The 144,179-nt window shown below is 34.7% G+C and overlaps 2 protein-coding genes across 2 annotated transcripts; both read right to left on the bottom strand.

Moving 5' to 3' along the window:
- Window positions 1–13,064: 13,064 nt before the first annotated feature.
- On the bottom strand, window positions 13,065–34,506 carry mRpL2 (mitochondrial ribosomal protein L2). Its single transcript, XM_069830918.1, has 4 exons — window positions 34,098–34,506; window positions 29,296–29,544; window positions 21,750–21,962; window positions 13,065–13,523 (listed from the first exon to the last, which is right to left on the bottom strand). Exons 1-4 carry the CDS (start codon window positions 34,366–34,368, stop codon window positions 13,315–13,317), a joined length of 942 nt encoding a protein of 313 aa, XP_069687019.1. The 5' UTR covers window positions 34,369–34,506; the 3' UTR covers window positions 13,065–13,314.
- Window positions 34,507–79,506: 45,000 nt separating this feature from the next.
- hpo (serine/threonine-protein kinase hippo) lies at window positions 79,507–140,879 on the bottom strand. Its single transcript, XM_069830917.1, has 10 exons — window positions 140,706–140,879; window positions 126,879–126,959; window positions 113,186–113,366; window positions 111,217–111,444; window positions 107,314–107,632; window positions 104,407–104,540; window positions 100,214–100,433; window positions 94,543–94,631; window positions 90,949–91,293; window positions 79,507–84,861 (listed from the first exon to the last, which is right to left on the bottom strand). Exons 1-10 carry the CDS (start codon window positions 140,717–140,719, stop codon window positions 84,703–84,705), a joined length of 1,770 nt encoding a protein of 589 aa, XP_069687018.1. The 5' UTR covers window positions 140,720–140,879; the 3' UTR covers window positions 79,507–84,702.
- Window positions 140,880–144,179: the final 3,300 nt, after the last annotated feature.

The following is a 144,179-nucleotide window of genomic DNA, read 5'->3' as shown; positions in this document are numbered from 1 at the left end:
ATCATACGTGCGTACTGTTAAACCAAACATTACAAGATCACCGGAACAGAATTACGGTTCTTCTTCTTCTTCTTCTTCTTATTATTATTATTATTATTATTATTATTATTATTATTATTATTATTATGTTACATTACAAATTTGGCACTCATGATTGACAAAGAAAAATACGGAAGGATTAAAATATCAGTACGAGATCCGGGATGATGCAAAAAATTCAGCTCAAATCCGGACGTTCCCGGAAAATACGAGAGAGTTGGTCACCCAATATGTACCATAAAAGTTTCTTCGAGAACTACAAATAAAGAAAGACAATTTAAAGTAACATTTTTATTTGATTGCTCACTGAAAATAAATGTAGAAGATCGCACTCCATTCTGCACAGTTAAAACACGAGTACACGACACAGCATGTCACATTTCATAGACCATATTTTATTTTGTTAAAAGACGAGGGGAAATAATGAGCTTCTACTTGTAATTTACAATCTTTGAAAAAAATATATATATTGATGAAAATGATTAAAGATCTTGCTGCTGTATATGTTTGTTGACTGTTGTAATTATAAATTTAAAACATGATTTGTATGTGGCAAGCTACGAATAAAGTAAACTGTGTTGTTGAAGTTATCTTAATTGGCATTGCTTTTATAAGTTTGGAGTACCGTAATGTTAATGTTTTATTAGTTGACTGCCACCCATAAAAATTGTGCCCCCTCATTTGTCAGTGCCTTCCCCCCTCGCTAGTATTTTAATGGACATTGAAATTCTATAATTTAAATACAGTACTAAGTAGGGCTAGGATTTTGATGAAATTGCATCTTTTTTCTAATAAGCCAGAAACATAGCTGCTTTAGTATTTATATGTTAATGTGATAAACTGAGTGTTTTAAGACATATTTGATAGGGCATATTTTTGCATCTTTTGCCTGTTTCAACCCATAAGAGCATCTTGTTTTTATTCGGTCATCTATAGGCATTTTCATTTAATTTTTAGCCATAAATCCCCATTATTAATGTTAAATAATGTTTATTTCCTTCGATATTTTCTTCACATATTTTGTCCATTAATACTCATTATTTTGTATAATATTTTAATCGTTTTTCTACACAAATATTGTCATTTTAACGTAGTGCACCCCATGTAATGGATCAGTCCAACCACCCCTTCAATATAGACTCCTCTGTACCTGCTAATTCCGGATAAGAGTAGCCTTGTGGTAGACTACATGGAAACTAAAAGTAAAGTAAATCCATGGCGCTACAGCCCATGAAGGGCCAAGACCGATCAGCTGACTGCCTACCTCACGTCCATATGCCTAAGAAGAGGTGAACGATCATACATGGAAACTACATCAGATAAAATAATTAATTAAAGTGTAATACTTAGAAAAAATTATGTAAAATTTAATTTTATTACTAGTCTAAATATTTAGTAGTATAAAACCTTTTTTCCTATTAAGCCAATAATATGTAAGATCAATTTTTAGGGCATTTTTGACAGATTTTTAGGTCATAAATGCTTTGTTTTTAGGACATTTTTTCATGATTTATAGGTCATCAAAATCCTAGCCCTAGTACTAAGACAATAAGCTAAGGAAATATAATTACTAGAGGGTGGAACCGGGATACTTTAGCAATCAATGTATGCAAGCATTGACTATAACTATAGCTTTTACACACTCGGTACTGGGCACACACTGCGGACATAAACAAAGGTAATACAGACTATTTCCACATTGTGTATCATACAAAAATTAGCTTGTCTATTTTTTTATTCAAAAAGCCACGGCCCAGTTGGGACGGTTCCCTTGTAAGTATTTCGAGGGTAGGAGGAATAGCGATAGTTTCATTACACAGTGGTACAGACAGTGTATTGGGATGCGTAAACTTCAAAGCTATCATTTAATGACAATACGGACAACTTGTAGTTCAGGCAATCTCTATGTGGAAGTTTAAACAAAGATTAAGAGATATCACAAGTTTGAACTGGGAAGCAAGAAGGAAATGACGTAAAAGTCAAGATGTTATTGTAAACAAACAGAGCAAAAAATGTTCAAAATTAACTCCTTTGGCATAATGGCAAACAGTGACGCAACAAAGATTAACGCAATCTCTGAAAGATGGCACGAGTGACTGTATCATTCCGCTGCAACCATAGTTAGCTGTAGGCTATTAAGGTTCTTAGCCTCTTTGATAGCTTACGACGACCGCAGACTCAAGTTAAAATTCTAGCGATAACGGCGTTATATTTTAAGAGTCCACTGCAGGAATGATGGATGTCACTTTCTTGTCGAAAATGAACCAAGACTGTCAATGCATAGCTGAAGACATATAGAATGTACATAGAGAGTTATATGCAATTGAAGCGTCGGCTGGAACAACGTTATAAGTTACATTTGGTAAAATTTACAGAAGCTGCAAAAATGTGTACGCGTACAACGTTGTTCTTATGAGGGTAGCAAACTTTTGAGCGGACAAATTTCACGTACTGCACTGATGGACAGTTGCAAGCCAAGGAGTATAGCAAGGTAACATGACATACAATATTATTACACGGAAACACGCCGAATGAAAATTTTGTAACTTACAACATTGTTCCAGCCGACGCTTCAATTAACACTGATAGTCATTGTCCAGTAATGATCGGAAAATCACAGTTAAGCTTTGAGCGCTAAGTATTTCAAACTTTCAACTGCTTCTCCTGCAAAATGTATTCCAAATGACATCCATCATTCTTGCAGTGGACTCTTCTATTGTGATTGACAAAGCAAATATTTTTATGTTTTGTTCTCGAGAACCTCTCGTTTTTTCCTCGTTGTTCCATTAGCACTTTCCACTATATATTCCCTTTTCATTATTATCTCCGTCTCGAAAAATAGTTCTCACGCTGCATTTATCGAGATTGCTTTATTTAAATTAAATTAAATCATTTATCGATTTAAAAAAAAACCTATAAGTTTAACATCCTCTACACGCTGCATGTGTCGCGTTATGAAAAATCTGACTTCATAGTTGGATGCACAGGAACAAAATTTTAGTGACATCATGAATAACTCAATTTCATAAAATTTTGCATCTATCGAGTTTTGAAAAAGCGCTCCTCAGTTGTATGGGGCAGCTTGGGGCCACTGTACGTCTCCTACCTTGCGTTCTTCTGCCGGAAACGTAATTTACATCAAAGTAATTCACTACCGGCATCATTATGTCGGAAACATCCCGAAATTCTCAGAAGCACTGAGGGGTCACGAAAGATAGTGCCAGCAGCATGTGTGTCTCTATTTGCACGTGGCGGTCATTACCATAATTTTAGGCCCTTTGCAGCCCATCTGCCTGTACTCGACGATAGACTGACTGTCCCAAGTGAAAGAAACACGGGGATACGTGGGTACAGGGGGAAAACGGTTGTTACATTAATTATTTAAGATGGCTTATTCAAAGTCGGTCACCACACGGTTCGGTAGTGTTACTGAAATTCCTAACGCTTCTGCCTTGTGTAAGATTGTTTCAAGGACCTTCGTATCCTGCCCTGAGAGAGGCCTCGTTACTATGCCCACGATGGTGAAGATTTGCGTGAATAAGAATGGACTCACTTTGAATGATCCATCAAGGAACCATGTTGTACTTTGCATCAGTAGTTTGAGGTTCTCTCTTGAGCAGGATATTAATGCTCGATCCTTTTGATTCCCAAACTCAACGTATGTATCATACATAAGGAACCGCTCCTCGTTCAGTATCTTTGTGTAGGGTTCTGGGATCTCTGTAAGATTGTTCAATGCAATAGTTCACAATTTCAGCTTCCGCCTATTCTTCATTGGGAGGGTGTGTGTGCTCGGAAGGACCTTTTGTGACATCAGTATTTCCACCAACGGCTATAGTGACTCCTACTCGAGAAGCGCACTCTTTTACGCGGATCTTCCTACATTCCAAAAACTCCATACCCGCGGATCCGGTTTTGCTTTTATAATATACATATCCTTCCAACAACAGCATCTTTCCCCGTTTGGTTCCTGTGATTATTTTTGGTACCGTCTGCATTATAAGTGCTGGACTACTACTTAAAAATTTGGAAGAATTTATGTTAAATTTTGAAGAATTTTGTTACCAAATAACGAAGAACAATGGGTTCAGTAAACATTGTTTATACGAATGTAGGTATTTCCATTTCGAAATCGAGAATATTTGGTTTCGGATATATTGGTGTATCGGAAACAACGCATTCGGAATGAAGACCATTCGGAATGGTCTGATTTCGAAAATAAGATCGTTCGAAAAACAGAATATGGAAATACGTCCGGGAACCGTCTTATACGTGGCCACGAACTGATCACATGTCCCTCGAATAACATCTAACTTGACATGAACTCGTCTTTCTTCGCTGGTGCATCGAAGCGCTCTCAACGTTGATGGAAATTGAAATGTATTGACTCCCATAATTGCTTGCAGCCCACTTGGTCTGATCACTTGTTTGGATCACATAATCCCGTAGCTCATCATTGATTCATTTTGCCTTAATACCACCTCCATTCCACCAATTCAGCCGACACTGAGTGACCTCGTTAAATAACAGACTTACAAGTTGCCGGAAAGAAAAAGAACGTACATACATTTTATCTTTCCACGTTCGAATGTGGAAAGCTGCACTGTATACTGCATTTTTGGCACTGCCTCCGAGAGCGTGGAAAGAAAAAATATATGCACATAGGTTATAATTAATCAGACGAAGTGTAATCAAATTCACATCCGTAGCACAAGAATCCCTTTCCCTACTCCATCTACGCTGGTTATCACTAGCTGTATTAAATTAAATTCCAAGCGTTCCGAAAATTTTAGGCGGCTTTACAAGTATTTCAGAACTTTCGAAACAATTTCAGAAACCTACATGTAATTCACTGATTCGATCATAGAAGTTTTTTTGCAGTAGGCCTACTGCAGGTCTGCAGAGACATTTTCAGAGAAAGTGAACTCTATTATGCGACATTGCTCCTGCTCAAATTAAACGACACAATAATCCCTTTGGCTTCCTGTGTTAAAAAAATCCTTGGAGTTAACTTCGAAACGCATTTAAACTGGAATAAACAAGTAACTCATATTACCAAAAAAGTGCTTTCCATACTACATTTCTTAAACAGCATTAGAAAATTTCTCCCGCTATCACTCAAAGAAATACTAGTGGAAACACTAGTAATGTTCCACTTTGATTATTGTGATTTTCTACTGACTGACCTCAATATCAACCAGTCGCAAGATTACAACGTGTTCATAATTCTTGTGTTCCCTTCGTCTGCGATGTCCGCCGCGCTGACCACAGCACCCCATCCTTCCAAACTCTAAACTGGCTACGGCTTAACGAACGTAGAAAATTTCATTCTCTAGTTCTCCTTTTCCAAGTCCTTCACACTTCTACACCTACCTACCTTGCCTCCCGCTTCAATTACCTATGGAATTCGCTACCTGCTAGCATCAGGGACTGTCGAAATAAAATTGAATTCAAACGTAAACTTAATTGATTCCTTATAAATAGTTTCCTTAATCTATCACAAGATATTTCAATATCCAGTAATTTCATCACTATACATTTTTTTATTCTAGGTTTAATTTGTAATTTAGTAATTATAAAATATTCTTTGTTTTTCTATGATAAATTGTCTAGCTTTCATTAGTCAGGTAGTCTTTTCGTACTTTGATTTTTATTGTAATTGTAAATGTAATATTAATTGTAATTTTATTTGTAATTGTAATTGTAATTTTAATACTAATTGTATGTAATTTTATTCTACATATTATAGTTGGAATCTCCTAGTAGAGGGGCAGAGAAGGCCTGACGGCCTTATCTCTACCAGGTTAAATAAATATTACTAATACTACTAATACTAATTTCTTCACACGCACGCAAAATAGCCATACCAACACATAAGACATCATCATATTCATCATCATACACAATCTCGCTATCGGGCCTTTGGAATACCCTACCCAGTGACATCAGAGACTGTCGGAATTTAACAGTGTTCAAAAACAAACTCATTAAGCATTTTCTTACTGCGTAGAGTGCAATGCAGTAAACTAGTATACTAACTCATTGCAAATGTTTCGAAATTGTTACTGTTATGCTCCGCTTTACATTTGCACAGTCAGCTACTTCTAGATATTTAATCACTTTTTTTAATCACTAATATATTAGGGAAACAATATACTGTATTAGTACCTTTTGTACCCATTGTGATCTTATCTTCCTGCTTCCTTCTCTCATTTTGTCTTTGTATCTGTAATTTTACTTCTATTTCTTATTTCCTTCGTTTCTCTGCTTTTGTTTCTTATGTATGTCTATTTGTATTCTGGTGGTGTGATAGAGAAGGCCAGATTAAATAAATAAATAACTAAATAAAAATAAATACATGGATAGAGAGATTAGATTAGATGGATAGATAAATTAGATAGATGGACGGATAGATTAGATAGATGCATAGATGGATGGATAGTTTAGATACATGGATGGATAGCGAGATAGATGGTTAGATGGATGGATAGAGATGGATGTATAGATGCATAGATAGATAGACAGATAGAGAGATAGATAGATAGGTAGGTAGGTAGGTAGGTAGGTAGATAGATAGATAGATAGGTAGGTAGGTAGATAGATAGATAGATAGATAGATAGATAGATAGATAGATAGATAGATAGATAGATAGATAGATAGATAGATAGATAGATAGATAGATAGACGGACGGACAGATAGATAGATTAGATTGATGGATAAATAGAGAGATATATATTAGATTAGATGGATAGATTAGATGCATAGATAGATAGATGTATGGATCAGATAGATGGATAGGTGGATGGTTAGATGGATGGAGAGAGAGATGGATGTATAGATAGGTGGATGGAGAGATGGATGGATAGATAATGGATGAATGGATGGATGTTTAGTTGAGTAGATTAGTAGGTAGGTATGTAGGTAGGTAGATAGACACACAGATAGATAGATAGATAGATAGATAGATAGATAGATAGATAGATAGATAGATAGATAGATATATAGATGGATGGATGGATGGATGGATGGATGGATGGATGGATGGATGGGTAGGTAGGTAGGTAGATAGATATAGACAGACAGACAGACAGACAGACAGATAGATAGATAGATAGATAGATAGATAGATAGATAGATAGATAGATGGATGGATGGATGGATGGATGGATGGATGGATGGATAGGTAGATAGATGGATAGGTAGGTAGGTAGGTTCGTAGGTAGGTAGATGGATAGATAGAGAGACAGGTAGGTAGATAGATAGATAGATAGATAGATGGATAGGTAGATAGATGGATAGGTAGGTAGGTTCGTAGGTAGGTAGATGGATAGATAGAGAGACAGGTAGGTAGATAGATAGATAGATAGATAGATAGATAGATAGATAGATAGATAGGTAGGTAGTTAGATAGATAGGTAGGTAGATAGATAGATAGATAGATAGATAGATAGATAGATAGACAGACAGACAGATAGATAGATAGATAGATAGATAGATAGATAGATAGATAGATAGACAGAGAGACACACAGATAGATGAGTTTAGATAGATGGTAAGATATATGAGATAGGTGGATAGATAGATTAGATGAAATGGATAGACAGACTTGATTAGATGGATAGATTAATAGATTAGATGGATAGTTGAATAGATTTCCTTTTAAGGAAATGAGCTACCACCTTAGAGGCAATGAAATCACTGAATCCATACGATTTCCCTTACATGAGGGCCTCCGAGAATAAATAAAGAGATGAAAGAGGATTTCCAAGATCTTCTTCGTTACATCCTCAAGATATTTTGGGGATTTTATCAAAATCTCAAAACAGAAGATTTACCAGATGTTCTTCCGGAAGAAGATGAAGCAGAAGAGTTTTAAATGTTGCCACGTTAGTATTGTTAACATGTCCTACTTTATAATTAAATTTTTGTATTATTCTTAATCATTATTTATTTCAGCAAAGGAAAAGAACTCATTTTTCGTGAAAACATCCAAATAAACTATTGGAATATTTTCAGTAATTGTCAAATTAAAGTTATTGGCACTTTTACTTCATATTTGTAGTGTTGTAGCATTCAGTCAGTTTAAATAATTCAAACTTTGATCTCTTGTTATTCTATATTGCTAATTTTCTCAATAAAATGATTGAACCAAAAGGGTTAAGTTACAACTCTTTTGTGCTAAAGGAGTTGTCAGTGATTACACAATAATATTAATTAATTACTTCACAGAATGTGATGAATACCATGAATGAATGTATCATAAGCCAAGTAAACATATATTTGGACATTTACAGCCAGTTTTCGTGTTCAAACTTTGTTTTTGCTCTCCTAAAAAGTGAGTAATATTGACTTAACCCCCTTTACACGAGCACCCGCGATATATACACGAGACAATAGAGACAAAATAGAGAGAAAATAGAGTCGGGAATAGAGAGAAAAAGAAGAGAAAATGGAAAATAAAAGTAGAGGGAAAATAGTGCAGAAATTATAGGTATTAAAGGGTAGAAAACAGAGAAAATATATTAAATATACAGAAGAAAATGCAGAGAAAATAGAGGAGAAAGTATAGGAGGAAAGAGAGGGAATATAGAGGAGAAATTAAAGGAAAAATTGAGGTGAAAGTAGAGGAGAAAAGAGGGAAAATAGAGTAGAAAATGGAGGAGAAATAGTGAAGAAAGTAGAGCAGAAATAGAGGGGAAAATAAAGGGACAGAAGCAACAAAATTTGAATACCGAACACAAGCTGATTTTCGATAAAAATATACCAAGGCTTCAAACCCCCATTTCGCCAACATTCTCGCTGCCATAACTCCACCGTATGTACAGTAACAACAAAGCTGATAGCACCGGTGAATAGAACTCGAACTCTATCTGTAGTGCAAAGAACAACCCTCTGCACCCTGGCATATGGACGGTAGAGGACGGCAAAATAATAAATAAAAAAAATAAATAATAATAGTAATTTTTACCTTCCAAAACAGACTTTATTCTGCACAAGGAGAACGATGGGGCTCAGACACCCGCCCTTTTAACTGTAGCATCCCCGCATGTTTAATACTTATCACCTGTAAAATCGAGCAAATCCATTCCACTTTTTTCTAGCCTTATTTTTTGACCTGCCTAAAAGGTCTCTAATCTCCGGAAATAATGGCTTTGTATAAAGTTACCAGTATCTTTAGCATCTTATATTTCTGTGATTACAGCTACCTTGATATTCTTGTTCAGTAGGTTTTCTTTTAACTGATTATCTTTATAATTGATACCTCTTACATTCAAAGTTCCGAAATTCATTAAACTTTTCTTACATGAATTCTTTTTCTTTGTTTGTAACATGCGTTAGTCGTCGTCAGTTTTATCCATCCAACTATCTACCATTTGAGACTTCACTGTAATTCAATTTTCCTGGAATAGTTTACAAGATTATCGCCATTTGTTCTATTAAGTTATTTATTTCATTTATCCAATTAATTTATTTATTCAATTTATTATTATTATTACTACTACTACTACTACAGAGCATTCCAGTGATAAGTACTGGTTTATTCTTTGGCCACTGGGCAGCGCAATGCTTGAGTGACCGCCAGCAACTGGGCTCTTTTAAACTCTCTGCGCTTCACTGAATTAAAACTTACATGCACACTTACTAACCATAATATGTTTATTTAACCTTAATTATATTAATTACAGAATTTTGTACTCACCCTCATGACAGTACCTGCTGGAAGTGTTGACCATTTTATGCTATACAAAGTTCACATCACTGTAAAAAAAAACCAGTGTTCACATTTATGAGCTCCATTGCAGTGATTTGTCTAATTGCGTCACGAATGTTAGCTTTCAGTTGTTTAGTTGTGCGAGGATTATTTGCATATACTCTGTTTTGTAGTGTTCCCCATAAATAAAAAGCTAACGATGTTCGATCTGAACGATGTTACTATAGACATGATCAATGTAAATGCAATAAAATGCAAATTACAACAAACGATTATACAGGGTGTTTAAAAAATACGGGGCATAATTTCAGATATGTATTTCCCACATGTAGACAATCAAAATAGTTCATTACAACATGTGTCCGGAAATGCTTCATTTCTGAATTATGGCCTTCACAACATTGAAATTCACCGGAACGTTTTTCTTTCCGCAGGTCGTTGTCATTACAGAAGATGTTCAAAATGTCCATCTCCTGCTTGAATACAGATCTCACATCGATGTCTCATTGACCTGCGAACACGATCCCAAACTCCAGGAGTATTGCGTATGTCCTCAGAACATGCCACAATTCGATTCCGAAGGGATTCCAAATCAGGCACCGGAGACAAATAAATCAATGATTTTAAATGGCCCCACAAGTAGAAATCGAGAGGGTTCAGATCAGGTGAGCGTGGAGGCCAAGCAATTGGGCCACCTCTACCTATCCATCGATCAGGAAACCTTCGATCCAAGTACCGGCGAGCCGTACGACTGAAGTGTGCAGGAGTGCCATCATGCAAGAAGTGAATGTGTTGACGATTGATCAGTGGAGTGTCTTCTAAAACATGAGGTATGGTGTTTTCCAGGAAGTTTGTGTACGCCTATCCCCCCCGTAAGTCTGTTTACAAGTACATGGGGTCCAACTAATCGATCACCAATGATACCAGCCCACATGTTGAGGGAGAACCGCACCTGGTGATGAGATGGAACAGTTGCAAGTGGGTTTTCATACGCCCATACATGCTGATTGTGTAAATTTGTTATGCCATCTCGTGTGAACTGTTCTTCATCTGTAAATAATACTAAGGCAGGAAAGTTCGGATTTACACCACACTGCTGCAAGAACCACTGACAGAACCTGACTCGTGCAGGGTAATCTGCTGGTGACAGGGCCTGTACACGTTGCAAATGATAAGGATACAATTGATACTCTTTCAACAGTCTCCAGACGGTCGTATGAGGAACATTGACTTGCAACGCTACCCTTCGTGTGCTGATAGAAGGAATCATGTTCACAGAATCTCCTCCTGTACTTCTGGAGTTGTAGATCTTGGTCGTCCCCTTCCCAAACCAGGAGAGTTCAATTTTCCATACTCGCACAGACGGTAATGGAGACGTACAAATGTCTTCCGATCTGGACATTGTCGCTGTGGGTACCTCTCCTGGTACAAACAACGAGCCAGCGCAGCATTGCCGTCCGCCTTACCGTACATGAAGTGTATCTCTGCCAGCTCTTGATTTGAATACATGTCGCACAGTCTAACGCCTACACAACACTGAATGTAACCTTCGCCTCGGAATGAACTGTCAGAGTGCCCTCTTAATGTCTCCTTTGACGGCAACGACCTGCGGAAAGAAAAACGTTCCGGTGAATTTCAATGTTGTGAAGGCCATAACTCAGAAATAAAGCATTTCCGGACACATGTTGTAATGAACTATTTTGATTGTCTACATGTGGGAAATACATACCTGAAATTATGCCCCGTATTTTTGAAACACCCTGTATAGTAACATCTATTAAAACACATTAATACTCCCTAGCCGTAAAAATTCACTTAAAGAATAAAAAAAAATTATTCACAAGCCTTTTGTGTATTGCCTTCTTAAAATTTAAAAAACTAACATTGGAAGACTCCTGCCGTAATTTGTTAAATAAGGTGATGGCAATATAGTTGAACCAGCTTTTAGAATTATTTGTTTTATTAATTACTTTATGCATTTATTTATTTATACCCTGTTTCTGGAAAGACAGTTACCTGTACAAACAGAGTTACCTACAACTTAACATGTTTAAAATGAGTTTCCGAAACAGCAGTTATCGTCATCTTTACAGTTATCTGTGCTTCAATTGGTAACTATGCCTCGGCCTGCAGTTACCTGGCTGTTAGTACTGATTCGAACAAATATTGACATACGGCGCTACTGCATTACTGTTTCGTAAACTATACTAACTGATATTAAATAATAATATAGCCTGCAATAAATTAATTTACTATATTATCTGTATAGTTTTAAAATTTTGGAGTTTTATTTACATAACTTAAGGTAAATGTTTTACTTTCTATGACATATTACGATAATAATGTGTGTTTATAATGATAATTTTGAACATCTCAAGCTTAATTTTCGTCATCAACTTCAGATTGTATGTTGTCAGTCAAGGAATATTTTATTTTTGGGTGTTCTACCAATGCCAATGGCATTTCGGGCTCTCAAAAGTTCATTTGAATACATGAAAGCATTCATATGAGTGAATGTCAAATATTTTAATATGTTTATCAATATGGCTGCCATAACCACCACAGCTGAATACGGTTGCAGTTTTGAAGCAGAAGTTACATCTAGCTCTCTCTCTACTAGTATTATTTACCTCGATGATCAAGCCAAATACCAACAATTATTTTTTTTAATCATATTACGATTGAGTTGGAAGTGTACATGTACACTATCGTTTATCACACGGTTCTTTAATTAAAAAGTCTTGCACCTACTAATGCAGAGCTCAATGTGTACCTTATCAGCCATATTACTACTGAAAACTTCTGCAAACAAAAGTAACTATAAATAACTAAAAATTCACTATTTATTTAGTGTTCTGATGGTGGAGATTATTCTTTAAATGACGACACAATTCGGCAAAAGATTACATTCAAATACGAAAATAATTAAAACCTTCTTTTAATCCACCTATAATAATGCAATAATGTGTGAAAAGTAATGCATTATCCTCTAATTGGAAATAAAGAATGAATCTAGTAATTCCTGTAACTCATTCATTTATGAGAATAGTATAAGCGACGACAATGCAATAATGACAGGTACGTATTTCAATCTACTGCAGTTTGCTCATATAAATCTATACAATGGTCACTGGAAGCAAGAATGTGAAATGCAGCAGCTGGGTCGGAAAGAAATCATCTCAAGTCGGTTTGATTTGATTTAGGCCTATGTGAAACTAGTGTACAGTCTCTGATGAGACTCATCTTTATTAACGAAATTTGTGTTAAAATATTCTTAATGTAGGAGTCAAGAATTCACACAAAGTAAGTCATACAAGATATAAAATATTATATTTAATTGCAGCTAATACATTACTTACAAAGAAATTAAAAACTGAATTTATAATTTTATAAATTACAAAGCACAAATTAAAATGTTTACAAATTTTAATACCAGTACAACCCAGCTTTCTTCCCGAAATAACACTTCATTTATGATCATTCTGCAATTCCAACTTACAAGAAGCCCAACAAATGTTTTTTTTTATATAATCACTGGAAAATATGTCTAGTGAATTCCAACTACGGGTCGGGCATACTCAGTACAATGGGTTCCGGCCGTTTTGCACGTGGTGCATCAAGGACTCGAACTGGAGGTAGAGGTCTTATCTTCCTTCCATGTCTTCCAGATTTTCTTTGCCACAATCCTGATCTTGGTCTGTAGCCAAGCTCACGAAGTCTCTGTGCACTTCCAATCGGAGTCTTGCTGTGCATTAAATTAGACAACCTCCCTAAAGAAAATTAAACATTAAAATATTAACATTTATAACATTTGAAGACCACAGGAATAAAAGGGGGAATGTCACTTTTTTGTGAAAATTGACATAATGGTAGGGTGACCAGACTGTCATCGATAAAAAAAGAGGACAAAAAGCTTCAAAAAGGAGGACATTGATCGAAAAAAAGAGGACAGAAAATGTGTACTTAGATTTAGGCTTAGATCTGTATTATGCTTGAAATTACGTCAATATCTATTTTATTACAAAATATTTAAAGTACCGATTTAAGCCTATAAAACATTACAGCGAGAAATACTTAATGCGTTTGTTGAGCTATGGAAAACGCTTCCCTTTAGCACGGAGTAACGCTCGAAATAAGGCATAGCTGATATTGGTCAGCTAGCGATTTTTTTAAAACATAGCTACCCCAGCAATGTTTCCCACTCTCACAAGTAACCTAACCTTATATTTATATTACCTGAATTAAATTAACAATTAATAGAAAGTCAGATATTCAAATTTATGTAACTTTATTTCTATCAGCGCATATCAAACCCAAAGACTTTGTATAGTACATATATATAGTTCTCAGTATAGTGTGATATGGGCCTTAAGGCTTATATCATACTTAAAAGTATGTCAGTATATATTTTATTACAAAATAATTATGAAAAAAATAATAATGATTTTACAGTTACGTAGCTATATATGAAAGTCAAGGAAACTTTAATTATTAAAAAGGACAGAAAATATCTAATTAGATTTACATTTCCACCTCAATTTCTCGAATTATTAGCGATCTCTTAGCAACAACCATAACAAGGAAGAGTAAAGAGAGTTATGATCGTTGGCAAAGAGTATATTTCGTCAATGCTGCTGCCACCTACAGACAAATTACTTGAAAAAGGCGTCAAATCAGGTAATTTCAAAACATCAGGCACACAAGTTACGAAAAGGAGGATATTTCTTGTTTTTTTTTTTTTTTTAAATCCGCCCAGACCTCAGACAAAGCTTAAAAAGGAGGACATGTCTGGACAAAAGAGGACGTCTGGTCACCCTAGATAATGGTAAAAATGAGGAGTTTATGGATAGAAGAAGGTTTCACACTATCAAACATGAAATAAAAGTGCATGGTCACTGCGGTATACTGATTTAAAATTTTACTGTACAGGAAGGAAAGGGGGAATGTTCATATCGAACAGCAAAAGAAGGTGCAATGTCATTGCTATTCAATTAACAGTGTACTGAATTAATGTTGCTCTCTTTGCAACATTGAGTTAATAAAAATATGAAAATCATGTGATACATTGTTGACTGCCTGTATTCTTAGCAGTATATTATTGTGCGGTAATATTATTCTTTTTGCATTAATTCACAATGTCTGAAATTGATTCATGTGTGGCGAGTGGTGGCATTTTTCAGGGGGAACCAGTAGTAATAGAACTGTCATGACACTATTTAACAATAAACAGAAAAAATATAAAAATATGTTAGGTAATACGTATTGAAACGAAAATAAGACTTACAAGTTACCACCCTCATGTGTACATCAACGGAATCTTCCTCTCTCCATTTTGGGCAAATTTTTCTATAACGTCATCGTAAAAAATGTCTTTGGCTTTGAATTTTGTTCAATAAAGCCTTTTCAATCGATAACAGTGAAAGTCGCGAAAGCCTGTCTTCACACTGAGTGTTCCACATGTAACTCTTTACGCATTTTAAACAGGAAAAAGTTGTTGTTTCCTACAATGAAGTCATTTGACCTCTTGCACTCCAATATTTTTCAAAGATACTATCATGACCAGCCACTGAAGCACAGATTTTGAGATGTTCCGAATCCATTTCTTGGTTTGAGTTGCACAATGAACAGTTAGGGGACTGATATATTCCAATTCTATGCAGGTGTTTGGCCAAACAATCATGGCCTGTTGCCAATCTAAATGCAGCTACAGACGATTTTCGTGGTAAATCGGGAATTAACTGTGGATTTTGATGCATAGAGTTCCATTTTTTCCCTTGGGATTGAGTTATTAAATTTTGTATGTTGAAGTCTAAGTATGTAGATTTAATAAATCTTTTCACAGAGTAATACGTAGATTTAGTAACAGGTCTGTAAGTAGCAGTGCTGCCCTTCTTTGCTAAAGCATCCGCATTCTCATTTCCCAGGATTCCACAATGGGATGGTATCCATTGGAATACAATTCTTTTATTGAGTGATATTAATTGAGAGAGCATTTTAGTTATTTCTGCTGTTTGAGATGAAGGTGTGTGTTTACAGACTATTGATAGAATAGCTGCTTTGGAGTCTGACAATATAACTGCATTCCTAAATTTATTGATGTGGCATAGAAGATTCCTGAGACTTTCCCTTATTGCAGTGATTTCACCATCAAAACTTGTTGTTCCATATCCAAGAGATCTATAAAGTGAGAAGAGACAGCACGTAACACCTGCACCGGCACCTGGTTCTCTGGAGTTCAAGGATCCGTCAGTGTATAAATGAAGCCAGTTTTGTGGAGGGTACCTAATATTAATTGTCTCTAAAGACAATTGTTTCAGTATTTCAGTGTTTACTTCTGATTTCAGTATTTCTTCTGTTAAATTTAGATTATATTCTATATTTAATAGAGTTAAAGGGTTTGGTTTAATTTGTAAGTTTTCTTTTAAATTCGGGATATTGATTTTCTGTTTTAATTCTTGAACAATGGATATGAAACTTTTTTGAGTTTTCAATCTACAGAGAGGACTGTATGAATGCCAATTGTTTCCTGGTAATCTGATAAGTTTTTCATATTGAATCAGTGCTTTTTCTTCTATTGTCATTTTGATGATGTTAATGTTAGTGAGGAATCTCATATAATCTATTGGAGTTGTTTTGATTCCACCAGTAATGAGTCTGAGAGCTTGGTTTTGAACATATTCTATATCGTTTATGAAAGGTGAAGTAATCAAAATTTCTCCGCAGTATGTCAGCACTGGCTGTATAAACATTTTGTATGTAGTGTTCAAAGTATTCCTATAGCATCCCCATTTCTTTCCTGCTAGTCTTTTTAGAAGGGAGAATCTTTTACGAGCTTTTTCAGAAATGTATTTCAAATGGTTGCTCCATGTTAACTTACTATCGAAAATAACTCCAAGATATTTGGATTCATAAGTCCTAGGAAGGTGTTGGCCATTGTATTGGATATTGATTCTCTTTCTTTTTTACCGAGTGAAAATATTTGGTAGTTACTTTTGCTTAAATTGAGTGTCATCAAATTAGATGTATTCCATTCATGTAGTTGATTTAGAGCTTTAAGAGCAGAATTTTGAATTTTGTCTCTATGTCTGTAAGATCCGGAAGTCCACAAAACTATATCATCTGCAAATAGTGCTGTTTTCATGTTTGATTCCTCTAATAGGGAGGGTAAGTCATTTATATAAATATTGAATAAAGTTGTGCTGAGGACAGCGCCCTGAGGTAGACCTCGATATGTCTGTCTGTAACTAGAAAGTGAGTTATTGAATTTAGTGGCAATGAATCGTTGACTAAGGAATTCTGATATCCATCTGAACATATTGCTGGAGATACCTAATTTCTGGAGTTTTAGTAATAATTTATTTCTCCAAACAGAGTCATATGCTAACTGAAAGTCAATAATTATTGCCAAGGTATCTTCTTTTTTGTTAAAACTGTCTTTTATTTCTTGGCCGAGGCGTATGACTTGTTCATTGGTAGAGTGTAGTTGTCGAAAGCCGGCTTGTCGTGGTGATAAAAGATTTTGGGATTCTAAATACCAAGTTCATCTGTTGGAGATCATGGACTCCATGGTTTTTGCTATCATGCTTAATAGTGCTATTGGTCGATAACTATTATCATCATGAGCAGGTTTCCCTTTTTTGTGAATTGGTACAATGATTGCTTTTTTCCAAGCTACAGGAATTGAGGTGTTCCATGATCAATTGAAAATGGTTAAAAGTACAGACTTGGCTTTTTCCCCCAGATGTTTAAAAAATTCGGAATGAATGTTGTCGGGGCCAGGAGATTTCTTGGTTTTTAAATTTTGTATAGCTAGAGTTAATTCTTTGGAAGTAAAATTTTGATGAAATATTTCAGGTTTTGTACTAGTAATATTGTTTTTATTATTTTTATGTAATTCTCTTTTGATAATTTGTCAGTTTTTTTGGTATTGGGACGTAATCTGTGAGAATTTGAGTAGTGTTTATGTTCCACTGTGGAGGTGCTCATTGGAATTGTAGCTATTAGGCAGCATAATTTATAAACTTCTGGAAATGCTTCTTCTCCTAATTTGGTGTCTTTCACTGTCACTGTCCTGCCTGACAAGTCCGACAACCTATAAACAGCCACTAACTCACTTCACATATTTTCGAAATGAAACAGTTTTTGTAGCCTGATTTAAGAGACGTAAACAAAATTTCGGGAAATCTGGTTTTGAAAGATTCAAACTTTTTCAATCAATTAGTTCGATAAATTTTAGTTCTTCTAAATTACGAAATATGTTTTCCATTTGGCTAACTACAGTGTCAATTATCTCGTTGTAAAGACGTAAATATCTCATTCTGGGATCATTCAATTCACCTTCCTGACAGCGCTTTCTAGGTTCATTCTCATTCGTATTACTTTCTTCTAGTGTTGCATACATATCATCAAAATTGTTTGGAGATTCTTGAATGAAGGAAATGGTCTCTTTCACTTCTCTTATGCAATAATTTACATCAAAAGTCTTTGTGTGGAGAATATTGAATAATGTATCAGTGAGAGCAAAAATATGACTGAAAATTTCCAACAGAAATCCTTCAATGATGCTAAATATCCTCTGGTAGAAATAAAAGTGCTGCTTTCTCAGCAGTCTGGGTCATCAACAATATGCTCACAAAATGAGATCAGTTCTGTCTTATTCTCATGCACCGTATTCACAATCCTAGAGTTGTAATTCCAATGCATAACTGACACTGTTGGAAAAATATTCTTGACTTCCAATGCATTCAATGCATTTACACACTTTGTTGAATGAGGAAAAAATGAACAAAAATCACTCAATGTCATGAAAAATATTTTACATTCCTTTATAATTTGCACTGACTGCGATAGAACTAGGTTAAGCCAATGGACGAAAAACACATTGGGACATTTTTTTTGTCACTAGTGCCTGCAACACATTTAAATGGCCAGAAAATGTTGCAGCCCCATTATATCCTTGAGCTACGAGCTTGTCCTCACATTGAAAGTCTGAAAGGATTTTAAACACATGTTCACTTAACGCAACTGTAGAGTGATTATTGCTGACATCTGTAAAACCTAAAAACCTCTCCTGAATTTCACTCTCTTTTACATAACAAATGACAGTGGAAAGTTGAGATAATTTTGCAATATCCGTCATTTCGTCCAGCATTAAAGCAACAAAAGTGCATTTTGTACTTCTTCCTTTATTATGTCTAGAGTTACGTCACTTATACTTTCAATAATATCATTTTGAATTCGACCTGATGTACCTTTGCAAACTGTAGTGCTTTGTGTGTACCTAATTTGATATCATAACTGGATAGCACGTGCAGGAACTCAATATAGTTTCCCGATTAATTGAGGGGTTCACAACCAGAGTGGACCAAGTCCTTCTGGAATAGTTCTGAGAAATTGAGTCTTAAAGTTCCTGGCTCATGCTTAGCAACCTTCACCTTCCATAGGAAATGCTGCCCTCTGTGGAGTAACAAATGAGTTATGGACTTTGTTTGTTATGGCAATAAATTAATCTTAAGTTTTCTTCATCCGAGATTGTATTAATCCACAAACTGATCACTGGTGGACTTGGTCCACTCTGGTTGTGAGCCCCTCAATTATCAAAGATTTTTCTAGTAAAAGGTTAGTTTCAACTGCCAATATTATACTTCAGTATAAAACAAAATTATAAAATAATAATGACATTATAAAGTGGAAAAACTTATTGAAATTTTTTATGAAATATGAGATAATAAATATTATGTACAAGTGGATAAGCTGTACAAAATTGTCTTATTACGTATACCTGACATATCTTGAGTGATTGTAGCATTAGGTATAACATATTATAACACAACCTCCACAATATAGAATACTACTGACGACATTAATATTGTAACTGTATTCTGTAAAATATTAGTACCGGTACACAAATATTTTAATATCCTACACTGACCAGCAAAAAAAAAGTGGAGCACTTCATATTTTTATAAAAATCTTTATTACAAAAAAAAAAATGTAATATTTATGACAATTTTATGAAAACAACATATTTGATTATAGAAAATATTGAAACATTATTAGCAACATGCATGTAACTCACAATTTTCTGTAACTTTCACAGATCTTGAAATTTTTAAATTTACCTCGCATCATGATTTTGCCAATTTAAGACCAATGAAAACAAAATTAATGTTTACACTGCACCTCTTGAGGTCACTAATCACTAAAAACGGGTATTTCCACGCCTGGCGTCCATGTCAGCCTGTAAGCATTGAGGCATACTGCCCACTAACCGCTGGAGGGCCTCTTGGGGGATGAGATTCCACTCCTTCAGCAATGTTGGCCTCAACTGCGCCAAGGTGTTGATGTCACACCATTGGACATTCCTTCCGAGCATATCCCACACATGCTCAACAGGATTTATGTCGGGACTACGAGCTGGCCAGTCTAAAGTTCATATCCCAACTTCCTGTAGGTACTGCACAACACAACTAGCAGTATGCGGAGGACATTATTGTGCATGAACATAATGTTCTGGTCAATGAAAGGTGTAAAGGGCATCATATGATCCTCCAGGATCTCTTCAATGTATCTTTATGCATTGAGGGTCCTGCGATCGACAAACACGAGCTCAGTGCAGGCCACATTGCTGATGCCAGCCCACACCATTACCATACTGAGTCGCTCCCAAATGGAGTCCTCAAGGAGAAAGCAATGGACGAGTACCTGTCTCCAGGCCTTCTCCACACCCTTTCTCATCCATCCCTGTTGCTGCCTCGCAAAACAAAGGCAAGGTTCCCTGTGCCGTGGCTCGAGTTGGGGTCCATATGCAGCTCTTCTGAACAGAAGATTAGCTTCTGCAAACTCCTCCTCATTGTCCACTCACACACTCTCACTCGATTTCTTGCTTGTACTACTGTGGTATGGCGATCATGCAGAATTTGCAGAGTGAGAAATCTGCACTTGTGCTTCTCCTATGGCCTGATCCCCATCTCCTGTCGTATGTTCCAAGTTCCCCATAGCATTGCATTGCACGGTGAAAGCTACATAACGAAGGCTGCGTCCATCCTCCACCAAAGCAACTGCCCTTGCGACATCTTCACAGCTAAGAGGCACATTTTACTCACAACAGCACATGAATAACTGACTAAAATTTTAGTGAATGGTTCAAAATGTTTTCCGCTATCCATAGATCATCAATAAGGATGCCACAAAGTTGTAAACCTTAAAGCTTTTTTTGGGCTACCCTCAATAAAATCATAAAGATAAGTACTTCGAGATTAGGGTGCAATAAACAACTCTGAAGATTTTACTAAAGATTATTATTTTTTTGGTCCTACAGAATATATCTGTTGTGGTAACAATTAATATTAGAGGAGAAAAATTTGCTCCGGCGTCGGGGATCTTCTAGCAACAGTGCATATTTCTGTACATATTACTGTGGAATCCCGGCCACCAAGTCACTCAATTGAGTTCGCTCCTTGTATAATGGCAGTTGACTTAATAAAAAATGTCAACATATATGCCCAACTTGGAGTCAGGCCATAAAGGGAAAAACACTTGAGGAGGGAGTTCAATCCGGTGCTGTAGATTGGACTTCAGCGTAGCTCAATGGTGAGAGTGCTTGGTATGTAGAACCAAGGATCCGGGTTCGATCCCCAGCGCCGGAGCGAATTTTTCTCCTCTAACATTAATATTAACTCTGATGATGGTCATACCCTCAATTTCTTTTCACAAAAAGTTCAAAAGGATGTTCTAATGTGTTAAATATCTTAAAAATGGGAAGAGAGTTCTTTGGTTCCTAATTATATAGAAAAAATGTAATTTATTTTAAGTGTTCCACTTTTTTTTGCAGGTCAGTGTAGTTTATACTGTGCACATTATCAGTTTCGAAGCCCGCATAGCTTTGGAATGGGTAAGAGTTGATGCATACATCTTGCATCCTTCATAAGACTAGATAACCGAGTTCCATATAATACAGCTTCAGCTGTGTAATTCTTAGAGAAGACAATACTCACCAATGACAGCCATGCATTCTTGGGAAAATGAGAATTCATGTTTTGAGGGCATCTGAACAATAATTTTATCCCCTATACGACGTAACAATGTAGCATATGATCCTGCAGCATGCACATAGTATGATCCCTTTCCTGGAAACCGCTCAATGTTGTGAACTCGTGTGCCCATTGGTAGAGCTCCCAATGGGTAGGCATCACCCTCATTTGCTCGTACTGTAAAAAGTAAAATTAACATCATTAAGAATATGACAATAAATAATGATAATAACAATAACAATAATAATAATAATAATAATAATGTGTTACTTTCAACAGTATATAAAATATTTTTCAAACTTTTTTATTTAAGGCTACAGCCATAAGGATAAATGGCAACTATAAGGCAGATTACAGAGAAAGACAAAAAAAAAAAAAAAAAAAAAAAAAAGACTGATTTTAGTTCTGCATATGATTGTACAAATAGGACACAGCTATATGTGGCTTTGAAAGAATTTGAAATTCCTGGGAAGGTCATAAGATTCGTTAAACTCGTAATAGAAAATAGTTTATGCCAAGTGAAGATTGTCAGATCTATCTGAATCATTCAGTTCCTTAATGGTTGATAATTGAACCCATGTTCCTATGATATTTTATGTTCAAAACTGTGTACATACAGGGTGAACTGTAACTAATGTCATAAATTTCAGGGGGTTATTCTTTAACATATTTCACACAAAAAAGTTTAATGCAATAATTTTACTCGTTTTTGCTTCCTTTTTGAAATAAAAATTGTTTCATATGAAACATTCCATAGTGTGTTTTGGGAAAGCCCAACATGTTCAGTCAATTTAAAAGAACAGTGTTTTATGATAATAAACTACTGAAAGAATTTTAGTTTTATCCTTTAAATATGCAGAAATTTAATCCAAACTAATGTAACTTTTTGTTCTGCAAATTAATTTTTCAATGTTATATTTGTTCCGATTAAATTCCTGCACATTTAAATGATAAAACTAAAATTCTTTCAATCACTTACTATCTTAATACACTGCTCTGTTAAACTGACAGAGCATATTTAGAATTAAATCAATGTCTTTCCCAAAACATGTTAGGAGATGTTTCACATTAAAGAATTTTTATCTCGAAAAGGAAGCAAAAACGAGCAAAATTATATTAAACTCTTTGTTTGAAATATGTCAAAGAATAAATCCCTGAAATTAATGACATTACTTATGGTTCACTCTGTATACTCTGGTATGAAATTTTAATTTTTCCTAATAATTTTCCCTTTGACCTTAATATCATTAATTTGGGGGAAGATACGTAATAATTACAAAAAATACGTAAAAGCTGGTATCTTTGCAGATGATAATGGTAACTGGAAAAACAGAAAAGGATGTGCAGTAATTCTGAAAGAGTGCAGAGATTCACGAAGTTAGGTTCTATCATAAATTGAAAACAATGGCATAAAAAATAAATCAACCTATGTAGTCGGTCTGGATGGCGCAGTTGGTAGAGTGCTGACCTTCTGTGCCTGAGGTTGCGGGTTCGATCCCAGCCCAGGTCGATAGCATTTAATTGTGCTTAAATGAGGCTCATGTTAGTAGATTTACTGGCATGTGAAAGAACTCTTGCAGGAAAAAATTCCAGCACACCTGTGACGCTGATATAACCTCGGCAATTGTGAGAGTCGTTAAATAAAATATAATTTCTAATTCCAACCTATGTAAAGTTCTAACGCTAGTTATTTTGAATTGGTAAAATATTATTTGAAACTAATGCTCCTTCCACACAAAACTACAAAGTAAAACATTGATCAAGCTGGTATTAATGTACGAAAACGAGACCTACTTTCAAATGAGGGTGTCAGAAGCAAAAGTGGTACAAGTGACATTTCTAAGAACATGAGTTAAGTGCATCCAGGGCAAGCTAAAACATTTAAAATTTTAGTGGCAAAGGGATACATCTTTTAACCACACCACACACTAAAAATGAAAAAAAACATTTCACGGAATTTACCAAATCTTAAATACTTTCAACCACATTTTCTCACAAATGACCCCTCAAATGCAGTTTAACATATCGATGCTAATAATGAGAAAAGGACATTAAGGAGAATATATATATCAATTAAAGAGAAAGGTGAATGGAGAAGAAGATAGAATGAAGAACTAGTAGGTACTGTATATCAACTGTATAGAATGCTTTATGCTGACAGAAAATACAAGGGATTGGGACTATTTAACTCTAGCTGGGAAGCTTTTTTGCAGCATATCAATGCATGTCAGACTTTACAACAATCCCAAAATATCCATGTAAACACTTGTCGCAACTTGTCTAATGAAATTGGGGTTTGTTTAAATAAACTTGGACTTCAAAACATTTCTGATTCATTTCAAGTGAAAAAATTGAGACAAGAGCTCAGGGAGCGAGCATTTCAATCTTGGTGCTTTTTAAATCAGAAAGGGAAAGGTGTCATCCTCTATAAGGAGGTCACTCCTGCCAATAAATGGATCCGACCACCTGATTGCCTCACTAGCAGTGAATGGAGACAAGCTCTTAAAACACAGCTAATGTTTGTCCGCTGCGTGCTATACCAGGAAGGTCCCGAGACAGAAACCACTATCGTCATTGTGTCAGTGAGATTGAAACTCTTGGCCACATTTTGGATGCCTGTCCTTTCAGAGACACACTGCGGAACTCTAGACATCATAGAATCAGGTCCATGATTGCCGAAGCCTTGATAAGAGAGGTCTCACTGTACAGCTGTCAAAAAATTAAGTGGCTGCACTCGTGAACAGCGAATATTTTCAAAGTCCACTTCGGGTCGCGGCGATGTTACACGATGCATGGTGGTGGTGGTGGTGGTGGTGGTGGTGGTAGTGGTGGTGACAGAACTCGAAAGCAGGACCACATGCGTGACAGGCTGAAGGTCTGACAACTTAGCGACTACAGGGGTCTTAATCTGTGGTTATGTTTGTATGAAGAGTGCTATTTATTTCTTTTGCTTAATAGCCTGTGAGTGTTTGATAGGTGGAAGAGGCAATGCTTTTCATTCTGAGTCAAAGAAAGTATTTATCGGATGGACCAATATTTTCAAAAGTAATTCGAAATTTATAACATGGTCAGTCTATATATCAGTAAGTAAAATTGTCAAAACGACTGTCAAGGTCAGTGGTGTAAGGACTCTATCCAATATTATTTTAAAGAAAAAAAATAAGGCAAGTTGAAAATCCTTGCAAAAAAAGCTACTTCATAAGTGTCCAAAAACAAAAATTTACAATTTTGATAAAGTGCACAACTTAAAGTGAGTAAGATGAGGGGATAACTAAGTAACAGGAAACCGGAAACTGTGACACGGTTAAAGTAGGATAGACAAGGGGATAGCTAAGTGACAGGAAACCAGGAACTGTGACAAGAATAGAGTGAGATAGATGAGGAGAGAGCTAAGTGACAGGAGATCAGGGACAGTGACAAGGTTAGAGTGGGTTAGATGAGGAGATAGCTAAGTGATACAAAACCAGGGACAATGACAAGATTAGAGTTGGTTAGATGAGGGATAAACAAGTGACAGGAGATCAGGGACTGTAACAAGGAGAGTAGGATAGATGCGGGGATAGTTAAGTGACAGGAGACCAGGGACAGTGACAAGGTTAGAGTGGGTTAGATGAGGGGATAACTAAGTGACAGGAGATCAGAGACTGTAATATGGTTAAAATAGGTTAGCTGAGGGGATAGATAAGTGACAGGAAACCAGGGACTGTAATAAGGTTAGAGTGGGATAGATGACGGGATAACTAAGTGACAGGAGAGCAGGGACTGTGACAAGGTTAGAGTGGGATAAATAAGGGGCTAGATAAGTGACAGGAGACCAGGGACAATGACGAGGTTAGAGTGGGATAAATGAGGGGATAGCTAAGTGACAGAAGACCAGGGACTGTGACAAGATTAGAGTGGGTTAGATGAGGGGATAGGTGAGTGACAGGAGATCAGGGACTGTGACGAAGTTAGAGTGGGTAAGATGAGGGGATAGATAAGTTACAGGTGACAAGGGACTGTGACAAGTTTAGAGTGAGTTAGATGAGGGATAAATAAGTGACAGGAGACCAGGGACTGTGACAAGATTAGAGGGGATAGCTAAGTGACAGGAGACCAGGAATTGTGAGGTTACAGTGGGATAGATGAAAAGATAGATAAATGACAGAAGATCAGGGACTGTGACAAGGTTAGAGTGGGTTAGATGAGGGGACAGCTAAGTGAAAGGAAGTCAGCGATTGTGACAAAGTTAGAGGGGGTAGATGAGAGAATAGCTAAGTAACAGGAGACCAGAGACTGTGACAAGGTTAGAGTGGGTTAGATGAGGAGATAACTAAGTCACAAGAGACCAGGGACTGTGACAAGATTAGAGGGGATAGCTAAGTGACAGGAGACCAGAGACTTGATAAGATTAGTGGGATAGATGAGGGGATAGCTAAATAACAGGAGACCAGGGACTGTGACAAAGTTAGAGTGGGTTAGATAAGGGAATAGCTAAGTGGCAGAAGACCAGATAGCTAAGTGTTACAAGGTTAGAGTGGTTAGATGAGGAGACAGTTAAGTGAAAAGAAACCAGGGACTGAGACAAGGTTAGAGTGGGATAGGTGAGGGTACAGCTAAGTGACAGAAGACCAGGGACTGTGATAATGTTAAGACTGGGAAGTGACAGAAATCCAGGGATAGTGACAAGGTTAGAGTGGGTTAGATGAGGGTACAGCTAAGTGACAGAAGACCAGGGACTGTGACAAGGTTAGAATGGGTTAGATGGGGGGACAGTTAAGTGACAGGAAACCAGGAACTGAGACAAGGTTAGAGTAGGAGAGATGAGGGGATAGCTAAGTGACAGGAGACCAGGAATTGTGAGGTTACAGTGGGATAGATGAAAGGATAGATAAGTGACAGAAGACCAGGGACTGTGACAAGGTTAGAGTGGGTTAGATGAGGGGACAGCTAAGCGAAAGGAAGTCAGGGATTGTGACAAGGTTAGAGTGGGTTAGATGAGGGGACAGCTAAGCGAAAGGAAGTCAGGGACTGTAACAAGGTTAGAGTGGGTTAGATGAGGGGACGGCTAAGCGAAAGGAAGTCAGGGATTGTGACTAGGTTAGAGTGGGTTAGATGAGGAAATAGTTAAGTGACAAGAGACCAGGAACTGTGACAAGGTTAGAGTAGGTTAGATGAGGGGATAGCTAAGTGACAGGAAAGCAGGGACCTGTGACAAGGTTAGAGTAGGATAGGTGAGGGGATAACTAAGTGACAGGAGACCAGGGACTGTCACAATGTTCGAGTGGAATAGATGAGGAGTTAGTTAAGTGACCAGGGACTGTGACAAGATTAGAGTAGGATATAATACAGCAAAGTTAAGTGATAGGTAACCAGGGATTGTGAGAAGGTTAGAGTGGGATAGATGAGGGGTTAGCTAAGTGACATCAAGCAGATGACTATGACATGGTTAGAGTGGGTTAAATGATGGGATAGCTAAGTGACAGGAGACCGAGGACTCTGACAAGGTTAGGAGTTATTTATTATTACTTTCTTTTCAATTTTAGTAGTTTGTATGTATTCCCCAAGTTAAATCAAAGAGTTCAAAGTCTAGAAAACATGCCGTCAGCCAAAGGAAATAATTACAGAAGCAGCAGCAGCAGCAGCAGTAGTGGTAATAGCCAGTGGCGCACCCATGGGAGGTGGACAAAGGGAGCTCTAGCACCCCTCCCCCAGAACCAGATTTTCATTGTGTATTTCCAGTAAAATGAAAAGAATTCTCCAATCTCCAGCTAACTTCCCGTACTTTCATTTCTGCAGGCAATTTTAGTAATGTCTCAATGATATTTATAATCTAGCAATCTTTGAGTCTTGGAAGCCCTTTATATGCTGTCTGAAAGAACTTGCAACAATGCTGTTGGTAGCTCAAGAACATGCTATGCAAGCACGAGGCAAATAGTTATGCCACCCATGGCAGCAGCCTATCGTATCCTTGACCTCTTAGATATTGCCTTGATATTAAGCTCTTTTAGCCCATCCAAGTGTTTGCTAAACTTCCACCTTCTACATTCTTCTTACAATATTGTGAGAAAAATGTACGAGAATTTCATTCAAATGACAATTTTTGTTAAGTTATAAAAAAGATTACATACACAACTTTTATAGCTATAATAATAATAATAATAATAATAATAATAATAATAATAATAATAATAATAATAATAATAGATTCCTAACAATAGCGTCAAATGATAATATGTTTACTAGTCAAGAGATTTTATGATTTGGTTTTGGATATTCCAACTTACCCATTTCTACCCCAACTCGAAAAATAGTTCGTAAACACAAGCATTTGCATGAGCTCTTAGAATAGCTGTAAATTCCCTTCCCTCTCTGCTGGGGGTTTAGTTATATCAAACACACCATGGTCCCTTTGATCACATAACAGCAGACCCTATTGCCCACATAGTATGACTGTTTCAATTATTGACTTGAGTTTTTTCCTGTTTTTTCAAATTCTGGTTTCTCTTTCCATCATCAATACTCAAGTCAATAGATAATTTCTTTCCAGACATTATATCTACAAAGTTACCTGCTTTCAGTTGTGGCAGTCATATGATACTGTAACTATGAGGGTGCAAGAAGGCTTGATTTTGTACTTTAAATATATGTGACTTTCTGTATAACCCAGTCTTTTAAAGTTTGATGTACTCTGAAAATGAGATTTATGTATCGTACTTTAGAACAAGTAGCAAGAGAGCAAACCCACTAAAAATTTTCAATAGCCTCATATTTTGTAAGTTAGTGTCCTTTATTCCATAGCATATTTGTGTTTGTAAACATAAGATCCCTTCTTTGAAAATATTTGTAACAAATGAAATTAATATTGAAATTAAATTAAATTTAGTTATACATCATGTACTCTAAACGTAATTAACATTACAATTACAGCATATTTTCTGAAATACCCTCACACAAAACCAAATCCTGGGTGCCCCTGGTAGTAACAATACTATAGTCGCGACACTGTTATTCCTGGCGTGACTCCTCCTCTTTGCTTACGTCCTGGTTGAGTGTTAGAGAAGGCCATATGGCCTTAACTCTGCCAGGTTAAATAAATCATTATTATTATTATTATTATTAGGAAGTGAAGGCTCTATAAAGTCTAGGTAGGTAGTATCGTTCGCCATTTTTGTTCTTTCGTTGCCAAGCTACCATACGAGGAATCTATTTGCCACACCGTTAAACATTATCATGTCGTAGCTCCTATGATAATAAATCAAACGCACTGTAATTCAGCAAATAATTGGCGGCAAATAACGTCCTCGTGTGCTTTCTGCGAACGCCAACGAAAGAACCAAAATGGCGGGCGATTATATTAAGTATTTATCGAGCCTTAAGAAATGAATAACGTCTTCCTCAGCGAATCACAAGATGCACACATTTAAATGTAGCCAACCTGCAATGTGATTGGCTGCCGGAAATTAGAGCGACGGGACTATAGTACTAATCATAGAAGTGTTCAAGATGAATTATAACACCAACAACAAACCTGGAATTCTTGGTATATGTCCTGATGTCTTGATAATATCGCCTGCCTTCATATTTTCTGTTGCAAGTATGTACTTAAGTTTGTCTTCTCCAGCTACTAAAGCTATTTTGGCTGTTCTACAACCATCATCCATAATTTGGATAACTCTCTCTTCTATTGGCTTTCCTTCCTTTGGACCTTCTCTTTTCCATGCTATCCAGTGGTATTTGTGTTTGATTCCACCTCCAATTCCTTTTGCAATAACTCGTCCTGAAAATAAAATCAATAAGAAATTAAATTTATGTTATCCATATACGTAGTTCCGTAAAAGTTTAACTGAATCTCTAATTATGAGGAGAGCCAGTTCATTCAGAAAAGATTTGTGCAGTCCTAGGGTCTTACAGAATTGAGAAGAGAAGTTGGCTATCGTTCCTCTTGCTCCAAACATCAATCCCGTAACACTGATATTGTGAAGTTGGTTATAAGTTGAAGTTATAATCACTTGATTTATTTATAAAACTGTGGTTTTCTAAATGAAAGTCTGCAACTTGGTCTACAGGCCTACCAATTCAGGACACATTGCATTCCATTGCTTTATAGATCAACTGATACACACTTCAGAGATTCTTACTGAAATGAAAATTAAGAAAAGAAAATGGAAATGTACTGGGCATATTTTTAGGAAAGAAGAAAATTTATATAAAATATGCATTAGATTGAAATCTCATTGTATCCACAAACGTGGTAACCCTAGACCTAGATAAACATTCACTCATTCACGTTTTTCTGCAAACCCAACATTCTCCAATCTTTCCTATTTTCTGCCTTCCTCTTAGTCTCCGCATATGATCTATATACAGAGTGTCCCAAATTGATGTATACACTCTTTGAAATACTATTTCACAGCAAAGAAATGAAATAGAAATACAATTTTTACAGTTTATAGATTCAGAAGGAAGTGGAAAGCATGGAAACATGTTCATCTGTTTATAAACAAACATGATGGTGCAATTATTGTTTGATGAATGTAAGTGGATACTGAAATGTTATTGGAAAGTGGAGAATGTTGTTGAGGTTCAACGAGTTGGAGGGTTGAATTTGGAACACAACCACCAACAAGGTTAACTATCACCAGAATCCAAGACAAGTTTGAAGTCGATGGAATGGTGCAAGATGTGTTGAAAGGGCGGTGCAGAAGAAAGAGAAGTTCCACCGATAATGAGAGTGTTGATGCAGTCATGCAGGCTTCTGCACAATCCCCAAAGAAGTCAATGAGGCAATGTTCTCGTGAGATTGGTATCAGTAAATCCAGTGCTCATAGAATTTTGCGAGCTCAAAAATGGAAACCATACATTCAGAGACTTGTTCACGCACTAAATGAGGACGACCCAGAGATGGATAGGACGAAGAGAAAGTGCTGCAGATTTCCTGCCTCGATCTCCGGATTTAACCCCTCCAGACTTCTACCTATGGGGAGCTTTAAAGGATACAGTGTACGCCACAAAACCACAAACACTGAAGGAACTGAGAGTTCAAATTAAACATGCCTGTAATGATATTCCATTAGCAACAATTCAGTTGGTATGTCACTCTGTTATACATCATTGTTGGGAGTGTATTGTGGCAGAAGAGGATCATTTTGAACATTTACGGGCTTAAGGAATACAAAACCGCAAATTTCTGTCTCATCTTGTTGCTGAGAAATAATGTTTCAAAATGTGTATACATCAATTTGGGACACTCTGTATATTTTGTCTATTATCTGATATCTTTTTCTGTCCCAAACTTTTCCTTATTGTCAAATGCCTGGCATTAGAAAACAACTTTTCTCCCGTCACCATTCCTTCCAGTGTATCATTCAGTATGCAGTTTCTTCTCAGCCAGTCACTTTTCTTCTCTCAGTTGGATTGCGTCATAATGTGTCCTTCACAGTATCCCCTCCCGTCTGGAATCTTTTATAACGGAAAGACTCATCATGCCATGTTTGTAGTTTTTCTTGGGAAAGATAAATGCAATAGTTTTCAGCACAATACTCTCTTTTTCGCATCTTAAAACATCCCTGGGGGCCAGCGTGGAGGTGAGGAGAATGAATTTGACTTCAGACTTCAAAATTCACCATAAGGATTAAATATCAATTCTATCAGGGTTTTGACCTGATCAGAGATCAAGGAATCCTAATTAGCTTCCCCCCCCCCAGATAAACATTAAGCGTAATAATGGAAAGAGGAGAAAAACTGGAAAGACGTTAAAAAGATGGCAGCCAATAGGGACATATGGCAATGTTTTGCAGATGTCTTATGTTCAATGGGAATATCAGGAATTAATTCAAGTCACATAGTCCAACAAATAGAGAAAGCAAGTTAAAGCATTTAGCATAGGCCTGCCTACATACTGTATGTTCCTTATAAAAATTAAAAAATATAGGCTAAAATAAAGTAAAACTTGAAATGGTCTCAGTTTTCTTCTGAAGTCTTCATCTCAACATCTTTTTTTGCTATGATCAATAACAAGATAACTTTTATAGAATCACGCTTACTTGACAGCAAGCTATACTTACAATATTATTTCCATCTACAGGTGTATCATACAAAACCTCACTCCTTTAAATTACAGAACCGTCAAAATTATTTACAAGAAACGCCACTGGCTTACATAGCCCTAATATCTGGAAACAGCATCGTGGTTATCCCAGTAATTTCACATGTGCTACGAAGTGGTGTACCTTAGCTTAACTTTCACTAAAAGTAATTAAGATACTCCTACTGTACCTATTTCTTTACAATTACATTACCAAGTAAAGGTACGCTTCTAGTCTAGTCATATGTAACGTAAACAAAACAAAAAAGAGCCGACGCTAATTTCGCACCGAAATATGGATGCAAGGGTGCTGTGACCCCGACGGAAATGTGCGGGCAGGCGAGATCGCTTCGTCGAGATGAAAGGAATAGGTGGCAGGGAGGGACCGCACATCTCATTTACATGCGTTTCCTTTCTGATCACAGAGAAAAGGCGAGTTTTCGTAAGGTCGAGACAATGACAGGTTTGGTTAAGTTAGGTTAGGTTAGGCTTTTGCTATGCCTTGTGTATACTCACAATTGTCTACGAATGTCACTACCACATCCTAACTCCTTTCTCTACGCTATCCTGTAGTGTTTTGGTGGAAGGGAAGTGGTCCTTCCTATCAGCCTTCCTTTGGTAACGCTATTGTAAAGATTTAATTTGATTTATATCGCTGTCGCTTATATTTATTATTATTATTATTATTGTTATTATTATTATTATTAAACACAATGTGTACAGAGAAAAGAAAAAAAGAAGTATAACTTATGAGAAGACAAATAGTGATTCACTAGTCTTTTGCAAAACAACTGATTGGTTTTGTTCTTTTTGCACAGTTTGTCAGGTGGTAGCAGGTGCATTTGTCTTCACAGAGTAGGCATCTGCAGTCATCGTTTGATGCGTGGTATCTCTTGGTTGAGCAGATTTTTCCACGGAATCCATGAACAGTGAGATGGGTGTAGACATGTTGCAACGTGAAGTTGGTCACTTTCCATATGTTGGTTTTCATGGTTTCAACTTCAAAGAGTTCTCTCGGGATCTCACGTGCTTTCTCTCGCCTTTCTTGCAGGACTGCTTAAGAGGCGGTCGTGTGTGGTAGTCTGAAGGTCAGTTTTATGTCATCCAGAAAGAATGATTCATTGGCGATTAGCCTATATACATTAATCTGTTTTCCGAAAATTTTGAAATCTGGAGGATACGCTTGAGGTATCTGTCTTTAATATTTTCTAATCTTCTAAGGTTAGATTCTGTAAGTCTATGCCAGATCAATTGTATGCCGTATGCCACTACTGGGGCCACTTTGAGTTTGAACAGTGCCATTGCAGTATCTGTTGAGAGGCTGCAGGGTTTTCTGCCATCCTGAACGTCAACCATGTCAGAATTTACGATGGCATCTCGATTACACCACCCACACCACAAACAAGGGGAGCCCTCTGTTATTTAACCTGATGACCGCAGACGTCACACAGATCTTAAACGGGATAGACGCAAGACTGATAATGTACACGGACGACATGGTGATCTTTCGAAAAACCACGTCACACTGCAAGCAACCTTCAATAATCTTAAGAAGTGGGCAGAGAGCAATTCCCTAAAAATCAATAATGCAAAAACTAAAGTTATGAAATTTCGAAGAGGTGGAAGATTATGCGCAAATGACAACTTCTCCTGCAACAACGCTTCCTTAGAAATTGTCTCTTCTTTCAAATATCTGGGAATCACACTGCAGACTACAGGATCAACCTTCACCTTACACATCAAGGAAAAGGCAGCAGCAGCAATGAGCTATGTAAGAAATAAGAAAACCCTACTGTCGCTTATATTTGTTAGTGTTACAACAAATATTTTATCGATGAAATGGATAAATTTCAGAACACGGATATCTTCCTTTCCCTCTTACTAAGAAAACCATTTCTCAAGAAATATTGGCAATTCCCAGAATCTCACCGTGCAACAATCAACATTTTCGAAGCAAGAGGTGGCTACAGAATCTCTAATTACGTCGATAGGCCTATAATCTTTTGGATTTTTTATACTAGACTGTGAAGCATTTGCCTATGCTGTGAAATACCTCAACTTTACCTTTGACTCCAATTACCATTGGAAAATTCGGAGAAACTGCACTTTGTTTTCGTAAGTCCAAGCACAGGGGAACAAATTCTACACTTGAGCCAAAAATTCTTCAATAGCTGCTATTTTCGGTACCGATACATCAGCATTACTCTTTCCAATACGAAACATGTTAAAACGTGCCTTAGGCCTACCTGTAACAGGATCTCTCCCAGCCAGGTTTGTAACATTTAATGGTTTCACTGTATATTCATCCTCGTAATGAACTATACGACGAAATGCACGTCCAGTACCCGGCTTTGGCAAATCTTCCTTCCAAATACGATCTGCAAACGATTTTCCAAACTGTGGAGAATCGAGCCATATTTTCCTATTCAGTACGATTCCTACAGATGTAATGTGTTTCACTTTCAGTACTTCACCAATATATGGAAATAATGCTCTTGCAATTAAGGTTGATGCCATAATTAATTTAAGTTACTGAGTTTCAACACGCAAGAATTAAAGACATCTTCTGCATCAGATTATATCGTACGCGGTTAATAAACAACACCTTCTACTCAACAACCGGCACCATATTTACACCAACCAGTGCTGCCAACGGTGCCAACCTCCAAACGCAAAAGAACTGAACAAATTTTGTAAAAACCCGGATGTGATCAGGGGTAAATGGTCACTTTTATTCTCTTAGGAATGTACGGTGTTCTTTCATAACTCAAGAGCATAAAAAATTCGTTTAAGTAATTATATTACAGTAGTTGTTTTATCGTAATACCATATATGATCTAGGGTAATACATGTCGGAACATAACTGTTACAACAATGCGTCTTGCCAATATAGTGGTCTTTCCGCTAGATCTGGTGTATTTCTGTGTTTCGAGGGTAAAATTTGTCGAATTTGTATTATTGAAACAGGAATTTGGCTATTCGTTAATCCTAACAGTAGAACGCTCTCGCAGGCCTGGGTGGCACAGTCGGTGTAGCGTGCTGTCCCTCTGTGCCCGAGGTTGCGGGTTCGATCCCGGCCTAGGTCGATGGTATCCGATAGGCTTACTGTATGTCAGTAGATTTACTAGCATGTAAAATAGGGTGACCAGACGTCCCGTTTTTAACGGGATTGTCCCTTTTTTCAGACTCTTGTCTTCTGTTCCGAGAAAAGTATGCTCGGGACGCCAAATGCCCCGTTTTTTTAAATGGCGTCCGTTTCCCTAAACTATTGTTAAAATATTTATTTTTCTTTTATTTTATTATAAAATATAAATGCAATAAGTTAGTTTTACAAACATAATTCAGGTTGTAAGTTTTATGTTAAAAATACCTGGCACCAATGCATCATCAGAAAGACTGTTTCCCTTCTTGAATATGATGCAGCTGATCTTAATGGAGAATGTTAAAATAGTTAAAAGGTAAGTTAATATGAGGCAAACAATTTTGTTATGAAACAATTTCAGAATATAGTGACATGTATATGATGTAAGGCCCAATTAACCTGAAGTATTTTTAAACACATAAGTTAACGTATTTAATCCAGACTAGTTGCAATATAAAAAAAAATTGTCAACAGTGACTTAAGCCAAGTATTATGTACTTGTATAATTATTATAGCCTAGTTATTATAAACAGTGTAGTATTTATTACTTTAAAATAAATAAAACTGAACAGTATTGCTCACTGACATTATATAAACACAAGTAATAATTAATGTTTAGATAAAAAGTTGGTTCATGATAACTTTAATAAATGTCTCGTTTTTTTTTTTTTATTTTGGAAATCTGGTCACCCTAATGTAAAAGAACTCCTGCGGGACAAAATTCCGGCTGATAACGCTGATATAAACTCGGCAATTACGAACGTCGTTAAATAAATCATTTTAGAATTTAGAACGACTTCTATTTTTTTTTTTATATATTGATAACAAATTAATTTAGCGACTTCTCCACTTTTTTATTAGCGCTTTTTAAGAATCATGTTGGCGACACTGATGGATTCCAACAGAGGACACCGAGAAAGACTGCAGTGTTGCCAACAGAATGGTAGAATCCCTTCCTTGTAGCGAAACGGCCGTAGGCGAATGTCAAAATGTAGCTGAAATAAAATTCAGTTTAATGACTATCCATTGACCTACCTACAGATGCCTCAAACTAGCAAGCTGTCTCGTTCGCGCAGGCGCATAGAGCACTTCTTCCCTACCACTGTCCGCATACTGCTGTGCACTGTGGACTAGAACGATACGGCTAATAACAGTTGAGAAGGCTTCTGTATAAGAATGCGGCTGTGTGTGACTGTCGTTTGTGATAAAGTATTTCTTCTATTATGATGAGTAGTACATTATCGGGCAAAGTTCTACATAGTCAAACTCGCGAGATGATTTATAATGTGACGGAATTCAAGAAAAAAGAAAGCGAAGCCGGGATATTTCTCATGAATGTTAAGAAGATGCGGGAAAGAGTGGCAGCAGCAATAGGAATTTCTAAGATGACGTTAACTAGGATTGTTGCAAACAACACTACATTCAAAATGGATGACGTCATAGCACTGACAAGGAAAAAAAATGAAATCACGGAAGAGTCTTTGAAGAAGAAATGTGAAAAATCCATGAAATATGGAGAGGAATATGTGAAGCAGATTCCTCTATAGAACAAGCCGTGGACAGTTGCATTAATCATTTTTGTGGGGAGTCTAGAGAAGAAGAAGAAGAAAAAGTTAAAAAATTTGTATTGGATTTAGATATTTAACGCTTTTCAATCTAATTTATTCACTCTCAATTTTATTTTTCTTTGTATTGGAATCCCCTCCTGAGCACGAGTCTTACTCATTCAGGTGTGGGCTAGTTTATATTATATTGTATTAACTTGTATTCATTTGAAACTTACTAGCAATAAATAAATAAATAATTAAATAAATAAATAACTAACTAAATACCGGTAACTAAAGAAATAAAAGAAGTGAGCAGCGATTCAGATGGAGATTTATCGTGAGTAAAGGAGATCCCTTTGGAATGGCTAAAGAGAAACTCAATTGTGTCTTCCTTTTATTGATTTGTTCATATTATGCAGATAAGTGATCTGTTTTCCTTAATTTAAAGTGAAAAATTTAAGTTTAATGACAACGCTATAATCTACAATTTGGGTACATACGCTATAACTAAAAGAATGATGGAACATTTAAGTCAATCATATACTGTATTATACTAATGAATATATCTTTGCAATTAGAAAATAAATCATAAACATCAATAACATTAAACGAATTATTATGTATTAAAATACTGATCAATATATTATAGGGGAATACATTGTCAAGAGGTCAACTTTTCAGATGATATGACTATACATGGATATCGGAGCGTAAGTGGGCCCCCTTCGTTAGCTGTACTACTTCCCCTCTCCAGACAGCTTCCTAGTTTGAGGCATCTGTACTTGGATGTGTAGGTACTCACATCACATTTCTTTGCTCATGCAAAGAACAGGTCACATTTCGCCCAAATTAAACCAACTAGGAAAGTAGGAAAAACCACACAGGCTATCAAAAAATCATTTAATAAAAGAGAATGCACATTTACGATATTCATTAACTTTAAAAGTTACATTGCATGTCTTAGCATTTTAGCAGAGTTTTTTTTTTCTTTTATTGTTTCATTGATACCACGTTCGGCCACACATTCAGTATCTCATGAACGAATCACAAAATACACTTAATGCATTCTCGTTAAAGAGTGTTAAATTTCAGCTTCCTAAGGATCTGAAAACTTATTCATGATTGTGTAATGATACCAGTATAAAAGTTGTTGTTTTCTAATGCCAGGCGTTTGACAATAAAGTCATTTGATCTCTTGCAGTCCATTATTTTTCAAAGATATTGCCATGGTCAGCCACTAAGGCACAGATTTTGAGGTGTTCCGAATCCATTTCTTGGTTTGAGTTGCACAATGGGCAGTGGCAAGACCAACCTAAAATGATGAAACCAAATCCTGCTAACTTATATCTAAGATTTCAGGATCTTTTAGTTCACAACTTGAATATATAGTACAATCTTTCAGGACCTGATTTACAGTTTCAGAGTCCTGGAGCATAATTTTCTTCATGAGGCCCCTTCTTTTAACATATGACAACTATGCCTTTCTTATTTTATTTAAACATAACCCTATATCTAGGCTTGCCAGCTACTACATGGTCGTATCGGCTGATAACAGCAGTCAAGGACCATGCATCAGTAACAGCGGACATCAGACGTACTCAACAGCAAGAACCCTATGTAGCATCTCAGGCAAGTAAGTTTAGTGTGACACCTGGTGTCACTGCAACATCTTTCTTGTAAAGAAATATAAATTTGTTTTCTAGAATAGCATATGCTTTTCGTCTTCCTAATTTAGTTGGGCTGTGTTTTGCTCGATTCTTTTCCATTAAATTTCCCGTATATCCAGCTCGACCTCCTGAGTTGCCAATATTCCAACACCATGGTGCATATCTTGATCCTCTCTTCATCTGCGATCCCTTATTGACACTTCATCCTGCAATCACCTAACACAGTGTAGGCCTATACTTTCTTTCAGCAACTGTATTACCATTTTTCGTGGCATATTGTTTACCCGTATTCCGAACAACTTTTCTTTTTTCTCTACTCTCCCTAGTATCGTCCTTAACGGAACACTTCCTCCCCCCCTCTTCTCGTCCCCTTTGTCTTCCTTTCCGTGAACCATTTGGTGTATCAAGGATGCCTTTCATAGCATCAGAAATATTTTCCGTGTGTTGGAAAAGATTTTCAGAATGTTCATGGTAAGTTAGATTTTCACGTTTTTCTTATCATTGATTGTAATATTATTTTGACACCACCATCTGAATCTGAACTTTCATAAAACTCTTCATTTTGAAAGCCTGGGTCTGCAGTACTGTTGTTTACCGATGATTCTTCATGACTTACACTTCATTTTAATGTATTTTGACATCAGCATAATAATAATTATTATTTATATTCATCCTACTTTTCGATTGTTGAGACATAGCAGTACCATCAAGTTCCCTCTGTAAAACGTATCACAGTCTAGTATATACAGTCACGAAGCTCAATACGTAGTAAATATGCACCCATAGATAGTTGCTAACCACTAGGATCGCTACTATCACCTCATCATAGACAATGCGAAATAGTACCTGCACAGTCTATTGTTCCTAGTACCCTCACAATTCAAGCTTCATGACTGTATATACTAGACTGTGGACGTACTTCTGAACGTTGAATAATAATCTCAGAATAGCATCATGAGTAATGAAAGAAAATGAATGACCAGCCAATGTCTTATTAGAAGTGTGTTTGCATTGCGAGTACTGAGAACCATGAGCTTGCTCATGCAATTGGCTCAGTGAAGCTTTAGAGCGATTATCTGAGTGACACGAACTATTGAATTACGAAAATATTAATGTTCATATTAAGGTATAAGCCTATTATGACGTAAAGGGGAGCAAGTCTTGGTTGACTGATTGATTAAGCTGTGTGAAAGGAGTTAACTACTGTTTGTTTTGACTTAATCTTTATTACACGATATAAATGTAATGCACAAAAGGTGATATAATATTACTAATATCTTGTCTCCTTTTACATATCTTAATCATTAACTTCGCTGTTTTAATGCTATACGCACAATTCTCTTTCATATTTAATATCATAGCTATGACTAAGCGCATTCTACACAATGTTCCTCTCGCCTTTCTCTATCGAAATGTTGACGTAACTCAATTTTGGCCGAAAGGTGACTTATCTCCTTTTGTCCGCACACCCACGCATTAATTTAAAAAAGTTGTTATTTTCAAAGAGTAGATGAAGAAAGAATGATGCTGAAACTGAAGGATGCACTTGAAGGAAGGGTGAACGGAAGAAGAGATCAGAGCAGAAGAAGATATCAGTCGACATTAAGATATATGGATCATATGCAGAGACTAAGAGGAAGGCAGAGAATAGGAAAGATTGGAAAAAGCTGGGTCTGCAATGAAAGACCTGCCCTTGGGCAGAACACTATGAATGAATGGGTTATTGTCTGGGTGGGGGAACCCTTCTCATGACTGCTACCTTGACGTGGTCGGAGGGCTTGAGTGCCTCTTGGATAGATCCTGAATGGACGAAGAGAGGCTAGACTAAAGATAGTTATATAGGAAAGATAGATCGGGGACTTGTTGAATTGCAAGAGGATACCTTCTATATAAGGTGGCAAGGGGAGGGGACATAATGTAAGGCTGCTAACCTAACCCTGAAATGTCTTCAGAATTAATTGCAATGTAAAATAAACATTATACAAGCTAGATATTATAATTCTGCAGATTTACTCATTTGTTATCGTTAAATATGGATTCTATCTGCAGTTTTGATTTATGTTAAATTTTATGTGATACTAATAAATTGAATCAGGAATTTGCAAAAGGGACCAAGTCCATATTTTTTTTTGAAAAATTGAGTTTATACCCGTTTCTGGCTCTCCATACACTCTTCTTGGATTTCAGCATTAAAAGGAACCAAGTTCTATAGAATGTACACATTTAAATTGTGTATCAACATGTTTGGATTGTTATACACCCAGATCCATACAAAAAGGTTTTTATGTTTTCTTAAAATTTACTTTTTCGGACTTGGTCCCTTTTGCAAATTCCTGATTCAATTGTAAGAAAGCATTAACATTAGCATAATAATAGCCACCAGTATGGTCTACACTAGGAGAAGTGAGCGAGACTCGTGCTGCATTCAGGCATGGGTTTCAGTCTCTTATGAGCTGGTTGAAAGTTGGGTTTTTAATCATACCTCCCCAACTGTAATGTGAATATTAGCTAATCTATTTGCAAATTCTATGATTCATCACGTTAAATATGATTATATCAATCCATTATTCCATTTACCAATAGGTGTTTTGTGGTCCATTTGGAACCTCTCCATCTTACACAGTTCTCAAACAATTTGTTGTTTTGTTTGCCGGCCTTTAATATAAAGATTTTAATTTGAACTGGAGGTTCATTGTCGTCCTCACATTAGCCCGCCATTGGTCCCTGTCCTGAGGCCTCCCCAAAGGTCTTTTTTCCCTCTGACCTCCCAACTAACACTAGATTCATTTCTGAATTCGCCCATACATGTTACATGCTCTGTTCATCTCAAACGTCTGGATTTAATGTTCCTAATTATGTTAGGTGAAGAATATAATGCACGTAGTTCTGTGTTGTGTAACTTTCTCCATTCTCCTGTAACTTCATCCCTCTTATCCCCAAATATTTTCCTAAGCACGTTATTCTCAAACACCCTTAGCCTCTGTATCTCTCTCAAAGTGAGAGTTCAAGTTTCACAACCATATAATATAAGAAGGGAAATTGCAACAATTTCAGATAAAAAAACTAATGCGTGTTAATGCAATTTTTCTTAAAAGGTGTAAGAGATGTGTGGCAGCGATTTCTAGACTGATTGTCCAGAGACATTTAGTCCACAGCTATCCATCATAAATTTTCGTCTAGTTTAGTTTTCAGTCCAGAGTAATTTTATGTCCATAACAATTTTGTCCACCTATTTATGTCAACTTATAAAAAATAGTCCACTTTATGATTTCGTGCACTATACTGAAAAGTTCTCAAATATTTTTGTCCATTTTATATATGTATATTTTAGTCCATATTTCTTATTTCCATATTTATGATTCACTGTAGGATTAAATTAATATATTATACACAGAATTATATTAGGTTATTTTGAGTCATATACAATGAAATTAACTACAAATTTAATTTTGGAAGCAAATAAAGAAAAATATAAATAACATTAATTATATGCTACTTCTTCTTCATCCCTCTCTTCGGTATTGTACAATTTCAATCTGGAGTTGATAGAACTTCAGCTATTTTTTTTGTGCTTACCTTCTTTAAATACGTCGATATGAACATGTATATTCCTATTTGTGTTACAACGGGCATTGTGTATAGATCACGATTTTCACACCACCAATACGATTAGTCTCCATTTTTGCTGAATGAGTGGAACTGATATATGTAATTGTTATAATTACTTTATCCGTGCCTTTAGATGAAGGAAATTACCATTATAATGTCTTTAAAATTGCACTGTATACATTTCATTCCTCATTAAGAGTTCTGACACTGATTAAATTGGATTTCACTACCATGGAAACCATAAAAAAGCACATTAATAATGAGGAAATTGTTTTGTATTAACTGCAGTTAAACTTGTCTTATATTTAGTTGTATGGACAAAATTTTATAAAGGACAATATTGAAAATGGATGAATCCTTTATGGACAAAAAATAGAGGATGAAATTCCCGTGTACCAAATGAAGACGGACTATATGGCTGTGGACAATATAAAGTGGACAAACTGACCTGAAAAGGTGACAGCACAAGGACATTGTAATTTGCATGAGCAATCTATGCATTTGACTTAAGAGGCTATGAATATCCGACTCTGCCAGTGAACAGCGTGCTTCCAGCCACCATGTGCAGCTGCACACTAATGGATGTCTATTTAAAGGTTCTCTATAACAATAGGAATTCTCATCAGAATTATGGATTATACATTACTGAATATAAAACAAGAATATACAGGAAGAACTACACACCACAAGCATTAATAATACGATAGAAATATGTCATTATACAATAAACTGGAAAGATCATGTTGAGATGCATCTTACAATAATGAGATCAAAACCTATAATGGTCGATTATGTAGTGTTTAATATACTAATCTAGTTTGTAGTACAATAGGAAAACAGAGAAATGAAAATATATCACATTTTAAATATGTACCATATATTTTCTTTAAAAAAATCTTATTTACATTCTTTGTGTTACATTTTACTGCCAAGACATTATTGGAACCATTATTTCATAATTAATTGCTAATCAGAAAATCTCACAAATTGATTGAGAATTTATACGTATTTACCATTAAAATTACAGAACCCAACTTTACCTGCATTTTCCACCAAACATCATTGGCTTACCAAATATGCTGCTAGAACAGGCTATAAAATTATGGAATTGCATGTCAAATTAATATCACTGAACTCACAAATTTGTGATCATCCAACATACAGTAATAAAGCTACCAGCCATATACATAAAATGAGCATAAAAGATATGCAGAGAAGAGCAATATGTGTTAATATGGTCCGTCAAAGAATTACATGTCTATAAGAATATATCATAATTTGTTCACAAGGATAATTTCTGCTTCTCCCTTCAGATTTAGGGCAAGGCACCCATCCTGTTTGGCTACACGTCCCCATATTTACTAGCACTAGAGATAGCATCATCTGCTTTCTGCACCAATCATATGCATGGTAAAGAGCTTGTAAGAAATTGTGGAGTATTAACACAGAAAGGGAATATTCATTTCTAAATGGAAATATTTCTTAGAGCCATAAATTCCCTGTGATCTCGCTACAACTTTACGCCATTTTAAGCATAGATAGTCAATGAGTTTTTTATATGAAACTACAGAATAATAATTAGTTTTTAGAAAAATGTAGGACTATATTTCTAACTCTGAATCTCAACAGAAAATTATTCCAATTTATTTAACACTCGCTTAATAATACTTTAGAAGTGTAGGTCTACTGTCAATGATGGTACTTTCAACTGATACCGAAGTATTACGGTTACAACCACATAATCATAAGCAGAAAGAGAACCGTTTCCTTGGAGGGGCAAAGCAAAACCATAAAATCCTCATATAACAGGGTTATGAGGGACATCATTTACCTCTATCATCTGTTATAGCTCCGTGGTAGAATATATAGGAATATGATTATTTAATAAAGGTATTTTCGAAGGCATGTTTCTTACAATGTTACATCCGCGATGTTTCGGACTAAGTTATATATAGGGCTTGAACTATAGGTTTATACAAATTATAATAAGGCATAACTTAAAACAATCTCCCTATTTTTCTCTATCATACAGAAAAACATGCATACATCGATAAAATTACGTAGGCTAACAGTGCTAACAGAAACTTTTTTATAATACGAAGTTTACCTTCCTGAAGATATCATATGAAATATAAACTCTATTCTATTCAATCTCGTCTTTAGTTTTTTTCTGCATTGTTATGCAGTTATTTCTCCAAGTGGTGGCCTGAATACCTGCAGACTTCTAACACATGAGTACAGGCTGTTACAAAAGAAACATTACAGTGCTCCCATTCCTCAAATGAAGTATAGCAATTCTTATACATTCAGAAATTTAAAATAAATATTATAGTCCGGACACATGATCTGCAAACATTAATTCGCTAATTTAAGAACAGAAACCTAATCATAAAAAAAAAAAAAAAAAAAAGTCTTTTGAATGCAATATTTTCTAACATTAATAAAAAAAAAAAGAGTTCAGACAAGTTTTGGGGGGGTGTAGTGCCCCCCCATACCCCTTCATAACTCCGCCTATGCACATAATCATTTTTTCTACGAGATGTTTTAATTATTTTATATAAATATCAATGAATAACTAAAATAATTAACATTGCACACTGTGATCTAATTGTGTTACTCACACCTCACTGGTACACTATTTATCATCATCCTTCAAGAGGACCGATTCTTTGGTCATTCGTCTACACTTTGTGAGAATCATGAACTGATACTAGATTTATTCTGAGTAGGAGTCACTAGTCGTGTGGTTAATAAGACACAAGACCATCACTTAGGACAATCCATAACCAACACAAAACGAGGACACAGACCAAACTATAAAAAAAAAACACAATAGACATGGTTTAATATAAATTATTTAAATGTAACAAAACGATTTAATAATAGTAATAATAATAATAATAATAATAATAATAATAGTTTTTTGTTCTGTAAAATACAGTGCATGTTTGAGAAAATTGTGTGCATGATACTAATAGGTTATGAAGGCTTATATGTCTACGAGAAAGTAAATTAATTTTCATATCATGCATTCTCACTTGCTCAATAATAGCAATTTAAGATATTAATATCCTGAACGTAAAATTTGGTGTAATATGTGAATCAAACATATACAAATAACAGTACAGGTGTATAAATTAATATATAATAGAAAAATTAAGAATAATTTGTTAACATTAAATACTGTCACTAATTTCAATAAAACTTTATGTATGCATAGTTTTTGATACAAAATCTCAAATAAAATCACTAAGTATAAGAGTTCATGTTCTAATATTATAATATTAGATATTCTATAAGATTTCGGACGAATATTGAATTATGAAGAAATCTCACATGGCTACAAAATCAAAAATAATCTTCACAATTGGAAACATGTGCGATATTCATCTAATAAATCAGACACGACTTGGAAGCCATCAGCATAGCTCAGGGATGAGTTGGACTCCTGATCCGATACTGCTTCGAAGTAGATTTGAATGCCACTTGGTGTAGGCCTACTTAACTCGAATTTTTCTGGTTTTCAGACTCTAAAGCAAATGCAAAAAATCCATGCTGAGTCCTTGGTTTTGTCTCGCCAAAATACGACTTTTATCACTGATTTCATTGACACTAGATAACCTTACAGTTGGTACAGCGTTATTAAATAACAAATAAAAAAATCTTAAAGAATTTGTACATTTCAAACCTTTAGGTAAATTACTGAAAAAAAAGCATTTTTTTTATAATATAAATGAAACTTATTTTTACATTTATATAGCATTCAGTAACATAACTCGTAAAACCGCAAAAAATCAGATCAACTGAGAAACAAATAGTCTGCATTCAATATATCTTTTTTTATGTCAATGGACTTACTGATTTCAGATTCAAAATCTAAAACCAAATTCTTTAAAGCATTGTTTAATTTTAAAATCGTATATTACATGGAAGCAGGTTCAGCAGCACATTTAAAAAACCAACAATGAAGACTTTAATCACCAGCACTCAATGCATATAAACACAACATTGAAATGCAACATGAACAGCAACTCATTAGTGACCGTTTTCCAACTGGTAGGTACTGTCTGTATAAAGCTATAACATCAGGAACCTACTCAGTGGATACGTACTGTACAATGAAACCTGTAAACTTGGCTGCCTTAATGTCTGCCATCTGTTATAAACTTGGGTTCAGTACCTCTTTTAGTTTATTTATTATGGTGAAGTTGGTACTGAAGCAGATAATGGTAATGCTATGATATGGACTACAGTTGGAAGGTGGGAAAAACCGTCATGTATTTAGGTCACTCATACGGGTCTACTGTACTACCTTCAGTTTTTTATGTGGACGACAAATGACGGATAAATTTTGCCTGAAACCCTCACATTCAGAGGCAGAGTTCTTTTGCGTGCCATAATTTACGATATAGGATACCCATCTTCAATTCCCTTTTGAATGAGGCCATTTTAATGAATTTGATTACTCTTAAAAGTTCATTGCCCTCAGCAAGCTCTGACATGACAGTAGTAGTAATAATGATACAAATAAAAGTATCCCTTTTAATAATGATATAATATTATGATGACGATGATGATGATTATGAACGTCATACATTATTACTGAATGCCTTGAATTTTTTTCCCAATTCTGCTGGTTTCTTTGGCTGACTCCCTATGCCAATTCATATTTTCAGCCAACTCTTAATATGCCATGTCAGCAATATTGTTCTTTTTTTTTTTTTCTTTGTTTTTGTTTTTAAGAAATGACGCCTATTATTGTGTTTTAAATCGTTTTGGCACTATTATAATTTATTTCTACCTTCAAATCTTCTGAATTTTATTTTTTTTAAGATTTCTAATTGATGCTCTTTTTTTCGATCTTTTTAAAATGTGGTCTATTGTAATTTAGTGTTCATCATAACTTGTGTATTTCCAGTACAGCATGACTACTATTTTTAAGAACCGAAAATGGACTGCATTTATAATACAGTGAGAATGTAATGATTTTTTTGCGAACTCTTAATAAACTATTTTTCCAATTTCATTATGTCTGTTAGCATAAACACAGAGGTCAAAAGTCTGGTATTGAGAAAATAAATAACTACGAACAATTTCACGAGTAACATGGTACACTCAACACACGTCATCATATTTTTCATTATGTTTATTGCTATATTATTATTATTATTAACAGAAACAGATTCTTTGCAAGATGTCCGCTTATTCGAATGAATTAAATTCTAGCTGAATCACAGATGACAAACTTAAGACAGGTTACACTCTACAAAGAACAAAGTTTCAAATACCAAATAAACTCTAAATGTCACTTTCATACCATGAGAGAATTATAATTATTATGTAGAAACTATCCTTTCAAGTATAATCTGTTAAAAGGAACTAATACAAATATATTTTAGGGTCAGATGAACATTATTTCATTGACATACGATGTAATGCCAAGCAGTTATCTTATTTATGTGATCTTGTTTCCATGTCATCCATTCCACAAAATGTTGACATTATGTAATGAGTTGTATATCTGTATTAGGGAATAAAAGAAAAACGCAATATGACATCACATTTCACTCTACAAAGTCACTAGACATAAGATAACTGCTAGACAAATCACACTACTACCTACTCTTATTGGCACGAAATATAAAAAATGCGCTCAAACATACATCATAAAAACCAGATACAATAAAAACAGCACCTTAAACTTCTCCTCCTAGGAGTAAAAATTAATATAATCAAACCTATTATTACATTTTGTTCCATTCTGATTAATGGAAAGGTCTATACTTACAACACACTTGCTAAAAAAGTCAAATTGCAAACAATATTAGTATATACATCAGTTGACATTAAATTACTCGTTTTAAAGATATACATTTTAAAATAAACATTTGATTTAAAATATTAGTCATTAGACTACTTTAGTCACAGTTTCAAATAATGAACCTATAACTTAGATGATCCTTTTACGGACTGCTATCATAAAGATATACATACGTTTGTAAGATTTAAATGAAAAAAAAAAAAAAATAGAGAAATGCATGAAATGATTGGCGTTTAAAAAGTTAAACTTCTTCCTGATGGAAACTCCATGTACATCTCAGATGTTGGATTCAAGTTATAAAAGAGAGCTGGTTACAAATTGAACGTTTAATGTGAATCTGCTTTTCTCATACCACATCTTCATTCTTTCCTGTGATATATCCAAAGTTTTCAAATGTCTGCTTAATGAAGGTAACAGTAAAATCACATACTAAGCAAGATTAATTCCTGCAAAGTTTCTATTTTTTTATTGAATAAGTTTCTTCATGGGAGAGGGATATGAAATATGGCAAACGTTAGATGCTTCTGATGAAAATATTTAATTTGTATATGTACTATCATACAACTTATCTTTTTACTTACTATTATTTGGCAATTTCAGCAATAATGTTTATTGCTACCAATGCCGAATGCCACACAAAATACACAAGTTAACCAGTCTTTTGACATTATATACATTTAAAATCTCCTGAGGCAGTTTATTCATTATTCCACATATTGTGCATCATTCCTTTGAAATTCTCTCACCTTACTGAGAACTACAGGTTTGTATGACACTAGTGCTACAATGGCTGCGAAGTGCAGCATCAAGGAGTGGCTGTCGTGATTGTCTATAATCTCACGCAATGCAACACTAAATATCAGAATCAAAGGCAGTAATAAAAATATAAGCCCCATTTCCTGATGTTCAGATATGCATACATCTGTGTGTTTGACTAAAGCAGATGTTGAACTATTATAACATGCTTTTATCTCTCTGGAAAGGAAAGATTAATAGAGCAACTGCTCTGAGAAGTTACTGAAGATGTGATATTTCATAAACCAACATATTATGCTAGTCCTAATAAACTGCCCAACAGGTTTCACATTCCCTTAGCATTAATACAAGATTTTTATTTATACACAGGTCATTTCACATTGTCGCTTGTGATAACAGAGACCGACCTTTTTATTATAACCACTAAAGTGTTAAGGTATTAATATTTACATAGGAAATTAGGCCCTATATTGCAACTACTTACAAAATACAGAATTAAAGTAGAGTAATAATATTCATACAAAAACAGGTCCATTGGATATGCAGCAAATTTTTTTTTTTTAATCTTTACATTCATACAGAAAAAACATATCATTATTACGTTTGCTGCAAGAAACTACGAATTTTACTACATACCCCTTCTTTGACTAAAGCAAATGAATCTAATTTTTTTATCCTTTGAAATTAATGTCTTAATAATACTTGCACTCTTATGATAGTCATATCCTACAACACAAGTTGCCGAACTATGTTTCATGTAAAATGTTACAATTTTCTGCACATTAATCTTTTCTAACAGTGAATAATATCTGTTATACAAATTGTGTGATTAAGTGATATGGTACCTATAAGAGCATGGGCTTCTCGAGTGTTCTCCTTTCACTGTGAATAAATTCACACTTAGACTTCAGATAATTATAAAGTATTTATGCACGATAATCATATCTCATCACATTTATTAGGACACATCTAGAATACTGTTGATACGGACTGCAGAACAACATATGAAGGGAATACAAGACAAATTAAGCCACTTAGATTCATATAAAGTTGATTTTCAGACAAAAAAGTCATTAGGACTCTCCCATAAAGTTAAAAAAAATAATACGGGTAACTGTTTCCCTTTTCAAGTTACTTTTAGACTACATTATATGTCAGTGACTGAATGTACAACTAGAAATTCGTGAGAGAAATGTCTGGCAAAAAGGTAACAATCAATACATAAATTTTTAAAGCTTCATGATTACAAAAGGGCGAATAAGAAATATCCAGTGCTATGTGCATGGAATTCTGTTTTTAGAAGTTCATTCCATAGAGCGAGTTTAAAATCCAAAAAATACCCTGAAACTTTAAGAAGACCAACTTTAATATTTGCTTAATATTTATCAGTAATTGCCCTCATCTATCTAGATTAAATTCTTTGGCCAACTTCTTTCAATGTATTATCTGAATAATTTTAAGCTTTATGTTTAATGATATTGACGCTATTTGTACAGTGCGTCTTTGTCATCATGCCCCCCGATGATTGACCAGCACGTGCCCGGTGGGAGGCCGCGCTTCTGCCATTGAGATGGCAAGCATGCTCACGCAACTTTACTCGTTAAAACTTACAATGGAGCTTCATGCACAATATCTGATTCTCTGATGATCAATATCTGTCATTCTGTGATGCCGCGTGGCCATCCAGATGAAATCAAGCCTCATCATAAAAAAAAAAAAAAAATCGATCGGGGATCAAATTCATTATTTACTTTTTCTAACACCTAATAAAAAAATTAAACCTGCGATTGTAATCTTGGAGCTGTAATTAATGACATTATGGAATTCTGTATGGTTTTAGTTTCAATAATTTTGTTGCCACTCCCACTGATGGTTTAGAAATCCTTGTCTGCTGTGCTATACGTCTCAGAGACTTGCTTGGGCTACACTCTAATGCCGCAACAATTTCATCCAGTTTTTCCTCCGTAAGAATACAGTGCTTTTGTCGTTTTCTTCTGTCATTTACAGAACCTGTTTCATTGAATCTATTAAATACCTTAATACTGTTTTTCTAGAGGGTACTGGCTTGTCAGGAAATTTACGTCTGAATTTTCGCGTTGTTGAAGCACACGATTTTCTATTCTTTATATACGTGTTGTATATGTAAATACATTCCCTTAATGAATATATGTTTACCATGTCGAAACGATCTGTTCTCCATCTCAGTTAAACAAATAGGCCTACTTTCAGAGGCCAAGTTACAGATAAACTGTTTTATTTATAGACGTTGTAGTATTGATATAAATGGGAATGGTCTTGACTAGCTGCACCAGCATATATGTCATCTTAGCAGCAGAAGTGCGGCCTCCCACCGGGCATGCAGTCAGTCAATCCTCGTGGGTATGATGGCGAAGACACACTGTATAATATGCCTTCAAAAGCTTAATATTAACATAGGCCTATTCCACTCGGATGGTTCAATTGCTACAAACTTGTTAGTTGGATATTTTACTAACCAAGTGAACAAGCAGTAAACTAATACCGGTACTTCGTAACAGGCTTACCACTGACTATATAGTTGGGATATACATATTACATGTATAAGTCAAAGAAGTTCGAAATACTGATTATTACGTAAATATCGACGTTGAAATGATGTCATACTATAACACTTTTTTTGTGATAAATAGGCCTACGGACTGAAGACACGTGAAATCATATCACACAAATACAATGTATTTCTACTTACTAACAATTTGCTTTGTAATATCAAACTCAATTTCATCGACCCAAAAAAAAAAAAAGTCTTGTAATAAATACATGTTCCTTATGAAACAAATCTTACAGAGAGAATTTTATTGCGCGTGGAATCTTATCACTAACATATTGGAAACTTTCTCAATCATTCAATTCATATATGATGGGAACACTGAAGAATGCATTTTGAAGGTACTGAACACTAGGTGCCCTGCTAATATAAATAGTTTGAGAAAATATTTTAGTCAAAGGAAGGGTATACTCAGTTTATGGATGGCAGCATTGGAGGTAAACAGTTAAACATATAAATGACAGTCAAATGTTGTGTCCTTTGGAAAAAGGGTACATATCTGCAATTAAAATCAATGTTACGGTAATGTACTTACAACTGGAAATATGATGCTTATATTGTATATTATAATTTTCCATATATTATCTTAATCTTCCTGAAGAAATTTGATAAAAATCAATAGAGCATTACATAATAAAAATGCTGACATTTATTATTTTAAACATATTTTACATTTCTCTATACTCGTTACACAAACAGATAATGCAAATTAAACTGTATCATCGTAAATATATAAACGGAACCCCTATTTAAGTTATCTCAGTTTTGACTTTTTCTTACAGTGTTTAAATTTACTGTCTACATATAATAGAGATCTTAAATAAAGGTTCTACGACCCACATAGAGTATTAAATTAAATATGAAATAATTTTCACGCATTTCAACTAGAATTTTCTAAAAAGAAAGAAAGAACCAAGGGAAATAATGGTCCTTCCGAACAACAGTAAGATGATGGAACGGCAGTGACTACATGATATTAATGCTGGTACCGGGTGATTAAAGTAAAAGTATATTTGAGAAATAAAGGACACTTTACACCTCAATTATCACGATGTTAATGAATTTGTGGTCTCTTATAGGTGTACAGGCTTGTCAGGAAAGTTTGTAGTCTGATACATTCAGCTACATTTCCCAAATGTGATTTGCCTCAGACCAAGAAAATACTTTCAATCAGGTCACAGCCACTTCATCTCACGTCCCTTTTAACTTACTTCACAATCCTAATGAAATCGTCACTATACCGACATTAGAAAACAACCTTGCTAGAACAGTAAGTATTATGTAATTTAAGAAATGAAAATGTCTGTTAAAAATACTTCATAAACTATAAGTTACATGCATTTATATATCCACGCATCACACAGTTGGTGAATATCTCGTGGTTCGTAATGAAAACTCCAATTAAATGTGCATGCAAAAGACGAAGTAAGTTTAATTTTGTTTCACAATGTAAATGAGGAGGGCATAACACCTTCAAGAAAAGTAACACTTTCAGATCATTTATGTTCAGCTAGTCAGCACTTATATTAAAAAAATAATGAGGCACATTATAGAACCAAAAATATAATTAAATCATGTATAAGAAGATTGCTACTGTGTTGCATTATAAAAACTGCTCTCATTAAAAATCATGCACAATGACTGCATTCATATATCACAAGAAAAAATGTTTAGAAGTAGAGTAAATAAAATTACAAAATGTAAGAAGATAACGGTAATTATCCAATCCTTTAAAAGATCAAGAGATTTGAAACAATTTCTCACATACAAGCACATTTACAGAATGCCAAAATAGTTAAAATTCTGCATATCCAAAGAATTCGCAACAGTCTGTGATCTGTGAATATGTAGAGAAAATAATAAAATATTTGAATACTTTAAGAAAACACCATAAGAAATTTTGGTTTACCTAACAAACCACACATTTCGTTAAAAATTTTAATGGAAACACTACTGAAAACATCCTGTAAGAAAGCAATAAAATGTTACCTGAACGGACATACAATTCTGTAAATATGAAATAAAGTCCGATATCATTGTTATTGGATTAAATATTAAATATATTCAATATTTAAATGCGAAAATGAATTTCAAGGATGCAATCATCTTTAGACAATTTTCGCGGTAATAAATTATTATGACCTACGATTTATTCATTTATTACAATTTATAAATAACGAACTTAAACATACATTTATAAAGTAAATAAGTAAACCTGTTATTATTTTCGGAACAGATATGTCCAGAGTGGCTTTGAGGAATTATCCAGCATTACAAAATGGATAACGTAAACACACTTCTGCTAGATGTAAGGTGGTTGGCTCTGACATGGACAACCACCTTCATCTAATTGACAAAACTCTATCTCCATTCCATCTAGTTTACTCCATACTGTTGTTCACAATCAGTAGAGCTTTATTTATTGTAGTTTAGTACATCCTCAGACTGGTAAAAAATTAATTGAATTTATCAATATGTACAATATTTTGAAACTGAAGCTTAACTGTATGTACAATATGACATCAAAGGCTATTTATGTGTCATTGTTCCCCAGATTAAGAGACCTGAGCATATAAAAAGGGGAGAACAGGAATTACTAATTCTCCATACAATAAGATCTAAAGGGTTATTGATGAAATCTTTGATGTATTAGACTCTTTTACAGTACCTACTTATAATACACATCAGACTTTTTTATTAAGACATCCACAGGATCAGGTATACTTGAAATTCACTCTACAAAGTGTAGTCACTGTTTTTTGTTTTTAATTTAACAATCCTAGCATTTGTGAATAAGGCTGGATTAACTATAACTCACTTTTATAAAAATTAAGAGCTACTGCTTTGCTATAATAAAAAACTTGAAAAGTTTGAAAACAAGCCACTATACAGAACTTAAAGAAGAAAACAATAATGGTACTTAACTTAAATACTTGGTGCAACAAGAACATTTGGTGTCTAGCACTGTTACTGTATTGCATAAATGCACGCATTGCATTCTTCAAACTATGAGCTATCAGCTCCATAAAAAGACAGTCATGCACTACGCTGTTCTTGCATCCTCATCTTACAGCGTCAAGCACAGCATTATACAGGGTGATTCCGAGAATTTACCGTCCCTTACGGAGCTTATTTCCGAAGACATTTTGAGCAAAAAATGTCATATAAACATGTGTCCTTATCTCAATATTTTCAGAGTTACACTAATTTGAAGTTGTTAGTAAAATACCTTTCTTCTTTAGTTTTAAGGGTAAAAAAATATTACAAATAGAGAATGAACTATTCAGAAGCGTAATTTCTTTAATTGGCTAGTGTTCTGAAGCTAAAAGTATGTTGTCAATTGCTTTTACAGATTGTGTTTTTCAATGTTTAACTAAAAATTACATCATTCTTACGCACTTATCACAAAAATTGTTACAAATCACACGACTTTACAAACTTGACACTTTACAGTTTAACTGTGCATCCTAATGTACAGTCTTAAAGAACTTACAAGATTGGCGTGATTTGTAACAATTGTTATCAATGAGTAAGAAAATTTAATTTTGTAGTAAAAAAATCGAAAAAAAAAAAATTCTGTACGAAGCAACTATAGAATTCACAACACATTTCTAGCTTCAGAATATCAGCTAATTAAAGAAATGATACTACTGAATAGTTCATTCTTTTTCTGTAGGCTAATATTCTTTTACTCTTAAAACTCAAGAATAACGTATTTTACAAACAATTTGAGATTAATGTAATTCTAAAAATATTGAGATTAGGCGATGACATTTTTTGCTCAGAATGTCTTCAGAAATAAGCTCCGTAAGGGACAGTAAATCCTCGTGAATCATCCTGTGTATCAAGCAAGATGGCCGGGGCTGATGAACCTCAGAAGAAGAAAGTGTTGACTGTGTTGAGAGTAAATGTAAAGGGAAGAAAAGAAAACGAAATTCAGAATTGTGGAAAAGGCATAATTGCTAAACAACATCGAAATTGTGATGTACATACAGGAAAGAAAATACCAGCCAAGAAATATAAGCCAGTAGAATCACAGTTCTCCTTTTCAAAGTTACCAAGATCTTAATTTGAGTGATATTCCTAAACGAGTGGTAAAAAGAAACAGAGGTGTTGTTTTTGTGTAATTTTTGTAAACCAGAAAATGCTGGTTGGGTTAGGTGTGTTCTAAACATGGAATGTGTGAATAGCATTGACCAGAACTTCAATCAGAATCTGAGTTGTAAAACATGTTCAAATAATCCAATAAACAAGAAAAATTTAGAAGTTCCAACATAAAAGTCTGCCTTCTATGCAAGAACAGTGTTAATTGAATTATTTCGAAAGTCCATATTTTTGTAAAAATAGTTTAATTTCATGAGGTTAGGTTAGATGGGAATGGCATATCACAAATAGGAGATTACTTGTTGTATTATGGGGAAGGAAACAATAATCACCAATTAGGAACAGGATTCTTTGTTCATAAAAGAATAAAATCAGCAGTAAAAAAAAAACTTTGAGAGAGGAACAGAGATTAAGGGTGTTTGAGAATAGGGGTTTTAGGAAAATATTTGAGGTTAAATGGTATGAAGTTACAGGAGAATGGAGAAAGTTACACAACACAGAACTGCATGTATTGTATTCTTTACCCGATATAATTAGGAACATTAAATCCAGACGTTTGAGATGGGCAGGGCATATAGCATGTATGGGGGAATCCAGAAATGCATATAGTGTGTTAGTTGGGAGACCAGAGGGAAAAAGACTTTTGGGGAGACCGAGACGTATATGGGAGGATAATATTAAAATGGATTTCAGGGAGGTGGGATATGATGATAGAGACTGGATTAATCTTGCACAGGATAGGGACCGATGGCGGGCTTATGTGAGGGTGGCAATGAACCTGCGGGTTCCTTAAAAGCCATTTGTAAGTAAGTTTAATTTCATGTGATGGTACCTCAGAATGTTGACAATTTGTATTCTGTCACTAATAAATACATTTTTCAGTACCGGTATATTCATAGGTTGCCATAAGTCTCAGACACTATAAAAACTTTGACTCCTTTTTTCTCAGCATACCATTTTACCACTAACGCTCTTGTTGCACCCAGGTATTCAATTATGAGTGGACGAGACATGCAACAAATGTGGAATAAATAAAGAAGTCACTGGTTTTTTGTTTGATAAACCTTTCTATAAACAGGAAAAAGCCATTAGAATAAAATTTAAGACGATTTTAATGGATGAAAACAGATTCTTTTACCACGAAATCTGTCTTCAAAAGTAGCAATTTTTATGATCAGCATAATTAAAAGCAATAACCAATACGGAATTTTATGTTAAAGCTTAATCATATTTTGTAACTTCGTAACAGAAGTTTTACTAGACTAATGTTTATCAGTACTGCGTGATATGAACACAGGGTGGAGGTCATACTATAAGGTAGAGGACATGGATGTGACTACCGGACCAGCCGAACTCTATAATTACATTGTGATACTCCCATGGAGAGCAGTGACACATTAGCACCTGACGGTTAGTAATGAAACTCACTCTCTATCAGCACACATTTGTTACATGCACAAACCCCACACCGAAGTTGTAACTTTTCAATAAGCAGAGATGAATAAGTGACAGGGGATTATAAAAAATAACTTATGTTCCAAAAATACAATCATTTTTTAAACTGGTCTCATATAACTGTAGTTACAAATATCTACTGTATGTGAACTATTGATCAAAACGTTACAGTTAGTAAGACTGATGAGTACAGGCAGAAAATCAACAAATCTACATAATGAGATATCAAAACTATCAACACTGAGTTCATCATACAGATACATACCATTTCCTAAATATGTTACACGATTCTAATTTCAAGGCAAGTCTTATAATTTTGCTGGATTTTTTTTTTTTATTTATGCGCCAATATTTATAATGATGTTCTACTTGGCAAGTGTAATTGTTTCATGCGCAAGTCTTTGAATTTTTACGGCTATTACCTCTTGTCTTTCAGCATGAACCTTAGAAATTTTCAGTGTATGCACATATATCAGTTGGATAAATGGTCCATGTATAAACACTTCAATTCCAAACCCTTTTACCTACAGAAGTGTGACCTTCTATGGAATATATCTTTCCTTATGTTTCACAATAATTGAACAGAAAATAGGTTCACAAAGCTTGTCATTTAAGGAACATGTTTCACGAAAAGTGGTGATGGTAATAGTGGTAGCAATACTCCGTTTTCTACTACTGTATATACGTATGATATGAATTTTGTTATCACTTACTAATTAAAACTATTAATAAAATTAAGGAGATTCTGTCTCTTAATCATCAGTAATAGCCTGAAATTAAATTGTGATCTTTTAAATGTAATTTTCAATTAAGGAGATTCTGTCTCTTAATCATCAGTAATAGCCTGAAATTAAATTGTAATCTTTTAAATGTAATTTTCAATCTAAAAAAAAAAAGATTACATTTACAATATGCAAGATAGAGTTCTTTTACAGAATTAGAAACCTAACATTTAAAGAGATTTTTGTCTTCCAAAAGTTACCTGTAAAATGATTACACCATGTCATGCAGGTTACCTTCTTTAGTTGATGGGGACACATTTGAGATGGAAATGAGAGTCTCAAAATGTTGAATTTTTTCTTTCTGTGCCACAACGTAATTTATATGTACTTTTTTTTACTTGATTATTTAACGACACTGTATCAATAGGATTGGTGATAGCGAGATAATTGACGAGATGAGGCCGAGAATTCGCTATAGATTATCTGACATTTGTCTTATGATTAGGGAAAACCTCGAAAAAAACTGAACCAAGTAATCAGCCCAAGTGGGAATCAAACCCATGCCCGAGCACAACCTGGATCAGCAGGCAAGTTCCTGAGTTATGCCAGTGGCATATATGTATCCAGCATTGCCAGATTCTATTGTCAGGAATCCTGGACAGGTAAATGATATTGCGTACTTTAACGTGACTACACATTTGAATTGATTCAATTTGTAATACAACTGATTTTATTCGTTTTATATATTTCAAGTAACTATACAGAGCCTAAATTTTTAATTTTGTTACATTTTTGCTAGATTATGAAATTTCCTTTGAATTATTGATAAAGTCTGGAAAACTAATGCCATATTACAGTCTAATCTAAGTGAAAAAATGCATGATACAGTGTTTAAATACTATCAAAAATAAATCAACTTCCAAAGAGAGTAAAGAATAAAGATATTATTATAATATCTAATACATACTATAGTATTGTTTTTATTTCAATACAACCTGATAGGAGGCGCCAGGTGGCATTGATAATGACATTAAACATAGGTTGGACAGGGTCTTGAAAAACTGAGTAAGAAATTTTAAAACTGTTATAGAAATGAGCAAAAATTTGTATGTTTCTGATCTTCTTCACATTCTAGGATAAATATAACTCAATCCAGGACACAAGACACACCTTTAAAATCCAGAACAATCCTGGGAAATCCAGGATGTCTGGCAAGCCTGTATGTATCTTAACTGAATATAACGGGATATTGCGAATAAATCACTGATACTGAATTCAGTAATTGTCATATTTCTGAAACTCTAATGAAGAGGGAACAAAACACTGTATGATATGTCAACGAGTTCTAAAAACAGCTGAACAATTATACATATGTTAAAAAATTGTTATGTATTGTAAAAAAAATGACAAGCAGTCTAAACCTATTTTCTTCATTTTACCATACCAAACAATTAGTTTTTTTATATAGACTAAGACAATTAATAGCCTTATTTACAATGTGACATTATGTTATACACCATTCTTATATTATAATAGCCTCCGTCATTCACTTACATAACACTTTTCACTGCATTACAGTTTATTAATTAAATACACATGCTGCATAATAAGAAAATTTACAAAATATTAAACCACAAGGAAGTTCTGAAATAAGTGAAGAAAACTATTAACAATCAGTATATCACAACATCAAATAAATAACAAAATACCTACACATCTACAGAGCTCAATGATTAAACTTCACATTTTTTCCTAGTTAGGTAAATGAATGACTACTGACTACAAGAAAATAAATTAAATTCTTGGACAAGGCAAAAAATTTTATTATCAAGTTTATAACTCAATTTCTAGTAATAATTATACTGGAGCAATAGAGGCCAGTACATATGACTAACAACTCACCTTTTATTGTAAGAAATATTCACTTTCTTTTTGTATTCTTATGCTCATATTGTAGAATCACGTTTGAAGCTACAAAATTTAATAGAACTGTGCAAATATTCCATAAAGCCTAAAGGTTGGATGAAAATAAAGTAGTTCTTTTTTTTAAACTATCTATATAAGAAAAGAGAAACACCAATATTTATTCAAGAATGAGCATGGTACTTTATTTACACGAATTCAAGATGATTTTATAAACTAGGAAAAGATTTCTTTATTTAACAAACGTTGTACATTGGCCTAAAATATATATCACATCTCTGTTTGCACATGTTTTCATTCCTTTAAGTATGTAATACGACCTCTAGGGCTGCTAATAGGAGGTTTCCATATTTGTTTTTGTAGTCACATCCGCAAATACACTGATGCAGTATGTACATTATCCCATTTCTGAATATACTTAACCCTCTGAGTGATTTACTAAATAAATATGGTCATTATATGTGAAAACTCAAGCACACATCAGCTATATTCAATATGAATAAACTGGTTACATTATTGTTTACAAAAATTAAAACATTCAGATAATACAAATCCAATTTAACATAGCTAAAAAGTAAAACAAATTAGGTAAAATTTATTTTTGGCATCCTGTAATATAGAAAAAATTCACTAAAATAATATGTATTAAATAAAATACAAATCTAAAGCAAACAATGCTTATTAATTGAGATGTACAGAAATGAATGCAGTAAAACCTCAATTAAATGCTTTGCATGGAAATGAATAATAAATGCTCTTTAAGATGTCTTTAAAGGAAGAACTTTGTATCACAACAGTTAATAGAATTAGATATAGGGCTTTAATATTAAGTAAATGTTTAGTAAATAGAAATTATTTGTATAAACTTCGAATTTCAGTTACTGTAACGAAAAGAATAATTAATTAATTACAAAGAATTCTTTCCAAACCTAATTTTTATAATGATTCAATGACAGAACGATCTGAAGATTAAATTCAACAAGCTTTCGAAGAGAAGTAAGATAGATACTTTTTTATGTTTGTGTGTGTGTTTTTTTACACTGCAAGAAGGGAATAGTAATTAACAAATAAAAAATGACAGCTTTATTTTTATTATATGGAAAACTTCTAACAATAACGAAGGATCAGTTGGGATGAACAGTCTCTATAAAAGCCAAATCCAAAATTGTGGACTATACATTGCTGGAAAAGAAATGTAATAGGCTTATACGGAAAGAACTAAATATTTCAAATGTGAATGACACATAGAAATGTGTAGATTGTATAAATGTATTCGAATTGGACAGGATTATGTTGAATGCATGACCATTACAGGTATCACTGAAAGAGCTATTTATTAGAACCCATAACGAAAAAGAAAACTAGGCTGACAGTTGGTTGGAACATTTCTGAGGAGTCAGAATGGATAACAATTATGTAGAATATCTTTTGGTTAGGAGTCTTCTGGAAGATATGTAGTCAAACGAAACTTGAGACAGGTGGGGCACGCGAAACTCATCAACGAAAAAGTTCTAACAAAAGTAAACCTTGTAATTTTTATTGTGCAAGTCATCACAACCAACAAGCTGTAACTATGCAAGCATGTCATAATGGATGTTCAGATTTTGAAAGACTGTTGCCACTGTGACATTATGTATGTTGTAGTATTAAATTGAGTTTGTTGAAGTAAATATTTAATTGAAATGCAACAGATTTAGCTGTTTGTAAAACTCCAGAGTAGGAACCCCATCTCACCCCATTTTTTATATCACTTGACGATGAAGACAGAGACAATGTAGTGATTTTCTTTTTCATTACCAGTAATGAAGAAGTCCAATCTACACCTCTTCTATCTAACTATATTATATTTTAGTTTCGACATCAGTTGAAAAAGAAACTCTATGTTTTATCTACCTCAATAATGTAACTTGACAAATTTTAATTTCTTACAAACACCTTTTTCTATTGTCAGGAAGCGAACAAGAAAAAAGGACACTGTCTTTAAAGAAAATCCAATCAATGAGATCACATTTATGTTGTTAAATCTTTGTGCTGTTTCCTTCATTAAAAATTAATTAAATTATGGTTTATTAAACGACACTTGCAACTGCCGAAGTTTTATCAGTGTCGCCGGTGTGCTGAAATTTTGTCCCGCAGGAGTTCTTTTACATGCCAGTAAATCTACTGACATGAGCCTGTCGCATTTAAACACACTTAAATGCCATCGACCTGGGCCGGAATCGAACGTTTCCTTCATTTTTGTATCAATATGGAGAATAGTAAAAGCAAAAGTTTTTACAGTTGCTATTTTTTGTTTTTCTATTTACCTCATTTCAAGATATATATTACATAACAATTTATTCATTTCCATATTTTAAGCAATAGTCATAAAGTAATAAGAATTTGCTTCAGATATAATAATTTATGATGTTTTAAATCTACTGAATCAATGACAAAAAGAAAATAAAAGAAAAAAAACTTTATCTTAATAGGAAAATGGCTTGAAAAATGCATAGAATAGTGATTATTCAAAATCGAATCTAACAAATTGCTTCTTGATTTTTACTTACCATATATTATGAAATAATTCCAGATAAAACAGTAGAGACTATAGATAGTATGCCTCAAATTGGAAATTTTTTTAGAGAAAATATTGAAGGCCTACAAATAGATATATTGATGGTGTTGAACAGCAACCTCTATGTCAAAACAATGAACAAAACAAGATTTCACTTGATCCCTATCAAAAAGTCTTACTGTATCTTCTGAAAACACATCTTATGTCAAGACATGGATACAAACTTTACAAGAAAAGATTTAAACACTCTCTTATGTCAGATATTTGAAGGGGTGAGAATGTGACGAAAATAATTTAATAAAAGTTTAAATTTTTTGTAGCAATGCAATACTCCTTCTTTACTAGTATATATAAATTACACTAGTTGGCAAGGTTTTTGTAACATGGATGAAAATAGGCATTTTAAGTCAATTTCCATGTGGTCTTAATGCATAGGAGTGTGAAAATGTTCCATAACCCTTCATTTTTTTAAATCGTGAAAATATGTTAGAGGGAAAATTATTTTTAAAATGTGGGTTACTGCATATTGCAGTTATTACTTCTTTTTATTCTTGAAGGTCTGGAAGGAGCCCTGAGTCATTATAGGGGGAGGATGTTGATAACCTAAAAATCTACTTAAAATAATCAATAAAATGCCCTTAAAATAATGGAAAAATGGCATAAAATTAAAAAAAAAATGACATTTAAATAATATTCACCGTACTCGCAAGACAACTTCTTAAAAATTAGTCACCTTGTCTCAATGACTGCCCTGCAAATGTCGGAGAGAGGAGGCAACTTCCTGGAATTTGACTACGATAAAGGAAAAGAGCACATAACAAAATTAAAATATTAAGGGAAAAATATAGATTTTAATGAGGGTTTACATTGTGTTTCAATCAGGGGTAGTTCATGTCAGTGCCTTCATTCTCCATCTCCTTCTCCTCTTTCGCTCTTCACTTTTCTTACCAGACCTTCTAGATGGGGAGCGTAAATGACAAAACAAATTGTGAGTGCAGTGTGCATTCTTGCAATCTTTGTGTTATAAATACTGTCTACTGTATTACATCCCTTCCGAACCATATTGGGGACACAACGTCCTATTGTCCAGGAAATGGTAAAAGTCTCCCCCCCCCCTTTCCAAACATACATTCTAAATACACCCTCATACCGACAAAAGAACAGCAGCGGTCAAAGTTCTCACTTAAACTAAGCTGTTGTCAAGCATTTTATGTTAGATGTGAGGTGAAGCCTTCAGTGGAATGAGGAATGGACTTTAGAGTTTGTTCCAAACTATAAAACTCAAACTTCACTGTTATTCACTTATTTTGTAGGTAATTACTAGTAAGGCCTACTACTGATCTGTTTACTTAGAAAAAAATTTAGCCTAACAAGCCTATGTGTAAAGAAGGAAGTAAAATGCATTCAAAATGATCTAAAAGTTCTTAGAAATATTAAAAATGACCAAAAAAATGCAGAAAAAATGTAAAAATGACCTATTACTTCAAAAACGTCAAAAATGCAATATAAGAAATTAATTTTTTTAAGTTGATATTAAAAAAGAAAGGATTTCTAAATTAACAGGCATCGTCCTAATGTGAAAAACAAGAAGATGACTTTTCATCAACATCCACCCCCTAGTCATTAGCTTTATGCTGTATTTGTGAGTTTTCTATAAGGTAGGACGTTTGTCCCTTTTATTGTTTTATTACTCTAAGCACCAGGCCAACAGGAAATTACTCAGAGAATAGTATTTCAGGGAGAATTGATATTTTAGTTTCAGTTTAGATTTGATTTTGCATGAAATAAGTGATTTAAGTGAGTGTCAAGTTTTTTTTCTTGTAATGGAGAAATTCCACTGCGCACATGTAAATTCTCCAAACAGATTCTGTTACACATATGTGCAGTGTACAGCGAAAAGTCATCATCGATCGTTAACAGAAAAAGCAAAAGAAGCTTATTACAAGTGTTTTGAATGCTGGCTGAGAAGGCAATGAAGACAAACTGGGAGCTCCTCATATATGCTGCAGAACGTGTTATTCTATCCTTATTGAGTGGTTGTCGTTTAGTCAACTGTCTGAAGACAGGTTGGAACCTCATAAGTGACTCACTCATGAGACAACTAAGCCAGCAGATAATGGAGTAGGGTGACCAGTTCCTTTCTCCCTCCAATGCATACATCACTGGCTAGTAACATATTACACTAATCAGACTCTGATCAAAATGTGGTATTGAAATATATTAGTGTAAGTTATGAGTAGAGCTAGGAATTTTAGGTGCAAAATTTGTATCAAAAAAGGTATGTTAATTTAGTTGAAAAAGGTGCAAATTTCAAATGTAAATGTTCACTACAAACAGTACTAAAACCAATTACATGACATATAAGGACACAAAATTCCTTGAATAAGTTTAGTTTCATCCTTCTTGGTGGAAGTGTCAGCTGACTGACCTACGGTTTCTGTTTAACCAATATAGCAAGTGATATTGACAAGGAGAGGAAAAGAATTAATCTTTCGCCAATGAAGGTGCAAGCTCAAATTCCTTTTCTTTCTATACAATAGCTTTTGCCTAATGGTGGTGCGATGAAGCAAAAAGTAACTTGCAGACATTTTACAAAAAGGGCAAACTACATAATTTGAAACTTTTGCAAAACATGACTGCACTGAAGCGAAAGTACCTAATGTGGTACCACATTAAAAACAGCAAATTCTAATAAAAACATTCAGAAAGCAGCAGATTTGTCCATTTATTAAAAAAAATCAACAGTAGAATAGTAGATTAAGATGCCTGAATGGCGTATTTAATAGTAGGTATAAGCCTTGTCAAGCCGCACCTGTTTGGTTTTCCTTGTTCAACTTTTATAAGAAAAAATGCGTCAAAGGGGCCAAAGAAAAGAGGGAAAAAAAGTACAAAAAAAGTGCTGACATTGACAAAAGATGCTAAAAGGTGCAACCAAACACAGTTAGGAGTGTTTATTACATGTTCTCTTTGCAAGACGAGACAATTTGTGCATTTCAATAGAAAAAAAATTAAGGTACAGCACCTAAAATTCCTGTCCCGCACCGTGGCATCGTGGTCTAAGGCATCTTGCCTAGAACTCGCATTACGGAATGCGCTCTGGTTCGTATCCTCATGGGGGGGGGGGGAAGAAATTTTCTCATGAAATTTCGGCCAGTGTATGGGACCAGTGCCCACCCAGCATCATGATGCACTTGGGGAGCTACGATAGGTAGTGAAAATCTGGCTTCGCAAACCAGCTATAATGGCTGGGGGGATCATCGTGCTAACCACACAATACCTCCATTCTGATTGAATGATCGTCCACCTCTGCTTCGGCATGTGGACATGAGACCAGCAGCCGGCTGGTCGGTCTTGGCCCTTCATGGGCTGTAGCGCTATGGATTTACTTTACTTTACCTAAAATTCCTAGCTCTAGTTATGAGTTATATACAGAAATAAAAAATAATATTTTCGAACCACTGTAACTTACTATTATATTACATGTAAGAAATTAGTGGGCAATGTACAGAGACTTCTTTTTACCCACTGTATGTGGAGAATTTATTCCTGTAACATTTCAGAACTACTTCGGGTTCAATGCGAGAACTTATATTTCAATACCGTATATTACTTGAATACGCTAACTTTACTTTCTTGAGGGTGGTAAAGCACTGTGAGCGTAGTTATCCACAGAATAGCATTACTAGATTAGATAGGCTAATGCTGTCAGTTAAGTTTAAATGATAACAAACAAAATTAACTGCATAGACTGCATACCAATCTCTGCAACTCATAAGAGATGTGATGTTATATATGTTTCTTATTGCCCCTAATCTCAGCTCTCCTTGCTTAGTTCGTATATTATTCGCAATTTTTGTTAGCCTGCTACATAGATGAAGAAAAACAAAATTCACTTCACAGTCTAATGCAGTGGTGACCAAAACTCGAACTGCAGTGATTACATGCGACAGACAGCCTATGAAGTAAGGAGACGAAGTAAAGAAACTTGACATGAAAACTACAATCAGTGGTGGTTCCTGTACTAACATCTTGATCAATCCCGCGGATAAAATTCTCAAGCTTTGCTGTATCAGTAATGTCACTGCTGTCATCAAGAACCAGTGAATAATATACAATTTTTCTTGCTTCTTTTTTTAACCTTCCTCATGAATATAATCAGGAATTTTCTAAGTTCTTCTCTTGATACTTGGTCGAGAAATTCGTAGTTTTTCAAAATTAAAAACTTCTTATGGACAAGTTATTTAAGCTATTTTAATCATTATTCTTTTGAGAAATTCTATTCTATTAAAAGGCTTTAGAACACGAGATATTTCAAACCCCATTAGGTAGCTGACTTCCTTACATTTATTTATATCATCTTTCTCTTCCTGGCTAAGATTTAAGACATGTCAATTCCTGGCATTTAACAGGTCAATGGCACATAATATTGAGTCAGTTTTTATACAATATTATTATTAAGTGAAAACTAATAATAGTTACCCTCATCTAAAGATTAAGAAGATTAAAATTGAGATAAAACCTAATAATTTTATCCTTCTAGGGAAAAGATCTAAAAATATCAATATTCATGCATGTACAGAAGAATTACAGAAACACATACTTAGTGATCAATAATAATAATAATAATAATAATAATAATAATAATAATAATAATAATAATAATAAAAATAATAATAATAATAATAATAATAATAATAATAATAATACGTTATTCAGCATGGCAATTAATGTTTCTATATACTCCTAATTGAAACGTTGAGCAAAGTAAACATATTACTTATTGCCTGGCAGAACAACAAAGAAGTTCTCCTTCTCATTTTTTACGAAATCACCTCTTACTGCTTGTGGAGACAGAGTTTGTAGAGCGACATGATACCCCCACTGCTTGCCTTCAGTACGTGAGTGAAACACACAGCAATGTACAGGAAATTCCTCGCACCCGTTTGAATGTCTGTGATTACACAATGTAATCATGACATCAGCTTTGGTCACCGCTGGCCTAATGGCTTTGAATGTCTAAAATTATGTTGATGACTATTTTTATAAAATAATAGTGGATCATTTAAAATAATTTGTTACTAGAAATATTTAAGAAAACAGCACATAAAAACAAAAGAGCTGTGATCTCGTATTACTAGGGAGGAGTACAATATGTTTCGATATTCAAAATATTAAATGGAGAAGGATAAACTTAATAGGTTTCCTTTTTTTGTATACAGGAAAATATTTAATGTCCTGTCACATAACCTAAGAATCGATTTAAGACAATTTTTATACATCGAAACAAATAGTTTAAACAAATTATGACAAATCACTTATTTTCTTATCTTTTCTTTAAGTATCTGATGAGAAGCCACTAATGTCAATAATTTTCCACAGCACTGGGGTTTTTGATCTATATTACTGTGAACTATATTCACAGTTGACATGATTTGAAAAATGTGTACAAAAATCATTTATGTATCATCTGTTCATAATTACGATCTTCGTAAAAAAATCAAATACTGAATGAATAAATGGTTTTTTCACTGAATCTATAAGAGATTAAGTGAATAAGAAGCCAAAAAAAATCATCCGAAATATATAATTCTTTGATTCTCAGAGATTCTCAAATCGAGACATTTGTTCAGGATTGGGACCTTCAGAAGTCAGCAATAAGACATGTGCATATCAGAATTGAATTTTCAGGATTGCTGTACGCTAAATTAGATTCTTACAAGTCCGCGAAGCCAGGAATGATAAAATAATGCACAGAATATAAAATAATAAATCACACATAAGATCCCTACTATCATATTAAATAGATAACATATCAGAATTCACTGAACGTTTAACATGAATTCTGGCACCCAGACACTAATAATATGATCCTTGAAGAAATATCTTCTATACTAGTTTAAATTTGATTATATTTTTGTAAGCATTCCTGTATTTTCCTATCTGGAAAAGAGATTTGTATTTATTTGGCAGTGTATTTAATGTCTGCAATCTTGAACACACACACAACAAAATTGTAACATTATATTGTCAAAATATGGTTAAATTCCTCTTTCTTCTTGGACATAAACATCGAATTTTATCAGGAATACAAAATATATTAATATTTACGTACACCATATATCAGGTACTTGCTCATAACTGTCTAATACTTGTAATCAATGAGCTTTAATGAATATTTGTATTACGTAAACATTATGGCATTATACTGTAATTATTACTAGGGCCAGAAGTTCATGCATTTGCATACTTTTTTCTGGAGAGTATAACTATATGCTTTTGTTTAGTCAACTGCCCGAAGGCAGATCAACAAGAGGAACAACTGGATAATACGCACGGTAGACCAACATCGGTAGTCGATGTTGCTTGCTGGCCATTAGTCACTGGACCATACCGAGCCGTGTCAAACAAAAGCCAATCGAAATGGTGATAGTAAAATTCGCGACTATATTCTTAAATAATTCACTCCATTAGTCTAGTGCAAGGTATGCAGTACAATGGCGGTGTTTTGAATGCACCAAAAGAAAATGCAGATGTAGTAAGATATTAAAGTAGGTTAACACAACGAAATAAAGGGGGGGAAATTTCCAGTTAATGTTCGCCAAAGCATTAAGTACGTAATTATGACCATGTTGCCGTTTTATTTGTGGTCTAGAGAAAATACTTTGTCTTTTACGAAGAAAACTTTTAGCGGCCATGAATTTATTCACCGCTTTCATCATATTATTGGTTATCAATATTACGAAACAAAAACTATCATATGGGCCATGACCGACAGGATCATCTTGGCTGTCTGCGCATGCAAGGACTTGGTTAATAAAAACTTAAACTAACCAAACCTAACCTTCGTATAATATGCAAAATGTGTAACCGGAGCAAGAAGGGATCTTCTTGATTTGATCTGGAATGTACACACGAAAATAAATTCAAGTAAGGATCATACTGCCACTCAATGAGAGGTCTGTGCATGCACCACAGCAAACTGTTCCTGTTGCAAGCCCCTCATCTAAGCCACGTAATCTACTCGCAAATTTACGCAAATACATCTTGTCGTTAACAGTGGTGCTATCTCGCAGTAATGTTCAGAATGAAGGAGGTAGAGAAGAAAAAAAAAAACAAATTTCTCCTTCTAATGATGCCACAGACCAACGTCATATTCTTGTATTGGTGACATTGTGTATTTAAATCAATTTGGTCGTAACCATAACAGCACGGTTCAAAGCTACTGAAGTAAATTCTCCAGTTTAGCGCAACAAGGCACCACTCATGAGGAAACTAAGCCAGGAGATAAAGGGGTTAGAGTGGGCAGTTCCTTTCTTCCACCATTGTATACATACCCAACTAGCTACATATTACACTAATCAGACTTCAGATGTATACAAACAATTGTTCTTCCTCTCACACATATTGTCAAATGAGATGTACTGTCTGATAAACTATATGAAGTCAGATCTGAACCAAGTATTTATGCTCGTATTATTTTTATTTATTTTTTAATTCAAAGACTTAATACAGAAATTATATAAGTCTCGTGTAGTATACAAGATGAAAAATGTATAATTAATTTTCATCAATACAGCAATTGAAATATGAGAAGAAAATAACACTGAGCACAAAATATAGTAAATGAAATGACAAGTCAGAATGAACATAAATATTTTTCTATTATTTTATCCTTTATTATTCCACAGAACATATCTAACTCATTACTCACTGTAGGCTATGTGCCCTTCTGAGTAAAAGTTTTAACAATTAACAGATGCTTTCTATGAATCTGTTCACGTGAGCATAGTTTGCTCGTCAACACGGTTTAGAGCACTTTTCGCTCAAAGAAAAGGCTCTCGGGTGCGGGACCTTCAAGCGAAAAAATTTGCATTGCAATGGGACTAGTGGGGGGGGGGGGGAGAAAGAACCGATATATCATTTGAGAGTCTTGACCATAATCTATTTCGAAACCCAATATGAAAAAGTGGTTACATGAAAGCAGTGAAATATTTCAAACAATGCATTAAATATTTAAAGTGACAGAGAATTTTGAAATACAAACCATAAACTGTAGGTAGAAAGGGGTTCTTTTTTATTTCATAACATGATCAATTACACATCGAACCAATGTTTTGCAGAATACAAATATTGTTTCTCTGATTAAAATTCAATTGGAAAAACATTGATAACAAGTAAAATTACCCAATGCCATAATACATTCATGTATTGCAGATGAATGACCTGAGAAAATGAGAATATCCAAAAAACACACTATACACAAAATGTAATGATATACTGAAGTTCAGATTACATCAATTTCATATAGTTTGTATTCCTGATTTCCAAGAATAAATATTTCACTATAATAATGAATGTGACTAGCACAGCAAGAGGAAAGCTGGAGTGTATCATTCAATCTTTCTCACTGCGTAACTCTGCAACTGTATGTAACATTAACGAATAACAAAATCATGTAAGGAAAAGTTATGCTCATGCAATTCGCTCATTATTATACTTGATGCAAAATGGAACAATTTTACATACAGTAATGTGGTCTACAATGTTGTATGTAATCTTTCAGGTAATATACCATATTTGCTCACGTAATGAATAAACATGTCTATTCAATCCTGTTTAAGGGGGCAGTGCAATAAATTTAAAACTATCTATGAGAGAATTTTGATTTCTTGCTCAATCTGCTTCCTGACTTGTAATTATATTTATGAAAATGCCAGTAACCACATTTTGGTATAATTTTCTCAAGTTCCATCTATATGCAACTGTTCAAATACCTTGTGTTTCACAGTTCCAACACAAGTGTATAAGGAGCAAGAATTTGTATGGGCTACAATTATAAATGCAAACAATCAACTTTCTATTCTTTACAAGGAAACACTTAAGTATCCCCTGTAGATAAATGAAAATGTTAAAAAATAAACAAATTTGTTACAGATGTAATAGAGTAACCATTAGTGATATAACATAATTGCAAGGAGATCTGCAGCTTTCAAACTTCTTTAGAAGATCCATATGAATAAGACAGCATATAATTCTTGCATTAATAGTATCTGAAAGAAGCACCCCATTACACGTTACATCGGTCATGCCTAGTCTTCATAGTTTTCTTTGTACTACCTGATGTTACAACGAATGAGCTGGAGATGAGAACTCGGAAACAAACAATAATGTTTATACTAGTACCTAAGTCCTGCAAAGATGATATGGTTTACACCAAGCAATAATTATTTCCTCTATTTTTGTAATTTTACGTATTATTGAACACACATGAGTGTACCAAACATGCCTAGCATCATCTTTCCTCTTCGTAATTCCAGTTGCCAGAAGTTTGAACCCAGATTCCACAAATCTCAATCCAGGTTTCAGATTGATAAGATATACTAGATGCACTAGCTGTTAGGCTACTATGTATAAGTTGTATGGAAGTTTTACTGCCTTCTTTGTACAACTTATTAACAAATACTAGGGCAGGGATGCAGAACTGAGCACCAATTGTGGCATAAGTTACAAGCTGAAATTCATCATTACCCCTTCCTTCAATCCCATGCGTCATTCACATGATATGGCAAAGGAGATTTGTATTCACTGTCTAGTAGTAGAATTCAGCGCAATGTCGTTTAGAAAATATCAGTTTAAAGAGCAATGGGAAATGAATATTTCTGTATTAAAAACAATCACAAAATGTGATTGATTCTACATATGTATGTGAGCAAACATTCTCGAAAATTAACTTAACTTGAGTGATGATCACTCTAAAGTGACATCACAGATGCACATCTGATTTCCCTCCTCAGGCTATAGGCCTGTACATCTTCAGTATAGCCTAATATAATGAAACCGGTGAACAAACCAAGAATGCAGGCAGAGATGTGGCACATGTTGTAATTGAAACCAAGTTAATGATTTTCCTTTATATTCACATGAGAAATTAGATTTGTTTTAGTTTTCATTATGAGATCAATGTAGTTAATTTTATTTAAAATAGAAGATTACGTACTTTTATACTCTTATATTGATGATTTAATTTGTACATACAATCTTATATACAGGCCTAAATACCAATATAAGAATAATAAGAAAGGGAGTTGGGCCTATTTAAATAATTTTATTCATGACTGATGTTTCCCTAACCTGCTAAGACTACAACAAGAATATTTTTTTTTGTTTAAATATTTAGTATTACTATCAGTTCACTTTAATCAATTGAATCTAGAAGAGAAACTGTGCATTTAAGTATTTACAAATGTCTATTTTTTTTTACATATAGATAAGTTGTATTTGTTTATATACCATTAGACACGTAATGCATTTAATTCGAATTTGTTGGTTAAGTTTAAGTATTGTAATTATTGCGGTCAGAAATATTTTCATTATCCTGTTCATGAGCACCAGTCTCTTGTAATCTGCCACAAAGTTGCGGATCCATCACAGAGACATCATTCAATGCTGGTAGAATGTGGAAGGGGAATAATGTTTTCCCCATGCTTCCACCCCTCTCTCTCCCAGTTCTGCATCCCTGTACTAGGGCATTTGATAAATAATGGCAACAATGCTGTAAATCAGTGCTCCTAGTGGTGACCATTGGAATATTGTAGTATGTAATAGAGCTGCAAATGTTTCATAAACATGCAATATTGAAAGTCTCGAAGTAACCATATTTTGTAAATACAATGACTGTTTCTAATTTGTAGTAAGTAATATAGCCCTAAAAAATGTTCAGTAGGTACTTCATAACAATCCAAGTTGCAAGAAGAAAAAATGCAACTGGTTGCTTTAAGGCAGTGGTCGTCAGCACATGCTGAAATGGGTAGAGTGCATGAGAGGGTAAGGAACTCTGCTCCATCATGCACAAGGGATAGAGAGACAGCATACCCGCCAGCAGCGACGATTGCATGCTAGGGCTGTGTCTTGTCCATGGGTAAGAGACACTAGCCCAAGCGTGCAGTGTTTTGATGACTGCTGCTTTAAGGCATTGCAAGAAGTTTGTAGGAGAGAAGTTCTACCGTACTGAACTACTGCAAGATGATTGGAAATGAGGCAGTCGCTTTCAATCAAGAGTTGACATCCAATCAGTGAGAGAGATATCCAGAAATGATGCTGCAGATGAGGTCCCCCGTCTTCCAAGGATTTGGCAACATATTGTTAATATGGTAGGGGACTATATTTGAAGTATGTAATGCCAAAAGTAACCTAAATAAATTTATTGTGAAACAGTACCTAACTATGTTGTCATTACTTTTCGAATGCCCTAATATAATGCATGTAATTCAACTGAGTTTTCCAACACTTCAATGCAACTATTCTGACGCCAAAGATCACATCATATAACTATTTACTTTATTCTTTATTACTGAAAAATGCCTTAGTCGTATTTTTATCTTGTCTTCACTCAATGAAAACTAAATAAACTGTGCAATACATAACGAAATTTTTAACGTTTTACTAAAAGGAAAGGATAATGAAAACAGACCCCTGAATCATCAAGCTACGCCTGATTTTCCTCTTCAGTTATTGAATCATGTATTCACAATTTAAGGAATAAAGATTAACAAATACTAGGAGATAATGTAATTTTATTATAAGTGTATTTTCTGGCAATCACTTTTCCTGCTATTAAGGACAAATTCTCAATTTTAAAATTATAACGAAGGCAGAGCATCGTCCATCTATACATATCTGCAAATGTTGACAATAACAAAAACTATGAGTATTTTTCTTTCTGTAATTTAAAGGCGAACCATGTACACTGCATTTACATATGTGCATATGCAAAGCATTCGACTCGGGTCTGGATGATGAAAAGCATGTATTTGTGGTGAGTAATGCATAACATCCGTGGCACTACAGTCCTTTAAGAGTTCAGACTGATCAGTCAGATACTGGTCTCACGTCCATATGCCAGAGCAGAAGTTGACCAGAATATAGGTATTATGTGGTTAGCCCAATGATACCTCCAGCTGTTATAGTTGGGTTTTGTAACCACATTTCGCTATCTATCATAGCTCCCCAAGTGCATCACAATGCCGAGTGGGCACTGGTCTCATACAATGGCAGAAATTTCATGAGAAAATTTCATCCCTCATGAGAACTTGAACGAACGTGCATTCAATAATACAGAGGATCGTACTGAAAGTCAAGAGCAACACATTGCTATAATTTCAATTTCAACATGTAACAAAAACAATTATATGATCATAATCTACAGACTTTACACTATGTATTGACATATTGTGACGTCATTAACATCTATCATGTGACCACAGGCAATGTTTGCAAAATGGTCGACAACGATGATTCATTTCGACAGCGTGCTGTCATTAAATTCCTTGTTAAAGAAGAAAAATTTGCTGCTGAAATTCACCTCAGACTTCAGCGTGCATATGGAAATGTGTGCATGGGCGCCAGCAGTGTTAGGAGATGGGTGAAACATTTCGAAGATGAAAACACGAGCATCCAAGATGAGCCTCGTAGTGGTTGCCCTTGAACAGCCTCCATGGAACGTAACAAGGAAAGAGTTGATGAGTCCTGGGATGCATTTTGGTTGAATTTCTTGAACCTGGACAGATCATAAATGCTGTCTACTATATTCAGACAGTTTTGAAGCTCCATTGTACATTGCGCGAGAAACACCCTGGAAAGAAGATCATCCTGCAACACGATAATGCGTGGCCTCACACTGATTGTGTCACCATGGAGAAGATCCGAACATTTGGGTGGAAAACTCTTCCGCAATCTTCCTACAGTCCAAACTTGGCACCCTCCAACTACCATCTTTTTGGTTCTGTAAAAGAGCAGCTGTGAGGCCAATGCTACGAGATGCTGGAGGACATCCGGAAAGCAGTGCGTCAGTGTCTTCGGGAAGATGAAACGGACTTCTACAGCAAGGGAATTTTCAAATTTACAGAATGGTGGGAAAAATATGTGCAAAGAAATGGAGACTATGTTGAAAAGTGACAGAAAAGTCTGTAGATTAAGTTGATGTACCTGGTTTATCTAAAAAATAAAAATTAAGATTTATAACAATGGGTTGTTCATGACTTTCAGTACAAGTCCTAGGCAGGATGCATAGACAGTGACAATTTCGGCCTATAATATTCCATGGTGCATGGCATAGGCAGTGGCAATTTCGATCTGTAACCTCTTGCATAATTCAACATCTATAACTTTTATTAATAAAGCACGCACACCTTTTTTATTTTATAATGAGCACTAATCTATGTTACAGAAGTTGTTCAAAATGGTGTCTGTATTAACACATTCCCAACATAATGCAGCTGTAATTTTTGGACTATATCCATTCTATAAGGTTTCAGTCTTAAAGCTTTAGTCAGTGTGCGGGTTCGGGTTCTCCTGTTTTTCCCCAAATTAGGCATTTACATCATTCCGTCACCATTTCAATATCATTCCGTAGCATTCCCGAATGCCGGCTGGCGACGTATGGACGGTGCTGGCCTAGGGACGAGTGGGGTTGTCTGCTCGAAACCTGGGCACACAGAGAACCTTAGTGTGGTCAGCCGGTGTGAGTTTGGGAATGCGTCACCAGAGGGTCAGTGCAATAGATCTTAACAGGTCGCAGTGCTGGGCCATAGTGTCTTCCTCCATTAAATTCAATTCAATTCAGTGTGCAGGTTGGGATTTTGAAACACCTACTTCCAGTGAACATTCCAATGATGCACTGATTTCATCAAATTTTTGTTCTATTAAAAACATTCATTTTTGCTTAGGAATTCTAGCATTTAATGATCCCATTTTCCTTAATCTAAGAACAAGTTATCTGTTTCTCTACTTGAAATTGAGATGTCAAATTGCCTACTCATGAATCGACATAAGTCAGTTTTCATTTTGTGTGTCATATAAAATTTTTTTTGTTCTAGTGTGAACTTATCAGCAGACATTTCAATGGTCTAACAATCTAATTTAATGCATACACACTGAAATTACATTTAAAAGAACTAATACCACAGTCTAGTACATACAGTTACGAAGCTCAATACGTAGAGAATATGCATCCAATGACATTTGAACTTCAGCTGCTAACCATTAGGATCGCTACTATCGCCTCATCACAGACAATGCGAAATAATACCGGCACAGTCTATTGTTCCTAGTACTCTAAGTTGCTAACCGCTTGGAGTGCTGTATCACGAGAAATCCAAAAAATCATTTCAAGCTTCGTGACTATATGATATTAGACTGTGCTAATACTGTAACAATATGTCTTGATCTTTAAGAGACTTATCACATTGCACAATGAAGGCAACTACAGGACTAAACTGTGCAACATAAATATGTGGGCTTGAGGTGGTGTGAGATTAGCTAACTGCAATTTGGCCCATTCTTTCAGTCCAGATCCGAAACAAATGCTCTGTACATGTAAAGTTGTGTAACTTAAGACGTACCAACAAAAAGTTCTGCAATCCCATCTTTAGGTATAAAGTCAAAGAGATGTACACTTTCTGACCCAAAGGAAAGTAACCATACATTTGTAACTTTTGTAGAAGTATATCGAGTTTGAGGTAGAGGAAGTGTAAATTCAATAAAAATATTTCAAACGTTATGTATGATTTTTAAATTATATATCTACACATTTCAAAATACCACTTAACTGCTGAACGAATATTCCTCAGTGAAATAAAATCCTAACAGTATGTTTTTGATTTATATTGTTATTTCAGTCTACTGTCTCTAAAGAATTAAGTGCATTTACATTCTACTTAAAATTTTATTAAAATATAGTTTCTCCAGCAAAAATCTACTATAAAGCTTGCAAAATCTTTTCCTAGTGTCTGGGTGTCGTACAGAATTCTATTAAGAAATCCACATAACATGTCCTCAAGAAGTATAGTAGAATAAATGTTTTTTTCGATTTCTGACAGCTTGCTAGCCACGTGGGTTACAGGTTGTTGTATGGCAATCATGGTTAACATTGGAAGCAATCAATCAGTTTAACACCCTCTGCTCTCTTTGCCCAAGCTTGAGGGCAATGCTGTCACATTATCGAACATACTGAACATGACTGACTGACTGGCTCCTAGCAGTAGCAGCAAGTTGGAAACATTGCTATGACAGCAGATCCGTAAGCCATGAGGCTAGCGAACTGTCAGAAGTCGAAAGAAAGGTTAATTCTACTGTAACTACCTACATTTTAGAATATGGGCGCGGACAAATGAGGCTATCAAGTACAAAACTCGCCTTATCCAAAATTAAAAAAAAAAAAAAAATGAGTTACATATGGGATGTTGTACTCCTTGCAGCTCTCTATCTACTGATATAGTCGGTTTGTGCAAATCTTGTCTAATTCCTCTTCCATAGAGCTCAGAAAACTACTATCAAATGCAAAACTGTCCATATCCATAACGGTTTTTCCTGTTTTCTAACAAATCACTTTACCTGGATAAGGCGAGTTTTGCATTTGATAGCCTCAAATATTGAAGCATCTTATAAATATTTCTAAAAATAACAATAAAAATATTATTTTATAAATGTGTAGTTTTCACCTGATCATATTCATGCTCTGATTTTCACGAAAGATACGGTACTTTAGATTTTATCCCTATGGAAGTAGAGAGCAGCAGCAGTAAAAAGAGACTGATATGTGTTAGCAGCATTCTTCCATGATTCTAAAAGTAATCCACAGGGGGAAAAAGTCCAGAAGTAATCATGTAGATGAAATAGAAGTTCATGCAGTCAGATACATTAACTATTCCAGAATTTGATAAGAAACACGAAAAAATAATCACATTTAGCCAACATAATTTATCATCACTAAAAACAGGAAAACTACATAAAATAAAAGCAAACTTCACTACATTTCAAGGTTTATTTGTAATAAATATAATTAATTTTAGAAATATTAATGGATGGTTAAGTAAGAAAGTTCCATTAAGATACAGATGAAAACTACAATCAAGAGGACATTAATAAAGATTGTTAGAAAGAAATGGGTATTATGAAACCATAGTCTTAACTAACAAAGACTGCAGTGTTCACAATCGTTAATAATAGTATTAAATTCAATTCCTATATCACTCAATATAACACAAGAAGCATTATACTATGTAAGTATAATTCTTTATTAAAGATTACTAATATTCATGCTTTCAATGTCACTGATCATATAAAAATATAAATACAAATTAGGATGATATGAAGTTGTCCTACATGTCTGGTGAATAATAAATGTCGGAAATAAATGTAAAACCACTAAATATATAAATCAAAATATGCAACAAACACATTACAAAATAGTTTATAAAAGCATTTCAAAATGAGTAAACATTTAAATACTTGCAACAAAAAAAGTCTAAAAAATGTATGCAAAGGATAAGATTAATTCAACACAAGCACACATGCACTCAGTCATTCAAGTTAGGAATCTTTATTCTTTCTTCGTTTATGAAAGTTACAAATAAAGCTTTTCTGTGTATCTTCGTTTTGGTTTTAGTAATGCTATTATAAAAATTAGTTACACACAAGAAAACCTCAATAGACTTTCATAGGTTTAAGTCTATTTCAAATTTCATGAATATTCACTCTCCCATCTAGTCAAAGTAAGTCTTGACATCTTGGTATCCATAATTTTTATTATTTTGGGTAGTCTCTCTGTTAATGTTCTTAAAATGTTTGCATATCAGCCTTGTTTATGTTTCTTTAGTCTCTCTGTTAAGTTGTATATCTGAATTTCGTATAAAACTGTATAGCATGACCAGATCAACAAAAATTGCGGAAAATGTGCGAACTAATCAAGGAAGAGTGAAAAATGATGAGAGGGAGGCATATCTAATATTACTTTATATCTGAGAATTGTGCATAGTCTGTGCAGTTAGTAAAATATGTGCGAATTTTTCATTATTAAATTATTAATATTATTATTATTATTATTAAATATAAAGTTACGAAACTAACACTTATATATTACTGGTATTTTGAAGTTGGACAGACTTTGCTAATCTTCTGCAAAATCATATCAATAAGAACAAGTTGATTTGTTGTTTCATTTCACCTGTACTCTGTTTTGAATTTGGAAAATGAAGTGTCACGTACAACTAGAAGACACTCCTTAACGATCTCCGCACCTGTAAATGGCTTAATTTCTGCTGCATAGCATAATAAGTTTGTGTCAATCCGTTTTTATACACTGTAGAGTAGAATACATTCTTTTCTGTTCAGATATTATGGCCATTTTTAACATTTTCAGTTTTTCTATCCTTCATTGAGAATGTTTTGTTTGGATACTCGTTATCAAAATCTGAATTTATGCTACTGTAAAGTCTAGCAAGATAAAAGCGTTTATGACTAACTATTATATGAAGACATGACAAGTACATGAGACATGACACTACCCTTTTAAAGAAAACAAATATGTGTTGTAGTTGAACATCTTCACTGGTAGTAATGATCCAGGGTAATCAAAGTTTTCTCCAGTTACACATTATTACGGAAATTAAAAAATAATTCTCAGAAAAAGAATAGTAATGGTAATATTTGTTCAAGAGCCACAATAAATGTCTTTGAGTGCCACATGTGGCCAGTGGGCCTGATAATGAGTACCACTGTCCTATGGCCGATACAGTCCGCATTCCAAAACTGCAGTTGTGCAGCATATTTAAGGTAAGTTTAATAATGCACAAAAATATTAATTTTTCCCAATTATTTGAATTCCCAAGAAAAATTAGTCACAAGCCACCAATGTCCTCCATGGGATATGTTAACTTGGTCAAGCAATATATCCTATCACTTAATATAAGAATATCTCTACTAACTCAATTTTCCATTTATCTGTCCAATTTAATGTCGAATTTTCACTTGCTTAAGACAGAATACGCATTTCCATCATCTTGTAAAATTGTAATCATGACACATTCTTTAAAAGTGCTTCATTTTATACCTCCTAAGCACTAAACTGGATTAAAAATCGAAATTTGATATGTACTCTATAACAATATTTTATTATTTTAAAATATATAACTTTTTCGAGATATCATTGTTTTTTATTCAAAAGTTGAAATTTTCATATTAAAACTGTGATATTCTCAAGTTTATCTATTATTTTTTAAGATTATCTTCCCATTCACTAAAACAGTCTCTTAAGAAAATATTATAGTCCGTTTTACACTGTCTAGCAATGCCTTAATCAAAATATTAAATGAAGTCGGAAACAAGCTAACTTCAACAATGTAATGCAAGTCAAGCTACAATGTTTGTACTAGATTTTTAGTGCCTCTTCAAATTATTAATACACGAAGAAGACTCACCATTGTCGTCATCATCAATAATAATAATAATAATAATAATAATAATAATAATAATAATAATAATAATAATAATATCCTGAGTTCTGAGAGAGTATTGTATACTATACCATACTTCATACATGATTAAGATATAAGATATATGTGCAGAGACCCGAAGCATAGTACAATATATCTGCATTTGTGCCCTAACTGTAACCTACAGAATGTTTTCAGAATTTCTCCTCATGTCCGTTACTTTTTTTTTAAGTGTAAAATTATATTGAACTTTAAAATAAAACAACAAAATAATGGCTCAGGGCTCGGGACAGAAGGTAATGCACTGATATTTAATGTTGTCATGGTTTCCTTTTGTTATTGTGTTCAAGAAATGATTGACTTAAATGCTTGAAACAGTCTTAGTTATGAATATAATAATAATAATAATAATAATAATAATAATAATAATACCGCCAAAGTGGCTCAACATTAGCACATTGGACTTATAAGTTTGAAGGCCAGGGTTCAAACTTCAAATACCGGTTGATCCACCATGAATTCATATATTGTGCTGGACAATCTCATCATCAAAACAACACAGAGGTTTTCTCTGATTCCCATTATTATCATCATTCATTACCAGTGTAATGTGTATTTACTGTCTGTGTTGTGCTATGGATTGTTTCTGACAAATTAAGTGGTCTATGCTAGCGACATCTATGAGCCTGCTCGTACATTAGGGGTGAATAATGGGCAGCTAATAGCCTTGCAATTTTGTAAAATAATAATAATAATAATAATAATAATAATAATAATAATAATAATAATAATAATAATAATAATGTCTGTTCATTTGCTTTTGCATAGCCAAACTTTTTTCATAAATGTGACTGACTGAATGAAGGAGTGACCTATATTCAACACTAGACTCTTGGTATGGCCAAAAAGTCAATGAATGAAAAGTATCTGCCACCACGAAAATATTCCGATATATTGTACATTTTAGAAGAAACAATGTCACAACATGTAGATTAATTTAGTGTCTAACCCAACCATGCTATCGAAATTTCCTTAATTTAATGTCTAACCCAACCATGCTATCGAAATTTCCTAAGAAAAACAGTGAAAGAAAGGATGGTGACTCCATCCAATGACTACTGGGGATTTTCTGCCATAAACCCAAATCTCTACACGAGATTTTTTTTTTTTTTTTTAATTTTTGAAGTGAGACTTTTTTTTACGTAGGATAAGAGCCAAATGCTGTGAAACCAAATTCTGTGATGGATGTTTTAACAGGACTTTGTGTGTTGTTGTAATGAGATTGTAGTTGCTATGTTATGGCATAAAGGAAGTAGTTGTTGTTTGAGGTTTTTCACCAATTTACAGAAATTAATGAGAGGGAGGCTGCCACATGGCAGTACGTCTTTGTGTACTGTTGCGATGTTATATAGTCAAAACCATGAGGAGTGAATTGTACTTTGCATGAAGCATAGTCACTGATATAAATCTTCAAGAGTAATTTACTTTGATGATGAATAATTCACCGAGCGAATCGACAACAAGATCTGAGGTAACTATTGATACAGATTTCACACATCATTTCGTCAGCTTAGAGTGTAAACCTGCTAACCACCAAAAAGAAAATTTTACAAGGGAAGCAAAAAACCGAGTTTAAATTAACTCTGGAACTTTAGAACCAAATCTAAAGTACAGGTACAAATGCCACCTGTATTTTAGAATTGGTCCTAAAGTTTCAGAGTTAATTTAAACTCAGTTTTATGCTTCTCTTGTAAAATTTTCTTTTTGGCGGTTATAAGATTTACACTCTAAGCCGACGATTTGGAACGAATGCAAAGCACAGTTTTCATATCTTATTTTAGCTATCATAAAACAATTGTTTCATTTTTAAATTCTGAAGAGTATTGAGTATAAAACTGTTAAATTCAACCATAATTTATCACCTTTCATTGCACGAACTTTTAAAAAGATTATTTGACATTTACAGCTTAAGAAGTTTTGCTTCTGCTGCATGTAGAGGCTCCAATACACAATCTTCTTCTTCTTCTTCTTCTTTTTTTTTTTATTTGTTCATGTAAAATACATGGAGGCAGCTTATACATGAACAAATACAGTACTAATATGATCATCATGCTGTTTTCAAGGTTGGAGTTTATAATCCCTTCCTTTATAATCTTGTGGAGAACAATAAATATCTACACTCGAAGTGTGTTGTCCCATATTTTTTTTCTCAGAAATTATTAGATACACGCAAAATTTCTCATTAGGTGAATTTCAAAGCATTTCAATAAATGTCTTGCACATAGATAACCTAGAAAGTAAGGTCTGATCATCAGATGCACCACAATAGAAGAACTATCATAAGTTCTGAAGCAGGGCCACTTGTCACGGGAAGTGATAAGTTTTCTAGTATATGAAAAAGTTATTCTGATGGACATTGTGAACAAATGAACGATTGCAAGACATGAAAACTGCACCTTATAGTCCACATTTGGTTTCATACAATTTTTATGTATCTAATCTAATGAAGAAGTACATCTACAGATAAAAGTTTGAGGTGATAATGTTATCCAGGAGGTGAAGAGATGGCTTCAACAGAAGTTACAGGAACTTTACTAGCATGGATTTTGTCCACAGGTATTGAATACCTACAGAGTAAGATGGGGACTATGTGGAAAATTAGTATATGTAAGTATGGTACATGAATATTTATACATCAAATTAAAAAGTTTTACCTGCAAATATTCTGGAACAAAACTTTTCTGAAAGATCTTCGGAGTAATGGTCGTGAATTCATGAAATCAACATCGAATGAAGTCACTGCATGGGACAAGACATACACACTATTCACTGCAAGAGGGAGAGCTATTTTCACATCACCCATTTACTTCACGCTCACTAGTTTTGTAACCAGAATCAGTAACATTTCAACTACAGAGGATATATCTAAGTTTGCTTTTAACTTTACATGAAACATTGCAGCCAAAAATGTTAATACGGTCTGACAGAACATGTCTCACACAAATAAGTAATTTTTTTGTACCATGTCAATTGTTTAACTACAAAGCACCATATAAAATTGCTTAATAAATAAAATTGAGGTTTTCCTGTGGTAACGAATGAAATTACTGTTCTATGAATAATAATGAGGGAAGTTCAAAGAAATGCATAATTCATTAAGTTACTGAACTACTTTATCTTAACCAGAATGACTGCTAACATAATAAAATTCAATAGTAGCAACACCTCATTCATAAAGAAGAAATACTGTCACTATCATTTCATGTGGGTGAAGTACCAGAATGTGTGAAGTATATATTTCATATGTGATTTAGTGGTTGTCAGATATTTTCAATGGTTCAGGGAAGTTCTTTAAAAATGCCACGGTATTTGAGCAAATGTGGTCCCACCTGAGGCCTCTCTTATCTGCTTGTGCTCCACTCTTCGACGATTGTTGCACAGTGGAAGTGTCAATTCAGCACGTTGAGTCACAAAACTTTAAACATTTCACACAAACAACTTCACCCAGTTTCAAGAATATACTTCAAGAAATGAGTCATGCATATAAAAGTCATTTTGAGCATTCACTCTAATTAACAGGTACATGTGTGTTACTTTCACAATTGTCATGTGAGAGACAGCAATCAGCAACATTTGAAAAGAACTTCCTAGTACTTTTTTCTGTTATTTTTAATGGTCATCAGACATTGAATTGTGGAATCGGGTTACAGTTTATCAGCTGGCAGCTCATTGCTACAGCAGACAGCCACGCAAGATGCAGTAATCAGCAACATTTCTAAACAATTTCTTAGTGTTTTGTGTGTTTTTAGTGGTTATCAGACATTTTAAAATGCAATGGTATAATTACAAAGTACTAATGAAAGGCATATAAACGTAACAAAGAAGGAAAAAGTAGATAATGGCACATAGTCTCTTGTTCTTGCTATTTCTTTCAATATAGGTGAATTGAAGTCATAGTGGATGAGGGAAGAAATCTGTGGTGGGGAGCCCACTTCGGAAATAGTAATTTGGAAGAACTGGTACTGAGATGAGGGTATAATATTCAGACCAAACGAAGGTATATAATGTGATGGTAAGATTTGGATCAAATTAATCCATATCAGGTTTAAATGGTGGGCTTTGGTGTGAAACTTTTGGGTTCTTATACTACAGAATTAGTGTATTAGTCAGTTAGAGTAAAACATCTTCTCCAGTCTTATGCATATTCCAGAGCATCAGCCATGTTTCCTACTCCTATGAAAAGTTAACTCTGCTTCAACTAAAACCTTGTACTTTACAAACTCTATCAGCGATGAGCAGCACATATCAGAATGTTAACCTTTTTCTACAAAAGAAAAAAAAAAAGTGTTTTTAACTTAACATAGGAGGTTAAGATATAACACAGGCATTCAATATGTGAATGTTCTGACCACAAATTGTAGGTGCAGGCATTACTTGAGCAAATACAGTATCTATGCCCTTTCTGCCAACCATTTCATCATACAAACTGTATTTTTTTGTTCTAGCAGGAATACATAAGAATTTTTATTCCTAAGCAGTGAACTTATCTTGGGCTAAGGATGTGGACTTGCACTTTCAGAACATTTCCCTGTAGCAACAATGTGGTGGAATGGCTGGCCCCAGGTTGCATCTGGTCTGGCTTGGATGTGTGGTGTGGCCAAGTCCGCCAGCCAAACACCCCTGTCTTGTATCTCAGAAATTCTGTTGACGTTTACGTTTCTGGTCCATAGCATCGAGAATAGGTTGGCGTTTTGTTTGATATCGCCGGCGTAATTCATCTATTTCCCGTTCCATCTCTGCATCTAGATTCGCCATCCGTTGTTGTAGCTCTTCGTAGCTTAGGAACTTCAACTGCAACAAAGAATTCAATGCTCAAGAAGTGCTCTAATATCTAGATTAAATTGGATTATATAGGGACATCGGTAACACACTTCAGGCACTGTGAACTTGAAGATATATTGTGCATCCTCTATATGAAAACTTGATCAGTTCTGCACCTCCAGAAACCTTGACGTATTGTATTCACAGTTTTATTGCGTTCCTATCTATAAATATATTATTTACAATTTCATGGGGGCTGCAAAAGGGTATCTGCCGGATACAGGGGGGAAGCCATTAATCCTTCCCATTGAAGGCTTTAAGGAACCAACCTGGACAAATACCCAATGTCCCATCCCTACCTTCCCGTGGTGCAGCTGTTAGTAAGCATAATTTTAGACACTGAACTAAAGGGAGGGGCTACTCATCAATTAGCACTGGTCAGCTTGATGAGTTAATGACTGAATTTGGTATAATTTCCCTCTATTCAATACCTAATTCCCTCTTTACCCTTTCCTATCCAGTCCTCTGACTGAACTCTTACTTTCTTCGACCCCGACGGCATTAGAGCATTTGAGGCCTAGGGGTTCATTTCACTTTCCTTCCTCCTCTTTCTACTTTTCTGTTCCTAGTGCTGACCTACTATGGCACTAAAATCGTCCTCCAGTGGCTTAAGGAGGGAAAGCTGGTGATCAACAAGATCTCCCAGCTAGGTCCAATGGACCCGTCGACCAACAGCAGGTGTGGTCCTCCAGACATTCTGGGGGTTGTGTGTGAATGAAGTAGCCACCAAAACGTTAAAATATGGTGTTCACTTAAATCGGCTACAACTTGCCATTTTCATCAAGAAATGGATTCGGAACACCTCAGAATCTGTGCTTCAGTGGCTGGCCATGATAGTATCGTTGAAAAATATTGGAGTGCAAGAGGTCAAATGACTTTATTGTCAAACGCCTGGCATTAGAAAACAACAACAACAACAATTTCATGGGGGTTGCCAAAAGGTTGTGATGTGCATTCCATCTACAACCTCTCCTACCCAAATCCCATCCTCGCCTTCACGTGGTGCAACCCGTTTTGAACAAACGAGGAGGCTCTGGGGACCGAGTATCAGCGGTATAACTGGAATTTCATATGCAGAGGAAATGCTGCATAGGTGGAAACCCCACCAATTGTACCTCTCTGGGCTAGCAACCCACTGAGCGTCATTTTCACATTGCTTTCAAGTCTCAACAGAAGCCTCGGATGACAAAGATGGATTATAATGATGAACCCATTATGCAGTTCATCAGCAAATATCAACTTCAGTGGAAGGGTCATCTCAAAAGAATGGATCGATGCAAAATTCCAGAAGCACTGTTTCATTACCATCCGCATGGCAAAAGATCTCTAGGTCGTCCGAAGAAGAGATGGACTGAAAATTCTAGTTTGAGACTGTAACAGGCCACTCGGCCTAATACTTGCTAGGAAGACGACAACAATTTTATGAATTTTATAACCTAATTATCTATCAGACAAGCCTGCAGTTTTAAGATATAAAAAAGTAACACTCTTCGAAATTATTATACGTAAACAATGTTGAAATTAGAGTATTTATTAAATAAACATTTTGGATCATGCAATGCATTGAAATGTAAAACAATTTCATTATGTGTATTGAAGTGAAAATATTGTGTATGGCTACATAAGTAGATTCTTAACCATTATGCCATAGTTTTTCAGGTTGTGATTTTTGTCATATCAATAATTATATGGGAAAGTATTAACAAGGACTGCAGTAAGAAGTCACAATTTTGTACTCTCATAGTCAAACAGCTTTGAAAGTTCATGAATCTCCTACTGTACAATCTACATTGATCATGAAATGGTTAGAATCATGAGGGATACTGGCTAAATACAATCCCATCAAGCTAATTTGAGTTCCCTGACATGAAAGTACACAGAACAATGAGATGGACACTGAGGAATATGAGATCAGTTATACAAAACTGAGAAAGAGATAGACCCTCTTGATTAGATTTTTTTTTACTTTCTCATCATATAAAGTATGCATAAACAGAAAGCATTATGATTCTGAGAAAAAGCCAATTTTGAGATGTTTGGAGAAATATACATATACATATCAAAAAGTGGTTTTTGTCATGCCATCTATTTGCCAGCCAGTGTACAATGATTTCTCGTAAACTATCAGTTCATATTCAATATCTGCGAGTTAATGAAATGTGAAATATATTTTTGTAAAAAAAATATTTATCTTAATGTTAAATAAAAAATATACAAAAATGATGTAGTGCAAATCAAACCTGACAGTTTTCTTCATGAGGCCCTTTATTATGTAGTATTCAACTGATATATGGAATGGTTCTCAAGTAGAGTTCACGTCCTCCCCCACAGATTAAATTTCTGTTCTGAAAATGTACATGAATCACAGCACATGAATCAACAAATTTAGCCCATTATAAGCACTAAATCTTTCTCATTCATTTTGAGTACTCCCTGCAAGCTGACAAGAACATTGCTGTGGCTCATCACCAAAACAAGACAAGGAAAATAACCTGAAAACTTTTTCCAACATTTCAGTTTATCTTCAAATTTTGTCAAACTTCTGTATCTAATGCCCAAATGTTGCCATGCATTATTTCGCCCTCATGCATTCCATTTTCAAAATTAGTTTAATCTTTTCCCCTCTTCAGTGTGAATTTTCGTAGAAGAATTTGCTTTAATTTACTTTAATAATTATCTCACTCTTGTTTATGGCATTTTTAAAGATAATTTTTTTTATTTTGTACTTTAAGGTAGCTTTGAAAATTTACTTTAGCTAAGTTTCTTTAATTAGTCTTTAAAATTAGATCATACATTGCTTAGTTTCTAAGAAACGCGAAATTTGTACAGGACCTTATACCGGTACTAGTAATTTTCCATGGCCTAAATGCATTATTTTGCAGTACCCACAGATATGTCAATTTCAGTTTCATTATCTCGTTTTCGTGAAATACAGGATGTTCACATGAAACCTTTACAACTTCAGATGTAAATAACAATTTACTGAGACACGATATCAGAATACGGTTTTCACCATGTTAATCAGAAACTGTCAAAATTTTTATGGGAATTTTGTTGGATTGTTGAAATGCGTTTTTGGTCGCAGGTATGAATTTTGGTGAAATCTGAAATTTGACAGTGAAGGAGATGTGGACACCTCAGGAGATAGCACACTTCATTCACGTGTGCCTTGCCATCTTATGTCTACTGTAGCTGTAGACAAAACATCTGGATGCAACACTACCAGTAGACCATGGTCTCTCAACCAGGAGAATCCTTTACCTATTGACACTGGCTGTGAAAGTCTACATTTTAAGATTAAGAAATAATGTTCATTTCGAACAGCATTTCTTTATGATATAAAGAACTGTGGACTTCATAATATTATACTTTATGCAGTTTTAATATTATACAAAAATTTGATAAAGAAATGGGTCTATTAATGAACCGTATTTTATTGCATTAATCTACTCATCATGTAATTCCTCCCCCCAGATTATTTATTAAAAATATTGAACACTGGTCGAATTGGAAATAAATTACTGTTGGTATGCACAGACTTGTCTTGCGAAACTATTTTGAGAATTTCTTAAATAAGACATTGCTTCCAAGCATGAACTAAATAATGTAATATATAAGAAATCACATACTACTACAGAAATGTCTAAGAGAAGGTACAAAGTATGGTGACACAATTGGTTAGCGTAATTGATTATGTGATCATCTTCACTAAATAACAGTCAGTTTTGATGGAGAAATCATTGCAGTAAGTGAAAGTCTCAGGAATCTTTTATGTCACATCAATAAATTTAAGAATGCAGTTATGTCACAATCTAGTATATAAAGTCACGAAGCTCGAGTTGTGAGGGTGCTAGGAACAACAGACTGTGCTGGTACTATTTCGCATTGTTTGTAATGAAGCGATATTAGCGATCCTAGTGGTTAGCAACTATCTATGGATGCATATTTACTACATATTGAGCTTCGTGACTGTATATACTAGATTGTGGTTATATTGTCAGACTCCAAAGCAGCTATTCTATCAATAGTCTCGAGACACACACCTTCATCTCAAACGGCAGAAATAACTAAAATGCTCTCACAATTAATAACACTCAATAAAAGAACTGTATTCCAATGGATACCATCCCTCTGTGGAATCTTGGAAAACGAGAATGCGGTGCTTTAGCAAAGAAGGGCGGCACTGCTACTTACAGACCTGTTACTAAATCTACGTATTACTCTGTGAAAAGATTTATTAAATCTACATACTTAGATTTCAACAAACAAAATATAACACAATCTCATGGGAACTCTCTGCATCAAAATCCACAGTTAATTCCCGATTTACCATGCAAACCGTCTGTAGCTGCATTTAGATTGGCAACAGGCCATGACTGTTTGGCCGAACACCTGCATAAAATTGGAATATATCAGTCCTCTAAGTTCCCATTGTGCAACTCAAACCAGGAAATGGATACAGAACACCTCAAAATCTGTGCTTCAGTGGCTGATTATGACAATACCTTTGAAAAATATTGGAGTGCAAGAGGTCAAATGACTTTGTCAAATGCCTGGCATTAGAAATCAACATTTTTACAGCTGGTATACTTTTTAGCATCTAATTTTACTTCTAATATGCCATACTGGCTTATACCAGCCCAATTCGACCACTGATATCGAAATTAAATTAAATATAGCATATTTTCCTCCCCCTCAAAGGACACAAATTCCTTTCACTCAGCTTGTGGTGGAGAGTTTTCTACAGCATTTATTTTTCATCCCAAAAATTTTCGAGTGTTAAGAGCGTAAATGATCTAACAATAGACCTGTACTTGGTCGGTCGAAGTTGAATTATCTCTGTTTCTTATTCTACTACAATTACCAATAGAAGCCATCTATACTGACAATGTGTGACTGCATAATCCAAGTATAGGGGCTGATCACTGAGGAAGTTATTAAAAAAGCTAAAAACAATCCTGTGCTATTGATGGGTCCGAGGATGACATGTTGTGGAACAGTGAAAATGAACAAGATGATGTATTATCTGAATCTGATGTGTGTGAAAACAGTGAGGATATCAATGAAAGTGACAAGAGCAGAGTGTAGGGTAGGGAGGGGAGAAAAACATGAAAGGTCATTGTTTGTGAGTCGACAGGTGTATTCAACTGTTTTAAAGGACCTTACATATGTAACATGTTTTTATTCGAAATAGATTTTTTTAAGTAATTTAATATTATACTCTTTTGTCTTGTATATTTATTTGTTGAGAATGGAGCAAGTTACACAACACAGAACTGCACACATTCTATTCTTCACCTGATTTAATTAGGAACATTAAATCTAGACGTTTGAGATGGGCAGAGCATGTAGCAGATATGGGCAAATCCAGAAATGCATACAGAGTGTTAGTTGGGAGGCCGGAGGAAAAACACCTTTGAGGAGGCCGAAACATAGATGGGAGGATAATATTAAAATGGATTTGAGGGAGGTGGGATATGATTATAGAGACTGAATTAATCTTGCTCAGGATAGGGACCGATGATGGGCTTTATGTGAGGGTGGCAATGAACCTCCGGGTCCCTTAAAATCCCCAAGTAAGTAAGTAAGTAAGTAAATATATTTATATTTGATAATATGTCATTTCCACTCACCTTTCTCATCAGATAAAAGAATACGTGACCTAAGGCCAACATCCATAAAGAAAATGAATTAATAAATTATATTTACGTTTATAAACTCTTGGACTACAATAACCAGTCAGAAAATATACTCGCATAATTTCCCCCCCCCCCGTGTTTTTTGGCCAGAAATTTTAGGAAAAAAGGTGGAAATTACGCAATAATATACGGTAAGATATTTATGGTGAGTATAGAAAAATTATTTTAATGCTTTATATCTCATCCTGGAAAACAATGGACACACATTTATACATTTTTCATCAAAAATCGATTAAAACCATATGCATTTTTCAGTAAATTTCAGAAGGTTTACAAATTAAAGCACATTACAAGGGTATTTTAAAGTAACTAATATAATCTACTATGTATGAGTATCTCTCCTTAACGTAGCACTTACAAATTCAAAGTCGCCATCAACGAAAGCTCTCTGAAATTTAGCCTGATTCTCGTGATGGTGTCTTGGTTGGAAGGGCTCTGCAGTTGGAGGATGGTGAAGTTGACCTCCTCCTGCACCTGAGATCTGGTTCAGCTGTCGCTGCAAGTGGTTCTGAAATCTCTGTCTCTCCTCTGCTGACAGCTGAGGTGATGGTGGCGTGGGTTTGTGCTCATGAGGGTACACTGAGTTCGCATTGTGTTTCGACAGTGGCACATTGGCATTTGGTAATGCACTAGGTTGAACATCAGTAGATACATCTCCACCAGACAATCTGTGCGAGGGAGAAACCTGAGGCTGACCATTGCCCTGGATTGAAAGAACAATATAAATAGTGTAACATAAATTGGACATAATTTTCATATAAAGGAAGCATATGATGCAAAAAAGGTACATGTTCACATCTAAAAATCAGAAGATGTAACCTTTCTGCAATGATTTCTTCAATTATTGTTAAAATGTTGAACTTACAACTTGCATAATAAACCTACTTACTGAAAATTTTATCCAAAACTTACAGGTACCAAACTAATGCATCATCAATTCAATATGTTCAACTTCAATTTATCAAACATCATTTCTATACAAAAAAGGACTGGGGAATAATGCACCCACTGTAATAAATTATTCATGTTATTCTAATTACCATGGTGATAAAATTCAGGAAGTGTCCTGAAGTAACTTTTAATATCGAATGTCTAAACACCAGTGGCAGTGCGTCTTATGTGTTCAATGGTTCAAAGAATCTCCAGGAAAAACAACGAAAAACAATTTAATTGTTTAAATAAATTTATTCATAATTTACACTATCATTTTTTGTTTCATCTTTAATAAGTTTACTTGTGGCTCTGATGTATTATTGTCGTATAAAAACCTATGAACCACAGAGATCTAATTCCTACATGCTTATAAGCTTCTGAGGTTCAATTTCTCCTCTGAACCTCGCTGAGCCAGCTTCTGGACTTGTGTGCAGGCCGAGATGCAAGGGTATTTGCTGCAGGGCATATGTGTGGATACGCTGGCCCTTGAACCACGCAGCTCTACAGTCACGTATTAATTGTGAGACAGCCGACACGCTCTGGTGGAAAGATAAGACTTCACAATCCAAATCGGAAGTTAGCTTCAGTCTGTAGCTGAGATCATGGTTTTAGCACGTGTACATGTGTTATCGATTGTTGTATTTATTAGTAATTTCCTACAATCCTTTAAATGTCCATTTAGTCTTAATATATTCATCTGTATGACCAGTATTTGTTTCCAAAGAAAATGAATAATGTTCAATATCTTTTACAAACAAATTTTTCAGTTTTAATCTTGGAAGACAAGTGTAAAATAAAGAAGCTTGGAAGGTAGTTACCTCAACTCGATTTGAAGCAGGCATAAACAATTCGAGGTAAGACATTTTGCAGGGCTTTTAATGTAAAAATATATCAAACAACAGCTGGATTTACGGTTGTGAATCTACAAATAAATTATTTTGTTTTCCATGCCTGCTATTTGCTAAGATATGAGCTGGACATGCACTGGTGTGTTAGATTTAAGTCATTTGACACAGAAAATTAAGAAGCATGAGGAATCTATTGCTCATAAGAATGCTTGCCTAGATTTATCAGTCCTTGGAAGAACAGAAATTAGGCAACAGCATAGCTCAGCTTTCAGGCAGAATACTGAAAAACAGAATGATAATGTAAGGAAAAATCACTATGTTCTTTCAAAGATAACTCATCATCATCATCATCATCATCATCATCATCATCATCATCATCAAGGTAATTATCTACTTTAGAGAACTCTAATATTGTTTTTATTTTTCAGAAATGAAATATTGTTTAAATTGTTGGAAAACTATGTAATGCCATAAAAGTAGTGAACCCCTTGTCATTTTAGGCACGAACCGCCACTTCTAAACAATGTTACTTTAACCATTAGAAATTGAATGTAAAATATTTTGCACTTGCACAACATACTGTATTTAAATCTGGACATAATCACTGCAATACATGGTGGTTTGTTGGTATCCAATGGTTAGGGATTGGTTCACGCCATTAACTCTTTTGATTTCCAGTAGAGTCCAGGAAGATCTCTTCTTTTCTGCTTTCTTCTATCTAGGCTTCTGCAGTGTAGCAGGTGGTCCTCGTTATTGATATCTTTACTGAGGCAGATGGCGCAGTGGTTTGTTGTGATGATTCCTATTTTGCTGAGATGTTCATTGAGACAATCATGACCAGTTGCCAATCAGAATAATGACTCTCGTGATTCTGATATTATTGATTTTGTATAGTTTTCCATGTTACTGTAAGTCTTCTCATTCACCTCAGTCTCGTTATGTTGTTTTCTTAATATATGGATATATTGATTTACATCCTTTAGTCTCTTTTCTGTTGTTATTTTTTGTTGTGGTTTTTTTTTTTTATTATAGTGGTGTCTTTTTTAGCTAAAAGATCTGCTTGTTCGTTTTCATACAGTCTAATATGATAGGGGATCCATTGTATTATCACTGTCTTGCCTTGTGATGTTATTATCTTATACATGATTCTTATTTCTTCTATAGTTTGTCTTCTTGTTGTAATTGTTTAATGTTTCTATAGCTGATTTGGAGTTTTCTTTATTATGGATGGTTGCTATAGAAGTTGTTTCAGAGCTGTTGCAATTGCTATCAGTTCTGCCTCGAATACTGTAGATCTTGGACCAAGGGATTGTGCGAATGTTTCACTATAGATCCCTTCTCCTTCCTTTGGATTCATTACAGAACCATCAGTACAGATTCTAAACCAATCTTCATCTGGATATCTCGTGTTGATAGTATTCAGTGAGTCTTGGAGTCTCTGGTAAATCCATTGATTTTTATACCGCTTCTATTAATGTGGTGTTTGTATTTATATCTAATGTAGTCCAATGGATTTGTGGAAGGGATACTTCGAATTTTTCTTCTGTGATCTTGCTTTGCCTGTAATTCAACTGCTTTAGCTCTGAAATTTTATTTCTCTCTCTCTCTCTCTATATATATATTTTTTTTCAGTCTTCTTTTTGGAACCATGTGTAATTTTGTTTACTGATGTCAAACTTTTCAATGCAATATATAGCTCCTTATGTTTGCAGAGTGATACAGACATGTTAAAAGAATTATCGGGAGAATTTAAGAATGAATGAAATGGAGAGAAATGAAGAGAAAAAACCATGCACTACTGGAAAGTAAAATTCAATGTCTGAGAAGTACATATGACAGATGGTGGAATGCTAAAGAAAAATGAAGAGAAAGAATCGGGAATGAACAACTTTGCAGTGAAAGCTGAGCACTAGAAGATATAATAAATTGCACAGCTCTATGTAGGCCATTCCTCAGTAGAAATTTATTCTACTTAATTACTGTATAGCCTTAAGAAATCAAAATCACAGAATTTCATCATAATCACTAACACAGACACATATAGATACATGCAGATAAACAGATATTTTTCGACTTGAGGAATACATAAATAAAAATAAATAAATAACGACACACACCATGCACGTACGTATAAGAAAAAAAAGTCTCTGAATTATTATGCTTTCACATACCTTAATATTTTCCGCCTCTTTCTTGTCAAAGTGGTCAAGGAACAATGGACGATATTTCTTCCCAGATTCTCCAGGTCCCGTATCATGCCCTGCAATATAGATATTCCAAAGTAGAGTACTTCCATTCAGTTGCATACTATAGATAACAGCATTTAATTTAATTTATTAAAAATTGTAGCTAAACTTCACATTTTAAAATGCAATATATAACAGTATCAGTCATTCACAGAAGTCTGTGGTTTGTATGTGTAGGCCTACTTTTGAAACCAAATATAACAAGTTCAAAGTCGGACAAGGATGACGAATTTTTTGCAGATGAAATCTACAGAAAGATCTTCTTAGGAGAGAGATAAAGCTGAGAGTCTGATATCACATTATATCGACTGGTTAGCAGTGTATGCAGAATTCTCAAACACGGCCACTATATTATCTTTTAGTTGTAAATGAGTATACAGACTATCTCCTGATGAAAATTTCGGTACCTAAAAGTAGAAACTATGTTAAAATTTTCTCATGATAACTCAAGTGTTGCAAATATTGTGCGATTTATGACCCCATATTATGTAATCAGTTAATAATAACTGGGGACACTTACCAAGAAGTGAAAAGTAAAGGTAGGCGCTCACTTACCAGAATGGATTCATTTGGTGCGTTTGGATTTTTATTCTTCACACTATTTTACACGAAACATCACCCATTTGACAGTATCGCCTCTGTCCGCATAACCGGATTCCATCCAGAATTCTGGCCAGAGAATTCTAAACAGATTTTCGTACAAGTCATGATGAAAATAAAGAATGTCATGACAATTAGCTATATCGATTACAAGGCCTTCGCGGTAATATTGGAGGTATAAGAAGGAATGGGGGAAAGGAACTGGCCAACCTACCCCATTATTCCCGGGTCTAGTTGCCTCATAAGTGGTGCCTTGTTGGTATCACTCATGAGGTTCAGAACTGTCTTCTGACAGTTGCCTAAACAACAAAGAAGGAATGGTGAATGGGAGAAGGTATCAGATGATAGACGACATTAAAATATATGGATCATATGTGGAGACTAAGAGGAAGGCAGAAAATAGGAAAGATTAGAGAAAGCCGGGTTTGCAGTGAAAGACCTGTCCTTGGGCAGAACACTATGAATGAATGAATGAATGAATGAATGAAATGAAATGGATGACATGAAGCTTATTTTATTAGTCCAACAGTATGAAGAGCTTTACAATTTATCAAATTAGAATTATATCAATGTAATATGCAAAAAGAACATATAGGATGAGATTTGAAAAATAATAAATCAACCAAGTATGTTCTTTATAGTTTAAGTCACAAAACTATTCATTTTACTTACAGGTTAAGTCCAGAACACTACAATGCATTCCAGAGATACACGTCACTTTATCCTGTACTCAAGAGCCACATCACAATGAAGACGAAACTACTGCATCCCTAATTCGACCCTTCATGATATAATTATGTGAAATTTTGGCAACAGCTCACATGCGTCACCTCAAACGTCTAGATGGGATTCAACATTCTGTGTGTCGAACAATAACAGGTGCAGACTATCATACTCGAAACGTCCAATTTCATGGAGACGTGAGGATCATCCAATTCAGTGATTATGTCCAAATAATTAGACAAAAGTTCATCAGTTCTCTGAGAACTCATCTTGATCCATTATTAAGGGAAGAATGTTAGAAATCATCAAATAATAAAATGAAAAAAATATAGTGAACAATAACATACCATCCTTTGCTTATCTGGGAAAGACAAGGGTCCAATAGTGGCCTGGTACTTGCAGCATAATAATAAAAAAAACACTCTACAATAAAATAATGCATTCTAGTGGTAAATAATAACACTAAAATGGGATAAGTGATTGATATTATAATAAAAATCCGAAGGTGACAAACGAATTTTTTCTGGTGAGTGAGTGCCTACCTTAAATACAGCAAACTTTCGATTATCCAAGCGTGGATTATTCGGTTTGCAGGCTATTCATGCACCAGTGAAGTTTGTTTTACTTTTTTTTTTTTTTTTCACAAAATTTTGAATACATATAAACCGAATTTGGAATTCGAGTGAGCAAATCTCAAAGTGGACCTGGTATAAAAACAGTCTGTCCATAACAAGCCACCTCTTCCTGCTTTTTCTCCTGATGCAAATCTGATTGTAGCATGTTTATTAAGGTTATATGTATATATCTCAACTGACAACCAGACGAAACAATTATTGACTGGTTGAACGCTTGCTGTAATTGGTCACAATAGTCCGTGTTATCCTTATTGTTCTGTCCATTGTATGTACAGATACAGAATTAAAATTTGGGATGAGTCTTGATGGAAGTTCACCTGTATGTAGGCAACAATTTCGCACAACTGTTCACAAATAGCATGTATACAGAGGCTCTTGTTTACTGCACATGCACAGTGTGTTGTAGGCGAAACTAATACAATAAGGGAGCTCCAAATTTTATTTCCGTATCTATACAATAATGAGTACAAGTATGAATGTTACGAAGTGCAGCGATATCAGTGTAATTAAAATCCCATTTTCAACATAATCTAGAACAGTAGCAACACACTCCAAGGGCTACTGTGATAACTAAATGTTTTCAAACCCAGTAATGTATACCTAATACAGTGGTTCCCAACCTTTTTTGACTGACGACACAATATACTGAACACGCACGATATCGCGACAACTTATTTGATTTTATAATAATAATAATAATAATAATAATAATAATAATAATAATAATATAATCACTGCTTTTCTTCTGGAGAAAAAGGTGGTCGAAATCTGTGTAGAATATTTTATAGTGGACCGGGAGATGGGGTGTCAAAATTTTCAAAATTAGTCCTGAACTGTGTGAAAAATATTAAAAATATTAAACTCTTGTTCTAATTTTAGGATCAAAAGAGATTACTGTTCACTGCACGGGAATTTTGTCGTTTTTAACCTCCTTTTTGTCCAACTAAGACTTCTAAGATCTAAGCGGAATTCAAAGATTAAAAACATAGTTATTCACACATATTTCGGTTCCATGATAAAAAATGCAGCAAAAAGGTGCCGTTCCAGCGTGTTTCGTCAGGAAAAAAGCACTGATAACTTCTATGTAGAGTCGGACATCCAATGTTGTAGATAGGTTGACGTTAACACGCAGTCGAAAATTCTAAAAGAACAAGCAGCAACTTGAGTGGAATTATAAAAGAAAAAGAAAAAAAAAACAAAGGTATGTGTCAAAAATCCCAATCTATCTATGATGGATGTACAATAAAAGATTTTTATTATCGTTTTTGAAAACTTGCCTATTTAAATTAATGTGAAGTCTGCGCTTGGTGGGTTCCACAGAGTTTCTCTATACATGGCCTTATGGTTGAAAAACTGAATTGAGCATTGTTGCAAATGTTCATGTTTCATTGGTAAAGTCTATCTCAAAATAAAATGTACCATATCAAAGCCTTCGTTGCAAACAAAACATGCGTTATAAAGATATTTTCTGTATGCAATAAAATTTATTTTTCAATTCCAAAATTTCGCAACACACTCCATGGAGTTGCGCGACACACCAGTTGGGAACCCCTGCTAATATATAAAAAGGTTCATTTAGCAGTAAAAATTCATATTACCTGTGTTTTCAGTTGTTCATTGCATTTGTCAGGTGACCAGGTGACTAAATTGTGTCGAATAATCGAGAGTTTTCAGGTGTGTTTGCTGACAGTAATATTAAAAGTTCAAAAAGGAACATTCTCCCCTTCTGCTTCTACAATTGTTACCATACCTTAAAACAGTTAATGGCTGTACAACTATAAACTTTGTTCCACTTCCAAGATGTTGACATTCTTGTAAGGATGTATTAATGTTATGAGTAGTATAAATTAAACACTTAAATGTATTTTCACAAAAGTATACATCAGAATTATTTTTCTTCCACAGAAATGTCACTTATTTGACAAGTAATGTACTTATACAGTAATATCATTACAGGCTGCTAAGAATATGTAATATTTATATCAGTGAAAACTAAACAATAAGAAAAACGAGTGAAACATATATATATACAGGGTGATTCACGAGGAAAGATAAAAAATTTAGGATACGATATCTTAGGCCATTTTGAGTGAAAAAGTTCATATGAACATAGGTCCTTTTTCGAATGATGGTATTACTTTTTAATCTTGTTCCTTCCTCCCTCAAAATATTTTTGTTATTTCTAGGCCTAAACTTGAAAATAAAGTTACAGTTTATTAGTTGTCTTTCATTCTATAACATTTTTAATGTGTAGATTGTATATAGTGTAAGATTTTTATTTTCCTAAAAGTACATCTGAAAACTTGGGGTCGTATTATATTCGAGGTCGTACTAGATTTGGGCCAATACAGTAATTACATTCAGTTTTTAAATTGTATGTTAGTAACAGTCTTTTGATGGTTTATTATAATAAAGTCCCCAAATTATTTCCTAAATTTTATTATGCGGTATGTGAATGCTAAGTGGTACTTTTAGATTTGCTCATATTTACTTTATTTCTTGAGGCCCTAGAGCAATTATTCCTAATACCACAGTAGTAATGAACATTTGCGGTTAAAATTAGGTACAGTACAATACCTCGTATCCAGCAGCCAAATAACCAGAAATACCAAAACAACGGCACTTTTGGCAAGGCCAAAAAAAAAAAAAAATTGTCATTCATGCGAAACTAAGACTTGGATGAAGATGTGAGTGGTTTTTGTGGATCGCACAAGCCGCATATTGTGTTTACTCTTTACATTGTTCATGCGTGAAAACATAGACAGAAAGCCCCATTATGTCCCTGGAATAGATTGGGTAGCATCAGTAAGCTGTCACTTGGACCTTGCAAACAATGTGCAGAGGCAATATCTTTAAATTTACCACTTGAACTCGCTTGTTTCGAAGGGATGTTGGATGAGTCTAAATAGGAAAGTGTGAAATTCTCTGTTACACTGTAGCGCATAAAAGTTTCGAGTAATATATATATATATATATATATATATATATATATATATATATATAAAAAAGGCAGACATTAGAGACATGTTAAAAAGGTTCCAATCATCGAGTGCTACATCACTGTCTTCATAGTTGCGACGTTGGCTACATTGCTCTTCATGTCACATGGCCGCCATTTAAAATTGTCATAAGGTTACGAAAACTTTTAGTATTTTTATGTATTACAATAATTATAAATTGATGAATGTACATTACCGTATTGAGTACTAAAAATAAATATTGTACGTATTTCAAAACTTTATTTTTAAATATCTATATGAATATTACTAAATTTCAACATGGAAAAAAATGTTTGTGCAGTTCAGTATGTCTTTACATAACCTATAAACATATTTTCTAATTATCCAGCAAAATAAGTTATCCAGTACTGGCTTTGTACCACAGTTGCCAGATATGAGGAATTCTACTGTATTAAGTCAGGATGATGTTTGGAAATTTCAGTAGAAGTAGAAATCTAAATCACTAGCATTCAATAATTACTCTTCATGCACTTTTATGTAGCAGTGAGTATATTTTAATGGCTTCAATGCCAAGTGTCTAATATTAGAAAAGAATAACAAAAATAACATGCTTGCTCAACAGGGCAGGGAGGCAGCCACACTAAGTACATATTAGTAGCATTAAATAATAAAACTTACTTTTCATTGTGGGCTCTTCTTCAGTATCACTATTTATCACCATGGTACCAAGGTCAGATTGCAGTTCCAACATGGTGCCTGCTTCACTATTTGTCACAAGAGTACCAGCATCATTATTGGAAAGCACTGTACCATCAACAAGGTCCCGTGAAGGTACCAAAGTCCCAGAGTCCTGAGAATACTGTACCATTGTTTTATTATTCAGGATATCATCCTCGTCCTGCAACAGGAATATAAATTTCAGAAGTACAACATTTATTTAATGTGATGGCGTCAATTTACAGTAAGCTCAAAGAAAGTAGCAATGTGTGATTGATTGTACTTTTAGGTAGTCAAAGATTCGTGCAGTTATGTAATAGATGTAAAGTTTTAATAAAATCAATTGTGAATAAGGAAAAAGGCAAAAAATGAAATATGTTGTATTATTTATTTTCTGTACATCCCTTATGCAAAAAAAAAAATAAATAAATAAATAAAAGTATCATCAGATATTAGACCGATTAAATTTCAGTAAAAGGACAGATTACTTCTCCTATTTAATAGTTCTTCCTCTCTTCTCCAACACAGTATAAGAAGCCTATTATTTAATAAGTGGAAATAAAAAAAAATCAGTGTTACGAATATGACATTTACTTTCTTATTATACATTTTGAGCATTTTGCAACAATTCAATTTCTTTATCACGTTGCAAATGATATTACTGTTTACAGTTTATTTTCTTAAACTATTATTTATTCAAAAGACTGTACCCAAATAAGATGAACTTTCTTTTCTGGATTGTACATAAAAGTTATTCTTTATAACTGATAAATTGTAACATGTAAATGGAAAAAGGTGAAAGTGCAAACACAAAAATGTTCAGGAACCACAAAAGACAGATAGAAACACGCACTTTCATCTTGACAATTTTGTAAAAAATTGAGTCAACCTTCATGCATGTGAGAATTAACTAGCAGTAATCCAACAGCAACAACACATGCAATGGTTTCAAGTGAAAAAACGATTACATCACATTTGGCACTTACAGCCTTTTCCATTTGCATCCACAATTGTTTAAGAAAATAATATGTAAATAATTTTCAGCAAATTTACAGAAAATAGTTATACATATATTCTAATAATTTATAATATTTTTCTATTTACGAAGATTGGTATTTTAAAATAATTAATAATAATAATAATAATAATAATAATAACAATACTACTACTACTACTACTAATAATAATAATAATAATAATAATAATAATAATAATAATAATAATAATAATAATCATCATCATCATCATCATGCCCTTCACATGTTAGACCCTAGTGGTCTCCCCAAATTTCTCTTTCCTCCTGGTACACAGGCAAGAATTCCTCTAGGCCAACTAGTGTGATGAATATATTAAAATATTAAAGTGGTTTATAATAGGACTCTATGCATTTTACTCCCTTTTCACTCAAAATCGTGCTTCAGTGGTTTACTCACAAGTAACAAAGGGGCACGGATAAATATAATAGGATGCGAAACTGAGGTCAGCAACATCTAACTCTAGACGGCTGAAGTAACAAAACCAGCACTGGTGTCATAGGTGGTGAACATTAGAATTATGTGATGGGTAGATCCTTCAGAGTTCTCCTCTTATCCATTAAGAGTTACAGATGAAAAGACAAGATGGAAGCTAGAAACTTGCAAAAAAAAATCGAGGCAAATATTCTGTCCCTGGATGTAAGTGGTAGGTATGTGTATATGCAGTGTTTGTTAAGCAATAGTGTTAAAATAATGTTCTTGAATGTATTGTCAAACAGCAGTTAGTAATATAATAATTTCAATTATCTAACTCGTTTTTGTAGACTTTTCCAATTAACTTTACACTGAATACCTAAAGAATACAATTCCAATTATCTAATCTTTTGTTTTCTTTTCTGTCCCTTTTTGGCTGTGTTTTAATAAGATGTATTAGAAAGTACGTAAAAAAGATTCATCTTTCTGTTGGCCCCAGTAAGAATTTTCAGTGGAAGATAGAGGGAATAAAAAGTTGAATGGTTTATTTTAAATTAGGTGGTTTCAGAGGAGAGGGAATGTTTTATAAAACACATAATATACTTCTTGCCACTTGGTGCACTGCTAGATGCATGGAGTAATTAGTTATCCTGGACCAACACACGTGGCAGCAAGATGAATTTCTACATTAGTGTCTCTAGCGTTTAAAATGGGAAAGTCAGTAAGTTTCACATCCTATTATTCATCCATGAAAGAGGTTTACAAATGAAGATCAGTAATTCTTTCTTTAGGAGTCCACTACTTCCTATTGGTTGGAGGGGGTGAAAACTCACATTAAAATTGCAAAGAAAGTCAGAAGTAATTCTGTATTTCATAATTAATGGCGAAAGAAATGTCTTCATATTGAATAAATGGTTTACAGAGCACAGAGTATGCTTAAAGACCAAAGATAGCCGTGGTCTTGGGTTTGTTTAATTTATCTTGGGATGCCCTTTTCTCCTGTCCTGTTGTGTTTGTCTCCAGTTTAGCATTCTTCCCCAACATTTGAATTTCGAGACATTTTGAAAGTTCACAAATTTTCAGGACTACTTTTAGAATAACGATACAACAAATATGATGAATAAGAAGAGATGTTTCCTGGCTTCCAAATATCATTAATACAATAAATTACTCTCTGAAGTTGAGAACCTATGCACCCATTACACAAAACATTGTAAAAACAGAGCCAACAGCTTTTCTTTAGGGATAAATCAATCTTCTTAATGTATCCAGCTGTTTGCTGACAACATAAAGTCCACTATAGTCCACTGTAGTCTATTCAGTTGTTTTTCACGAGAAATTTTTCTTTAGGGATAATCTTTATAAAAAAAAAATAAAAAGGAAAATTTAATTTAAGCTGCATTCATAATAAATACTTACAGCCTGTTTTAAATCCAGGAAGGCATGAAAAACAAGAGATTTAATATTACTCTCCTGCTTAAGACACAAGGTTTATTTTGCTTGGTATTACTTTATGTAACAATAATTAATAAAAATAAAAACTACATCTTATGTGTGATTAAGAACTTGAGAAAAAGAATGTTTTTGCAGAGATAAGTTCTTTACAAACACCAGTAATTACTGTCTCTCACATGGCCATTCTCTATATGATGAGGAGTTGTCTGCTAGCAAATTGTCATCAGTCTTCATAATTACAAATAAAGCATACATAACTATTATTAAATATATATTTGAAATAACCACTGTTTGTCTCTACATATGCGCTGTTTCTTCAAATATATACCTAAAAAATTGGTGAAATTTATGTGAAATTTTAAGATTTTCTCTGCTAATATCCTATGGTGTTCATAAAGCGCTTCTCTGTATAAAACAACACTTCTCTATATATAACTAATGAGTAGGTGTGTTTATTTATAAAATGTCTCTAAACCAAATACCTATAAACTATTACAGTAAAACCCCGATTACCTGTCACTGTATAACTGATTGGTGGATTATCCAACTGTCTTTCTCTCTCGCTATTTTTGTTTTGCAGAAAAAATATAAGTACTGTACATTAGTACGAAAATTTTTTACACAGTGTTTTTTACAAACCTTTACCCTTATGCAGTATGTATGATCTACTCTTCGAGTGGTCGTACTGTCTAACTTCTACGCAAAATGTCTTCCAAGGTGTCAAAAGAAAACGTGTTTGCTACAAAAAAAAAAGTGTAAGTAATTGAGTAGTTTGAGAAATAAGAAACTGTCTCATGACAATACGAGATAGGAATTAAAACTGTGCGCGATATGATGAAAAACAAAATATAAAGTGCATCAAATGTGTAAATCTACAACATGAGACCTCTACTATTCCTATCTTTCCACAGACAGCTGTCATAAGGAGTTTCCTTGGCCATTAAAAACCCCGTCGTTGAAAACTAGACTTAAATTGGTGAACTTATGATCCACTACCTAGCGTGTTAAAAGAAAAGACCACAGGGGGAAATGACGAAACTGTATTATGCACTTAGTTTATAAACACCTTTCATAGTACGGATTATCCGATTTTTTCGATTAACCGGTCACTCCACCCCTTTCATTACCATGGATAATAGAGGTTCTACTGTATAGTGACAAGCTGATTACAGAAATGTGACATATCTCAATACATTTATTAAAGGGAGAAGTCTTACAGTTTAGTCAAAAACAATGTATTGTTTTACTCACTGATTCATCAGCATGGTTTTGTTTGGCACCGGCTGCTCCAGAAGTGGTTGTATTATTGCGATAACTTTGGTTCTCCCTGATTTCACGTGCTTCAGCTATCATTTGCCCCAAAATATTTGGTTGCTTTGCATTGCCTATAGAAGAAAATATTCACATGTTTGTTCATAACAGTGCTATATTGATGATGATGATGATGATGACGATGATGATGATAGAATGAATGTTAGAATGTTATGTTTTATTTAACGGCGCTCGCAACTGCAGAGGTTATATCAGCATAGCCGGATGTGCCGGAATTTTGTCCCGCAGGAGTTCTTTTACATGCCAATAAATCTACTGACATGAGCCTGTCGCAATTAAGCACACTTAAATGCCATCGACCTGGCCCGGGATCGAACCCGCAATCTTGGGCATAGAAGGCCAGTGATGATGATAGCAGTAGCAGAAGTATCACAATCATCATCATTTATAATAAGTCTGTATTATTTATAAATAAAAACTGTAACTATTGATAAAACAAACATCAATATACAGAATGGGCCAAAAATCATTATTCACTGTTTTTAATTGTTTTTCAAACAGTTTTTTCTGTGTTCATATACCGTTTAAGATGATCTGGGACACTTAAAACATACTTTTCAGTACAGTACCTGATCTGAATCAATTTCTTAAAAGATCTTTTAATGACTGCTTTTAAGTCCTCAACTGTTCTTGAAACAGCGACTTTTGACCAACCTTATACTGTATATTTCTTTCGGAGTTTTTTTTTTTTTTTTTTTTTCAGTTTACTTAGTTGTTTCTGAATTGGAATAATTCTATATGCGTATAGGTTTGGTACATATTTGATTATATTAAATATAGCCCCCTTGGAGTCGGTAAATAGATTTTTCAGAACTTTGAGTAACACACTGAAGAGCAGCATCAATAGCTAGCAATTCAGTGTCAAGACTGGAGGAGGATGAATATGGTTTGAAGTAACTTCCTTGATAATTTTGGAATATAATACCGTGCTCCTGACGTACCATCATTAGGATTAAGAGATCCATCTGTATAAATTTGAAAGTGATCCTTGTATGTGCTGCAGAGTAGTTCCATGGCATCTAACTTAAGAATGTATGGAGGATCATTTTTGGAATGATTTCCTGGAATCTGTATGCTATGTTCTTGAATCACCCATTTTCATGGAGGAATTTCCTTCACAACTGGAGTTTTAGCAATGACTGTGTGTGTGATGTAGATTGGCATTTCTTCTTTTTTTATTTTATAGAAATTACACAGGATATTATCTGACAGTTTGAAGAACATCTTAGATCTGGCTGAGGCTTGCAATTTTAAATGTATTTTTAGATCCTTTTGTGTCTGATTGGATGAATATTACATTCAATTTCTAGGGCAACAGTCGATGTGGTTTCTGGTACTCCTAGGCATAATCTTAAGGATGAGTTTTAAAGAACAGAAATTTTTTGTAGATGAGTTGCTGATGCTCCTTCCAGATTTCAGATCAATAGGTCAATTTTGATCGTATATAAGCACTATAAAACAAACGCATTGTCATGATATCTGATCCCCATTATTTATTAGCTATGATCTTCAAGAGATTTTATCGTGTAGACACTGCGAAGCAACAATGGTTAAATTTTAAAAGTTTTTCATCAAAAATTAATCCTAGGATCTTAGGAGTTGGATTGTACTGAATTTCTTGATTATTCAAATAAATGTGAGGTTTATAGTTTTTTAAGCTATATCTTCTTGTGAAGACAGTATATTCAGTTTTTGATTAGGTGTAGTGCCCTAAGTAAAGACAAAGTGCACAAGATATGACTAGCCTACATTGGGAAGCAAGAAAGAAAATGGTCATTGAAAATCATCATTCATCACATAAAATTTAATGCAAATTATAAATATATATTAATTAATATAGGACATGGTTTTAAAACAAATATGCATTTGTCGCACTTGTATAGGGCTACTTCAATGATAATTTGTTGGAGATATTAGCACACACAGATTTATCACTATTTTGTAAAGATCACTAGCCTCCTCTCAAATCAATTACTGGATCTTCTCCAAGAATAAAAAGGGAGATGGAGTGTGGTGCCAACCACACCAACTTATTCTATTGCCAAGGTCAAGAAAGCATGAGAGTGCACCATTGTGGAGTAACAGTTATTATGTCTGACCATGAAACGAGTGGGTCTGGGTTCAAATCCTGGTTGGGAAAAGTTACCCGGTTGAAGTTTTTCCTGGGTTCTTCCTCAACCTATTAAGAGCAAATGCTGGGTAACTTTCGGTGCTGGACCCTGGACTCATTTCACTAGCATTATCTACATTTCCCTCAGTTCATTTGCAGTTGATAAAGTATTATGTATGAATGAATGAATGAATAAAAGCACCGTAAAATTAATTAATTAAAAAAAAAAAAACATGGGGCTCTATCTCCATGGCCTCCTCCGCCCCAAGTGCCTTCATGACATGTACAGAGGTTACCTTACCTCTATCTCACACTAAATAACAATAATGATCTGAATATTAAGTCTCATCTTCTAGTCACACATTACAGAAACTGAAAAAAGCAGGGGTCATATTTACATAAGCATTCAATATTACGATGATTATCATTTTCTTTTCCAGTAACCATTAAACCAAAAAATGAAATGCTGTTTTCTTGATTAAGAGTCGAGAGTAGGAAGTAATTTTTTGTAATTAAATTCAGTAAAAATGTACTGACTGTGCACTAGTGTATGTCACAATTTTGTACATCACTGAACTCTTTAGAAGGAATAAAAATAAAGTAAAATGATAATAAGCTATAATAATGTTAGAATTGATATTTCCAGTTTACAGCAGGTCTTCAGTGTACAAAAACATGTATCAGGTACAAACAAAATGTGATGTAAAATACTTCACCTATAAATTCATGATGGAGAAGTTCGCTTGCCGTTGCTCTCTCCTCAGGATTTTTTACTAAACATCTACTAACAAAATCAATGAATTCTGGCGTCCATTGGTCTGGTTCTCTAAATGACGGTGGAGGTTTCGTGGGAATCATGAAAATGGCTCTCATAGGATGGATATCACCATATGGAGGTTTGCCTTCGGCCATTTCTAAAGCTGTAATACCAAGGCTCCATATGTCAGCAACACAGTCATAACCTATTTCCTGAATAACTTCTGGTGCCATCCAGAAAGGTGTGCCTATAACAGTGTTTCTCTTCGCCATTGTATCCTAAAACATGAAATATCACAAAGTAAATCTTTATGTACAGCTGGCAATACAATAAACCTTAACTAATCTATACAAAATTACTTAAATATCCAAGTTCATATCCTTCACAAGAAGAAGATATACTGAAAACTCGTTAATTCTGAGCAGTAAGAACCAAATACTTAGACGTTCAATAACAATATTTCGAAATGTTATTTTTTTAATTCCATAAATCATTTTAAAGTACGAAAACACTCAAAATAACTAAATCACAGACAACAACAAGAACAACAAAATCACACGTGATGTTATATGTTTTTAAGTTCGATTTGTAGTTATTTCCTAAAATTTTATTTGCAATAACATTCATTAGTATATTAATAGGCACAGACTACACAAATCTTTTGTCATAAATCTATGGTTGAAACCAATCTCCAGTACTACCTAGTGCTTTAATGTAGCTTTGACATATTTCATATTCATCACAAGTATGATTTGTATGCATCCCCACTAGAAGACTGCACCTGGATTATGTGGTAAGGAGGAGTGAAATCAAGGGAGATTCACAAAAGAATGATTAGCAGTATGGTGGAAGCTGTATGAGTGAAAGGAATGGGTACCATTAGGTAGAAATATTTTTAAAAAGGTCGATCATTCGCCATTAATGAATATCACTGAATTCACCTCTGCACAGCCATATGCCAAGGCTGCTCATGTGGACACACTTTGTACACATGTGTAAAAGTATTAAAAGTATTAACTGTTTCACACTAAAAATCAAATCAACTGTTGATATTATTTTATTTTCGGAAAGTATTCTGCTCTTGTCATAATCACCTCCTTGGGTGTTATATCTTACCTTAGCTATTACCTATTAGCCTTTATGAGTTTAGAAACATTGGCATAGTAAAATCCTCTGTAATTTTTACGTTTCTTTCCATCAACCCTTTATATGTAAAGTAAATCCATGGTGCTACAGTCCTTTGAAGGGTCAACGCCGACCAGCCAGCTGCAGGCCTCATGTCCACATGCTGAAGCAAAAGTGGACGATCATCCAACCAGAATGGAGGTATTGTGTGGTCAGCAGGATGATCCCCCCAGCCATTATAGTTGGTTTACAAAACCGGATTTTCACTACCTATCATAGCTCCCCAAGTGCATCATGATGCTGGATGGGCACCAGTCCCATATACTGGCCGAAATTTCATGAGAAAATTTCTTCCCCAATGAGGACTCGAACCAGCACGCATTCCGTAACGCGAGTCCTAAAACCCTTTATTATATGTTGGGACTATTATTAAAAGGGACGGTATTTTTAGGTACTAAAAATTAAAAATGACACCGAGTATACTTGAGTGGATGTCATGTAGAACAGTTCTGAGGCCTTGATTACAACACTCCAATATCTAACAGAGGAGAGATGGGTCACAAAGACTGGAGAATGAATCTAGTGAAGTGTGCTTGTTATTTGTAAATAATGATTAAGACTGCTAATTTGAACTTGCATTAGAAAAGTGAGTGCTGCCTACTGAAGCCACCCACAAGTCTATGTCAGTGGGAGCTGTACTGGTAGCGAACAGTATGGAATGGCGTGAACTTCGTCAGTTAAACAGGACCACAGAGTTCATCAAGCACTACAACTGTCTACTGCTTTCAAACCCAACAGAATTATTTAAACCAGAGTGTTTGCTCGTCTACAACTATAGCTAGTTGGAATATTAGTTTTTAGTACCTAAAAATTCGTTTTCTAATTATTAATTTATTCCTGTCTTTGAATATTGTACTACATTTGTAACCAAACGTTTCTTAAACCTTTATATAACCAATAAGTTACAGTACTTAGATAGAAAATATCCTACTTTATTTTTTCCACCACAAATTTTACCAAATCTGAGATCAGGCTTCAAATCTTTCAGAAAAAAAAGTTATCATCAGAATGAGCTTTGGTTGAATCTTTTACAAGTCATTTTAAATATTTTTATGAGAGTTTATGGTATTCCGATTTCATTGTAAAAAGGTATGCACATGCTACTTCCAATCTGAATGGATGTTGTTTAGTCAACTGTCTGAAGGCAGGTTTGAACCTCACAAATGATATTAGTAAGGCATCACTTATAAGGCAACTAGGTCAAGAGATCAGGGGTAGTGTGGTCAGTTCCTTCCCCCCCCCCCCCCATTGCATACATCGCCGATTAGCTACATATTACATAATCAGATTTCAGATGCATACAAACAAATGTTCTTTCTCGGACACATATTCACAAGTGAGACGTCCTGTCTGATAATAGACATAAATTTTGAATGGATAATAACGATATTTCCAGAAGAGAATGACTTAATTGCTGGAAGCTCATGAATAAAGCCCAGATTTCTAAGCAAAATGCATATTCTTTTCCACACTTTTAAAGGTAAGCAGAAAGGTTACACTTCGTAAGACACACCTAGATAAGCAGTTTTAACTATGTTTGTTAGTGCTTATAAATGCTTATTTAGCACGAAATCGTTTTTGCTTACTTATTTTACGATTTTTAATTAAAACAGCATATTTTACCCAAAACTGTAAATTTAAAAGTACATATTTCACTCCTAGCCGTCATTTATCATCGATTTCCTTTCTTTTATTGGCTAATAAAAAATTAACTTCAGTTAAATGCGTAAAAAGGCATTGTTAAGGTATGACCCAGGATGTTATGAAATAATACTGTGTAGTTCTAATTAGGAGAGAACTTTGGAATTCCCTGCCAAGCTTCTGCAACTAGGCAACGGTTATCGCATGGATGGTGAATCCCTGAGTTCCAAGCTGTAGTTTGCAAGTTGTGCAACATGCGTTGTTTCAGTTAAGGTGTGTGATTGCTCGCTGTTGTAGTTAAGGAATGCCACTCACAAAAACCTCTCAATCAGCATTCTTACGCAAATGTGTAAATGAGTTTGGAAGTAATATTTTCAGTGAGGACGACAGTGTCTTATTTTGTTTGGTGTGTGAAAAGAGTGTTTCTGCGAAGAAAAAATATGACATTGTGCAGCATATTAATAAACATGGCATAAGAAGAGGTTTAAGAATAAATCTAAGTTAAACCAGCTACTGATTAAAAGCAATATTAGTGAATAATCGAGTTCTAGTGATACATTTTTCAAAGACTTGTGTTTAACATTATCAGGTTCCAACATTCCGTCGAAAGTACATTTTCACTGTACAAATCATTTTGACAGACGCAGGAGCTTCACACAGGAAAATCTCAGGATGACCTTCCTTGTACACTGCAACAGTCTTCAATAAGGTAAGAGTTCTACGAAACAAATAATTTATCGTCATATTTTCGTGTATTCGTTTTTGCTTATTTTCACCATTTTTCCTGCTTATTTTACTGTTCCGTGTATTCGTTTTTCATTATTTTGGTGCTTATTTTCACCATTTTTCGTGCTTATTTGCTTGCTTATTTTACTGTTTGATTGTGCTTAGAAATCCAGGCTTTACGTCATGAATAAGGACAATGCTATCAGCAGGTTCAGACCAAAGGTACAAGGCCTCTGTTCAAGTTATAATTACACTACACCTCACCTCCCTTACAAGTAATTATCAATTACTATTACTATACATTACATACCGTGAGCTGCCCAGCAACACCAAAATCTGCCAGCTTCGCATGGCCTTCTGTATTGAGCAGGATATTGCCGGCTTTAATGTCCCTATGAATCTTTCTTCTCAGATGTAGGTACTCGAGTCCTTTAAGTGTATCACACAGTATTGTTGCAATCTCATCTTCTGTTAAGGTTTTTTTACGCAACCTCATGATATCAGATACTGAGCCTGCACCACAATACTCCATAACAATCTGAAAAAAAAAAAAAAAAAAAATCAGTCTGAAACACATTTACACTGAGAAAAAGAGGTTACCATATCGATGTCACAGTTTTATTTAAAAGGATATGTATCCTGGATTTTTTTTCCCATAGGTTCTGTTTCTCTCAAAGAAAAATATTTTGATCAATTTTTCAAATTTTTAGGATGTCCAAAGTGACATTTTCTTTAATTCAGGACATTGGGACTTTTTGGGTAATGGTTATAAAAAGTGAAAGGATATGTGTCACAGCATTTTTACAAACAGAACTTAGATTGGAAAAAATAACTTAAAAAATTATGATAAAAATAACTTTAAAACATTATAATATAAATGTTGTATATTGTCTCTGCTTGTGCTTAAGTCTCAGCATGATACTATTATATTGTCACAATATAGGTCACAGTTTCACAAGTTGTTTCTTAAATATATCACAATTATGAGTAATCAAATTATAATAATGAATAAGTTTTAGATTTTTATGATACCATTTTAATGTTTAAACTTTTATTAATTTAATTAAAATTGCATGGAACAACCATTGTTCATCAGATTGTTAAATGCAATGAAATTCACTATATCCCTATAGTATTAATGTTTTATTATTTCCATTCTTATATTGAGTGATTCCTAAGATTGTTGGCAAACTGAAGGAGTTGTATAGAGGAGTCGGATTAAAGCAATGTTCGATATTGCATGTATTTTGGCGTTTCTGAGTTGTCCATCTTTTTGGATCTATTACAAGAGCCGTTCTTCAGGACTGAGATATATAGATCAGAAACAATGCAGCCACTGGCACAGTCTCATAATTCGATATTGTTCAAACATGGATTCAAACCCTGTTTGGGCTGAGTGCCTGGTTACGTTTTTTTCTAGCTTTTCCCTAGCTATAAGACGAACTTCAGGTAATTTCATGGCATTCCTCGACCTCATCTCACAAAACATAATATTGCTACCATAAATTCTATAGATACTCGATAACCTCATAGTTGATACAGCACCATCAAATAAATGATAAAAAATATATGCATCTTTTACATCTACGACACAGAATAAAAATACAAAAATATGGCACAATTCTATGTTTTAATTCACCATTATCATATATTCCGTTGGTTTTCTTTAGTTATAAAGTGAATGTCATGTAATTCCATGGTGAATCCTCGGCCTCATCTAACCAAATACAATTTCGCTATCATCAATTCTACTGGTACTGGATGACTTCGTACTTGATACAGCACCATTAAACAAATTATTTAAAAATATGCATATTTCTGCATCTATGACAATGAATAAAAACTAAAAAATATGGTACAATTCTATGTCTGAATTCATCATTATCATATATCGATGGATTATGGGGTGAAGGATGAGACAAATCCACATGTACTTAGCCTCCTTTTCCTACCGTACCTCCAAATTTCTATGCAGGTCAGAAATAAATGGCAAATTTTCCCTGGAGCCTTCTTTGAGGGATAGGAATTCGTTTATATGCCATAAATTTACAACACAGAAACACAACTTTAGACCTACTTCCTCCTGGAAGTTACCACACTAAAAATTTTAATTAACCTTTATAATCCATTATCAATAGTTAGCACAGCAACTGCAAGATCCAAATTATCACTATCAGATACAAAAGAACTTAAAAGCAAAAGCATTGCATAATACTGAATGATTATTCAGTACATTACAAGTAAATTCTTTTCTTCACTCACATTTAATTTCTACTTACCCAGAGGTCTGTATTCTTGAAGTAACTGCCATAATATTTGACTACCCACGGACTGTCACACTGTTGCATAATGGAGATCTCCTTTATAATCTCCTGGAGATCTGTATCTACAGGCACCTGCTTGATAGCCAGTACCTGACCAGACTCCTTATGTAGTGCTTTGTACACACTTCCATAGGACCTACAACCAACATAAAACTCAATGTTATGATATACGATCTTATATAATTTTAGCAGGGGTCCCTCAGGGCTCCATTTTAGGCTCTTTACTATTCGTAGTTATGTTAAATGATGTTGGACAATCTGTAAACTGTAATTCCAAAATTATTTTGTATGCAGATGATATAACTTGCCTAAATGTTAACAGGTCACTTGATATTCTTACAGAACTAACAGAAAGTTCACACAGACAGGTATTCAGACTGTTATAAATCTATACACATATGATGTTCTAGTGTTTATGAAAGAACATTTGCAGGAATTTAACATGAGAAGTGAGGTACACAATTATACAAAGAGGAATAGGCAATTATTAGATTATCCACTTTGTAGACTTAGTGTGACAAAAAAATATTATAAGTTGATTGGAATCAAACTGTCTAATAACCTCTCTATAAACATTCAGCTTCTGCCTGTTGAAAATTATAAAACAAAATTGTATAGTTGGTTAATTAAAAACCCTCTTTACTCAATGAGTTCTTTGAAATGAACATATATTTTTAAATAATGCAGTCTCTAAATTATCAGTTATGTTTGTTGTTTCTTAATGTTTTAGTGGTGAGATTTTGAATGAAACTTAGTGGTGAATAATTAACATTTAAATTTCAATGTAATAATGAAGAGTAAATTGCACTACCTTATGTTGAATTTTTAAAGTTTATCTTTAAGCTCTGTTGTAGTATTCTTAATTAGTTATTAAGCATATGACAACTGTACTTGATACTTCTTTCATTCAGTAAATATACTACTTTTAACTTTATATTCTATAATTCGATAAATATTTATATTATTTTAATAATTCAATTTTATGTTTTGTATATCTATGAAATATATTGTAATAAGATTGTAACATTGACAATGTCTACAGTGAAGTTTTTTACTCAATGACAATAAAGATTATTATTATTATTATTATCATCATCATCAACCTCATAGCCGATATTTTTATTTATTTATATATTTATTTATTATTAATATTTGTGTGCTGAACAACAGCCAGAGGCCAATTATAGTTCAGCACAATACACAAACAGAAGATACAAAGGTGCAAAACAAAAATAAATAATATCATAAATAACAAAAACATACATGAATACAATTGAGTACAAACAGTAAAAACTAATAATCAAAACGAAACTAAACCTTAAAAGGATCTAAATCGTGCCCATGCAAATTGGCATATTTTATGCATCTACAGACTGGAGAAAGTGATTTTGAATTTCGGTTATAAAAATTTTTTTGAAATCTTAAACCTTTTGTAGGAATACGAAGGCTGATGTTGTTTATGATAGACTCACAATCAATATCACCCTTGATAACTTTGCAAAAAAATTGATAATCAAGATTTAGACGTCTAGCATAAAGGCTACAACAGTTAAAATATTTACAGGTAATATCATAGTTAAAGTCAGTGGAATTGGGTATATATCGAAAAGCATATAAGGAAATAAATTTTCTTTGAATATTTTCCAATTTAACCGAATCGGTTGAAGTAATGGAATTCCAGGCTACAGATGCATATTCAAGTTTAGAGCGAACCAAAGTAAAGTATAGAATTAATAGTGACTCAGGAGTAGAAAAAGAATAAGTTATAGACCTTATTAAACCAAGCATTCTTATTGAATGATTATAAATATATTGAACATGATCATGAAAGTATAATTTAGAATCGAGTAGTACACCAAGATCTTTTATAGAATTTTTCCTAATAATACAGGCTTTATTAAGAGAATAATTAAATTTTATGGAAGTAGTTTTTCGAGAGTACGAAATGACAAAAGTTTTTGTTTCATTAATTTTCATTCCATTAATGTCAGACCAAAGTTCAATGGAGTTAATATCATTTTGAAGAGTTTGGCAATCGGCAGAACTATTTATTGAGCGAAAGATTTTGAGATCATCAGCAAATAACAGGTAGTTTGAACTTATTCTTTTACATATGTCATCAATAAATAATAAAAATAATAGAGGGCCCAATGTAGATCCTTGGGGAACTCCACATAAACAATTAAATGGGTCCGAGAGAGAATCACCAAGACGAACACAACATTGTCTATTAGTTAAATAGTTTTCAAACCAGCTCACGTAGTTAGAAGAGAGACTAAAGTTTTTTAATTTATTTATCAGAATATTGTGAGGTACAACATCAAACGCTTTGCTAAAGTCGATATAAATTGAGTCAATTTGACCTTGGGTTTCAAAAACAGGCATAACAAGATTAAGGTAGGATACTAAGTTTGTAGTTGTTGATTTACCTTTAGTAAAACCATGTTGTGCTGAATTAATTTTATTCTTAACATAAAATGAAACATGTTTGTGGATTATTTTTTCAAAAATTTTTGAGAAATTGTTTAATATTGAAATAGGTCTATAATTGGAAACCATTTTTACCATTCTTAAAGATAGGAATAACGGATGCTTCTTTCCATAGCATAGGGTATGTACCGGTTAATAAACTTAAATTAAATATAAAGGTTAAAACGGGTATTAGAATATTAGAACATCCCTTAATAATAAAATTAGGAATGCCATCAGTGCCCTTTGATTTATTAGGTTTAAGCTTTTTTATGGCTAATGAAACGTCTTCAACTGTAATTTTAGGTAAGGATAAGAAGTCAGTAGAATTATACTCCAACAAACAGAGATTAGAATTAGGCTGTTTTTGAATCGATTTGAATTGATTAGCAAATGCATTAGCAATTTCTTGCTGATCAGGAATGTGAATCCCATTTATTAATAATTCGGTGGGATAATTATTGGATTTACGAAAAGATTCTACGTATTTCCAAAATTTCTTAGGTTCATTCTTCAAATTTTCATCAATGGATTGTAACCATTTAAATTTGTCAGATTTAATCATAGCTTTAACTTGTTTTCTGTAATTGGAAAAAATTTGATAATGGTGATCAGTTTTGAATTTTTTAAAATTTCTATGTGCTTTGTTCTTTTTCCTAATAAGTATATGCAAGGTATTTGAAAACCATTTAGGATAGTGCGATTTTTTTACGAAAGTGACAGGAACAGCAAGAGAAATAGCTTTGTTCATAATCTGGGATAACGCATTAGCAGCAACGTTAACATCAGTAGTTTGATATATGGAATTCCAATCATGATTGTATAGAGTGGAATAGAGTTTCAAATAATCACCTTGAGAATAATTTATGAAGGTACTAGATTGGCAGTGATCAGGTAGCGACAAATACACTTCAAGATTAATGGAGATAGATGGATGATAAGAATCCTCCAAAACTAGAGAATGATTGGCTAGTTTTACTGTACTATTAATAATATTAGTAAAGACAAGATCAAGTAGATTTTTATTTGAGACAGTAAAATTAATTTGGTTTAATCCCAGAAGGCAAGACGAGGAATATAAATCACTGGACTTAATTTTAGAGTAGTAATGAATATCATTAAGATTAAAACCAGTTGACCAATCCATACCAGGACAATTGAAATCACCAATAATTACTATTCTAAAATTATGAGTATCAAGGTTTTTTTCAAGAAAATTGAGGTAAGATTTTAAGTGATTATGACCGAAATCAGGTGGGAAGTAATGATTTCCAATTAATAAATTAATACCATCAGCCATTTTAATTTCAATCCAAACACATTCATTAATAATTTCTAAATCATATCGCCGACAGGTAAAAGGTAACTGGTTGTTAATCGCTGTTAGGACACCCCCACCTCTATTTTTATTGGTGTCCTCATACGTTCTGTCTGCTCGAAACACAGTATAATTGTTAGGGAATAAGTTTGTATTTAATACTGATTCAGATAACCATGTTTCAGTAAGACAGATAATGATATCATTATTACTTACTACATTTTGAAAAATTTCATCAATTTTTGTATTAAGACCACGAACATTTTGGTAAAATATCTCAAGATGATTATTAGAACTGTGCATTGAGAGTTAGAGAATAATATTAAGAGGCATTAACCCTAGAATCAACTGAAGTACCTGGTGGAGCAAAATGCTGCTCAGGTTTAAGTTTACCAAAAAAGGGTGTAATGAGGCATCCCGCAGGCCAAACATCAGAATTATTAATTAACTCGAAATCCCTCTCATCAACTGAGATATGAAAAGAGGAATACGACTGGTATTTTGTTTTCAATTTAGTTATTTCGAGAGACCTTAATTTACGTTGATGAAAGAGTGAATCCTTAATATTATTCTCGTTTACATTAGGACTAAATCTAGAAACAAAAAGAGATTTGGTTCTGATTCTCTCTGGAGCCATTTCTAAGTTGCTATTAGTTAGAGTGCCAACTTTAGGATCTCGTTTCTTAAATTTTTTGAAAACCATCAGAGTCTACGTTATTTGATAACGCAACAGTGCTATCGTCTGTGCGTACGACAGCAGAGATTACCTCATTACTGTTATGATGAGTAAGAGCAAATGAAGTACTCGGTGCTGACTTCGCATGATTGCGAGAATTAACAGTGTCAGACAAAACACTACTGTAGGATTTAGTAACCGGGTGAACAGTGGACTGTTGACCCAATTTTGGGACAATCTGATCAGGCTTACAAGGACAGGAATTTTTTACCAAAATCCCGGCCATTTGTAATTTGAGGGCAGTATTCTCGCTCTTTAATTCACCCATTTCTTTTTCAAGATTTTTAACATGCTCCAGAATAACTGTTAAAGTATCTAGAATAGATTCACTATTCAATCGTACCGTCTCTATTTGTACAGAGAGAGATTCCTTACTTTGTAAATTAGGTAGTTCAAGTTCTCTAGTAGGCGAGATGATCTTCTTATCGGTCTTCTTGGTCGGTTTCACAGGAGTGTTATCACCATGAACCGCCTTCGCAGCACTGGTACACTCATCACACTTGAAGGAGGAAATGCCTCCCTTCATGAAAAAATCGTATTCCACTTCACTCATATTTAAACAGTCAAGATGAAATCTTAGGCCACAAGGCCCAACACACTTTAGGAACTTTTGTCTGCCGAAGAAAGCAGCGCTACATTTAGAACATGTATCTTTACTAGGCGGCATTGTACGCAGTTAACTAAGTGCCTTAAATGAGGACACAGACGAATGTAGTAACAACTAAACACTGTGAAAACAGCGGAGCTACACAAAAAGTCGACTGTTCTTCATGACGACTAGAAGCCGAATATATTTATAACTGTAATAATGTGTGTATGACAAAGTGAATGAACACAGCCACTGCTACATCCACCATCAGTGAACCAGTTCTGCCCTCACTACTGTCTTTTTCCTCAGTCTATGTCATCTTTATCTTCGTTTACATTGTAGAATTTGTTTAGATTTATTCTTTCATTTGTTTCATTACTGAAATAAGTTTGTCTTTTATTGATAGAGATTACCAGTTTCTAGACAAGCCCCTTTACCCAGTGAGTACCAATCTATTACTGAATTTCGTAAATAAGCATGGAATAAAAACTATAGTGTATTACTTTTTAATCTGAAACTGAGAGAACAATATCACTTTCTAGACAAAGTACAACAGTAACCAGGATTTCTAACAGTAAACTGCAGACAGTTGCGATATGACTTAGGAGCTATAGTGACTATAAATAAATAAAGCTAAAAATATCAGTTTCTGTACTTATTGAAGCCCAACAGTTTCAACAGTACATTCCAACAGTTCCTAGGGAGTAAATTCACAGAGTGACTTACAGTCATTCTTTAACTAACATGACAAAAAATTACAGGGTATACCTGTTCCCCTGATTATGTGTTAGTGTTACACGTTTTGTATGCAGTTACCTAAAACCCATGTTACTGTCAATAATTCAAATCAAATATAATTTGAGACTTTCACGGTGTTAATGGTGTGACATTTCTCGGTTCTGAAGCAGAACTACCATCTTCCACCTCAATAGGTATGAGGAAAGGTTACTTTGGAATTTACTGTCACGTAAAAATACAACCACCTCCCTTGTTCTCCTTGTTTCCACGCAATCCCCTTATTGTCATGTTCTCCTCGTCTTTCTCTTGTTCTCCTTGCCTTCCTTTGTTCTCCTAGCATTCCCCCCCCCTTGTTCTCCTTGCATTCTCCTTGTTCTTCTAAAATTCCCCTTGTTATCCTCGTATTCCTCTTTTTCTCCTTGTATTCCTTTTGTTCCCCTCGATGTACCGTTACAGATCATTCGTTATCTCGTGAAACCAAATGCTTGCGTATATTGTAGCATATAGTAAGAACCTTATGGTGGAGGTAAGTGAGCTTGCTAGCAACGAGTAGAAGCATAGCAAGGGAGGGAAGCTTCTCAGTCCACTTTCTTCTTCCCCTAACGCACAGGTAGGTTTCACGAGATACCGAATGGTCTAAATCCTTGTTTCATATCCCGCATTACCCAAACGTAGTTCTACATTAAGATAGGTGATCACACCCACACATAATTACACATAAGAATATGCAACATATAGTTAACCTGTCGACATGTGATCAAAACCACACGTAGTTTTACCTAAAGATATAAAGGATAGCAAAATTTTTCACAGGACAGGAATACTATACTGACGTTGGTACGTAAGTTGGAAACAAGTGGACATCTTGTGAGTGAAACCGGTAAGCATTGTTCGTCTACACTGTCGGTGGTTGCTGTGGATGTTAGGAGCAACTGCAGCAGTCACCCTGTAAGTCATTAAGGCATGTTGAGGAGACTGGGTACTCGTACTCTCGATGTGTCAGAGAGCTGCGAAAAAGACTAGCTTAAAGCCATATAGGTTGACGTCTGTTCATGAGCTGCTTGAGCCAAGTAAGGTTAAAAGTGGGGAATATTGTCATTGGTTCCAGGTGACCATTGTTTAAATTCCTGGCATACTGTCCATTACATGGTTCACAGACGAGGCATGGTTCCACTTATGCTACTGAACACACGCATTTGGGTCGCACAACATCCACATGGCACTCATGAAATGCCTATGTACCAACCGAAAGTCAGAGTTTGGTATGCACTATCAGCAGAGAGAATAGTGAGTCCAATTTTCTTCGATGGAACAGTGAACACTGCACAGTACCAACGCATTTTCATGGAATTCGTTGAGCAACTGGATGATATTGAGCTGTGTCAAGGGTGCAGTACTTTCAACAGATGGTGTCACTTGTCATATGTCACATGAGTTCATGGTGCTGATCCAAAGTTTCTTTGAGGACTGCATCATCTCCAGAAACTTGTGGCAACCAAGATCACCGGACTTGACATCACCAGACTTTTTCCTGTGGCGTTATGTGAAGGGAAGAGTCTACACTACACACCCTCGGACTTTGAACAATCTGAAGGAGAACATCACGCGTGAAATCAACGGTACTGACAATGCAATACTCCAGTGAACGGCCAGAAACATGGAACAATGTGTTCAGTTGTGCCTTGAAGCAGACGGAGGGCATTTTCAGCACTTAATGTATAAAGGTAAAGTAATCTCGCAGAGATTCTGTACATTTAAAATGCAATACAACGTTACTATAGGTTAACAACTGCCAAAATTCCGCTGTAGGAGGTTACTAAACCTTACTGCTGTGCTGGAGGTGGAGTCTTCCTCCATTAATCTGAACCACTGTTGCACTGATTGACAAGTCATCTGATGCATCACTGCTATCATTAAACTCCTAACGAAATTATTCTGTCAATTTCACTGTCTAATACATTAGCACTACAAAAATATTGTCCTTAGTTATTTTTAACGTGATCAACACATTTCTTCCATTTGTCTTTTCCATATTCTGTAAAAAGGTGGCGACAGAACAAAAACCCAATTGAAAAGACTGGAGACAACTGATTAAACATTTTAGTCTGGCCCTTAAGTAAATGAAACCAATCAAAATAATAAATGCTTATTTTTAAAGCACTCTTGGGTTTTGAAGCTAAATACGCGGGTGCTCGTGTGAAGGGGGTTAAGTTGTTTTGGCTACACTGGAATAAGTACAGATTTGAACTATCCGCAATTACTTTTCTCTTATGTTAAAGGGGTTAAGTCATTCTTCCATCTATGATGTAGTTACAGTGCTCCATATTTTGTGACAAAGGGGTTTTGTTCAGTACCAAATGAGAGAAGTTTACAAACCTTGCAATTTGACTTAACCCCCTTTACACGAGCACCCGCAAATAATGTTTAATGTACCCATCCTATGTGAGTGATCACAAGCAGTCAGACATAAACATTTAACAAGTGATAATATCTTGTAGACTCATTCTCTTAACATGGGGTTTATTCAACATAAAGTATAATGTATTTAGACGATTTCATACACTGCAACTACTCACTAATCTTTTCAAGAAAAAAGTTATCGTTGATTATTTTCTACTTCAAAAACATATTTTTCCCACACTACAATAATATAAAACAGGCCTCAATTAAGAAGTCTTACATTTGCCGTATTGCGGCGGTTCAAACATCTTAGAAATCTGCAAACAATGCTCTTCAACATGTTTTTTTCCTTATTAGAATCTGACTACTACTTTTTGAGTTATTATTAAGTACAAAAAATGGGAAAATATTCTACTTCGTTGAAAGTCTATGTGAGTGATGCCTTCTTCCATTATTGGTTGACAATTAGGAAGGAGGAAGTGAATAGTATATTGTGTCACTCTTTAAGATTGACGCATGGGCAGACCAAAGGAGTTTAGTAAGTTGTTCCCCTATAGCGCCCTTCTTGTTAAAAAAAACACATAATTAAAATCATGAGTTTTATATGAATCACACTGTAGATGAAATAAAGGTCACACTGAAATATATTTCTCAAATAGTGGAAGAACAATAATATTACAAAGATAGTAAAATTTCATCCATAATTTCACAATTTTAATATTCAGTAAGTTTTATAAGTTTACAATTTCATAACTATAATTTATAACTAAAACGTTAATGGTAAAAAGGACGACTTCTGTAAAGATTCTTAATGAGACTGTAACATGTCTCGTAAGAATCCAATTCACGATTAGTAATGATTTCAAGTTGTAATTTTGAAATGTTTCATTCACAAGAAGTAGTACTGTACTAATGAAATCAAAACAAGTCAACAGATCTAACACAAAATGCAGAGGATGATGAAATCTGGGGACGGAATACTACCAAAAAGAACAATGAATCTATCTCAAACTCATTAATGTTTAAGCAGTTTTTTTAAGTAAAAGTGGCAAGTACAATGGACTCATTGGGGCTGATCTAACTTACTTTCTGTCATATTAAATCATAGTCACTTCATTTATACAAGGAATAACGTTAATTTCGTTTCATAAAACATTTACATTTCATTGTGATACGTCTACCAGCTGTGTCATGAATTGTAAATAAATAAGTACTACCAATTAATATGCTTGTTAGTTTGTTATTCCTTCCAATTCACCATAGATAGTGGGAACATAATATACGCAATGACGCTCGCTGCAGACGCTTATGTGGGTATTAATTAGGGTGCCTTATCTATTTAAATTGCCCACACAACTTATGGAACGCCCGCTGAGTGATAACGTCAGACTGTGTTGTTCTAATGAAGCATGTTACCCATACTATCATTACACTTATATTCTCCATGCTGTTCTAAAAGGAGATATTAAGTTTAAACTTAATGTTTAAAAAAGATGATAAAGAAATACTGTTGGGAATTGTTTTTCAAAAGCACAAGAAAGAAGAAAAGTTTTTGAATGCAAAGTTATCATGACTTTAAAGTGTCACGCAATGCAACAACCAATTAACGACATAACCGTTAATCTTCTCTTCTCATAAGATTTAGCAATACCTTCAAAATCGTTAGCAATATGTAGGGCTAATGTAACCAATGTAGTGCAAAGTTACTTCCACAAATATATAAATATATATGTGTGTGTGTGTGTATTCTAACGTATTTTGATGTTACTATGTAAATTTGTTAAAGAACTGTTAATAAATTGGCGCACTAAAAGAACATCAAATATTCTTCAACAATTCACTTCCATACATTGTCTAGTAGAGCGAACTGCTACTATTAAACTGTCGTCGGCCTCAGTAGCACAGTTGGTAAAGCGCTGGCCTAGTGTGCTCGAGGTTGCGGGTTGGATCCCGGCCCAGGTCGATGGCATTTAAGTGTGCTTAAATGCGACAGGCTCCTGTCAGTAGATTTACTGGCATGTAAAAGAACTCCTGCGGGACAAAAATTACAGCACACCTGCGACGCTGATATAACCTCGGCAGTTGTGAGCGTCGTTAAATAAACCATAATTTAATTTAATTTAAACTGTTTGGCTGGACGTAAGTTACTGTGTTCTTAATAAAACAGATGCTTCTACAGCAGTGATTCTCGACAGGGGGACCGCGCCCCTCTGGAGATCCAAAGAATATTTTAGGGGGCCATGAACAAAATAATAATAATAATAATAATAATAATAATAATAATAATAATAATAATAATACAGTGAAACTTCTCAATAGCGGACACCTACTGAGAATTAAAATGTGTCTTGTATTGTTAATTTTTAAATTATGGTTTATTTAATGACGCTCGCAACTGCAGAGGTTATATCAGCATCGCCGGTGTGCCGGAATATTTGTCCTGCAGGAGTTCTTTCACATGCCAGTAAATCTACTGACAAGAGCCTGTCGCATTTAAACACACTTAAATGCCATTGACCTGAGCCGGGATCGAACTCGCAACCTCGAGCATAGAAGACCAGCGCTATATCAACTGCACTACTGAGAGCGACTGTCCGGTATTGAGAAGTGTCCTCTATTGAGATAGTAATATAAAATGAAACTACCATATATTATTTTAACACATGTTTTAGTAATCATATTAATTTTGAATACAGAATTTTTATACTTTTGTTTACTTACTTATTTAATTATTTATTTATTTATTTCTCATCAATCTTGTCGACACGGCGGACTTTATTTATTTCAGTTCAAATCCGTCATTCCCATATCAAATAATATAGCCTACAATTTCACTAGTATTATGAGCAACTAAATTTAACAACTCTGCTAGTAACAGTTTAATATTATTTAATACTGTGAATCTACTATACTATACCATACAATACAACACAAGTACAATAATAATAATAATAATAATAATAATAATAATAATAATATAGTGTAATTATGTTCCCACTAATATGACTCTTCTGATACTATGCCTATAGGTAATGCTCAGTACTCCCTCTATCCTCTGTCTCTCATCTCAGACATTTGTCCCCCTGCCACTTTAGATGATTCTTATTCTATTCTCCCATTCTGTGTCTTTAATTATTTAAATGAATTATCCTTTCCTCCTCCTCTCAATACTAAAATATTACACTTTAACTCAATGTTCCTATCCTATTATCTTATTCATGACCCTATAAACAATTCTAGTTCGGTATATTTACTATTCCTAAACCTTTTACTATTATTATCCTAATTCTTCATTTCACTTGTTTATTTAACTATTTAATAGATTACTAATTTAGTCCCGCACCGTGGCATAGTGGTCTAAGGCATCCTGCCTAGGACTCGCGTTACGTAATGCGCGCTGGTTCGAGTCCTCATGGGGGAAGAAATTTTCTCATAAAATTTCGGCCAGTGTGTGGGAGTGATGCCCACCCAGCATCGTGATGCACTTGGGGAGCTATGATAGGTAGTGAAATCCAGTTACGCAAACAAGCTATAATGGCTGGGGGGCTCATCGTGCTAACCACACGATACCTCCATTCTGTTGGATGATCGTCCACTCTGTTTCAGCATGTGGCCGTGAGGCCAGCAGCCGGCTGGTCGGTCTTGGCCCTTCATGGGCTGTAGCGCCACGGATTACTAATTTAGTTTCTCCTAACTAATAGCTTTTGTAGAGTGAAAGATTCTCTCACATTATAATTTGTCTTCACAATGTTCCTTTATCTTCTTTTCGGCATCTAATTTTATCTTCTTACATGGAAGTACCCAATTCTATTTTTGTATAATCCTAACTCCATACCTATATTCTCACTTAATAATACACTGATCCATAACACTTGAAAAACACACTCACAGAATGTTAGTATTTTATTAAAACCCGTAATTACACAAGCAATCTCATTTGATCGCACTACACTAACCCGGTCACTCCAGGTAACAACTTTACTTTGCCGTGTCAGCATCTATACCTTATGGAGCAAATTGCTAACTGATTGAATCCTTCACCTGCTGAATGACGAGTGAGCATATTTATACAGTAAGTTAATGTAGGCCTATTAAATTTATATTAGTAAAAAAAAAAAACCTAAATGAATAATTTTACTGGACATTTAACTTTAGTTCTACATTTAAAATCTTAAAGAAATCCTTGTTGCTTTCTCAATTTTAATTCCTATATACATTTCTAGAACATAAGTGAGTTCAAGTTCTTGGGAATCACCTTAGTACTTAATATTTAGAGCAACACATGTTATCAGCATGACTACCTCGACCGCATTACAGTGATCACAAAACATGGCGATCCCTAGCATGATGCGACCTGGAAAGGTAAGAGCATTGGTGGGGGAAGCTCTCCAACAAACGACTATTCTGTCGCCAAAGTAAATCTGTGCAATAAGATGTTATAAATCACATGAGAGACATACCTCAAGGCTTAAGAGAGCGCGAATATGGTTACCAGATGACTGTCGACATTTTAAATGTGTTTTGTGTCCACTACTGAGAAATTGCAAAGTAAAAAATATGTGTATATAATTGTCCATGTCCGTCATAGAGAATGTCCGTTATTGGGAAGTAATTTTCCCATAAGAGCACATGTGATTCTTCAGGAGAATTTCAAGGTATCCACAATTGGGAGAGATCCATTACTGAGGAGTGTCAGTTAATAGAAGTTTCACTGTAATATACTAATTTTAAAAAGTTGATCTATCAAAATTTAAACATCAGACTATTTTGTATTAAATAAAAACATAATTTTATTCAATTGTTTTCTTATAAATTGATACCAAATTTCACATTACTACGAATAAGTTATACATTCTACCACAGTCTAGTATATACAGTCACGAAGCTTGAGTTGTGAGGGTACTAGGAACAATAGACTGTGCCGGTACTATTTCACATTGTCTGTGATGAGGCAATAGTAGCGATCCTAGTGGTTAGCAACTATCTATGGATGCAAATTCCCTACATATTGAGCTTCGTGACTGTATATACTAGACTGTGATTCTATTCTACAGCTTAGGTCAGTTGGCCACATTAAGGTAATGTGGAGAAAAGAAGGGCCTCTTCATCAAAATGATTGAGAAATACTGCTTTTACAGTTCATAAAATCTCTTTTAGATCAGATTATGATCCCATATTCTTCATAAATGAGTGGCATTCATCATCGCTATTAAAAATTAACAAAATTACTTATAAAAATAAGTTTTCATTTTTTTTAATTCAAATAGTATTTTAGTTACAACACTGTCTTCTGTTATCTACTATAAACGCAAATAAGAAGAATTTCTCTTAAATTAAATTTTAAATATATAAATACAATAAAACTGACACATTTTCATTAAAGAAAAAAAAAACTCACCCTTCTCCAAGTTTACAGATGATGTCGAATACCTCCTCTGGCTGCCGAGTTAAGCTCTCTTCGGACAGTTTCTTCAGCTCACTGAAACGTTATAAGCATAACTATTAAACACATATTGTATATTATTATTTATGTACTAGTAATAGATGATTAACAATAAATTACAATTGCCCACGAAAAGCAATGTGATGCAGAAATATTTCATTTTTAATCTTCACATACCCAAGTCTGAATATAATAAAATTATTCTTGTTTGAGCACTTTCTTCATGTAACATGCATTAAAATCAACAAATCAAGATGGGCTGGTCATCTCATGAGAATGGAGAATCACCTAATAAGAAGGCTGTTAATGGTAAACCTGGATGGAACGAGAAGAGGAGGAAGACCAAAGCTAAGATGGGAGGAAAGATTATTATTGAAAGTAACTGTAAAACCAGAAAATGCTGGCAGTATATAGAGAGGAATGGAAAGTGCATCTGAGAAAGGCAAGGCCCACATCACGCTGTAGAACCAGGAATGATAATGAATGGTGAGCACCTTCTTCATATTTCTAATTGGAATCATTCGTACAGATATGGAGAAAAGAATCAACGGTAAATTATTTTTTCATCCAACATTTAGTCCCCTGCTTCAAGACAGTGTCCGTTACTATGACTCAAAAAGTATTAGGGTTACAGGATAAGCTAAAGCATGCACTTCATAATGTCAAATGGTGACTAAAACTTTACTATAGTTCTGTCGCTCTTATTTCCGGCAGCCAATCAACGTTGCAGGTCGGCTACATTTAAATGTGCGTGTGTTGTGATTCGCTGATGATGATGTTATGCATTTCCTAAGACTCGATAAATACTTAATATAATCGCCCGCCATTTTGGCTCTTTCGTTGGCATTCACAGAAAGCACATGAGGACGTTATTTGCCGCTCAATTATTTGCTGAATTACAGTGTGTTTGAAGCTACGACATGATAATGTTTAATGGTGTGGCAAACAGATTCCTCGTCTGGTACCTAGGCAACGAAAGAACAAAAATGGCGAACGATACTACCTACCTAGACTTTATAGAACCTTCACTTCATAAGACGTAAGCATAGAGGAGGAGTCAGGCCGGGAATAATAGTGTCGCGACTATAACTCTTGATTTCAACAGATGTCAAAGTGTCAGAGGTACAATCTCATAGGTAGACAATATGCTTGTTATTGTGGAGAAGCATACTATACTTTACCACAGTCTAGTATATACAGTCGCAAAGCTTAATACGTAGTAAATATGCAAACATTAGATATAGTAGTTGCTCACCACTAGGATTGCTAATATCGCCTCATTACAGGCAATGCAAAATAGAACGTCACAGTCTATTGTTTCTAGCACCCTCAAAACTCAAGCTTCGTGACTGTATATAGTAGACTGTGACTTTACGTTGAAAAACACTTCTCGAACAAAGGCATACTGTTAGCCCTATGGATAGTTTCAGCTTTCCACACCGGAAACTCAGGCTTAAAAACCATGCAAGTCAAATGGAACTTACGGTCGATAAAGACAGTGTCTGGATCAGGTTTTTGTAAGCCATCATTCTGTGATCTCACCATTAATAATAATAATAATAATAATAATAATAATAATAATAATAATAATAATAATAATACAGTAGGCCTAGTTGGAAAATACGGATTGGGAACAAGAAAGGACAGAGGAGAATCTTTGGTGAATTTATGTAAAAGAAATGCAATCATTGTTGGAAATACATTATTCCAACAACATAAACAAAGAAGATACACACGGATATGCTCAAAGGACGAAAGCAGATACAGGTATCCTCTGTGCTACCTTTTGATCATTACTTCGGGGATTCCGAAAACCAACAAAATAGAACCGAAGTCCTATTCCACTATTCCATGCACTCAAACGGTCGTGAGGAAAGATTCCGAAATTGCTTTAAAAAATGCGAAGACTTTACCAGGAGCAAATATTAACTTAGGTTCTCAGATCACATCCTCCTGATAGGCGAAGTAGATATTCGTCTGAAGAAGATAACAGGAAGACAAGTGACGAACATGGAAAAACTGAAGAATGAAGAGGAAATAAGAAAATTTGAAGCAAATTTTCAAGAGAAAGCCACTATATTATAATCCACACCTAAGAATAGTAATGAGTACTGGACTCGTATAAAAAACTGTATACAGACAACAGCAAGATGCAGAGAAGGTGTGAAAATTAAGAAACCTTGGGTCACAGAAAAAATGTTGGAGAAGATGGAGGAACAGAGAAAATGGAAAAACATCAACAAAGAAGAAGGTAGAAGAAACTACAAGACTTAACAACGAACTAAGAGGAGAAACTGATAAGGTGAAGGAATACTGAATCAAAGAGAAATGTAAAGAAAAGAGGATCTAGAGAGAAAAGGAAGATATGATTTAATGTACCACGAAGTAAAGTGTTTGGACTTCACAAATAAGATAATCAAATCCATGTAGTTGATATAGGACGAAATCGGAAATGAAATAATAGACAGACCAGGAACAGATGGACGAAATATGTAGAAGAGGTATATGAGAGAGGGAATTGTCCAGATGACTTGGATATAGAAGACGAAGCAGCCGTATCAGAAGACGAAAAAGGACTTTCTAAGAGAAGAAGTTGAACTAGCGCTTAGGGAAATGAAGAATGGGAAAGCAACAGGAGTTGATAGAATTCTCATTGAATTAGTGAAATGCTTGGGTGAAGACAAGAAGGATATTCTATCATTATGCAACAAAATATATGAGAAAGGGCAACTGGCCTGAAGACTTTACGGAGATGGTGTTGCTTTCAATACCGAAGAAAAACAATGCCAAAAAATGTAACAAGTTCAGGACTATCAGCCTGATATCACACTCGAAGATTATTCTGCGAATACTGAATCGATGTTTATATTCTAAGATGGAACAACAGTTGGAAGAAGAGCAGTTTGGCTTCAGGAAGGGAAAAGATACGAGAGAGACAACTGTACTGCTACAAACAATCAGCGAAAAATACCTAAAGAAGAATAAAGAAGTGTATATAGTATTTGTGGACCTAGAAAGGGCGTTTGACAGAGTGGATTGGAATAAACTGATGGAGATCCTAAAGAAAATTGGCGTAGATTGGAAATAGAGGATGCTGTTCAGTAACCTTCATATGAAACAAGGAGTCAAAGTCAGCATTGGAGAAAAAATGTCAGAAGGAAATGAAATAGAGAGGAATACGAATTTATCACCTACCCTGTTCAACATCTACTTGGAGGATTTAGCGAAGAATTGTTTTTAGAACATGCGAGGAGTGACAGTAGGAGGAAGAAGAATAAAGTGTATAAGATTTTCTGCTGTTATGGCACTGTTAGCAGAAGAGAAGATGATACTAAGGGATATGCTACTGGAGCTAAATGACGGCTGTGAGAAGTATGGAATGAAGATTAAATGCCAACAGGACGAAGACCATGGTCATAGGAAGAAAAGTAAAAAAAGGTAAACTTGCGAATTCTAAATGAGGCAGTAGAGTAAGTGGACAGCTTCAAATACTTGGGGTGTACTATAAGCAGTAACATGAGCTGTGGCCAACAAGTCAAAAGGAGGATAGCAAGGAAGCTTTTAAAAGAAAAAGGTGCATTTCTGGAGAAAGAACTAAGGTAGACTAGTGAAATGCTTTGTGTGGAGTGTAGCATGGTATGGGGCAGAAACATGGATATTACGACGAAGTCTCAACCCAATACGAGCAAATGCTGGGTAACTTTCGGTGCTGGACCCCAGACTCATTTCACCGGCATTATCACCTTCATATCATTCAGACGCTAAATAACCTAGATGTTGATACAGCGTCGTAAAATAACCCAATAAAAACGATGAAGTGAAGAGAAGTAGAAGCATTTGAAATGTGGATATGGACAAGGATGGAGTGTGTGAAGTAGACACACAGAATAAGAAACGAAGCCGTATTGGAAAGAGTGGATGAAGAAAGAATGATGCTGAAACTGATCAGAAAGAGGAAAAGGAATTGGGTGGGTCACTGGTTGAGAAGAAACTGCCTTCTGAAGGATGCACTGGAAGGAATGGTGAATGGAAGAAGAGTTTGGGGCAGAAGAAGACATCAGATGATAGACGACATTAAGATATATGGATCACATGAGAAGACAAAGAGGAAGACAGAAAATAGGAAAGAGTGGAGAATGCCGGGTTTGCAGTGAAAGACCTGCCCTTGGACAGAACACTATGAATGAATGAATCAACATCATCATCATCTTGGTGTTGTAGAATCATTTTCATGTGTTACATAATAATAATAATAATAATAATAATAATAATAATAATAATAGTAATAATAATAATCATCGTCCTCATGGCACAGTAGAACCATTTTCACGTGGTGCACCATGGGTAATATACCTAAAACGGCGAAGTTATCTACAGTCTCAGCACATTACTCCCTACAGGAAGAAACATGGGTCAAGATGATTAATAAAGTAGCCCTACCATCATTAGATAATACAAATATGAAAACATTCCTTGGGTCAGTTGTTGACCTCCATGTCTTCCCCTCCCAGATCTTTTCCCTTGAATTTTTGTTTTGTTTTTTTAGTAATCCACTCTAAAGAAGACCTTGAGTTACCATCAATCAGTCTCAGTTCCTCAGTTGAAAGATACTTTCAAAATGTTAGCCAATGAATGGTGTTACAAAAAATTGTATCTAACATTTGTATTTGATTACGTTTTGTTTCTGGTACTTGTGGTTCGCAATAAAAATGTTAAAACATTGTTGCCTATTCACTTCAAAAGCAGCATCAAACTGTAAAACAAAACATATGGATTTGGAGACAAAAATATATTTTCTTACCCTTAAGAATTCTAAGTATGGGTACAAAACTAGAACAAAAAGAAGACGCAAATGACTCTTATGGCTTGTATCAAGGTATACATAACACACTCCTTAAAAAAATCAATCAATCAATCAGCATTAGACAAAAGTCTTTTCTGCTACTTGTCAAGAGTTCGAATTTAGCTCTTCTTGAATAGGCCTACTTACTGACTTACAAATGGCTTTTAAGAAACCCAGAAGTTCATTGCCATTCTCACATAAGCCCAACATCAGTCTCTATCCTGAGCAAGATTAATCCAAATCAAGATTTCAGGTATAACTCCCTGTAAAGTTGATTTGAATAATTTCGAGGGAAAAATTGTTCCGGAGCCGGGTATCGAACCCGGGACCTTTGGTTTAACGTACCAACGCTCTACCACTGAGCTACCCGGGAACTCTAACCGACACCGATCCAATTCTTCCCTCTATATCCACAGACCTCAAAGTGGGCTGACAACCGTCAAGCAAACAACTTCGAGTGCACACTAACTCCGTGTGACTTAAGTTGTGGTTTTCTGTTACATACAGTGACGTGTATTATGCAAATCAAGATTTCAGGTATAACTCCCTGTAAAGTTGATTTGAATAATTTCGAGGGAAAAATTGTTCCGGAGCCGGGTATCGAACCCGGGACCTTTGGTTTAGTTGGATCGGTGTCGGTTAGAGTTCCCGGGTAGCTCAGTGGTAGAGCGTTGGTACGTTAAACCAAAGGTCCCGGGTTCGATACCCGGCTCCGGAACAATTTTTCCCTCGAAATTATTCAAGATTAATCCAGTCTCTACTATCATTCCCTCAAATCCATTTTAATATTATCTATGTCTTGGCCTCCCCAAAGGTTTTGCAACTAGACTATATGCATTTCTGGACTCACCCATATGTGCTACATGCCCTGCCTATCTAAAATGTCTGGATTGAATGTTCCTAATTATGTTAGGAGAAGAATACAATGCATGGAGTTCTGCATTGTGCAATCTTCTCCTTTCTCCTGTAACTTCATTCCTCTTAGCCACAAATATTTTCTTAAGCACCTTATTCTCCAACACCCTTAACATATGTTCCTCTCTCAAAGTGAGAGTCCAAGTTTCACAACCAGACAGGACAACCAGTAATATAACTATTTTATAAATTCTAACTTTCAGCTTCTTCGAGAGCAGACTGGATGGTTGAGACTAATTACCTGGTTGGGGTTTCTTCTGGGGTTTTCCCTCAACCAACTGAAGCAGAATTGCGGAAAATTTTCGGTGTTGGACTTCGGACTCATTTCGCAATCATTAATTCACATATCATCCATACAATACAATAGCCCGGGTTAAGTTCTAAGCACAGCATGCTGTACTTGTACAAGAGCACGGCCATTCGATTACCCAATCAGACACAAGAATAGGAGTGGTAAGCACAATAAGCCTCAGGCTGCAGTGTAAGCCTTCGGATCCCTTCTCCATACAAAAGAAAGAAAAAAAACTCCTTACTTGCTTCAAGTAAAATTCTCTTGTTTTTCCTAATCATTCGTGGATTTTCTCCTAACATATTCACGTCATCTGCATAAACAAGCAGCTGATGTAACCCATTCAATTCCAAACCCTCTCTGTTTTCCTGGACTTTCTTAATGGCATATTCTACAATTAAAAGTAAAGGTGATAGTGCATCTTCTTGATTTTAGCCCGCAGTGAACTGGAAAAGCGTCAGAAAGTGGCCTATACGGACTCTGCTGTATGTTTCACCAAGATACATTTTAATTAATCGAACTAGTTTCTTGGGAATACCAAATTCAATAGGAATATTATATAAAACTTCTCTCTTAGTCATCATATCCCACCTCCCTCACATCTATTTTAACATTATCCTCCCATCTATGTGTCGGATTCCCCAAGGTCTTTTTCCCTCTGGCCTCCCAACTAACACTCTAGATTCATTTCTGGATTCGGTCATATGTACTACATGCCCTGCCCATCTCAAACGTCTGAATTTAATGTTCCTAATTATGTCAAGTGAAGAATACAATGCGTCCAGTTCTTCATTGTGTAACTTTCTCCATTCTCCTGTAATTCATCCCTCTTAGCCCCAAATATTTTCCTAAGTACCTTACTCTCAAAGACCCTTAATCTCTGTTCCTCTCTCAAAGTGAGAGTCCAAGTTTCACAACCATACAAAACAACCAGTAATATAACTGTTTTATAAATAATTTTAACTTTCAGGTTTTTTGAGAGCAGACTGGATGACAAAAGCTTCTCAATCGAATAATAACAGGCATTTCGCATATTTATTCTGCGTTCAATTTCCTCCCAAGTGTCATTTATATTTGTTACTGTTGATTCAAGATATTTGAATTTTTCCATCTCTCCAAAGGATAAATAATTTCCAATTTTTAATTTCCATTTCGTACTATGTTCTGGTCACGGGACATAATCATATAGGCTACTTTGTCTTTTCAAAAAAAAAAAAATAAAAAAAAAAAAAAAAATAATAATAATAATAATAATAATAATAATAATAATAATAATAGCAATAACAATAATAATAATAATTACGCTAATAAATAATAAATAAAAGTAAAGTTTGTTTTTTGCTAAATTACCAAAAAGAGGGCCTGACTCTGTTAATAGCCTAGAGGCCCTGGGTCTCATGTCCTGGCCTGCCACAATTTCAGGTTTGTTGAATTTTCATTGTTCTTATACCGAAGCTGTTGTGCAAGAAAATATGTCGTTCAGAGAATGATACTGGAGTGAGAATCCTTGCACAAAGGCATACACCAGTTTTCTTTTTAAGATGGGACATGATAGTTAAGCACCTGATCTTGGAACTATAATGCTATGTTGCCAATATGGACGACCAGGTGATCAGCTGATGTGAGGTAGCAGTTGACGTTAGATGGTTGACATTAAAACATTTGTTGACAACTGATGCGAAGGTATACAACAATACAAAAATCGACAGAGAATGAAACACGAAATGTATTAATGCTCACACTGTGTGCACAACAAATGGTGCCAAGAGACCTATTGGGACTCACAACAATCAATCAATCAATCAATCAATCAATCAATCAATCAATCAATCAATCAATCAACAATAGCATGACGGCCCTGTGTGAACCCTGGCCTTCTGTAGAAGCTTTCTCCATTCCTCTCTCAACAGAGCCGTTCTTCTCCAGTTCCTTATTCCCAGTATTTGTATGTCCTTTCTCACATCATCTTCCCATCTCAACCTTGGTCTTCCAATTTTCCTTGTTCCTTCCGGATTAGTGCTAAACAATTTCTTAATAATTCCATCATCCACCCGCAACACATGCCCAACCGATTGTAGTCTCTTGATTTTTATGGTTGCTACAATGTCTGGTTCTTTAAAGAGTTTATATAGCTCATGGTTATATCTCCTCCTCCATACATCCCGTTCCTCCACTGGGTACTCACCACGTGAATTGTAATTTTGGTAACTCAACCGTTGTTTTTTTAGTGGGTTACTTTAAGATGCATTATCAACTGCTGTGGTTATCTAGCATCTGAATGACAGGAGATGATAATGCTGGTGAAATGAGTATAGGGTCCAATGCCGAAAGTTATCCAGCATTTGCTCTTAATGGGTTGAGTGAAAACCCCAGGAAAAACCTCAACCAGGTAACTTGTCTCAACCAGGCCCACTCATTTCACAGTCAGGCATGTTAATCGTTACTCAACAGCAGTGGACTCAACTGTTGTTACCACAGCAATAGACCTCCCAAGCGATGCGTTATTCAGTTTTTTTTTACCGCAGCACTAATGTCATGTCCCATTTTTAGAAAAAAACAGGTACAGCACTAAATAGTCAGATATTAGAATTGGTGTGAAGGTCTCATCAGCTGTTGTGTAGTGGTCAATGTGACAATGTTGCATTCTCGCTACCAACATTAGGCCTATATCAAACTATCAGTTGCATAGTTACAATGCCCTGGGTATAATGACCTGCTAAAAATTCTCAGTTCTAAACTCCTTTAAACATCTTTGGGGTGAGATCGTAAGGGCTTACTGCAGTAAGGCATCATCATGTGCACCACAACCTAAGGTGGGCCTTAACATCTTCAACAATCTTCCTCAAAGTCTTCGGTTCCTGCGATTTTCTCCTCCAATTCCGAATTTCTATGCTCACCAAATAGGCCTACTCTGTCACACAATCCAGCTATCTCGTTTTCGGTCTTCCAAGTTTTCTTTGGCCCCCTATTCCATAAATAAAAGTATTTTGATTGCTTTTCTACCATTCGTCCTCATTAGATGCCCCAACCATCTTATTCTTCAAGATTTTATAATGGCAATTATGTCATATTCATGGAACATGATTGTATCTCCTCCTCCAAATTCCTTCATCGTTCACTGGATAATTAACTGTTCTAAGTATCTTCCTTAACTGCAGCTACACAGGGTAGAGAAAATATGATACACAGGGACTACTGCTGGCCTCATGAATACGGAAGTTTAATGGCACAATAAGCCACACGATGTGGGAATAATGCTCTGTAACGTTTCTTCCAGCATAATCATGTTACCCATCATGACAACGCTGATAAAATATTTCACCATTCAGTGTTCTGTCCAAAGACAGGTCTTTCACTGCAAACCCAACTTTCTCCAATCTTTCCTATTTTCTGCCTTCCTCTTTGTCTCCTCATATGATCCATATCTTAATATATCATATATCTTAATGTATAGTATCTTAATATATTCATATATCTTAAGGTTTTTCTTAATTTTTTGTCTATCCAGTGCCTTTCCTTCAGTAAAGTCTTATTTTATAAATCTATGGATCAACAATTGGCACTCTTCTGACAAAGGAAAAATTTTACAGTCTATACAAAAAAAAACCAAATGACCTGGAAATGTACAAAAACTTGCCCAGACATGTTCACACATTTTTAATAAGAGCCAGAACAGGTCACATTGTCACTCAATTGTATCTACACCGATTTCACCTTTCTGATAATCCTACTTGTCTGTGGTGTAATAATCATGATGAAGATCTGGAACACATTCTTCTATACTGTCCATCCATACACCACAAAAGAAGTAAATTAAAATAATCAGTACCAGTTGCAGAAGACACAGCCCTGCAGTATATATTGACTACACTTCAACTTTGGCTACTAGCAATAGGCATCTATAACGAACACCAATCAAAATAGCCCTCATTTCTCATGAAAAACAAAAACTGAATAGACTACAGTGGACTATAGTGGACTTAATGTTGTCAGCAAACAGCTGGATACATTAAGAAGACTGACTGATTAATGTTGTTTACCATCTCATACCTTCGTCTGCCCCGAACTCTCCTCCCGTTCACCATTCCTTCCAATGCATCCTTCAGTAGACAGTTTCTTCTCAGCTAGTGACCCAACCAATTCTTTTTTCTCTTCCTGATCAGTTTCAACATCATTCTTTCTTCACCCATTCTTTCCAACTCAGCTTCATTTATTATTCTGTCTGTCCACTTCACACGTTCCATTCTTCTCCATTTTAAACATATCAAATGATTCTATTTGCTTCTCTTCACTTCGTCATAATGTCCATGTTTCTGCCTCATACAATGCCACACTCCATACAATGCACTTCACTAGTCTCTTCCTTAGTTCTTTTTCCAGAGGTCTGCAGAAGATGCTCCTTTTTCTATTAAAAGCTTCCTTGGTCACTGCTATCCTCTGATAAAATATAAACATTTTATTTTCGAAGTTAATGTCGGTTTGAGTGCATTTATTCATGGTTAAAAAGTGGCAGTCTAGCAAGAAAAAGTTTGTTTTGTGTTTGTTTGATTTTTGTGATTTTACCCATTCTGTGGTAGAGATTTGTATGCTTCTAAGATTGTGGAGTTGTGTGGCAATGTTTTTTCCGTAATGAATGATAATGTACAGATTTCTCACTAATTGGCGTTTGTACCATAGTATACGGTAGATTTGATTATATTCCACGATCATATCATTGGGTGTTTTTGTTAAGGATCATGGAAGAGGCAAGATTGAAAGTAGGCCTAAGCTTATGTGGTTTATATGACTGTTATCAATTGACGCTTTTGGGATTTTGAAAGGATCCATTAAAGAATGTTGAAAAATTTTTTTTTTTGTTAAGACATGGCATATTATCTGATCTTAAATGGGTCTGTGCAAATTGTGGAACTGTGAAATATGCGAATTTTCGTAAGATTGAGAATCAGTGACAGGTTAGGTTTGGTTTGTTGAGGCTTTTGGTATTCCTTGCATGTACGTTTTTTTAGTAGATAGTCTAGGTAGATCTAGTGGACAGAAAGTGAGTTTTCGTTTGGTTTGTTAGGCTTTTGGTATTCCTTGTATGCTACATGCTTTTTGATAGATCAGTACACAAATAAAAGAGTAATTGTGTCATGTTTGTGAAAAGTATGTTATTTTATTTTATTTGTAGAAATGATCGATTTTAAGCCATTTTAGAAATTTTGAGTTTATAATATTTCACGAGGTTTTAGAAATTTAAACTTTTTTTTCGCCATTAATTTCAGTTTCTGAAAAAAACATAAAAATGGCCATTTTTAAAGAAAAAGAAAAACAACAATAGATCACTAGTTTTACTAGTTCTGATACTTTACGAGTAAATTTCTGGTATAAACTACAAGAGTCATTAGACATGTAATTAAATAAAGATTCGTTAAGTCTAAAAGATGTCCCAATGATTCACATACGGATGGTGAAATGTCTTTAGTGTCATTTAACTTACTTTCCTAGTAGGTACTAGATTTGGCATTACAAAATTGAATTTTCATAAAGAAGTCAGAACTAGAATTGCAGTCAATTTCGTGTTCAGACACTACAGCCCTGCCACAAAACACCCACCCTTTAAATACCCAATTATACAGATTGTTCTTCAGGTAAGAGGCGATGATGAATCTATTAAATCTCATCTCAATATAAGCTGTGTCAACCTCGATTTAGTCTTCCATCCCCAACCAATCAGACTTTTTATTGGCTTCACACTCTAAACCTAACAACTTCTGTTCTGTTTCAAGTAGGCACTTAGCTCCATCATCAACAAAATAAATTCCTCCATATATTGATACAGTCATGGCGAAACTCTATTTTCAGATGAATATTATATCTTAGGTGTAATATTGAGTAAATGTAAGAATGGAATATATTCTACCAAAATCCAATCTCCACAGATTTCGCGTAACAGGCAGTCCACATGCCAAGTTCATCAAACTGAAGATTCCAAACATAGAGACCTACTATTAGAATGTTCATTACAATGTCCACTCTAAAAGAAAATGTAAATGCTAACCTCACTGAAGAAATTGGCTTCATCGAAATACTAACCAACCCATACTTCTTAAAAATAGCAGAATAAATACACAGAGAATATTACAAAATCGTTTCATTCATGGAAATGTAAAGTCATAGTAAGAAGCACACATCATAGCTATACAAGCAACTAAAATGACTAACTTATCAGTTAGAATCATAAAAAAACAACTAAATGAAAATGTTCTCTATGCAACAGCTTTTCCATCAGGTACTGTCTAGGAGATGTACCGAAAAATTCAAATACTAAGCATCTCATGAAGTAGTCTTGGATTTTTTTCCCTTTTGTTTAATAGCGAGTATTTAACTGTTCGTCATTCACCTTGAAGCCAGTTGTATAGACCAATTTACCGACACAGACATTCCCCAGGTTGCGCCATAGAAGGCTGGTCAAAACTACATCCACGTTGAGATGATTTGTTGGAATGCCATGGAGGAAACGGAATTCCCAAGGAAAACCTCTATGTTACCTGGACCATAGGCTTGCCCACAGAAGTCATAAATCGTGAATACGTAAGGGATCGAACCCAGAGCCACAGGATTAAGAGTCCATCACTCCAGCCACTGGACCACCGTGGTGACAGTCTTAGATGTTACAACTTTGTACAGAATAACCGAACTTTTATAAGCCTACATAGAAAAGTATGAAAAAATGAGATTCCTCCTCATTGTTTAAACTTCTATTCCAGAAGTTTCCTTTTCTCTTCTCTGTAGTAGCGAGGGATTGGCATAAAAGGAATCACAAATCGTAAGAGAAAGAAACAATGAAGACTAAACCCGAGCATATAAATGAATTTACAGATAGCTGCAATTCCAAACAGAAAAATGAGAGAGTGATGTAAAACTAAATAAAGTTTTACTCTAGTCTTGATCATGGTTAAACTATCGTCATCAAAACTATGAAACATGCACGAGACAAAACAGATACGGTAACAAGTGTATAAAGGTCTTCAGATGTTTTCACAGTGAAATGAATCTCAGGAAATAGGCCTAATTTGTAAAAAGAAAGAAAGGTAAAACGGACTTGACTAGCAGAACTCACGTCATTCTAAACTGCTAAATGTATAAAACTAAAACCTTTGTTTCAAACAAATAAAATTGAATGTATAATCGAAAGCATGTCTAAATAAAAGCATAAACATTCCATTACAACACAACAGTGAACATACAATTAAGAAAACTGGATTATAGTATTACTTGAAGTGCATGAACAGTAGCAATTAGTATTTCTGCAGATGAAAAGATATAACTGAAGTAAACTCTACAGGCCTACTGTGTAACGTAATCTTTTGGCAATCAGTTCTTTAGTCCAGCAAACCTAACAGTTTCTAAGTGTGAGACTACATAATCTTCGCGAAATATAATTAAACGACTTTATTATAACATACACAATGAAATTCTTGTATGTATCATATGGAAATGCTTTGTAATCCTAACCTCATATATGTCAACAAGCAACTGTATTATAATAAGTAAATCAACTAGCTAGGAATATCATTTGTTTACAACCTCCTGTACTACCATCAATAACGGAATAGTAACATTAGTAATGTAATCGTATAATAATGTGAGCTCATGCAATGTCACTTCAGTGTATATTTCTTTATCCTTATATAAAAAAAAAAAAAGAGTAGGATGCTGAACAAGAAAATATTTATAAAATACCAATGCTGACCTTTTGGAAGACATTTGGGGTTTGTTGATCCAGCTTCTCTTCTAAATAGGATATAATTAACTTAAGTTTTCATCCTGTATTAAGTTAAAAATTCACAAAATATAGAGTTTAAGATGCGATGTTACGTCCACTCCTCCATGATTGAATAACAGGGCTACCAACCGCTTCTACTTAAAAGACGCTAAATTGCCATAATAACATACGCTGTACATGTTTCCTATTTGATTCTTAACGTTGTTCAGCCGTTCAGCTGATACGACGACCGACGGATACAGCACTCAGCAGGAACTGCGAAGTGCGATGACTGTTGAGGTCGTGTTGCTAGTCACGAGGTACAGCCAGAAAAGGCTGTCAATATTGAAAGCTGTAGAATTCTGCCATTTTACTCACATTACCAAATTACATGAAGATATTTATAGTAATTGAAATAATATAAAACCGGATGCATTATCTAGGAACTTCATAGTGTAAATTTGATAAATACTAGTCCATATTATTGTAATACTTCTTGGATTGTCAAAATAATATTCACATTTTACTCTTTACAATGGCTTAACTAACATTGGCGCCCATTCACAGCGGATCTTACACTCTCCTATTTTGTCTCTTGTCCCCCCCCCCCGAGACATTTTACTAAAATAATATGAAACCTTTTTATAAAATGCCATAAATGTAGTGTTTTAGGTCATTACGTCTAAGGCCAACAGATCTGATGGACAATAGGTCTAATAAAACATGTTGTTGTTGTTATTATTTAATGCCGGGCTTTGGCAACGAAGCCATTAGCATTCTTGCTCTCCAATATTTCTCTGTGGTGGATCCATCAGGTAGAACTTCCAGGTTCTAATAAAACATTAAGTCTAATAAAAAAAAATTCCAAAAATTCAGGTCTAAAAGAAAAACGTCTAAATAAAATTTCGTCTAACGTGTAAATGTCTAAATAAAATGTATATAGCCTATAAATCTCAAATAATTTTAACAATACTTACCTAAAAAAGTTGATATTGTTATGATAATGATCATACGTTTCCTTAGTAATACAGTATCTTGTCAGTTTCAGAAAATTTTTAGCAAAATGAATAGGCTACCTACCATTAATTCGCCTAAAGTTAAAAAAATTCTTGTTCATAATTTTGACTACATTTAAAACTGGGAAGTAAAACCAGCAATAGGATTTACTGGAGATGCTCACTCAGAGACGCTTGCAATGCTACTTGTGTCACCAACGAGATCTTGGATAACATTTGAGTCTACAAAATCGGTACACGTACTCACCAGAGTAGAGGGACTGAGATTCTTGTCAGGAAAGTTTTTAATCGTTTATACGAGGATGTTAACAATGAAGTAGAACATATTCCTGCCTACATTAAAAAAATATATGTAAGGGGCACACCTGCAAGACATCAAAGGCAAGTTGTTCCTCCACGCTACCCGCCGGCAGTGTGGAATGTGTTTAATCTTGTATTAAATGGACTCCAAAGAACTATAAATATGTTGAAGAATGGCACTCAAAATTCCAAAAAATGATTACATCTCATCATCCATCCATATGGAAGAAAAGACCAATGTAATAATGAAGTGCTCTTGTAACATGGAAGAATTCAACATCCCATAAAGAAATCGTATAAAATTAATCAAAGGCAAGTATAGAGAATGATAACACGTTACCAGCAGTATAAAGATCGTGGAGAAATTGATTTGTACTTGAGAACTTTAAACTACAGGCTGAAATTCCATGCTGTACCGGAAGATGAAAATGAATACCTATTAATCTATATTTTTCATTGCTCAACTATTTCAATATTAGGCCTACTGTATTTTACTCCTGAGTTATATGTAATAAACAATAATATACAGATAGCAAATGTATTATTGTTATAATTTAGGCATAATAGTATTAGACGTCATTGCAAGTTAGACTATAAAGTATTGGACATTTTTGTAAATTGGACTAGGTTGTATTACACTTGGTTCCAAAGACAAAATGTCATTAGACTTACAAGATTTTCGGTCATTAGACTTAAAATCCTTAGACCTACTGACCTCTAACTGACCCCAAACGTACATGATTTGTTGGTTAGTGAACTGCCCAAATCTGTATGATGATACTATTAATTTTATTTAATCCAACAGAATTCTCTGTTATGTTTATTATTTATTATGAATGGAGTAAAATTCGCTCCAACACTAGGGATCGAATCCAGGACCTTCAGGTCTATGCACTGAATGCTTTACCACTAGATGGAACCCCAGCGTAGCTCAATGGTAGAACATTCAGTGCGTAGAACTGAAGGTCCTGGGTTCGATCCACAGTGCCAGAGCGAATTTTTCTCTGCTAATAATAAATTTATGTCCTAAGTTTGTATCTCATTAAACAAGAGATAGCCTACAGAATACAGAATAAAACATTAATTGCATTGCACTTACAGACCATAAGGTACAGTTATGAGTTACATCCTAGTTCCTTTCATTAAATGTTCTTCGCACACGTTTTGATCCCTCAATTTCACTCACAATACGCAAATCAAGTTCATGAGGTCCTCTGTCTAAATTATTTGCAACCTCTGTTCATCATCCATTGATAAGAATGGGTTTAGAAGGAAGCATTACGCACATCCTATTAATTGAGGGGTTTGGGGGAAAACCAAGCAGCTCCAATTTTTTTTTTTTTTTTTTTTCATTTTTCAAGTATTTATGCACAGAGGAAAAAAAAAAAACGCTCTATCGTTTGGTCGAAGAGCCAGGTAGTTCCAAGAATTACGTTCACAGTTATAATGCATTTTGGACCTGCCTCTTTCTGTAAATGCTTATTGTTTGGCGGTAAGTTTTTCTTCATTATCTCGAAAAGTACTGAATTGGAACTGCCTGGTTTTTCCCCCAAATTCCTCAATTGTAAGAAATGGCTCTACATCCACACTAAGGTCAGGCCGAGCTTGGTTGTCTGTCCCAATTTTTTTCCTATCACAAGGCAGAATGAATTCCATTCCAGCCCATTTACCCTGTAACAAATTAGGCTATTAGTTTAGCAGGGACTCGAACCCGGAATATCCTGGCTTATACTTAGGCAGGCTAATCACTACACCAAAGAGATCATCAAAGGAAATGGAAATTCAAAATGAGTGTTTACGACAGAGAATGTACTTGCATTAGGAAGTTCATATACTTGAGCAATAAAAATTAAACTGTTAACTTACCATACTTGTTAGTGTGCGATTAACATGACATTGTGCATCTAGGCCTACATGCATAAAATATAGGTATAAGTTACTTATTTTGATTGAAATATATAAGAATAAAACATAACAGCCAAATTCTTTAAGTTCTAAGACCTTAACTAATATTCGAAAGTGATTGCAATAATTGCTTCTTATTCAAGATAGATTGAATAATCAATAGGCCTACATTTTTAATTCAATCTAAATGTTATACTCAACTATTATCTTATGTCAATATCACATTCATAATCAAGGCCGC

This window comes from Periplaneta americana, chromosome 7, assembly GCF_040183065.1.
Source record: "Periplaneta americana isolate PAMFEO1 chromosome 7, P.americana_PAMFEO1_priV1, whole genome shotgun sequence".
In the NCBI taxonomy this organism is placed as follows: Eukaryota; Metazoa; Arthropoda; class Insecta; order Blattodea; family Blattidae; genus Periplaneta; species Periplaneta americana.
This window is presented reverse-complemented; position numbering and strand designations above follow the sequence as displayed.

What these genes read in the sequence shown, in the direction of transcription:
- mRpL2 (XM_069830918.1), bottom strand. Translation starts at nt 34,368, where the DNA reads ATGGCATCAACCTTAATTGCAAGAGCATTATTTCCATATATTGGTGAA. An exon ending in TGGGAGAGATCCTGTTACAG is followed by an intron (nt 29,545 to 34,097) that starts GTAGGCCTAAGG and finishes TTTTATTTTCAG; the next exon opens with GACGAGTTATTGCAAAAGGA. An exon ending in ACATATACCAAGAATTCCAG is followed by an intron (nt 21,963 to 29,295) that starts GTTTGTTGTTGG and finishes TACTTTTTACAG; the next exon opens with TACGAGCAAATGAGGGTGAT.
- hpo (XM_069830917.1), bottom strand. An exon ending in TCTCCATCATGAATTTATAG is followed by an intron (nt 104,541 to 107,313) that starts GTGAAGTATTTT and finishes TTTCTTCTATAG; the next exon opens with GCAATGCAAAGCAACCAAAT. An exon ending in TTGATGGCGACTTTGAATTT is followed by an intron (nt 84,862 to 90,948) that starts GTAAGTGCTACG and finishes TCTTTGTTGCAG; the next exon opens with TTGAAGTTCCTAAGCTACGA.